The following is a 144,179-nucleotide window of genomic DNA, read 5'->3' as shown; positions in this document are numbered from 1 at the left end:
GAGATTAGGAGCACACTCTCCGAGCCGACTAGGTGAAAAATCTGTCTGTGCCCTTGAGCAAGGCACTTAACCCTAATTGCTCCTGTAAGTCGCTCTGGATAAGAGTGTCTGCTAAATGACTAAAATGTAAATGTAAAAAATTATGGTCCTGGAGTGGCCTAGCCAGTCTCCAGACCTTAATCCCATAGAAAATCTGTGGAGGGAGCTGAAGATTCGAGTTGCCAAACTTCAGCCTCTAAACCTTAATGACTTGGAGAAAATCTGCAAAGGGGAGTGGGACAAAATCCCTCCTGAGATGTGTGCAAACCTGGTGGCCAACTACAAGAAACTTCTGACCTCTGTGATTGCCAACAAGGGTTTTGCCACCAAGTACTAAGTCATGTTTTGCAGAGGGGTCAAATACTTATTTCCCTCATTAAAATGCAAATCAATTTATAACATTTTTGACATGCGTTTTTCTGGATTTTTGTTGTTGTTATTCTGTCTCTCACTGTTCAAATAAACCTACCATTCAAATTATAGACTGATAATTTATTTGTCAGTGGGCAAACGTACAAAATCAGCAGGGGATCAAATACTTTAGCTCAGTACTTGAATTATTAATTTTATATTCTTTTTATACTGTCATTTTTGCTCATCTTTATCAAGAGCGTTAATAATTTCGGACCCCACTGTATATTACTATAGAGATTATAGTAGCAACATATAAATAGCCGAGGTGTGTGTGGTCTGACATCCTCAGACAGATGCCTATTGGCCATGGTGAGAGTGACTGCATTCCCATTACCATCAGGCAGGTCAACCAGGCCCAGCTCAGCCACTAGCCAGGCCAGTACACCACACGTGCAGCCAGTAACCACCATTCTCACACACACCGCAGCAGCTGAAATAGCCACAAGAAAAGGGAAGTGGTCACATTTTTATTCACAGACAGGCAGTGGCAGTCGGTCGGTCGGTGGCACGGGTCACGAGTGCTGTGAGAGAAAAAGCTGAGCTTAGCCTCCTGACTGGGTCCCTCTGTTTCACGAGGACTTACAGGACATCAAAGACCACCTCCAGGACTGGCCTGTGTGAGGTGAGAGTGTGTGCGTGTGTTTCTACTTTTAGCAATAAATACAGTTTATTTATTTATTCCATTGTCCTCCAAGTGTTGCTAAATTTCCTCTCTGCCTCAGTTTGCTCTTCAACTCATGCACCTTGGTTGGAAAGCGAGGTAGCGGCAGTGAACCCTTCCCTTTGTGTGTGTGAGTCATCAGACTGTGTTTGCATTGTCTGGAGTAGGTGACATCAACCAACATGCTGCATCATCCACAGCGCTTCAACATGGACTTTGTTAATGGACCAAAAGAGTTGTAAATCGTCATGGACAACCCCTGGGTAAGCTTTTAGTTGTCCAGACCGGAGTATCTCTTTTGTTCTATTCTGCTTTGTTGTCCTCCAGTCAGACACACAGATATATCCCCAGAGTAGAAGGCTTCTGTCTAGCCCTGTGTTGTATTGTACAGCAAACTGGGTCACTCTCTGGCTGACAAACATACTGAGTGGCTAAAGTCAGGGTAAGATCACCAGGCACTAAGTGTGTGTCTGTCTGCCGGCCTACTGAATAATACAACGCCAGCTACACAGGGGGAGGGGTCTGTCTCTCTCTCTCTCTCTCTCTGTGTGTGTGTGTGTGTGTGTGTGTGTGTGTGTGTGTGTGTTTGTGTGTGTGTGTGTGTGCTTAAGTGCGTGCGTGCGTGTGTAGGAGGGGGGTGTTAGTGTGAAGGACTCAGACAGGCAGGAATGTACTGTGCTACATTAGGAAGGGGAGGCATTTCATATGAAGTGATGTACTAGCCTAAATGAGGGTCTTTTCATTAGAAATAGTGAGGGGAGTGTACATTTGCAGACAGGCAGAGTGGAGCACATGACTGCAGGGGCTTTTAATGTGAAGTATGCAAACAGACAGGCGGGTGCAGAGGGAGTAGTAAAGTGAAGGGTACTAGACTTTCTACTTTTTCCTGTCTGGGTGTCTGGGTTAGACTACCATGGGCACTGCCTAGGGACCGGGGCTGAGGGGGCAAGTGTGTGTGTGTGTGTGTGTGTGTGTGTTTGTGTGTGTGTGTGTGTGTGTGTGTGTATGTGTAGGTGCATACTTGTATGTGTGTGTGTGCCTGGGGTAGAAGTGGTAGAGGTAGGAAGGAGAATTTTATTTGGTGTGAATAATTCAGCTCAACATTGGTATTTGGTATTGGTATTTTATTAGGATCCCCACTAGCTGTTGCGAAAGCAGCAGCTACTCTTCCTGGGGTCCACACAAAACATGAAACATGACATAATACTGAACATTAATAGACAAAGAACAGCTCAAGGACAGAACTACATCAATTTTAAAAAGGCACACGTAGCCTACATATCAATACATACACACAAACTATCTAGGTCAAATAGGGGAGAGGCGTTGTGCCGCGTGGTGTTGCTTTATCTGTTTTTTTAAACCAGGTTTGCTGTTCATTTGAGCAACATGAGATGGAACAGAGTTCCATGCAATAATGGCTCTATATAATATTGTAGGCTTTCTTGAATTTGTTCTGGATTTGGGGACTGTGAAAAGACCCCTGGTGGCATGCCTGGTGGGGTAAGTGTGTGTGTCAGAGCTGTGTGTAAGTTGACTATGCAAACAATTTGGGATTTTCAACACATTAATGTTTCTTATAAAAATAAGAAGTGATGCAGTCAGTCTCTCCTCAACTCTTAGCCAAGAGAGACTGGCATGCATAGTATTTATATCAGCCCTCTGATTACAATGAAGAGCAAGACGTGCCGCTCTGTTCTGGGCCAGCTGCAGCTTAATTAGGTCTGTCTTTGCAGCACTCGACCACACGACTGGACAATAATCAAGATAAGACTAAACTAGAGCCTGAAGGACTTGCTTTTTGGAGTGTGGTGTCAAAAAAGCAGAGCATCTCTTTATTACGGACAGATCTCTCCCCATCTTTACAACCATTGAGCAGTACAGCAGGCAGCAGCCATGAACGGTCCATCTACCAACTCCTCCTCAGGCACTTCACATGGGGAGGGGCTGTACATCAGGGAGTCAGAATGCCATAAGGGCTGTTTGGAGGAGGCAAAACTGATCCCTGAGTACGGAATGTGGGAGAATGGATGTATGCTTTTCAAGGAAAAATAACAAGCTTCTCTCCCTCTCTGTGCTCTCTCTCTCTCCTTCTGCTCTCTCCATTCTCAAAGGTAGCTCTCCTTCTATGCCCCTCTGCTTTCCCTTTTTCAAGGGCGCCCCTCCTTCTCTACCTCTACACCCTCTCTCCCTGTCTCCCCTCTCTGACAGAGAGCATTCACTGCAGTTCTTATAGTAATTAACACTATTGTGTTCTCCAGTGATGTTCAGATGGCTGTGAGTGTGACTGACACTCTGTACTGTTGCACCGAGCACAGCACATTGAGTCATTCCCCTCCTCCACCTTCTCCCACTTCCCTCTCCTCCTCTCCTCTCCTCCTTCTGCTTTCCCTTTCTGACGTTTTAAACCTAGGACAGAGAGACTGAGGGAAGAGAGACCGAGGGAAGAGAAGGAAAGGGGAAAAAATAAGGGGGTTAAGAAGAAGAGAGACTCTTCTTATTTTTCTCTTGCTTCCTCTTGCCTCAGTCTCTCTTACCTCAGTTTAAAATGGTGAAGCTAAAACACAGCCAGTTAACACAACCAGGACAGTTTTCAGAGCAGAGTGGAGGAGGGGAGGAGAGAGAGAGAGAGAGCAGAGCTCACATAGCTACACACTGACCTACATACGTTTCCACCCAGCTGATTGAGTCTTATGCTGAGGCCTCCGGCCAATCACGGGCGGAGGTGGAGTGCCAGCCAGCCAATGGCGTGGGCCACCCTACACAGAGATCTCACACTGTCTCCATAGTTCATACAGTTTTCAGTAATCGCACATGGAGAGAAAGAGAGGGCGAGAGAGCAAGGGAGAACTCCAACGATGAGAGAGAGGCAAGCAGAATGAATAGCTCAAACAGAAAGAGAGATAGGGGATGGAGAGAGAGAGAGAGAGAGGAGAAAAAAGAGACCGAAAAAGAGCTGGGAAGCTCAATGTCGCCAGACAGACAAAAATAAACAGATATTCCTCTCTCTTTCCCTCCCTCCCTCTCTTTCTCCAATGGCAGTAGTGCGACTGGCTGCAGATAGAGAGAGGAGGGCTAATGCTAGCTAATGCTAAAGAGTGGATTAGCGCGCTATATCTGTCCCTGTTCCTTTCCCTGCCCACAGGCTAAGCTAATGCTAGCCTTTTCTAGGCTAGCACAGTCTGTGCCCTGTCCTCGCTGGGTCTTAGAGCTTTCACATGGGCCTTTAAGCTCATTAAGACACATCCAAAATATCAACAATTAAAAGAGTAGTCTGGGCTCTCATGAAAACAAGTTAGTCTAAATGGGTTCATGTACCTTAGTGTATTACACTATTGGTGCTTTTCCAATGAGACTTAACCCCACACCAGTGGGTCACCAGTGTTTTATGTTAATGTAAGCTCTAGTGTAATTGTGTTTCCATCAGGAGTGTGACACTAAATACTGCAGGCGAGCAGAATCAACAACTTCTGCATCAGCTGCCCAGTGACACAAGCCTACCAGACGAGCTAAACCACTTCTATGCTCGCTTCGAGGCAAGCAACACTGAAGCATGCATGAGAGCACCAGCTGTTCCGGACGACTATGTGATCACGCTCTCCGTAGCCGATGTGAGTAAGACTTTTAAGCAGGTCAACATTCACAAGGCCGCAGGGCCAGACGGATTACCAGGACGTGTACTCCGAGCATGTGCTGACCAACTGGCAAGTGTCTTCACTGACATTTTCAACATGTCCCTGACTGAGTCTGTAATACCAACATGTTTCAAGCAGACCACCATAGTCCCCGTGCCCAAGAACTCTAAGATAACCTGCCTAAATGACTACCGACCCGTAGCACTGACGTCTGTAGCCATGAAGTGCTTTGAAAGACTGGTCATGGCTCACATCAACAGCATAATCCCAGAAACCCTAGACCCACTCCAATTTGCATACCGCCCCAACAGATCCACAGATGATGCAATCTCTATCGCACTCCACACTGCCCTTTCCCACCTGGACAAGAGGAACACCTACGTGAGAATGCTATTCATTGACTACAGCTCAGCATTCAACACCATAGTGCCCTCTAAGCTCATCACTAAGCTAAGGATCCTGGGACTAAACACCTCCCTCTGCAACTGGATCCTGGACTTCCTGACGGGCCGCCCCCAGGTGGTAAGGGTAGGTAACAACACATCTGCCACACTGATCCTCAACACGGGGGCCCCTCAGGGGTGCGTGCTCAGTCCCCCTCCTGTACTCTCTGTTCACCCATGACTGCATGGCCAGGCACGACTCAACACCATCATTAAGTTTGCCGACGACACAACAGTGGTAGGCCTGATCACCGACAACGATGAGACAGCCTATAGGGAGGAGGTCAGAGATCTGGCCGTGTGGTGCCAGGACAACAACCTCTCCCTCAACGTGACCAAGACAAAGGAGATGATTGTGGACTACAGGAAAAAAAAGAGGACTGAGCACGCCCCCATTCTCATCGACGGGGCTGTAGTGGAACAGGTTGAGAGCTTCAAGTTCCTTGGTGTCCACATCACCAACGAACTATCATGGTCCAAACACACCAAGACAGTCGTGAAGAGGGCACGACAAAGCCTATTCCCCCTCAGGAGACTAAAAAGATTTGGCATGGGTCCTCAGATCCTCAAAAAATTCTACAGCTGCACCATCGAGAGCATCCTGACTGGTTGCATCACCGCCTGGTATGGCAACTGCTTGGCCTCTGACCGCAAGGCACTACAGAGGGTAGTGCGTACGGCCCAGTACATCACTGGGGCAAAGCTCCCTGCCATCCAGGACCTCTATACCAGGCGGTGTCAGAGGAAGGCCCTCAAAATTGTCAAAGACTCCAGCCACCCTAGTCATAGACTGTTCTCTCTGCTACCGCACGGCAAGCGGTACCGGAGTGCCAAGTCTAGGTCCAAAAGACTTCTCAACAGCTTCTACCCCCAAGCCATAAGACTCCTGAACAGCTAATCATGGCTACCCGGACTATTTGCACTGCCCCCCACCCCATCCTTTTACGCTGCTGCTACTCTGTTAAGTATTTATGCATAGTCACTTTAACTCTACCCACATGTACATATTACCTCAACTACCTCAACTAGCCGGTGCCCCCGCACATTGACTATGCAACGGTACCCCCCTGTATATATAGCCTCCCTACTGTCACTTTATTTTACTGTATATATAGCCTCCCTACTGTCACTTTATTTTACTTCTGCTCTTTTTTTCTCAACACTTTTTTGTTGTTGTTTTATTCTTACTTTTTTGTTTAAAATAAATGCACTGTTGGTTAAGGGCTGTAAGTAAGCATTTCACTGTAATGTCTGCACCTGTTGTATTCGGCGCATGTGACCAATAAAATTTGATTTGATTTGATTTGATTTGAATCAACAACTTCTGCATCATTCAAGACAGTTGCTGTCTGAGAAGGTGTTACAGTTCACAGTTAGCCATTGTTATGTAAACAATGGCTAGCCAGAAATCTTGCTTGTTTGTAGGTGACCAAATACTTATTTTCCACCATAATTTCATTAAAAATCCTACAATGTGATTTTCTGGATTTTTTCCCCTCATTTTGTCTGTCATAGATGACGTGTACCTATGATGAAAATTACAGGCCTCTCTCATCTTTTTAAGTGGGAGAACTTGCACAATTGGTGGCTGACTAAATACTTTTTTCCCCCACTGTATATATATATATAGAGAGAGAGCTTCAGACAGACATACTGTACACAGATCAGTCAGATCAGAGCACTCATCAAACAGGCCGCTGGCCTGGCTCTCATGGCTCACTCTACCCATTACCCACACACACCTGAATGCTTCTCTCTCTCTCTCTCTCTCTCTCTCTCTCTCTCTCTCTCTCTCTCTCTCTCTCTCTCTCTCTCTCTCTCTCTCTCTCTCTCTCTCTCTCTCTCTCTCTCTCTCTCTCTCTCTCTCTCTCTCCCAAAATATGTAATTCTTAAGTATGACAACCTTCAATACCACTAATCCCAACCTCCCTTTAAGCAGAAGCATCCTGTAATACCACTAATCCCAACCTCCCTTTAAGCAGAAGCATCCTGTAATACCACTAATTCCAACCTCCCTTTAAGCAGAAGCATCCTGTTATACCACTAATCCCAACCTCCCTTTAAGCAGAAGCATCCTGTAATACCACTAATCCCAACCTCCTTTTAAGCAGAAGCATCCTGTAATACCACTAATCCCAACCTCCCTTTAAGCAGAAGCATCCTGTAATACCACTAATCCCAACCTCCCTTTAAGCAGAAGCATCCTGTAATACCACTAATCCCAACCTCCCTTTAAGCAGAAGCATCCTGTAATACCACTAATCCCAACCTCCCCTTTAAGCAGAAGCATCCTGTAATACCACTAATCCCAACCTCCTTTTAAGCAGAAGCATCCTGTAATACCACTAATCCCAACCTCCCTTTAAGCAGAAGCATCCTGTAATACCACTAATCCCAACCTCCCTTTAAGCAGAAGCATCCTGTAATACCACTAATCCCAACCTCCCTTTAAGCAGAAGCATCCTGTAATACCACTAATCCCAACCTCCTTTTAAGCAGAAGCATCCTGTAATACCACTAATCCCAACCTCCCTTTAAGCAGAAGCATCCTGTAATACCACTAATCCCAACCTCCCTTTAAGCAGAAGCATCCTGTAATACCACTAATCCCAACCTCCCTTTAAGCAGAAGCATCCTGTAATACCACTAATCCCAACCTCCCTTTAAGCAGAAGCATCCTGTAATACCACTAATCCCAACCTCCCTTTAAGCAGAAGCATCCTGTATAACATGAATCCCAATTTCCTTTAAGCAGAAGCATCCTGTAATACCACTAATCCCAACCTCCCTTTAAGCAGAAGCATCCTGTAATACCACTAATCCCAACCTCCCTTTAAGCAGAAGCATCCTGTAATACCACTAATCCCAACCTCCCTTTAAGCAGAAGCATCCTGTATAACATGAATCCCAATTTCCTTTAAGCAGAAGCATCCTGTAATACCACTAATCCCAACCTCCCTTTAAGCAGAAGCATCCTGTATAACATGAATCCCAATTTCCTTTAAGCAGAAGCATCCTGTAATTGAAGCTTGTCGATAAATAAAGATAAGCATCACAATGACACAGAGTGACAGACAGGACCAACAGTTTGTTGATGGAGCCAGTGTGCTGCTAGTTGAATAGGAGAGGTTTCATCTGGCTAGGCAGGGCAGGGGCTCCCGTGGCACGCTATTCTGTTCTGTTCCCTCTTTGTATTTACAAAGAAAAACCAGGAACAAAAGTCGGAGAAGAAAACGGAAAGAAAAACAAACAGAAGGAAGGGAAGGGAATGAGGGAGAGAGGGAGGGAGAGAGGGAGAGAGGGAGAGAGAGAGAGAGAGAGAGAGAGAGAGAGAGAGAGAGAGAGAGAGAGAGAGAGAGAGAGAGAGAGAGAGAGAGAGTGGGGGGAGACAGAGAGGGAGGGAGGGAGACAGAGAGGGAGGGAGACCGAGAGAGATGGAGACAGAGAGAGACAGAGAGGGAGGGAGGGAGACAGACAGGGAGGGAGACAGAGAGGGAGACAGAGACAGAGACAGAGAGAGAGAGAGAGAGAGAGAGAGAGAGAGAGAGAGAGAGAGAGAGAGAGAGAGAGAGAGAGAGAGAGAGAGAGAGAGAGAGAGGGAGGGAGGGGGACGGAGAGAGGGGGAGAGGGAGGGAGGGGAGAGGGGGAGAGGGAGAGAGGGAGAGAGGGAGGGGAGAGGGAGAGAGGGACGGAGAGAGGGGGAGAGGGAGGGAGGGGGAGGAGGAGAGAGAGAGGGAGGGAGAGAGGGGGAGAGGCACACTAACCCATATTTAAAGAGACGGACGCCCATCCAGCGTCCACACAGCTATGCTATCAGTAAAAGTGATGGATTGTGGGTAGGAGAGAGAAGAGGAAAGAGGTGGATTTAGAGTACACCCAGAAATACACACATGCACACATTCATTCACACACACACCCCCGCTTACCCATATGAACACACACAAAACACACCTGATCTCTCTCACTGATATACACGCGCACGCGCACACACACACACACACACACACACACACACACAGTGGTCCACACGTGCGGTGCACACGCATGCACGGATGCACGCACACACACACACACACACAAAAACACACACACAGTGTACATTAATCAGACTAAAAGCCTTTCAGAGGTGCAGTGATGTCATCGCACTACGATAATCAACAGTCCACTCCCTCAGGACACCCATGCTACAAAGGCTCTCTCTCACATTTCTCTCCTTCCCTCTTTCTCTCACTCCATCTCTCTCTCTCCCTCCCTCCCTCTCTCTCTGCAGGCGTATTAGTCGACGGATAAACCTTTTGATGGGGGTCCATGAATTATGCAGAGTTTAACTGAAGTGCTCATATGAAAATGGATCCCGAACCATATTGACCCGTCTACTTGGAAAAAAACACAGCAGCAATAAGCTCTCTTTCAGGCCTTGTGTGGATCCCAGTCACTTCATTATGACAGAGAGACGGGGTGGAGAGTGGAGTGCCCCTTGTTGCCCTGTCAAAACCTGACCGCTACAAGACCACTCTGGAGACTGAGAGGGCCCTAACATGGTCGACGGCAGCGTTCGAGTGACGCGGTCTGGGACAAGTCTCTGTGTGTTGAGGGCCCTACAGAACATCTGGTCTCTGTGTGTGGAGGGCCCTACAGAACACCTCCTCTCTGTGTGTGGAGGGCCCTACAGAACACCTCTTCTCTGTGTGTGGAGGGCCCTATAGAACACATCTTCTCTGTGTGTGGAGGGCCCTATAGAACACCTCTTCTCTGTGTGTGGAGGGCCCTACAGAACACTGTGGTAATCTCATCTCTGTGTCTGGATGCCCACATGAAAAAAGACTACAGTGTATACTATGGTAGGAATACTATAGTATTCACTGTAGTGTTTATGCAGACTTTACTATAGTATTCACTGTAGTGTTTTTGCAGACTAAAGAATACTGTCGTATTTACTGTAGTATACTGTAGTATTTATAGTTTACTATAGTATAAATACTGTAGTAAAAAAAGAGTAGTATATACTATAGTAATTACTGTAGTGTTTTTGCGGACTGTAGTACTGTATACTGTAGTATTAACTGTAGTGTTTTTGTGGACTGTAGTAAACTGTAGTATTTACTGTAGTGTTTAAAGCGGAGTGTAGTATGGTATACTGTAGTATTTACTGTAGTGTTTTTGGGGACATTACTGTAGTATTTACTAAAGTGTTTTTGTTTTATTATCTTTGACATAGAAGTGGGGGGCTTTCTCCTTAAGGAAAAAATCCTAAAAGAGCACATTTTCCATAACCTGTAGGTAGGTAGGACTGGGTTCTGAACGGAGAGTTCAGAGCTTCTGCTCTTTTCTATTACCTGTAGTTAGGTAGGAATGGGTTCTGAATGGAGAGTTCAGAGCTTCTGCTCTTTTCTATAACCTGTAAGGATTTTTGTGGATGATACTGTAGTATTTACTATAGTATTCTACAGTATACTAAGAAATTATATACCAAGTACTACACATGATCGAGGGATACTACAGTGCGTAGTATAGTATTCTACACCGTACTATGGTTTACTCTAGTATTCTATAGTAAACTGTAGTCTTTTTTCTATGGGGGCCCCTGCAGAACACCGTGGTAATCTCGTCTCTGGATAAGAGCGTCTGCTAAATGACTAAAATATAAATGTATACGCAAGTGCCAGCTCCTGTATCATGGAGAAAAAAACATCACTACTATAAAACAGTTTGTTCCAGTGTAGCAGATTAGATAGATAGATGGATAGATGGATAGATGGATAGATGGATAGATGGATGGATGGGCGGAAGGTAGCTTAGTGGTTAAGAGCGTTGTGCCAGTAACCGAAAGGTCGCTGGTTCTAATCCCCGAGCCGACTAGGTGAAAAATCAGGGGAGGGGGAGTGAGAGAGAACAGGGGGAGTGAGAGAGGGAGTAAGAAATGAGGGGACCCACTCTCTCAGTCATCCCATGTCACAGAGAACTGGTCCTCCACACATCAAAAGAAAGGAAGAGGAAAGAAAGGAGAAGGGAGAGTAAAACGACAGCAGTACCTGATTGATTGACAAATGGCTTCCTTGTAGGGATAGTGGTCCTGGGATGATAAATGACAATGAGTACACACCCAGATGTCCCATTGGAACTGGACTATAACATAAACCCATAGAATTACGAAGAGAGACATGAGAGAGGGGGAGAGAGAGGGAGAGAAAGAGAGAGAGGTGTGTGTGTGTTTGTGTGTGTGTAAAACAGACAGAGTGGAAGGCTCTGTGTCTGGGTAGAGCAGCTCCCAATGTACCTTGGGGCTCTGGAGCGATTTCATGCCCCCATAAGCAATGAACCACACACACACGCTCTACAGAGCTTTCTTCTCTCCCTGTCCAGCCACCCGTGTCGGATGAAAAACAGCACGTAATAAAAAGTATAGAGAGAGAAGTAGAAAGAGAAAAGTATAGAGAGAGTATTAAAACTCAACTATAATCTGCCTTTGAGAAACCTTTTACTTTTTACAATATTACAGTCTATTCAGGGTCTCCGGCCTAGAACACTGTAGAACACTGTAGTCCTATGGCTTGACCTAGGTCAACCGTTCCCTCAACATTAGGTTATTAACCACTCTATAATTCATCAAATCTATTACTGACATCCATTCAGAGGAGGCTGGTGGGAGGAGCTATAGGAGGACAGGCTCATTGTAATGGCTGGAATGGAATCAATGGAACGGTATCAAACACGGAAACCATGTTTGACTCTGTTCCATTAATTCCATTCCAGCCATTACAATGAGCCCGTCCTCCTATAGCTCCTCCCACCAGCACCCTCTGCATCAATTAAACCATGTATCTGACTGCAGTCTCAAATGCAACACACACATGCTTAATTTCAGCTGCAGGACAGAGAGGAGAGGAGGAAGGCAGAGGAGGTTTGTTGCCCTTCAGTGGCGGTCAGTCCCACTTAAGATGATGATTATTTTTTCATGAGCATGGCCTTATTTCTATTACAGCATATTGGTTGACTGTCATTCATATTCCATTCACCCAGTTCAATGTAACAGCGATAGGTTTAGGCTACTACATGATACTCACATTTTCCCTATACCCATCATGAGGTTGCTACAACCTAGCATATGAATGAAAGTTTACAACGTAGGTCGAGAGAATAATTTAAGGTGACGGACAGTGACACATTGACAGACAGTGACACATTCAATATCGCCTTGCACACTCTTGCATATAGCTGATATAGGGTGTAATCATTAGTCCAACAGTTGCAAACAATAGTTTATATTGGACAAATTCAGGTATGTTTATCCCAGTTTTGTTCCGTTTGCTTCCGTTTAAGAAATGCTTTTCAACAGAATCGGCGGAATGAATACACCCCTGATCACATGTAAACACAGTTCACTTTCATAGCAGCCACATTGTATTCCTACTCAATGCACAACACATCAGCTGTATGTGACCAGGCAAAAAAAACTTTCCAAGCTAACCCATATCATAACCACTACACACAGCCTACATTGTTGTCACCATATTAGCTAAAGTAACGTCATAGTCAACATAGCTAATAGAACTAACTCATTAGTAAACTAGCTACAATCATGCAGTAACGTTACAGTGTACAGTCAGTAAGCAGTTTAGCACTTACACCGGCGGGCCCCGGTGGCAGTAAATGTGTCAAACCAAAAGCTTACCTTGACTTGGAAGAGTTCCAGTGTTGTGTTGGATAGTCATAGCCAGCTAGCTAACATAGCATCCCTCTGTTTGAGCAGGGTGTTTGAGTAGGCTAAACAAGCTAGCTGCATTTGCTAGCTAAGTAAGTGAAACTGAAAATGCATCTCCTTCATTTGCTTCTCCTTTACTTGTTTCTCCCCATCGAATGTCCACCGAGTGACTATATCTTGGCGCATTAAAAATATAATGTTGCCTGCTTAAGCGCTGTAGGCATCTATTACACAGGGGATTGGCTCCTATGGCACCTTGACAGTCTTGTAGCGAATGAGATAAGCTTTTCAGGGATATGCAGTTGACCTGGGTGGGACAAAGCAAGGCCTAGAACCTTTTATGCATAATGCGAACTATTACTACCCTGGCTCAGAGACGAGTCGCACCAAGCACGCTACATTAAATTGTAAACAGATTTCATCGCTTTAATTTAATTGCTTTACCATAAAAGATGGCTTCTCAAGGGGGGGGGGAAGGTAAAAACTAAGAATATCGAACAGGAACCTAAAAAGAAGGCAGCTATGAATAAGTATACCGACATAGAAGCTTTTAATAAAATACTGGAGTAGGACTCGGATCAGGGGAGCGATTTGGACAACGAGGATTTCAACTCGGCCGACAAAGATTACTTTCTAGAAGGATTGGATCCACTTTTAGATCTGTAAGTAAATGATTTTCATGACTTTATAGAGCTAATTTACTATATGTATTTCATTTTTTATGTGTCTGCTTTTTGTGCTTTGGATTTAGTTTACATAGGCCTATGTAACAAGTAATTTCAATATTATATAATTACAAAGTAGTTATTGCATATGTTTCATATTAGTTCACTGTTTGCTGTTCTAAGTTTCATCCTTGTAACTTTGGAGAGGCCACTAAACTCTAATGGCCATTGTTTATTTGTGGTTCTCACCTCTGCCTTTGTCTCCAAAGTGTTACTGTTTGCATTGTGTGTATGCTTCACACCTTCTATGTGAGTCACTATACAGATAAAGTTTAGGCTTGGTGTTTTTACTTTACAGTAATGTAGTTTTGTAAATTTAGTCAACTGTAATTCTGTGTGTCTTACAACAATATATCCCTTTATTTTATTCACCACAGTGTGGAGGATGCAGTGGATTTGGATGATGACGTTTGGGAGCCACCCCTCCCCAGCAAGCGCCCCCCGCCGGTCAAGGTCACCCCCCACTGCTATGTCAATCACCTCGTCTGATGGTTCTACATCCACTTTTCATAGACCTCTTGAAAAAGAAAATAGCGGCTTGTGGCACCATTCGTCCTAACAGAATCGGTTTCCCCAAGACCACAGTAAACCACATGACAAAGACAGCAGAGAGGGGGACCATACATTGGATCAGGACTAACAAGCTGCTTTTTGTGAAATGGAAGGACACTAGGGAAGTAACCATGCTCCCAACACAGCATAAGGCATTCAATAACGACCATGTCTCAAGGAGGGTGAAAAAGGAAGAATGTCCCCATTCCTGTTTCTGTGAAGGACTACAAATCCAGCATGGGGGGTGTCGACCTATCTGATGCTCTGATAGGCTACTACCAGGTCCTCCACAAGACCAGGAAGTGGTATAAGTCTTTTTTTACCATTTAGTGGACATTGCTACAGTAAATGCTTTCATTCTCCACAAGCAGATGGCCAAAGCAAAAGGTCAAACCCCTCTCTCAGTTGGCTTCTGAGAGCAGCTGGTGTTGGAAATGGCTGAATTGGGGGCCCAAAGCAACCTCACAACCATCACAAGACCCCCCCACACAGGTGAGCGCCACTATCCAACACACATGCTAAAAGACAGAACTGCAAGCATTGAACAAAACACAGGGGGGGAAAAAGGGTGAAATGCCAGATATTCTGTCCGAAATGCCAGTTCGCTTTTTGTTTCCTGGCATAGAGGGACTGCTTCAAAGACTATCATGACATAGACTATCACGACATGCACAAGCTACGGTGAACGTGAAATCTAATAATCTACACCTGGGATGTAAAACGAACACAAATGCCCTTTGTAAATAGTTCAGCTTATTTATATATTTTTATTTTGTGAAGGACACGTGTGTAACCAAGTTTGTTTGATAAGACATTTTTACAGTTGAAGTCAGAAGTTTACATACACTTAGGTTGGAGTCATTAAAACAAATTTTTCAACCACTCCACTAATTTCTTGTTAACAAACTATAGTTCTGGCAAGTCGGTTAGGACATTTACTTTGTGCATGACACAAGTAATTTTTCCAACAATTGTTTACAGACAGATTATTTCACTGTATCACAATTCCAGTGGGTCAGTCAATTGGAGGTGTACCTATGGATGTATTTCAAGGCCTACCTTCAAACTCAGTGCCTCTTTGCTTGACATCATGGGAAAATCAAAAGAAATCAGCCAAGATCTCAGAAAAGAAATTGTAGACCTCCACAAGTCTGGTTCATCCTTGGGAGCAATTTCCAAACGCCTGAAGGTACCACGTTCATCTGTACAAACAATAGTACGCAAGTATAAACACCATGGGACCACGCAGCCGTCATACCGCTCAGGAAGGAGACACGTTCTGTTTCCTAGAGATTAACGTACTTTGGTGCGAAAAGTGCAAATCAATCCCAGAACAACAGCAAAGGACCTTGTGAAGATGCTGGAGGAAACATTTACCAAAGTATCTATACCCACAGTAAAACTAGTCCTATATCAACATAACCTGAAAGGCCGCTCAGCAAGGAAGAAGCCACTGCTCCAAAACCGCCATAAAAAAGCAAGACTACAGTTTTCAACTGCACATGGGGACAAAGATCGTACTTTTTGGAGAAATATCCTCTGGTCTGATGAAACAAAAATAGAACTGTTTGGCAAATCATTATGTTTGGAGGAAAAAGGGGTAGGCTTGCAAGCCGAAGAACACCATCCCAACCGTGAAGCATGGGGGTGGCAGCATCATGCTGTGGGGGTGTTTAGCTGCAGGAGGGACTGGTGCACTTCACAAAATAGATGGCATCATGATGGAAAATTATGTGGATATATTGAAGCAACATCTCAAGACATCAGTCAGGAAGTTGAAGCTTGGTCGCAAATGGGTCTTCCAAATGGACAATGACCCCAAGCATACTTCCAAAGTTGTGGCAAAATGGCTTAAGGACAACAAAGTCAAGGTATTGGAGTGGCCATCACAAAGCCCTGACCTCAATCCTATAGAACATTTGTGGGCAGAACTGAAAAAGCGTGTGCGAACAAGGAGGCCTACAAACCTGACTCACTTACACCAGCTCTGTCAGGAGGAATGGGCTAAAATTCACCCAACTTATTGTGGGAAGCTTGTGGAAGGCTACCCGAAACTTTTGACCCAAGTTAAACAATTTAAAGGCAATGCTACCAAATACTAATTGAGTGTATGTAAACTTCTGACCCACTGGGAATGTGATGAAACAAATAAAATATGAAATAAATCATTCTCTCTACTTTTATTCTGATATTTCACATTCTTAAAATAAAGTGGCGATCCTAACTGACCTAAGACAGGGAATTATTACTAGGATTAAATGTCAGGAATTGTGAAAAACTGAGTTTAAATGTATTTGGCTAAGGTGTATGTAAACTTCCGACTTCAACTGTATATATTTTTTATGTATATTTGTTGCTTTTATATTGTTTTTGTAAACAGTTAATTTGTATGTGGGACCAATACATTGGATATGCCTAAAGGCTAAACGTTCAGGCACTTTGGAGAGGTTGAAAAAACCTGTCCCCCCGACACCACCACAATGTTTGAGAGAGGTTGGTGTTGTATAATTTTTTTTTTATAGTGAAAAATAACTTTTAGGCACATCCAGTGTGCAAAAACAGTGCAATTACCACATTCGGACTCTTTGGAGAGGTTAAAAGGACACTTGAATATACACTGGATACCCTATAACACCACCACAATGTTTGAGTGAGGTTGATATGGTAGAAATTGTGTTTTTATACTGAACAAATAGCATTTAGGGATTGCAAATATGTAATAGCAATTAAATAATCTAATTTACAGACATATGCCACTTTGGAGAGGTTTTGGGACAATTGGAAACATCACGTGACCACACCTGACACCACTTACTAAAACATCTGCTAGGTCTGTTGTGGAAGCAATCTGATGTGTTTCCAGCTCTGGGCATCAATAATTCCCTTATAGCTTGTCAATGAAAGATGACTTTCAAAATAAAAAATAATAAAAAACTGTTATTTTGTGTATGCTTGATCTTGTGTATTCTGAACTATGTAACTCCTATCTATCTTCTGATCATTTCCTCATAATCTCCCAGATGTCTTCTTTCCAAATGTACCACGTTTTGGCATGTCAGAATCATGTAATTACACATGAATAGCAGTTACTTTTGGGTATGTCTATTTAGGCGGCAATCTAAATTTTGCCATTACATTTAAGAGGATCACTTAACTGACCCATATCTGACACTCACATAGCAGGCAGGTGTGCAAACACACAGGTGCGCTGCAGGATCGGGCTCAATTTGAATTGAAGGAGTGATTTTGAATTCAAGAAGTGATTTGAATTAAAAATTCTGAAATGTAAAAACGTTTGAAATTATTAGCTTCTACTTTCCATCTATTGAGAAATCATTAAAAATAATGCCATTTTTTCGATTATTGACTGCCTTCAATTCGAATTGAGGCCAACTTGAGGGCTCATAAACACTGAGTGATAATCAGAGAGGAGAGGGACGAAGGGACCAGAGGATTAAGAATGACAACCCTGTTCCTCCTCAGCTCATGGGTGCAGAAATAACGACTGACCTACATGTTTTGGTAAAATTATGAGAAGCATGACTCCATAGCCAGAGGTTGAAGCCAATATTGCAAAAGAGAAAGAAAGATTGTGTCAGTTGATAATACTCTGAGGTGGGAAGGAGTACTGTAACTTGATTGGTATTCTTTCAGCTTTTGTCTGGATCTCATTTTCTTTGTTTACATTGAACCACACCTCAATACATGGAATGCACTAAAGCTAACCCCAAGCATGGAGTACATGTTAAACACTTGCAAATTACCCATGAAAAATAGAATAAAGACTTTGCCTTTCCTTTCCACTGCATTACTTTCGTACTCTACACACACATAGCTACACACACACAGCTACACACACACACACACACACAGCTACACACACACACACACACAGCTACACACACACAGCTACACACACACACAGCTACACACACATAGCTACACACACCTTTTATAGAACAAAATCCATTGCCATAAGCCTCCTCTCTCTGTCTTCAGTGGCTGAGCACGGTTTCACAATGGCCCTCCTTCATCCCCTGAGCCTTCCCACCTCCGCCCCCCAGCCCAGCCCAATGTCCTGGGACACAGTGGTGACTTCATGAAGAGAGGGGATTTGTGGTGAGAGCCTGATATATAGCAGACCCTGGGCCACCCGGAAGACAATGGCTACAGAGCAGGCCCAGTCAGTCTGTAGCTAACCTGGACCCTGACACTGGCCCTGACCCCCTGACTCCCACCCAACCAACCACCCACCCACCAAACCAACAAGAGAAACACTCTGTTGGTCTGAGGGAAACAACAGACTCAGTCCTGTAAAACTGGAGCTCTCTGAGAGGCAGATAATTAAATACATTCTACCGTTCTAAGAACAGATATTAACTATTCTAACCTTGGACCACGATGTAGAACTCTGTCCTATTTTTGCATAACAAATATGGGAGTGTGGCCACTGTGGTTAACTCTCAATCATGAATCTATATGGTCAGAGACAAATCCATATAGATAAAGACTTTGGCGAGCACACACCCACACACACACACACACACACACACAGTCTTGTAAAGCTAACCTTGTGGGGACACACAATTCAGTCCCATTCAAAATCCTATTTTCCCTAACCCTAAACCTAACCCGTACCCTTACCTTAACCCTAACCTTAATCCCAAAACATAACCTTAACCCTAGCTCCTAACCCTAAAACTAACCCTAGCTCCTAACCCTGAACTTAATTCTAACCCTAACACTAACACAAATTCTAACCTTAACCTAAACCCCCTAGAAATAGCATTTGACCTTGTTGACCATTTTTGTTTGCTTACTATTCTTGTAGACACACAAACACACACGCGCGCACACAAACCTGGGTTCAAATACTATTTCAAATATCTTGATTACTTTCACATACATTCAAAGTAAGTATTCAGATATATTTTACTTGAAAAGACAAGTAGTTTAATATTTGGAAGTACACTTGGAAAGTGTTTGAAAATACCTAAATTTACTGATTCAAATACACTCCCATGCATTTAATCCAGGTTACTGAAATAGGATTTGAAGGTAGACAATTTTTTTATTTTTTTTATTTTTTACAAATAAACATTTGAATACATTTGAAAATACTCAAATACACAGAAAACAAATATTTTAAATACCAGATACTCAAATAAGCATGTATTTGAACACAGGTCTGGCACACACACCTCCATTTAGCTCAGGCCATGGCTTCCCGCATGGAAACTGTTAATCTAGCATAATCTCATTTTAATCTGGTTTAATCAATCTGGAACTCAACTTGGGATGGATGAGCGAAGGGTGGAGGGGACGCAGGAGGGTGACCCACATGAACCGCGGCAGCACTGGGGAACAGATACCCCCCATCAGATAACACACACACACAAACAGCACTGTAACCCTACGCCGCTGTCAGAGAGAGAGCGAGAGAAGGCTGGGAGGGGAGAGAGTGAGGGAGAGAGAGAGAAGGCTGGGAGGGGAGAGAGTGAGGGAGAGTGAGAGAGAAGGATGGGAGGGGAGAGAGTGAGGGAGAGAGAGAGAAGGCTGGGAGGGGAGAGAGTGAGGGAGAGAGAGAAACCCATTTTTTCAACAACAAAATATATTCTGTGATAAGATGGCAGCACAAAGTCATGTCTCCTTTCATTAAAGTCTCATTTTCCCCTTACTCTCTCTGTCTCTCTTTCACACTCTGACACAGAAAGCTAGCTTTATTGTAGTCAATTAAATGTTAATCAAAAACAATTTAGCTCCCCCTCCCTCCCCTTTCTCTCCCTCGGCTGGGTGATGGCGGCTAGGTGGAGTGGCGTGATTGGAAGAGACAGGCTCAGAAGAAAACAAATTAAAGTTTAAAAACCCAGGGTCAAAGTGGCAAGACAAATTCTAAATGATAACTTTAATTTACTCAAGGGCGAGAGATTGCTGGAGCGTGGGAGTGTGTGTATGTACGTGTGTGTGTATATATGTGTGTGTGTGTGCCACAGGGTTACCCTCCACCTAGATATTAAGACCACCCTATACCCATACCATACTTTTCATTCTACCCCAAATGCCCCCTCCCCCAACCCCCCTTTTAACCCCAGCATCCCACCAGTCTGTGTGTAATGAATCAAATATGAAAACATGCCTGGGGCACTGGGGGCGAGGGGGAGGACCGTGGAGTAGATTACAGAGGAGGAGGACCGGGGGGGGGGTGTAGTGTTACTGAGGGGGAGGACCGTGGAGTGTTACTGAGAAACTGAGAAGCCTGCAGTTAGGTAGGAATTTGTGTGTGTGTGTGTGTGTGTACAGTAAGTGTGTGTGTATGTATATCAATGTGTGTGTATGTATATCAGTGTGTGTGTGTGTATGTATATCAGTGTGTGTATATATAATAGAGGGATGGTAGCTGTTACGTTCTGAGAGTCACTCTGTAATCAGCCATCAACCACACTGGGAGTCATCCCCCGCATTCACCCGCTCTGCAACCCTCCTGTTGTCACAGCTACAGTGGCTTGCGAAAGTATTCACCCCCCTTGATTTTTTTTCCTATTTTGTTGCCTTACAACCTGGAATTAAAATGGATTTTTTGGGGGTTTGTATCATTTCATTTACACAACATGTCTACCACTTTGAAGATGCAAATAAGAAATAAGACAAACAAACAGAAAACTTGAGCGTGCATAAATATTCACCCCCCCAGTCAATACTTTGTAGAGCCACCTTTTGCAGCAATTACAGCTTCAAGTCTCTTTGGGTATGTCTCTATAAGCTTGGCAAATCTAGCCACTGGGATTTTTGCCCATTCTTCAAGGCAAAACTGCTCCAGCTCCTTCAAGTTGGATGGGTTCCGCTGGTGTACAGCAATCTTTAAGTCATACCTCAGATTCTCAATTGGATTGAGGTCTGGGCTTTGACTAGGCCATTCCAATACATTTACATCTTATTTAGGTGCTTCATAGCAAAGGGGGTGAATACATATGTACGCACCACTTTTCTGTATATTTTTTAGAGTTTAAATTTTTTTTTTTCATTTCACACTATTTTGTGTATGTCCATTACATGAAATCCAAATAAAAATCCATTTAAATTACAGGTTGTAATGCAAAAAAATTGAAAAAACACCAAGGGGGATGAATACTTTTGCAAGGCACTGTACACAAACACACACACACACAAACACAGACATACAGACACACAGACACACACAGACACACACACACACACACACAGAGATACACACACACAGGCGTGTACCAGGCAAGGAGAGGAGTGGAGCAGAGGCGACCTCAGCGTCGCGTGACTCGTGAACATCACACTGTGGAGTGTTCCATCGCCCCAGACTAGGGGGAATGGGAGGGGTTGGGGGGCTTAGTAAATGACACATTATTCAGACCATCACCATGGCGCCACAGATACTGACTCACAGTGAACAGACGCTAGATAGAGGACTGAGGAGAGAGAGAGAGAGTGAGAATAGAGATCATAGCTAAAGCATGCATGCAAACACACACACATACACACACACACGCACACACACACGCACACACACACGCACACACACTGTGGCAGGCTCAGAGGGGAAGGTAGTAATTTGAGGGTCATTAGAAGAGCCGACCATGGTCTCTTCCCTGCTCCTGCCCAGTAACACTTCCCTGTTCAGCACTGCCCATTTCCTGTTTCATTTTGTTTTTAAACAGCTATAACTAGGAGGAGTGGACTGTATAACCAGCTTTAACTAGGAGGGGTGGACTGTATAACCAGCTATAACTAGGAGGGGTGGACTGTATAACCAGCTTTAACTAGGAGGGGTGGACTGTATAACCAGCTATAACTAGGAGGGGTGGACTGTATAACCAGCTATAACTAGGAGGGGTGGACTGTATAACCAGCTATAACTAGGAGGGGTGGACTGTATAACCAGCTTTAACTAGGAGGGGTGGACTGTATAACCAGCTATAACTAGGAGGGGTGGACTGTATAACCAGCTATAACTAGGAGGGGTGGACTGTATAACCAGCTTTAACTAGGAGGGGTGGACTGTATAACCAGCTTTAACTAGGAGGGGTGGACTGTATAACCAGCTTTAACTAGGAGGGGTGGACTGTATAACCAGCTATAACCACAGAGCACACAGAGGGAACACACACACACACATTTGCGTTCCTTTCTTCCTGCCTCCCCCTCTCCACACACACATGCAGAGCTGAGTGAATAGAGGCTCCACCTGCAGAATCGGGTAAGTTTGGCTTTATACATAGCTTGGGCTTTGTCGAGTAAGGCTTAAACTATGTATTTAGATTGTAGTTAGGTATTGTAGGTAGGTATCGTGGGTTGTTGTAGGTAGTTATTGTATGTAATTATTGTAGGTTAGTGTTGTATTCGGCGGTGCCGGGTGTAGCACGAAGCTAGCTAGCTAGCTAACTCACCACCTGGACTAGCTGGCGAGTAGCTATTAGCAACGGTATAGTTGTTTCACGCCTGAGAGTGCCTGTAATTACGCCAGTTGGCTGCCTACAATAATTACATACAATAATTGCCTACCATTCAGCTGTTTTCTAACCTCATTGTCTGAACCGTTAACGTTAGGCAGCAAGTGGCTACTGTGCTCGAAAATTAGCAAGCTTGTTGCAACCTGGATAGCTACTTGTAAACAATAGCTGGAACGACCGGCGAACAGACGCGAACTGGCTGAGTCAATTCAGTGGCTAGCTTTGCACTTGGCTAGCTAACAGTAGCTGCTAGGGGTAAGTCATAGCCTACACTTGTGTTTTGTTTTTTTACATATTGATAGCCCGAGTCGCTCAAGGAATTCGGGACATGGGTGACTAGTTAACGTTAGTTTGGCTCTCTCTGTGTGTTCGTGCCGTGAAAGGAGGGGTTCTTCTTTGTCTGAAAGCAATGGCTAGCTAGTTTGCTAACTATTCTAGCTAACTAACTGGCTGAATAAGTTGACGACGGACTCGCTCAAGCTGTCGGGACTAACCCACAACGTTAGACACGGACGATCTGCTTGTGTGTTGATACACTGGTGGTTGTTGTGGCTGAGTATTGGCGCTAAACCCTGCTGTTGGAGACCGGCATGCTAGCTGGCTGTGGCGTCTTATGACGAGGTGCCTGGACGTTTTTCACGGAATAATACTGCACCTAGTTAGCTAGCTGAATAAACTAGGTTAGTCTATTCCTAGAAAACATTGAACCGCTGTAGTTTACAACAATTATAGTTTCTGAGGTGGAAGTTGGGAGAGTTATATTTGGGAGTTGTGGTGAGGGAGGCCCCGCTCTCTCCTTTCGCAGATGTTTAGTTCATTTTATTCCGATCTCCTCTGCATTATTGTAGCCATCTGCTGCAGCCTGTCAACTATGCCTCTGCCTATCCCTGTTCTCTCCTCTCCGCACAGGCTACACAAACGCCTCACACCGCGTGGCTGCTGCCTCTCTAACCTGGTGGTCCCTGCACGCGCGACCCACGTGGAGTTCCAGGTCTCAGGCAGCCTCTGGAACTGCCGTTCTGCTGCCAACAAGGCAGACTCCATCCCAGCCTATGCTACCCTCCAGTCCCTCGACTTCTTGGCGCTGACGGAAACATGGATTACCACTGAAAACACTGCTACTCCTGCTGCTCTCTCCTCGTCTGACCATGTGTTCTCGCATACCCCGAGAGCATCTGGTCAGCGGGGTGGTGGCACAGGAATCCTCATCTCTCCCAAGTGGACATTCTCAATTTTTCCCCTGACCCATCTGTCTGTCTCCTCATTTGAATTCCATGCTGTCACAGTCACTAGCCCATTTAAGCTTAATATCCTTGTCATCTATCGCCCTCCAGGTTCCCTTGGAGAGTTCATCAATGAGCTTGACGCCTTGATAAGTTCCTTTCCTGAGGATGGCTCACCCCTCACAGTTCTGGGGGGATTTCAACCTCCCTACGTCTACATTTGACTAATTTCTCTCTGCCTCCTTCTTTCCACTCCTCTCCTCTTTTGACCTCACCCTCTCACCGTCCCCCCTACTCACAAGGCAGGCAATACGCTTGACCTCATCTTTACTAGATGCTGTTCTTCTACTAATCTCACTGCAACTCCCCTCCAAGTCTCCGACCACTACTTTGTATCCTTTTCTCTCTCCCTCTCCTCCAACACTACTCACTCTGCCCCTACACAGATGGTAATGCGCCATCGCAACCTTCGCTCTCTCTCCCCCTACTCTCTCCTCTTCCATCCTATCATCTCTTCCCTCTGCTCAATCCTTCTCCCTCCAATCTCCTGATTCTGCCTCCTCAACCCTCCTCTCCTCCCCTTTCTGCATCCTTTGACTCTCTATGTCCCCTATCCTCCCGGCCGGCTCGGTCCTCCCCTCCAGCTCCGTGGCTTGATGACTCATTGCGAGCTCACAGAACAGAGCTCCGGGCAGCTGAGCGGAAATGGAAGAAAACTAGACTCCCTGCAGACCTGGCATCTTTTCACTCCCTCCTCTCTACATTTTCTTCATCTGTTTCTGCCGCTAAGGCCACTTTCTACCACTCTAAATTCCAAGCATCCGCCTCTAACCCTAGGAAGCTCTTTGCCACATTCTCCTCCCTGCTGAATCCCCCCCCTCCTCCCTCTCTGTGGATGACTTCGTCAACCATTTTGAAAAGAAGGTTGACGACATCCGATCCTCGTTTGTTAAGTCAAATGACACTGCTGGTCCTGCTCACACTGCCCTACCCTATGCTTTGACTTCTTTCTCCCCTCTCTCTCCAGATAAAATCTTGCGACTTGTGACGGCAGGCCGCCCAATAACCTGCCCGCTTGACCCTATCCCCTCCTCTCTTCTCCAGACCATCTCCGGTGACCTTCTCCCTTACCTCACCTCGCTGATCAACTCATCCTTGACCGCTGGCTATGTCCCTTCCGTCTTCAAGAGAGCGAGAGTTGCACCCCTTCTCAAAAAACCAACACTCGATCCCTCTGATGTCAACAACTACAGACCAGTATCCCTTCTTTCTTTTCTCTCCAAAACTATTGAACGTGCTGTCTTTAGCCAACTCTCTTGCTATCTCTCTCAGAATGACCTTCTTGATCCAAACCAGTCAGGTTTCAAGACTGGTCATTCAACTGAGACTGCTCTTCTCTGTGTCACAGAGGCTCTCCGCACTGCTAAAGCTAACTCTCTCTCCTCTGCTCTTGTCGTTCTAGACCTGTCTGCTGCCTTTGATACTGTGAACCATCAGATCCTCCTCTCCACCCTCTCCGAGCTGGGCATCTCCGGCGCGGCTCACTCTTGGATTGCGTCCTACCTGACCGGTCGCTCCTACCAAGTGGCGTGGCGAGAAGCTGTCTCCGCACCACGTGCTCTCACCACTGGTGTCCCCCAGGGCTCAGTTCTAGGCCCTCTCCTATTCTCGCTATACACCAAGTCACTTGGCTCTGTCATATCCTCACATGGCCTCTCCTATCATTGCTACGCTGACGACACACAACTAATCTTCTCCTTTCCCCCTTCTGATAACCAGGTGGCGAATCGCATCTCTGCATGTCTGGCAGACATATCAGTATGGATGACGGATCACCACCTCAAGCTGAACCTCGGCAAGACGGAGCTGCTCTTCCTCCCGGGGAAGGACTGCCCGTTCCATGATCTCGCCATCACGGTTGACAACTCCGTTGTGTCCTCCTCCCAGAGTGCGAAGAGCCTTGGCGTGACCTGGACAACACCCTGTCATTCTCCGCTAACATCAAGGCGGTGACCCGATCCTGTAGGTTCATGCTCTACAACATTCGGAGAGTACGACCCTGCCTTACACAGGAAGCGGCACAGGTCCTAATCCAGGCACTTGTCATCTCCCGTCTGGATTACTGCAACTCGCTGTTGGCTAGGCTCCCTGCCTGTGCCATTAAACCCCTACAACTCATCCAGAATGCCGCAGCCCGTCTGGTGTTCAACCTTCCCAAGTTCTCTCACGTCACCCCGCTCCTCCGCACACTCCACAGGCTTCCAGTTGAAGCTCGCATCTGCTACAAGACCATGGTGCTTGCCTACGGAGCTGTGAGGGGAACGGCACCTCCATACCTTCAGGCTCTGATCAGTCCCTACACCCAAACGAGGGCACTGCGTTCATCCACCTCTGGCCTGCTGGCTCCCCTATCTCTGCGGAAGCATAGTTCCCGCTCAGCCCAGTCAAAACTGTTCGCTGCTCTGGCACCCCAATGGTGGAACAAGCTCCCTCACGACGCCAGGACAGCGGAGTCACTCACCACCTTCCGGAGACATTTGAAACCCCACCTCTTTAAGGAATACCTGGGATAGGATAAAGTAATCCTACACCCCCCCCCACAAAAAAAACAAACATTGTAAAGTGGTTATCCCACTGGCTATAAGGTGAATGCACCTATTTGTAAGTCGCTCTGGATAAGAGCGTCTGCTAAATGACGTAAATGTAAATGTAAATGGAATGCATCAGAATGTTGGTCGATAGCAACCACAACCAAAAATTATGGAACCAAATCATGGAGACAGTAACAATGGCAGAGTAGTGCAGAGACAGAGAGCTGTAGGAGATGTATCTTCTTTCATTAGAGGCTACAGAAGACACACTTCAAGGGCTCTGCTTGAGGTGAGGAGAAGAGCTATGGGGGACAACTTGTTTTTGCTCACTTCACCATTTTACATCCAGACAAATTAGGGGGCTGGCGGTGTGTGTGTTTGAGAGTGGGGAGAGAGAGAGAGAGAGAGAGAGAGAGAGAGACGAGACAGAGACAGAGACAGAGACAGAGACAGAGACAGAGACAGAGACAGAGAGAGAGAGACAGAGAGAGAGAGAGAGAGAGAGAGAGAGAGGGAGAAAGAGCAAGAGACAGACAGAGAGAGAGAGAGAGAGAGAGAGAGAGAGAGAGAGAGAGAGAGAGAGAGAGAGAGAGAGAGAGAGAGCAAATGAGGGCTAGAGAGCATAGAATGTAAAAGAGGGTGAGCATTCCCTTCAGCCAAGAACAGGCTCTTAAAAATGTATACAGAGATATGAACAGAGCAGATCAGAAGAGTGTAATGTGGGTTAGAGTGGAGAGGATGGAGAACATTCCTGGTGGTTAAAATGGTTAAAAATAAATCATTGATTTGAATTCCCCGTTGTCAGTCATTAAAAACAATGGCAACAAGGAAACATGCACCATATACACAGAGAGAGAGAGAGAGAGAGAGAGAGAGAGAGAGAGAGAGAGAGAGAGAGCGAGAGAGAGAGAGCGAGAGAGAGAGAGAGAGAGAGAGAGAGAGAGAAGGAGAGGAGAGAGAGAGAGAGAGAGAGAGAGAGAGAGAGAGAGAGAGAGAGAGAGAGAGAGAGAGAGAGAGGGGCATCAAACAGTCAGCTCTGTAATTGTCAAGCCCTCCCACTACTTTACCTGTCAATATGACCTCATCATCAGTGATGTCACTGTCACTCTTCAGCCATACACCATCACAACAACATAGTGACATTATGGGCCTACTCTGCTTCAGAAACAACAGTCATTAACATGGATGTAAACTGTCAAATGGAAATGTAAAATGCAGCTTGTCCTTGGGGCAGCCAATTAAATGGCTCCATTGATTGGAATGTGAAATAGAAAGTGAACCCAGTGGGATTGTGTTATAGCGGCAGGTTCACTGTTCAGAGAGTGTGACACTATTCAGAGGAGGAGAAGGAGAAAGAAGCCCTGGAGCAATGGGTTCCCATCACCTAGCGCCCCTACCCCCCCTCGCCCCCAAAACACCCACAGTCCCCTCTATTGGGAGTCATTGCCAAAGGGCAGCTGTAATACACCAATTTGGAGCAAAGCTTGTTAATTTACTCCCTCTCTCTCCCTTCTATTAAGTTTGCTTCAAGTCCTCTGGATTGGCACAGTGCCAAGTCTGTAAGGAGTCTCCTTGATCATGCTCACACTCACACAGACAGACACACACACACATTTAGGTTTCTCACTAGCAATCAAACTCTCCGTGTTTCAAGCTAGTGGTTGGTTACACTTACAATCTCCTTTCACTTATACTAGACACCATTTCGTTGGTGGTTCTTTGCTGCTGGTCTTACAGAAGCCATGGCAATATGCTATCAACCTGTCACACTGCTAAATCACCACAGTGTCAGTGCATTTCAATACCTTTCTATAGAATAGACATTTATTGTTAATCCCTGTCTCTATGACTCCACACTGACAGCAGAGCGATGCTCTGAGCACAATAACAAACTTCCAAACCCATCTTCACAGAGAGATAGCCAATGAAGGCCTAATCCAGTCTGGAAACCAACAGGACCCGAACAGCTTCAAGCCAAAGACTTCTAAATAGTTAGTTAAATAGTTAACCAATAGCTACCTGTCCCGGACTATCTGCATTGACCCTTTTTGCACTAACTCATTACATATGCTGCTGCTACTGTTTATATCTATCCTGTTGCCTAGTTACTTTACCCCTACCTACAGTTAAAGTCGGAAGTTTACATACACTTAAGTTGGAGTCATTAAAACTCGTTTTTCAACCACTACACACATTTCTTGTTAACAAACTATAGTTTTGGCAAGTCGGTTTGGACATCTACTTTGTGCATGACACAAGTAATTGTTTACAGACAGATTATTTCACTTATAATTCACTGTATCACAATTCCAGTGGGTCAGAAGTTTACATACACTAAGTTGACTGTGCCTTTAAACAGCTTGGAAAATTCCAGAAAATGATGTCATGGCTTTAGAAGCTTCTGATAGGCTAATTGACATCATTTGAATCAATTGGAGGTGTACCTGTGGATGTATTTCAAGGCCTACCTTCAAACTCAGTGCCTCTTTGCTTGACATCATGGGAAAATCAAAAGAAATCAACAAGACCTCAGAAAACAATTGTAGACCTCCACAAGTCTGGTTCATCCTTGGGAGCAATTTCCAAACGACTGAAGGTACCACGTTCATCTGTGCAAACAACAGTACACAAGTATAAACACCATGGGACCACGCAGCCGTCATACCGCTCAGGAAGGAGACGCGTTCTGTCTCGTAGAGATGAACGTACTTTGGTGCGAAAAGTGCAAATCAATCCCAGAACAACAGCAAAGGACCTTGTGAAGATGCTGGAGGAAACAGGTACAAAAGTATCTTTATCCACAGTAAAACGAGTCCTATATCGACATAACCTGAAAGGCCGCTCAGCAAGGAAGGAGCCACTGCTCCAAAACCGCCATGAAAAAGCAAGACTATGGTTTGCAACTGCACATGGGGACAAAGATCGTACTTTTTGGAGAAATGTCCTCTGGTCTGATGAAACAAAAATAGAACAGTTTGGCAATAATGACCATTGTTATGTTTGGAGGAAAAAGGGGTACGCTTGCAAGCCGAAGAACACCATCCCAACCGTGAAGCACAGGGGTGGCAGCATCATGCTGTGGGGGTGCTTTGCTGCAGGAGGGACTGGTGCACTTCACAAAATAGATGGCATCATGAGGATGGAAGATTATGTGGATATATTGAAACAACATCTCAAGACATCGGTCAGGAAGTTAAAGCTTGGTCACAAATGGGTCTTCCAAATGTACAATGACCCCAAGCATACATCCAAAGTTGTGGCAAAATGGCTTAAGGACAACAAAGTCAAGGTATTGACCTCAATCCTATAGAAAATGTGTGGGCAGAACTGAAAAAGCGTGTGGGAGCAAGGAGGCCTACAAACCTGATTCAGTTACACCAGCTCTGTCAGGAGGAATGGGCCAAAATTCACCCAACTTATTGTGGGAAGCTTGTGGAAGGCTACCTGAAACTTTTGACCCAAGTTAAACAATTTAAAGTTAATGCTACCAAATACTAACTGAGTGTATGTAAACTTCTGACCCACTGGGAATGTGATGAAACAAATAAAAGCTGAAATAAATCATTCTCTCTACTTTTATTCTGACATTTCACATTCTTAAAATAAAGCGTTGACCCTAACTGACCTAAGACAAGGAATTTTTACTAGGATTAAATGTCAGGAATTGTGAAAAACTGAGTTTAAATGTATTTGGCTAAGGTGTATGTAAACTTCCGACTTCAACTGTATACAGTATGTACATATCTACCTCAGTTACCTTGTGCCCCTGCACATCGACTCAGTACTGTTACCCCGTATATATAGCCAAGTTACCGTTACTCATTGTGTATTTATTCCTTGTGTTAATATTTTAATATTATTTATATATTTTTTCTCTCTGCATTGTTGGGAAGGTCCCGTAAGTAAGCATTTCACTGTTATTCTACACCCATCGTTTACGAAACGTGACAAATAAAATTTGATTTAATGGCTTTGTTTGCCCCCTTCATTCTTTCTCTCCCTCCCTCTATCCCACTCTACCTCCCCAGCGTCCTCCTCCTCCTCCGTCTTGATAAGAACACTAATCATTGTTGGGCTGGTGAATCAACACATTCAGCATGCAGAGGGATGGCAAGCACATTAAAATGATAATCACCATCTATCTCTATCTCTGGAGGTGGGGTGGGCTTCGGTCAAGGACAGACAGGGGAGGGGAGTGTTGGGGGTGCTAGTGGCAGACAGGGACAAATCTAACGCATTGTTAAACAGAGACAAAAGGCAGACAATTGCTACCTGGGGCCTGGGGAAGTCTAATATACTGTAATAACAGTCTAACATACTGTAATAACAGTCTAATATACGTAATAACACAGTAATAAATTACTTTGAACGAATTAAAGAATTAATGATAGTTTCATTTTCCTTAAAATAATGATTCTCTACACACACAAACTAATCCTTGAAAGGGGAGACTGGGTGAGTGTGTGTGAGGTGTCTTAAAGATAATGGACATATGTGTCTGTGCATGTCTGTGTGAGAACTGGAACCCATATGAAAACTTGAACATTGGGAGGATTTCCTTATGTACATCTGTGTGTATCTGTGAGTCTTCATGCACGTGTTTATTAAGCAACAGTGTGAGTGTGTGTGTGTGTGTGTGTGTGTGTGTGTATTTATATCCCTGCCTTGTCAGTGACATAAATGAGCCTGATAACTGAGCCTGAGACTTGGGCTCTGCTCAGCAGCTGTTAAGGGGGGCTGGACTCTGAGCTAAGCTGAGCTGCCTGTTGCATCAGGTTTAAGTAACACAGAGGCCCAAAGTTCACTGGAGCAGTGCCAGGAACACACACTCCTTAACCACACACGGACGTGCTAACACGCACAGAGGCACACACAGACAACTTAACCACACACAAAGGCATATGCACACACAACCAAAGGCGTACACAAACACAAACACTTAACTGCGCTACAGGTATGTTTACAGGTCCTATTTTGGTCTCTCTCTCTCTCTCTCTCTCTCTCTCTCTCTCTCTCTCTCTCTCTCTCTCTCTCTCTCCTCTCTCTCTCTCTCTCTCTCTCTCTCTCTCTCTCTCTCTCTCTCTCTCTCTCTGCCATACCACAGCTATTCTTAGCACACATTTCAACAGCAGCTCCACACTAGAACTTTCCCTCCAGACAGGAGTCAAGCTGTTACATTCCCTGTGGAGCAACCAGAGAGTCTACCATGGAATCGTTAACCTAGGAGGACCAGTCTGACTTTACACATTTCACTCACTCTTGATTGCGCTAAATTGAAGATTGATAATAAGGCTACACATGGAAGTCCACTAAATGTGATTGATTATGATTGTGATTGATTGATTATCTACATAATGCAGCTATGTTTTGTGGAACCCTATAGGCCTGGGCATGTGTCAAGAGCAGGTCATAAGACATGACCCAGAGCGTCCTGGGTGAGATCAGTCAGTGAGAGGAGAGAAACCCACAGGGATTACTAGGATTTGCTGAGCAAATCTACTCAACAAAGCCAGCTTTCCCACCTCACATGTATGAAACCTAAGCTGACAAACTAACCACCCTGTCCTGAAACCCAAGAGTTTCTGAGAGTGAAATCACAAACTGAAAGCAGGTCTGTGAAAACACCATGGTTGCTATAGGGCCTTGTGAACACCTGCCACTAAAGCTCTTCTCTACTTTCATTGTCAGTAGCCATGCCATGTTGATGCCTTAAAGCTGGTGGCGTTGGTTATCTTATATTGAACTGCATTGGCCTGAAATAGCTCTCCTGCTAACGGGCCTGTGGGATTTCGTGGAGCTATAGGGAGCTGCAGGGAGTGCATGCTGGTTATAGCAAGCCAAGAGCTCTCTGCCATAAATTGTGGCTGTTAGTGGCTGCGGTTTCTGTGGGCTACTATAGGCTATTCTAAAACGAACAGGTCAGATTAACACAGATCCCCCTTAAAGACTAATCGACACAGTTGGAGTCTGTGATCAAAACGTATAATGACAGAACTATAAAAGGCATAGCCATGGGGATGTTGTAACGACATATATGTTCCGGCGTCCTGCCTGTTCCATATTTTTTATCGGGCACTGAAACATGAGCACCCCACCCGCCTGACCATCCATGCCCCAAATTCCTTGAGCTTCAGCCCCGCGGGGTGGCAATGAACGCAGCCTGTCTGGTCCCTCCCCTGTGGCGCATGTTCCAGCAGCCCACCCGCCGCCGGAGCACAGATAACTCATCCCCGCCTGATAATTGATGGCCTTTTCGGCCAACGAGACAAGTCCGCTGGGCCAGGGCCCCGACGCAGTGACATCCGATCCGTGACCTATGCTCTTTAGCCCCACACACCCCCTTACTCTCTCCCCAAGGCCCGGGGCCCATATGTCCCATGCCTCGTTCCTGGCCAGCATTCCCTTTGAAGGTAGTCTTACCCCCGGCTGTTCACCCGACCTCGCGGCATCCCAAGTCCTTATGTAATTGCCCAACGGCATTATCAACAACACCGGCAGTACAGTAGCCTACCTGACCTAAGAGATATGCTAATTCCTAAGGCCTACATAACAAATATATAACTTTACACGGGGACTGTCCCGACAAGCCTACATTCACTTGTCTTGTCGAGGCAATAGAGCGCATAAATAGTTAATTCTGATCTGACAGTTGAACCACTTTTGGCGACCAGCAATGTTTGTTCTTTACTCTGAAATTGGGATTAATTGTAGGACTGTACATTCTATGATTTATGTAATTGTATCAATATTTGGGCATAGTAAACGGATTGAGTCACTCTAAATAGGTTACAGAGTAGGCCTACAGACTGACTGGCTGCTACAAAATTGCCAATTTGTTTGTTTTGATTTCCCTCCATGTGACAGTATAGGTAGGCTACACACGAAGTTGAGTCACGCGTAATTCCAAAAGAGGGAGAGAATGTGTGTATGTGTGTGTGTTTATAAATAAAGGGAACATCCAAAAGCACAAACTCTCAAGCCCCATGTGTTTCTTGTTATTGTTGTTGTTTTGATGACGGGGTGGGAGAATGAATGAGTGTGGAGGAGACGAGGATAGCGTTTGTCGCTTACCTTCCACCCAGCTGAACTGTTACTGTCGCCTTTGTCTTTGAAGTACGGCACACATCTCACCATCCAGTCATAAATCTGAGACAGAGTCAATCTCTTGTCCGGCGTGCTCTCTATGGCTTTGGTTATCAGGTCAGCATATGATAGATTCCCCCACGCGTTCCTGCGCGACGAGGACTTCCGTGGAGTCTGAGTCCCCGGGCCGCTGGAGCCGAGTGCGCCCGAAGTGGTCGTGGGGGATTGGGAGGAGAGCGGGGAGCCTCCGTTCTCCTGTCCGGACAGTAGTCCTTCGGCCGTAGGGCTGTTGCTGTTCTGGTGGTCTGCTCCCACGCTGGAGCTGGTGCCATTGACGTTGATGGCCATGGAAGTGGCATGTTGTTCCTCTTCGTCATCCTCTTCCTCGGGTATAATGTCAGTGTCGTTGCTTTCTGGTTTCCCTGCATTGGACTCGGGTCGGGGCAACGGCCAGGTGCACGATCTTGGCCGTTTTTGTGGCTCGAAGTCTGGGTCTATTGCCACGTCCAACTCATGGAGAGGGCTGGGGGCTGGGACCTCGGCCATCTCTCCTTCAATTACTCGCTCTTCCCCGTTGCCCGCTGATAAAGTCAGTAGATTAGAAGTGGAGAGCTATCAAAGTCGCATTCCATGAATGCACGCCCCCGTCCTTTGTTGCTATTCCAGACCAGCAGTCCCCAAGGGTCACTATCAACTCCGTGCGAATTGAGAAATTAAATCCTCCGCACTACAAAAAGAGCACCGATATGCTGTTCAGGGTGGATTTAAAACGTAGAATGTCGTGGACTATTATAAATGTCTTAGCACCATAACTGGTAAACGATGGCTATTCTCCCTGGCTCAAAAAGCAAGCCACAGCTACTTCACATTTGACAATCGCAACAGTTCAAAACGGGTTGCTGCATATTCATAGTATTTACCCTCGCCTGGAGCAATGGTAATAATAACAGTATAGTGCGTACAGTTCGGTTCACGAGTAATCTACAAACAGTGTACCACGGGTTCGTTCATCAATGAGCGGATTACGCGTTCATTCCTTGCGCGTTCAAGATCAAATCCCGCACTGATTCAAGATAACTGAATACACCTATTGCCACGGTGAAAGTGTCCAAACTTCATCACACTGAAGCTGTGGCCAGGACACAGTGCAGCCCCCCTCTGTGATCAGGGCTGCCACGGATAAACGCGTGCAGTCACTGCGCGCTATGATGAACTAGATGGCTGCAATACCAGCGATTAATTCCCGCATAGTCCTATTCCTCTTGTCATTGCTGCCATTTTAACAAACTCCCTTTCACTTCCAAGCCTTTTTACTACTAAACTGTATACAGGAAAGCTGCGTTTGTTGTCAGTGTCGATAGAAAAACCAAAAGGAAAGGAATAACCGAAATTGATATCTCAATCTATTCAACGTCGCCCCTACTGACGACGCAGCTCAATTGGTATGGAAAACGGAACGCCACCTCACTCTCAGTTACAGTAGCCTATCTCTCCAGCAGCACACATAAACACTAACCTATCTGCTTAGCACATTCTGTCTTGAGACAGCCCTCAACAAGCTCAAAGTTATACAGCAACAGCAGCAATAGGCTAGTAACGTTGCCACCCCCACTTAAAAGGCCAGCCCCCTGGATCCAATAGACGGGATCGCCTTTTAAAGAGACACCACTCCAAAGTAGCCTACAGCATGTGCGCACTAAACTTTGCAGTGGAGGCTGCTGAGGGGAGGACGGCTCATAATAACGGTTGGAACGGAGCAAATGGAATGGCATCAAACACATGGAAACCATGTGTCTGATGTATTTGATACCATTCCACTGCTCCAGCCATTACCACGAGCACATTCTCCCCAATTAAGGTGCCACAAACTTCCAGTTGGGGCGCACAGGCATGTCTAGGCAAGCAGTGTGTGGAAGGGACACATGTTGAGGGATACAGAAATAGACAGACAGATCATCAAAATATTATTGTACACTGATAAGAACACAAAGAAAATTCAAAGTTGGACAGAGGACATTTATATTTAATTCCAAATAATTGTATTGCACCTTCTGGAAATATTTGCAATTCATAGGCTAATTACACAGGCTACATTATGACAATAATTGATACATATTGTTGACATGTATTATTGTTGCCACTTCCTCTGTGGCACACTGTTACAAAGTAACAACTGACATACACATGTGTAACAACATAGGCAAATGCCAGCAGGTGTTTATTTTCCTATTATACTTCATTCATGACATGCATTCTATCAAATATGCCAATAATAAAAGTATTTAAATCAAGTTGAGGCATTTTATTTTAATGTCAGTCTCTTTAAAAGTTTCGATCACATGTCCCTTTAATCCGTGAGCATGGGTGTCAATCAATCTCGACAGCGCGCGCAGAACACGCCCCCTTCAAAACAGCTCGACCGCTTCAAACATATGACGTCATCCCATTTATAATCAAGAGATAAGGGAAGAAATCCTATGCTGTTCTCCGTCCTGTAAAGTGATGCTTCGGAGTGATTTCCCTCCCTCACCACCTCCTCCTCGTCTGTACGAAAACATCAGCAGTAGCCAGCCTACATACGTCTTTGTTCCAGAGAAGATGTTGTGTAAGGTGCGAGTCCACCTTGCAGGGACACGCGATTTCGATTTCTGTAATCTGTGCAGAAATGCGCGTGTTCCACCTGTGCGAACTGCGAGGTATTCATCAATTACTTATTGGAACGGTTGGTATTGATTATGACTGGATAATAACAATCCGATATAGTAGTTTAGAGAAAACACGCACACATCCTGCAAGGCTTTGCTTGTGTAGTTATGGCTTTGAATTTTACATTGAAAACATCCACACTATTTAATTTATTATGATAACAAAGGAAATAGATACACATGCATACAAAACGAACACAAGAACGCGCGCACACACACAAACACACACACAGCTCCTCTTTGTTCCTCCTGTCCAGCTATATAAAGAGGAATGGCTGATACAGCAGTTTGGTGCCTGTGAATAGCTGCTGCAGTGGAGGGTTAACTGCGGGAGGGGAACTATGGGGATATGGGGGGGGTAGGCATCAGAGAGAGGAAAGGGACACTGGAGGTGGAGGTGGATGAATGAATGCTTCTGTAGGCTGTTGTAAGAGGACAGTGTAAAAGAGAGAGAGGAGAGAGAGAGAGAGAGAGGAGAGAGAGAGCGAGAACAGGTGGAGATAGATCAGTGACAGGTAGCCTTGCTGCTTGAACTGAAAACAGTGTAGTCCTCCAGGGGTGTATTCATAATGATATAATAATAATAATAATAATAATATGCCATTTAGCAGACGCTTTTATCCAAAGCGACCACATCACAGTATTGTCAGATGTGATGCCTTTCAATGTGAGGCTGTCATTTCAGGCCAAGAACATGTATAGCTCATTGAAGTGCGTAGTTCCACTCTCTCCTGTCACTTTTATCTATCCCCTCACCTGATGAGAACTCTGACGTCACTCACCACATCACAGAAACCACCTCAACAAAGACTTCCATTCAGTGTCCCTAAAAGAGCGAACACATCAACAGGATAGTCTGTCTGCACGGTACGGAACCATTCGTTCGCTTGCTCTCGGTGCGGTGTGTTATAGGGGTCATAGGTCTACAACAGAGGCCTACCATAGAGAATGATAGAGATAACATCATTGTATCGGTCGCATTATGGCATATGTGTGTACAATCTCCATTTTGAAGTAGTCAATTTCCTTCTACTACTTCTATGAGTTGGCAAACAAACTGAAAAGATGCATACTACCACCTAGTGTTTGCTCACGGGTATAATTCATTGGCTGTTCCCTCCCGATGACCCGGATGGAATCATATGATCCTTCCTTAACCCATAGGAAGTCCCACCCAGTTAACTACTTTAAAATGGTGGAAGCCCTCAATGGCAATGTCCATGCAAAAGCAGTTTTTATCCATCTAGAATCCTCTCTCTCTATGGGTCCTACGCACTACAAACAGCTATATTAGTGACTCTCTCTCCACCCCCACCCAGAACACACTGTTCTTAACACTTCATTACCCCTCAAAGGCCGATGATGACCTGAAATATAGTTTGTATCATGTTTGTGTCATTACCTTCCTTGTGACCCTAATTACATTATTGAACCAGTAGGCTTTCATTAGAGAGGGGCCGGGCCACAAAACCATCCAGTAACTACTCCTAATCTGACCCTCAAAGCTTCCAAACTGTCCCCTTCCTCACATCTTGATCACTTCACTCTCTAACCCCCCACCCCCCGAATCCCTCTCTCAATCTTTACCTCCACCCCCCGAACCCCTCTCTCAATCCTTACCTCCACCCCTCGAACCCCTCTCTCAGTCCTTACCTCCACCCCTCGAACCCCTCTCTCAGTCCTTACCTCCACCCCTCGAACCCCTCTCTCAAATCTTACCTCCACCCCCGAAACCTTCTCTCAACCCTTACCTCCACCCCCCAAACCCCTCTCTGAATCCTTACCTCCACCCCTCGAACCCCTCTCTCAATTCTTATCTCCACCCCTCAAACTCCTCTCTGAATCCTTACCTCCACCCCCCGAACCCCTCTCTCAAGCCTTACCTCCACCCCCCGAACCCTCTCTGAATCCTTACCTCCACCCCCCAAACTCCTCTATCAAACCTTACCTCCACCCCCCGAACCCCTCTCTCAAGCCTTACCTCCACCCCCCGAACCCTCTCTGAATCCTTACCTCCACCCCCCAAACTCCTCTATCAAACCTTACCTCCACCCCCGAACTCCTCTCTCAAGCCTTACCTCCACCCCCCGAACTCCTCTCTGAATCCTTACCTCCACCCCCCAAACTTCTCTCTCAAGCCTTACCTCCACCCCCCGAACCCTCTCTGAATCCTTACCTCCACCCCCCAAACTCCTCTATCAAACCTTACCTCCACCCCCCAAACTCCTCTCTCCATCCTTACCTCCACCCCCCAAACTCCTCTCTCAAGCCTTACCTCCACCCCCCACACTCCTCTATCAAACCTTACCTCCACCCCCCAAACTCCTCTCTCCATCCTTACCTCCACCCCCCAAACTCCTCTATCAAACCTTACCTCCACCCCCCAAACTCCTCTCTCAAGCCTTACCTCCACCCCCCAAACTCCTCTCTCAACCCTTACCTCCACCCCCCAAACCCCTCTCTGAATCCTTACCTCCACCCCTCGAACCCCTCTCTCAATTCTTATCTCCACCCCTCAAACTCCTCTCTGAATCCTTACCTCCACCCCCCAAACTCCTCTCTCCATCCTTACCTCCACCCCCCAAACTCCTCTATCAAACCTTACCTCCACCCCCCAAACTCCTCTCTCAAGCCTTACCTCCACCCCCCAAACTCCTCTCTCAACCCTTACCTCCACCCCCAAACCCCTCTCTGAATCCTTACCTCCACCCCTCGAACCCCTCTCTCAATTCTTATCTCCACCCCTCAAACTCCTCTCTGAATCCTTACCTCCACCCCCCAAACCCCTCTCTCCAGCCTTACCTCCACCCCCCGAACCCTCTCTGAATCCTTACCTCCACCCCCCAAACTCCTCTCTCCAGCCTTACCTCCACCCCCCGAACCCCTCTCTCCAGCCTTACCTCCACCCCTATGTGCCATCCACCCCTTTATCATGTCCCCTACTACAACCAGTCAGTGGTTAGTGTAATGTTGTGTAATGTCCAGGGTCCCTGCTCAGAGGACCAGAGGACTGTAGCCACCCCTCTGTGCCAGTGTGAATGATCCGATTAAGACGTACACAAAGGAGGGTGGCCATCTCTGTTTGTGTCTGATGTTTTCCCAAACAGCGTAATGCTCTGATTCAATTAAAGCCCTCTGAATAGACCGTGATTGATTTTCCCTTAATTGAGAGTTATGGTGGAATCATAGACTTAGATAGACATCGCATCTGCCCCATTATGGCAGCTGAGAGCATGGGCAGCTCCATTGAGGCCATCTCCATTCTACTACTTCTATGAGTTGGCAAATAAACTGAAAGGGTGCACACTGCTACCTAGAGTGTGTTGTTTGAACAGGTATAAAGCCATAGTTGGCAACTTACTGCCACCTGTAGTTATGGAATGTTTCCTCACGAGTATAATTCATTGGCTGATCCCTCCTGGTGACCTGGATGGAATTATGTGATCCTTCCCTAATCCATAGGAAGCTCTACCCAGTTGACTACTTCAAAACGGTGAAAGTCCTCAATGGCGCTGCCCATGCTAAAACAGGCTTTTGGACACTAGAGCTCTATATCTATCTCTATGGGTGGAATAGACTGGAACATACAGCTAACAAACTGACACACACACACACACACACATGTCCAGTGGCCTTTTGATATGTACCAGGGAGCTGATAAGAGATAGTATATCTAATCTACGTGATGTTTCCTGTTACAATGAGGTCATTGGGCATGGACACAATCATACTTGGTACAAATACGCTGATCATATGATCATAATGTCCCAAACAATTCACACACTGTAATACTGGATGTACTATACTGCATTTATACTGTGTGTGGGGGGGGGGGTATTTGGCTTGAGCCCAGGAGTGTTGTGGGCAGGAAGCCAAAATAGCGTGTGGTTCTGTAGGTGTAGTGGGCACCTCAATACTACGCTAAGACAGGGTGGGTTGGTCCATGCTGAACAGGCTATATGGTGCACTGCCAGGATGAGGTCATTAGAAGCAATAATAACAAGCCTCTTGGTCATCAATTATCCTCTGCTGCCATCTTGTGGTAAAACGTATAACATCAGCTCAGCGTTTCAGTGGGTTTCTCGCTTCAGCTTTGTGTTCAAGCCATACCAGCAGTAACCTGCTTGACCCTTTAAATAGACTGAGGCATCTAACACATCCAATATATATCCAACACACAATGGTGAATAAATTATTGCATCGGAGCTCAGTGTTGTAGTCAGGGGTGCCACTTTGGTTTTAGAAGTGGGGGGGACAAAACCTGGCGGGGGGTCTGGTGGCCCTCCATCAGAATTGTTTTGAGGTATCTAAAGCTCATTTCCTGCATTTTTACACAATCCAATATTCCATCTCTATTTAGAACAAAAAGTAAGCCAAAATGCCAACAGTAAGAGATCATTATTAAATATGTTTAAGTGATTAATAAGACTGAACTAGATTAAAGGTAATTCGATAATAAATATTGTGTTGCACCTTTAACCAATAGCCTAACAAATGAACACCTCTTGAAAAAATACAAAATACTTTTGATTGTCTTTATTAGGACATCCTCTATATCAAATTTCAGCCAGACCGACCAGCCAGCCTGAGCCGCCTGCACGCCCGACCCCAACCAGTCTAGTCAATAACTAAACTCTCTCCCAACACAATTGCCTTCCCAATTCACACTGTAACTTGTTTTTACTTCCCAAGGGAAAGGTTTGGAAACAACAACAAAAAAACCATACACCTCAAATATACATTAACACACAGAAACAGCAAATCCTCCATTTAATTAATCTCATAGGACTAATAGTACTGTAGAGCTCTTTTTACTTGCACGCAATATAGCTAGGTCGCCCCGTCCTGTCCCTAGGGGTCCACCACCCTGCAGCGCACCAACACACTCCACTCAGCTTTAGGATCTTAGTGAAACATTCATTATTGGTTTCGGGTGTGTTAGGCCAAGGCCAAAGTGACAACCCACAGGACCGCAGACCCCCAGGGCCAGGACTGAGCAGCCCAGCAGCTAGGGATTGCCTAAATAGGTATCTCCCCTGACGTGGGCATGTTTTCAATAGAGACTCCTTTAGTCGTACTGTATTCTTAATAAGGCATCCAAACCTTATGAAAGTTGCCCAGTCTACCCTTAATCTTGTAATAATAATCTTGACATTGTGGGAGGATAACCAACCTTCCAATGAATGCCAATGCATTTCTTAGCCGCTATAAATGCTTGGTCACACAGTTTCTTCAGATAACAGTCTCCAGTATCAACATTTCCAAGCAGACAAAAATAGGGAGAAGGGAGAATCTGTAGACATGCTGAGATAAAAGAACATACTCTTTGCCAGATTTCAGCCAGCCCTCACAAGACCATACCATATGAAAATATGTCCCCTTTTGTGTTTTACACCTCCAGCAGAGGATTTACATTTCTGAGTGCATGTAATTCCTTTTCACTGGCATGTAGTACGTTCTATGGATGGTCTTAAACTGCAGTAATTTATGTCTGAGATATAAGCATGACTGGGCATTCAACCTATAGGCATTCAGTGTGTGACAGGTTTGTGATACTGAAAGGACAGCAACCATAATACCAGCGCACACATGTAGGAGAGTGCACTTTTTGTAAAACACAAAAGGGCCAGTGGTGTAGTGGAGGGTATACGCAGGTATAAGCTGTATACCCACTTTTTTTAAGTGGGCATTGCGTATACTCACTTCTTAATCCATACTGATACTTATCAAAGTAGTGTAGTGGAGGTATACGACTGATCAATTATGTAGTACAATAGAGAAATGATGCACAAAGTAGCCTACACAATCGCAAAGCACGTGAAATATATTCACATGCGCGCCGCACACAGCCTAGTTTCAGGAGAATATCATCTGCAGGCAGCAAGAGTGTGCAGCTCTCAACTGGTTTTGGTATGGAGCAGCTCACAGAAGAATGACATCGGTAGCGGTTGGGGTAGGAAAGACGTTTCAACTCATATCTACCGGTAAAATGCTAACTAAGGCAACAATGGGTATGTAAATCAGGTATTGAAAAAGTTCAGTCCGAAGTGTTGGTTAGTAGGCTATTTGTGATGTGCAATTGTCATCATGTGCTGTTTGTATCAGGGGCGTAGACATGGATGGGCATGGGTGGACAGAGACCCACCCACTGGGGAGCCAGGCCCTGACAGGCCCACTCAAGATTGATGTGGTTTAAGTATTGTTGTGGACTTAGACCATCACATTTCTGTATATACAGTACCAGTCAAAAGTTTGGACACACCTATTCATTCAAGGGTTTCTTGATTTTGACTAATTTCTACCTGTAGAATAATAGTGAAGACATCAAAACGATGAAATAACACACATGGAATCATGTAGTAACCAAAAAAGTGTTAAACAAATCAAAATATATTTTATATTTGAGATTCTTCAAATAGCCACCCTTTGCCTTGATGACAGCTTTGCACACTCTTGGCATTATCTCAACCAGCTTCATGAGGTAGTCACCTGGAATGCATTTCAATTAACAGGTGTGCCTTCTTAAAAGTTAATTTGTGGAATTTCTTTCTTTCTTAATGGGTATGAGCCAATCAGTTGTGTTGTGACAAGGTAGGGGAGGTATACAGAAGATAGCCCTACATGGTAAAAGACCAAGTCCATATTATGGCAAGAACAGCTCAAATAAGCAAAGAGAAACGACAGTCCATCATTACTTTAAGACATTTAAGGTCAGTCAATCCGGAACATTTTAAGAACTTTGAAAGTTTCTTCAAGTGCAGTCGCAAAAACCATCAAGCGCTATGATGAAACTGGCTCTCATGAGGACCGCCACAGGAATGGAAGGCCCAGAGTTACCTCTTCTGCAGAGGATAAGTTCATTAGAGTTACCAGCCTCAGAAATTGCAGCCCAAATAAATGCTTCACAGAGTTCATTTACATTTACATTTTAGTCATTTAGCAGACACTCTTATCCAGAGCGACTTACAGTTAGTGATTACATATTTTTTTTATACTGGCCCCCCGTGGGAATCAAACCCACAACCCTGGCGTTGCAAACGCCATGCTCTATCAACTGAGCTACATCCCTGCCGGCCATTCCCTCCCCTACCCTGGACGACGCTGGGCCAATTGTGCGCCGCCCATGAGTCTCCCGGTCGCGACAGAGCCTGGATTCGAACCAGGATCTCTAGTGGCACAGTTAGCACTGCGATGCAGTGCCTTAGACCACTGCGCCACTCAGGAGACATAGTTCAAGTAACAGACACATCGCAACATCAACAGTTCAGATGGGACTGTGTGAATCAGGCCTTCATGGTCAAATTGCTGCAAAGAAACCACTACCAAAGGACACCAATCAGAAGAAGAGACTTGATTGGGCCAAGAAACACGAGCAATGGACATTAGACCGGTGGAAATTTGTACTTTGGTCTGGAGTCCAAATTTGAGATTTTTGGTTCCAACCGCTGTGTCTTTGTGAGACGCGGTGTGGGTGAACGGATGATCTCCGCATGTGTAGTTCCCACCGTAAAGCATGGAGTAGGTGGTGTTATGGTGTGGGGGTGCTTTCCTGGTGACACTGTCAGTGATTTATTTAGAATTCAAGGTACACTTAACCAGCATGGCTACCACAGCATTATGCAGCAATACGCCATCCCATCTGGTTTGGGCTTAGTGGGACTATCATTTGTTGTTCAACAGGAAAATGACCCAACACACCTCCAGGCTGTGTAAGGGCTATTTTACCAAGAAGGAAAGTGATGGAGTGCTGCATCAGATGACCTGGCCTCCAAAATCGCCCGACCTCAACCCAATTGAGATGGTTTGGAATGAGTCGGACAGCAGAGTGAAGGAAAAGCAGCCAACACGGCTCAAATTTGGACTCCTGACCAAAGGACAAATTTCCACCGGTCTAATGTCCATTGCTCGTGTTTCTTGGCCCAAGCAAGTCTCTTCTTCTGATTGGTCTCCTTTAGTAGTGGTTTCTTTGCAGCAATTCGACCATGAAGGCCTGATTCACACAGTCCCCTCTGAACAGTTGATGTTGAGCTGTGTCTGTTACTTGAACTCTGAAGCATTCATTTGGGCTGCCATTTCTGAGGCTGGTAACTCTAATGAACTTATCCTCTGCAGCAGAGGTAACTCTGGGTCTTCCATTCCTGTGGCGGTCCTCATGAGAGCCAGTTTCATCATAGAGCTTGATGGTTTTTGCGACTGCACTTGAAGAAACTTTCAAAGTTCTAGAAATATTCCGGATTGACTGACCTTCATGTCTTAAAGTAATGATGGACTGTCGTTTCTCTTTGCTTATTTGAGCTGTTCTTGCCATAATATGGACTTGGTCTTTTACCAAATAGGGCTTTCTTCTGTATACCCCCACTACCTTGTCACAACACAACTGATTGGCTCAAACACATTAAGAAGGAAAAAAATTCCACAAATTAACTTTTAACAAGGCACACCTGTTAATTGAAATGCATTCCAGGTGACTACCTCATGAAGCTGGTTGAGATCATGTCAAGAGTGTGCAAAGCTGTCATCAAGGCAAAGGGAGTCTATTTGAAGAATCTCAAATATAAAATATATTTTGATTTGTTTAACACTTTTTTGGTTACTACATGATTCCAAATGTGTGTTATTTCATAGTTTTGATGTCTTCACTATTATTCTACAATGTAAAAAATTGTACAAATAAAGAAAAACCCTTGAATGAGTAGGTGTCTCCAAACTTTTGACTGGTACTGTATATATTTTTTGTCTGTGATTTTGAGAGTGAAAATCTGACCTTTTTCACAAAGGGTGCCTTTCCTTCACTGGATAGGTCGTTTGGAAACTTTTTGGCAAAATTAGAGTATACCCACTTCTCCAGGCACCACTAAAGTGGAACCGACAGCATTAACTACTTTGCAGATATGAAACAAACAGACAATCATAATATCAGTCAAAAATATCAAATTACCAGTTTATGCTACAAAACCAACTTTATAAGAGGGTTTAAAAATAGGTTATATTTGGCTCAACGTTCCATGACATACACTAAGGCAGGGTTCTTCAATTCCGGTCCTGGAGGGCCGAAACACTTCTGTTTTTTATTTCTACCTGGTAGTTAATTGCACACACCTGGTGTCCCAGGTCTGAATTAGCCCCTGATTAGAAGGAGAGGATGAAAAACAGAGGTGTTTCGGCCCTCCAGGACCGGAATTGAAGAACCCTGCACTAAGGCATTGTTGGCAGAATAGATGGATGCAGTTCAATGCATGATTAGTATAATTCACCAATACATCTCTTGATAGTCCAAAGAATATTACTATCAGGTTGTAAATCACAGCTGGCCTGGTACATTGTTTGCTGTCTCCATTTGGGATGCACTGTTTCAGTTTCAATGACTCAATATTCTGGACAAAAACTGACAAATGTATCTAACGCTGGAAATGTCAATACAATCGAACTAGCAAGGACAATGATCACAAGTCAGTCATAACGTGGCTAATAGGCTAACGTATCTATTTACAGTTGAAGTCAGAAGTTTACATACACTTAGGTTAGAGTCATTAAAACTTGTTTTTCAACCACTCCACAAATGTCTTGTTAACAAACTATAGTTTTTTCAAGTCGGTTAGGACATCTACTTTGTGCATGACACAAGTAATTTTTCCAACAATTGTTTACAGACAGATTATTTCACGTATAATTCACTGTATCACAATTCCAGTGGGTCAGAAGTTTACATACACTAAGTTGGCTGTGCCTTTAAACAGCTTGGAAAATTCCAGAAAATGATGTCATGGCTTTAGAAGCTTCTGATAGGCTAATTGACATCATTTGAGTCAATTGGAGGTGTACCTGTGGATGTATTTCAAGGCCTACCTTCAAACTTAGTGAGTCTTTGCTTGACATCATGGGAAAATGAAAATAAATCAGCAAAGACCTCAGAATTTTTTTTGTAGACCTCCACAAGTCTGGTTCATCCTTGGGAGCAATTTCCAAACGCCACGTCATACCGATCAGGAAGGAGACGCGTTCTGTCTCCTAGAGATGAACGTACTTTGGTGCGAAAAGTGCAAATCAATCCCAGAACAACAGCAAAGGACCTTGTGAAGATGCTGGAGGAAACAGGTACAAAAGTATCTACAGTATCTCACAAAAGTGAGTACACCCCTCACATTTTTGTAAATATTTGCGTATATCCTTTCATGTGACAACACTGAAGAAATGACACTTTGCTACAATGTAAACATTTTACATTTACATTTTAGTCATTTAGCAGACACTCTTATCCAGAGCGACTTACAGTTAGCACATACATTATTTTATCGAACCCACAACCCTGGCGTTGCAAACGCCATGCTCTACCAACTGAGCTACATCCCCTGCCGGCCATTCCCTCCCCTACCCTGGACGACGCTGGGACAATTGTGCGCCGCCCCATGGGTCTCCCGGTCGCGGCCGGCTACGACAGAGCCTGGATTCGAACCAGGATCTCTAGTGGCACAGATAGCACTGCGATGCAGTGTCTTAGACCACTGCGCCACTCGGGAGAAAGTAGTGAGTGTACAGCTTGTATAACAGTGTACATTTGCTGTCCCCTCAAAATAACACAACAAACAGCCATTAATGTCTAAATCACTGGCAACAAAAGTGAAAATGTCCAAATTGGGCCCAAAATGTCAATATTTTGTGTGGCCACCATCATTTTCCAGCACCTCTTGGGCATGGAGTTCACCAGAGCTTCACAGGTTGCCACTGGAGTCCTCTTCCACTCCTCCATGACGACATCACGGAGCTGGTGGATGTTAGAGACCTTGCACTCCTCCACCTTCCAATAGGGTTTAGGTCTGGAGACATGCTTGGCCAGTCCATCTCCTTTACCCTCAGCTTCTTTAGCAAGGCAGTGGTCGTCTTGGAGGTGTGTTTGGGGTCGTTATCATGTTGGAATACTGCCCTGCGGCCCAGTCTCTGAAGGGAGGGGATCATGCTCTGCTTCAGTATGTCACAGTACATGTTGGCATTCACGGTTCCCTCAATGAACTGTAGCTCCCCAGTGCCGGCAGCACTCATGCAGACCATGACACTCCCACCACCATGCTTGACTGTAGGCAAGACACACTTGTCTTTGTCCTCCTCACCTGGTTGCCGCCACACACGCTTGACACCATCTGAATCAAGTAAGTTTATCTTGGTCTCATCAGACCACAGGACATGGTTCCAGTAATCCATGTCCTTCGTCTGCTTGTCTTCAGCAAACTGTTTGCAGGCTTTCTTGTGCATCATCTTTTGAAGAGGCTTCCTTCTGGGACGACAGCCATGCAGACCAATTTGATGCAGTGTGCGGCGTATGGTCTGAGCACTGACAGGCTGACCCCCCCACCCCTTCAACCTCTGCAACAATGCTGGCAGCACTCATATGTCTATTTCCCAAAGACAACCTCTGGATATGACGGTGAGCACGTGCACTCAACTTCTTTGGTCGACCATGGCGAGGCCTGTTCTGAGTGGAACCTGTCCTGTTAAACCGCTGTATGGTCTTGGCCACCATGCTGCAGCTCAGTTTCAGGGTCTTGGCAATCTTCTTATAGCCCAGGCCATCTTTATGTAGAGCAACACTTATTTTTTTCAGATCCTCAGAGAGTTCTTTGCCATGAGGTGCCATGTTGAACTTCCAGTGACCAGTATGAGGGAGTGTGAGAGCGATGACACCAAATTTAACACACCTGCTCCTCATTCACACCTGAGACCTTGTAACACTAACGAGTCACATGACACAGGGGAGGGAAAATGGCTAATTGGGACCAATTTGGACATTTTCACATAGGGGTGTACTCACTTTTGTTGCCAGTGGTTTAGACATTGTCTGTGTGAGTTATTTTGAGGGAACAGCAAATGTACACTGTTATACAAGCTGTACACTCACTACTTTACATTGTAGCAAAGTGTCATTTCTCCAGTGTTGTCACATGAAAAGATATAATCAAATATTTACAAAAATGTGAGCGGTATACTCACTTTTGTGAGATACTGTATATCCACAGTAGAACGAGTCCTATATCGACATAACCTGAAAGGCTGCTCAGCAAGGAAGAAGCCACTGCTCCAAAACCGGCATAAAAAAGCCAGAATACGGTTTTCAACTGCACATGGGGACAAAGATCGTACTTTTAGGAGAAATGTCCTTTGGTCTGATGAAACAAAAATAGAACTGTTTGGCCATAATGACCATCGTTATGTTTGGAGGAAAAAGGGGGTTCTTGCAAGCCGAAGACCACCATCCCAACCGTGAAGCACAGGGGTGGCAGCATCATGCTGTGGGGGTGCTTTGCTGCAGGAGGGACTGGTGCACTTCTCAAAATAGATGGCATCATGAGGAAGGAAAATTATGTGGATATATTGAAGCAACATCTCAACACATCAGTCAGGAAGTTAAAGCTTGGTCGCAAATGGGTCTTCCAAATGGACAATGACCCCAAGCATACTTCCAAAGTTGTGGCAAAATGGCTTAAGGACAAAGTCAAGGTATTGGAGTGGCCATCACAAAGCCCTGACCTCAATCCTATAGAAAATGTGTTGGCAGAATTGAAAAAGCGTGTGCGAGCAAGGAGGCCTAGAAACCTGACTCAGTTACACCAGCTCTGTCAGGAGGAATGGGCCAAAATTCATCCAACTTATTGTGGGAAGCTTGTGGAAGGCTACCTGAAATGTTTGACCCAAGTTAAACAATTTAAAGTTAATGCTACCAAATACTAATTGAGTGTATGTAAACTTCTGACCCATTGGGAATGTGATGAAATAAATAAAAAGCTGAAATAAATCATTCTCTCTACTATTATTCTGACATTTCACATTCTTAAAATAAAGTGGTGATCCTAACTGACCTAAGACCGGGATTTTGTACTAGGATTAAATGTCAGGAATTGTGAAAAACTGAGTTTAAATGTATTTGGTGTATGTAAACTTCCGACTTCAACTGTATGTAGCAAGCTAAAAACACGGAGCCTAACGTTAGCTAGATAATGTCATGTCATGCCATTGGAGGAGTAGGTGAGTGACTGACTTTTCCCCCCTCATATCGCTTTTCCGTGGCTATACTCAGCTGCAGATGCAGGTGTATTTGGTTAGTTAGCAAGAACTTGAACTACTGTTATCCAGTTAGCATATCTCCTGTGTTCGCAAAATTCACTCTGGCTATCTACTCCAATTTCAGAGCACTCTCGTCTGAGTGTGCCAGAGCGCAGAACAACTGATGAATTTACGAACATGCAACACCCGCTGAATATGACCGGTGTCAGTAAACGTAGGCAAAAAAAGTAATAGTTTGTCAAGAACGCTCTAGACAACATGTAAACAGCCTAACCAGCACTGCTACGGCTAGTAAAATGGTCAGAGTGAGGTGTTCTCCCATTTGTGTCTGGAAGTGGTAACTAGCAAGTTAGACAACTCTAGCCAGTTAGATTAGGTGCTTGGTTGAGATAAGCATGCATTGGCAGGCAAGCTGCAGAAGGACGAGGAGGCTACAATTCCCTATCGTTTATCAGTGCAATTTTGATGGCCAACTAGCTGAAAAAGTTTGAGAGGGTTTATCTAATGTTCCTTCGTTAGATTTTAGCTCATCTTGCTCTGGCTAGTGTTAGTTGTTGATCTTGTTGATGTGCACAACTGAGGGAGAGAAAGCCTACCTTATCACGGTTGTTTGATCAATAGGACTAAAGTTCCCGAATGTAAGAGGACTCCCGTGGTGTTTACATATTTGCAGAAATTCATTCAGGTGTACTTTGTGGCTTTTGGCGAATGCGTTCTAATGTTTTAAAGTTGCGCTGTTGCAACTGCCTGTAAACACACAGTAAGGTTCAAAGTGAATGATGGCTGCCCGTGTTGCAAATTACTTGTTTGTATAAAGGCCTACTGTAGCTCTGATTTGCTATAGCGCACCGGTCGGTGTAGTCTCCGGTCCTGGACAAGACAGATGTTTTTATTTGGTTTTATTTACTGCAGTGTCTATTAATTGTCCAAACGCATGGCCGCTTTCCCACTATATATTGCTATAGAATTAGTATCCGTAATTCCCAAACATTAAGAATTTATGAAAACGTGAAAATGACCATATCTAAAAGTGGTTGCTTGTCAGAATTTTTGTTTTAAAGTGACATATTCTTCCTGGGGGATTTCATGTTGCTAAAATGCTGTCAGATCCACTTTAAATGCAACAATGTTTCACACACAAGTTATTTTCAAAAGAGACTGCTAACAGCAAGCGTGCTGCAATAAAAAACACAGTTCCACTCACCAGATGATGATCATTTGAAACTTAACTTATTGTTGCAAGTTATTCTTGAAAAGAGATAAGCTAACAAATCAGCAACAACATCCTCTTTGATAACACCTGCTGCAGCCGCTGCAAACTAGCCAACAAAAGCTAGCTAGCTAGACCACTTCTCGCCATTGCACAGTGACCTGTTGGCCTTCAAGAAGGCAGAAGATTCCATATGTTTTCGAAAAAACAGTCCCACCCATTAAGTCAAAACGTGATTGGTTGATTCCACTGTCACTCCAACATTTTGCCCTAATACAGTTAAATGGCAGATGTCTTTATCTAGCTTCTGATGACCTAGCCAATGGCTGACTTAGCTAGCTAGACCAGCAAAGAAAAATCCTGATTGGATCTTTTTTTCTCTCATTTACATTTTAGTCAGTTAGCAGATGCTCTTATCCAGAGCGACTTCGTTTTTTTTTTTCTTCATACTCTCCAGTGTTAACCCTTTCTTTTCCAACAAAAATTGAAGAGATTAAATCAGAACATAATTGAAAATAATAATATAATTATCATTGTTATACTATTATAATCATTATTTTATAAATCCTTAGCCCTTCACTGAACATTTTACATTTACGTCATTTAGCAGACGCTCTTATCCAGAGCGACTTACAGTTAGTGCATACATTATTCTTTTTTATTTTCATACTAGACCCCCGTGGGAAACGAACCCACAACCCTGGCGTTGCAAACGCCATGCTCTACCAACTGAGCTACCTCCCTGCCGGCCATTCCCTCCCCTACCCTGGACGACGCTGGGCCAATTGTGCGCCGCCCAATTGGTCTCCCGGTTGCGGCCGGCTACAGCAGAGCCTGGATTCGAACCAGGATCTCTAGTGGCACAGCTAGCACTGCGATGCAGTGCCTTAGACCACTGCGCCACTCGGGAGACTAAGGCGTAGAAGGCCCACTGTTCCCCACTGTGTTTGGGATAGTAATAATTTGTAGAGTGTTTTCCCTCAGCATGCATTTTTTCACAATTCTGAATGTCTAAAGAATTCATATCTTGTTCTGAAATATGAACACAGAAATACTGGACATTTTGAACTCATTATGGTGGTGATTTGACAAAATTACAATCATGGTCTTGAATTGGACTCGCATTTTTCTGGTCTCGGGCTTGACTCGGTCTCTGACCCCTTGTCCCCCTCCCGGTCTCGACTTGGTCTCGCCCCCCCTCCGGTCTTGGTCTTGACTCAGACTCGCTTTGTTTCGGCATTGAATCGGTCTCGCTTTAGGTGGTCTCAAATACAACACTGTCGGAGCTACTAGTGTGCAGCTTTTACTTTTTTAAATCATCCAACATTTGCTAAGACAAATAGTTAAGTAGTAATGTATGTTTTGCCTTTGCAGTTTCATCCCTAAAAAGGCACAAGACACTTTACTTTTCACCTTTAGATTCTACTGCATGGTTTATTAAACAGTAGGCACAAATACATTACATTTTGCATTTTTACAGGGCAGATGGCTGGCTACATACAGTATCAGCACACACATTGCACAAGTCAACAAATACATCTGGACCAATCCCTCAAGTATACTCAGTGCTATTAATTCCTTCATCTATACATTTCGTAATTACATGTACAGCACATCATTGTTTATTATTCAGTGGCACAGTTCAAAACCAACCATAGGGGGCGGTAGTTATCCACCGAGAAGGACATTTGTTCAGTTCATATTTCCATCCCTTCAGCTCTTACTGATGATGTGTCGTCCCTTATCCTGCTCTGCTTAGCTAAGTAGCTATACCTCCCTCTGTTCTCCATGTATGTTTTAGTAAGACTAATATTGGGGCTTGAATGAGTTTCTCTTGTTCCCGTCAGTTCCCTTTACGTGAGGGAGATAGGTCAGTAAAGTTGGAGTGTTTATCGGTTAGCTCCATAGACTTACATAGACATCGCATCATTGTATGTCCCATTATGGCATCTGTGACGCCATTGAGGCCATCTCCATTTTGAAGTAGTCAATTTTCTTCTTCTAATACTTCTATTGAGTTGGAAAACAAACTGAAAGGGTGCACACTGCCACCTAGAGTGTGTTGTTTGAACAGGTATAAATCCAAGGTTGGTGATTTACTGCCACCTGCAGTTATGAAATGTTTCCTCACGGGGACTGATCCCTCCTGGTGACCTGGATGGAATTATGTGATCCTTCCCTAATCCATAGGAAGCTCTACCCAGTTGACTACTTCAAAACGGTGAAAGTCCTCAATGGCGCTGCCCATGCTAAAATGGCCTTTTGGGCACTAAAAATAAAGTCCTCTATCTCTATGGTTAGCTCTCATCTCCCTGACTGACTGACTGACTGTCTGTTGGGAGGTGTTTTAGCTTGTCACGTTATACTACCCAGTAAAGGGATACAATTTATTGATCCCTCCTGTACCAATTGTTTGTGTTTTATGAGGTATTTTGGCTGGTTATATTGTACTTCAGCCTAAAAGAGAAGTTGCTGTTGGTTACGTGTCCCCTCTATGTGTTGTGAGGTCTTTGGGGTTACTTTACTGTGATCCTCTCTGTGTGTGTGTAGTGTTACTGCGGTCCCCCTGGGTCCAGTACATCTCCGTCTGCATCTCGGTCAGTCTGGAGACGGTCCTCTGGAACGCAAAGATCTCCTCCTCCGCTGTGAACAGAGACAGACGGTCCCCCGCGTCCTACAAACAGGACCGCAGACAGTGGGGTTAACTCAACTACAACCATAACCAAAAACAATGGGGTCGACACAAACATGACCACAAAGAGAATGTAACACGAACACAGCAGCAGACAATGGGGTTAACAAACCACAAACACAAATGTTTATATCAAGCAGGGGTTAGAACTGGTTCAGGAAACGGAACCGACATTTTTTTTTTTTTCAGAGGAACAGAATCAGAACAAGGAGTGAAAGTGATCTATACTGTTCCGAAACAGAACCGTTATTTTAAAAGCATGGAAACCGGTTAATAGTTATTTTACGTTCCGGGATAAAAAAAAAAATAATTCAACAAAACGCCTATGCAAAGCCCTCACTCTGTCACTCAGAAACTTCTTCCAGCATCTGCCTGGCCTGACAGCTGAAAGTCTTTGCCAGTGTGTGTGTAGGCTACCTGCTCCTCCCCCTCCGAAGCATAGGCTACTGTAGCCTACTGACGTTACAAGCATGATTCAGAAATTAGGGAGAGAGATTTCTAATTAGAGAATAATGGATGAACTTTTTCAATGCTAGTTAAGGATACTATAGTACGTTTCACATTGGATTTATTTATTAACTGCAAAAAGCTAAGATGTGTTTTTTACTTTGATTCTGGTGCTGCTCTGCACACACAAGCTTGTTAGCTGCTAGCTCTGGTCCAACGTTAAGCCAACTCTTGGAAGTTCAAAGACATTCAAAGTTCCTTCATAGAAGCCGCTCCTCCGTAGGTATAATTCTGTGGGCCTAATTCTCTCTCCTCACCTGCAAAATTTCAGTTGCATCTCACGCCCTACTCGTCTGTCCAATGCATGGAAACAACTAGGCCTATAGCTTGCCCGTTCCATAGCAAACTGCTCTATCCGCACTGATTGGTGAAGTAATTGAATGTTGGGCTGCATATAAAATACAAATGATTTCAGCGGTTTAAAAAGGAACAGAAAGGAACAATATAAACTTACTTTTTTGGGGGTTCGAACCGGTTCAGAACTTTATTTTGCTGGTCAGAACAGTGGAACGATACTAAAAATTATGGTTCTGTTCAGAACTAAATAATTGGACAATAATTTTGGTTTCAACCCGACATCAAGGAATGTGTTTTTGGTTATGTTTTGGTCTTGTTATGGTTGGACCGTGTGGTCTCACCCCGCTCAGGCCCAGGTCGTCCAGTAGCAGGCGGTCGCGGCTGTCCTCCCCACCAGAGTGGACAAACAGCCTGTCCAGAGGGGCATCAGCTAACAGCACCACCCTCACCTTGGACAGATGGACAATGGAACGGTAACAACACTGTAACAACTAAAGTGAAACAGTGACACCTGCTGTAGGATAGAGTGTGGATAGATGGATACAGGGGATGCTATTGCACATAGTAAACGCCTACAACAAACAGTACAGTATAGACCCTGCAGCTACGGACCATGGCAGTATGTCAAATACTTGAGTTACAAACAGGTACAGATTGGGAAGCACCTAGGCAGCAGTACCAAACACAGGTAGCCTAGTGGTTAAGAGCGTTGGGCCAGTAACTGAAAGGTTGCTGGTTCGAATCCCCGAGCCCACTAGGTGAAAGATCCTTGAGCAAGGCACTTAAACCTAAATGCTCCTGTAAGTCACTCTGGATAAGAGCGTCTGCTAAATGACAAGAAATGTAAATGTAAAATATCAACGTTTCCCAATGCAGTGTGACTGACACTGACCTTGTTGTCATAGAAGTTGTCTATGAGTGTGATGAAGCGCCGTGCCTGATCCTTCAGGGTGAGGGTAAGAATGGGGACATGACGGATAAACACTGTGTCAAACGCCTGGGCCATCTCCAGGTAGTCACTGGCACCCACTGACTGGAACATACAAAGACAGGAATGATAAGCAAACACACACACGCAGGAGTTTAAACACACTTCCACAAGTACAGATGTAGGATCTTAATTTGACCGATATTGTCCAGGCAAAATAATCCTGCAGCAAACAGACTTTAATGTTTAGTCCATAATGTTGTTGTAGGGATTAACATGGCTAACCGGAATCCTGGGACTGTCCCTGGAACACTTCACATTTTCAGATTTTTTTAAAATGACAAGACCCGGGAAATTACAACATTTTCCCCCAAAGCACTAATGCTATTCCACAAAATACACAACATAGGCAGCAGCAGATAGCAAAAAATGCAATAGCACATTATCCAAACAGGTTGTCACATGGAAGGCTTTAGCATAGTGTATTTACTTCACACAAAGTCACCAGAAATTCAAAGCACACGTATTATTGAAACCGACGGACTGCACACGTGAACCGAACACATTTAATAAACCCTACAGGAAACCCATACAGTATAGCCTATAAAATAACGTGTGCCTCTTTGAGCAGTCATTGTGACACTTCAGACAGTCACAAATTTGATAGGCCTATGCACAATTCACTACATAGTGTGATGTCACGAGAGGCTGTGTCCTGGAGGGACGTTACATCCCCCTGAGATGGCTGCAAACCCAGACAGCTATGGCTCCATCTGCTGGTATGGTCGGGAACTCCAACCCTCTATGGCCAATCTTCCCACGCAGCTGAAACCAATGAGGAGCTGATGAGCTGAAGGTTTTGGAAGGGAAGAGACACAGTCTCCAAGCTGGGCTCTCGGAAGGACAAGAGTGCTGCACGTCCACTTCCATGAGGAATATAAGGATTTGGAGATACTTACCTTTGGGAAATACTCACCTTTGGATATATGCACCTGTGGAAATACGTGTGGGACATTTGGAAGGACGTTTTGCTGGGTTGGCCACTAGCTGCAACGTGGAAGACAGTAAGACTGGGGAAAAGTTATTTGAGCGAGGGAGAGTTATGATTTTGGATGTGGAAGAGACATCCCTGAACTGTTAACCCTTAAGAGCCACCAGAGAACAGTATTGTGTTATACTTTCGTTAGTTTCCCAAGACCTTTAATAAAATCCTTGTTTTGGTTGAACCTGGTCTCCTTGCACTACTTGAGCAATCCCGCTGAAAGCTGTGTAGCCTCTCGTGACATCACAGATGGTGGAGAATACGGGCACGCCAAGCGTTAATAGTGCATGTCAGAGGAGGATACCGAAGGTTTGATCACCCAGTTTTCCAAGTTGGCCGTAGGCTCCACGCCGACTGAAATGGAGGACATATTGAAAGCCCTTGTTGCTGGCCAGCAAGCCCAGATGCAAGCAAACGTGGCTCTCTTGGAGGAGCAAAAGAAAGCCAACCTTCTGAAGGCAGAGGAATTGCAGTTGCAGAGACAGAGGGTGGTCCAAAATACCCGCCCAATAAAGGCAAGTGACTTTATATCCAAGATGGGGAGCTACCGATGACATTGAGGCATACCTGCATGCATTTGAGGCCACGGCCACTAGGGAAGCCTGGCCCAAGCAACAGTGGGTTGGTCTGTTAGCCCCCCTTTCTAACCGGGGAATCGCTGAATGCTGTCCGGGACCTGGGCCCTGACCAGGTTACTGACTATGATGCCCTGAAGTCTGAGATCCTCAGCAGATATGGACTCACAAAGTTTGGTATGGCCCAGCGCTTTCACAGCTGGACCTTCCAACCAGACCAACCTCCTCGGGCGCAGATGCATGAACTTGTCCGAATCGCAAGGAAATGGCTGGATCCGCAGAGGAATACAGCAGCGGCGGTGGTGGAGGCCGTTGTGGTGGATCGTTACCTACGCGCCCTGCCTTATGAGGCAAAACGGTTCATCAGTCAACAGGCCTTGACCACGGCTGATCTGACCGTGGAAGCTGTGGAAAAGTACCAGGCCACAGCGGAGATGATGAATGCTTCCCCGAAAAAGACCCCAGGAGTGCGGCCCCACCACAAATGGGAAGAACCCGTCCAAAGGACCCCCAAGGTCTCGAACCCCGCCGCGTCAGGACTTATCCCGGCTCCAGGGGGAGCCAGAAACCAGGCGGGTCCAAGAAGAGTACACCAGGATGGGGAACCTCGACAGTGTTACCGGTGTGGGGAGATGGGACATATCTCCTGGCAGTGTGGGAAACCAGCCGATGAACCTATGCCCACTGCGGAGTCCTCCAGCTCAGCACCCACACATCGTTTTGCCTCGCTCTTGGGAGTCGTAGATGGCGGCCCAGATCGACCCCCCACCTGCCCGGTAACTGTGAATCACCATGATGTGGAGGCCTTACTGGATTCTGGTAGCCGGGCCACCCTGGTGCGTAAGGATTTGGTGGGCCCAACGTGTCTGACCCCGGGAAAGTCCTCCCAGTTTCCTGTGTCCATGGGGACACCAGAGAATACCCCATTACTGAACTTACAATGACCAGCACACGGGGAACCATACACACGACGGCGGGGGTGGTTGATTCCCTCCCCGTCCCTGTCCTAATTGGACGAGACTGCCCAGCCTTTTGCCCACTCTGGAGAGAGTCTCAGGAGAGGATAACCCGAGTACCGCGGAAACGGAGAGGCAAGACTCATCCTGGGAAGGCTCCGGTGCAATCCTCCGAGCTACTCACTCCCGCCCGGGCTCTGATAGGGATGGCAGGTGCCCAGACCGACACAGAGACGGAGCTACAGAATCTGGACAAAGAACTGTCTGGTCTGAAGGGGACCGCTGAGAGGTATCGTTTGTTAAAGCAACAGTTAGACATGAAGACAGAAGAGTTAGATATCCTCCAGGCTAAACTCCAACAGAGCTCCTTCCCTAAGCAACAGGAGGAGCTGGAGAGGCTGCGCAGGACCATCGAGGAGTGTGAGGAGACCCTGCGCAGTAGTAAGGAGGTCCAGAAGAAGGCAGAGGAGAAGTACAAGGTGTTGGAGAACAAGATGAAGAATGCGGAGGCAGAGAGAGAGAAGGAACTGAAAGCTGCTCAACAGAAGCTAAACTCTGCTAAAACCAAGGCTGATGCGTTCAGTAAGAAACTCAAGGAGAGACAACAGGAGGCTGAGTCCCTGGTCCTAGAGGTGGAGGAGTTGAAGAGAGAGCAGGCTGGCAAGCACCACGGCAATGCGGACGCCCTCTCCCGGCGTGATGCCTTCTTCGCTGCCTTTACCCCGACGAGGACGTCGGTCCCGAGGAGGGGGATGTGTGATGTCACGAGAGGCTGTGTCCTGGAGGGACGTTACATCCCCCTGAGATGGCTGCAAACCCAGACAGCTATGGCTCCATCTGCTGGTATGGTCGGGAACTCCAACCCTCTATGGCCAATCTTCCCACGCAGCTGAAACCAATGAGGAGCTGATGAGCTGAAGGTTTTGGAAGGGAAGAGACACAGTCTCCAAGCTGGGCTCTCGGAAGGACAAGAGTGCTGCACGTCCACTTCCATGAGGAATATAAGGATTTGGAGATACTTACCTTTGGGAAATACTCACCTTTGGATATATGCACCTGTGGAAATACGTGTGGGACATTTGGAAGGACGTTTTGCTGGGTTGGCCACTAGCTGCAACGTGGAAGACAGTAAGACTGGGGAAAAGTTATTTGAGCGAGGGAGAGTTATGATTTTGGATGTGGAAGAGACATCCCTGAACTGTTAACCCTTAAGAGCCACCAGAGAACAGTATTGTGTTATACTTTCGTTAGTTTCCCAAGACCTTTAATAAAATCCTTGTTTTGGTTGAACCTGGTCTCCTTGCACTACTTGAGCAATCCCGCTGAAAGCTGTGTAGCCTCTCGTGACATCACAATAGGTATCTCTGTCACAGACATTAAATCTGTTAACAATTCAGAGATGCATGAGGAAAAATCCTATATTTTCCTGTCCTAGAGCCTAGGCTATTTTCCTATCCAGTCCTAATTCCACTCAACCCAAAATCCTGACTCCTGTCTCACATGACAATTACTAACTTTATTCTATAATCCATAGGCTGCAATGCATTATCAAAGCACTTCTTTCGCCTATGCATGTCAAAATGCCGCTATAACATTTCCCCCGCTTCTCTGCGCTGTCTCGGAGGCCTACTTGTTGCCCACATGAGAGCTTCGGTAGAGAATGTGTGATCAAAAAACGGTATGAGAGTAGATATGGATGTTTTTTTAAACAGATTTGGTCCCCATTAAGATGCCTTAAACCATTTCCACTCTTCATCTCTGTCACACTCTGATCTGTTTCACCTGTCTTGTGCTTGTCTCCACCCCCCTCCAGGTGTCTCCCATTTTCCCCTGTGCATTTATACCTGCATTTTCTGTTTGTCTGTTGCCAGTTCGTCTCGTCAAGCCTACCAGCGTATTTTTCCGTACTCCTGTTTCTAGTCCACCCTGAGCCCGCCTGCCATACCATTCTGCCTGCCCTGACCCTGAGCCCGCCTGCCATACCATTCTGCCTGCCCTGACCCTGAGCCCGCCTGCCATACCATTCTGCCTGCCCTGACCCTGAGCCCGCCTGCCAAACCATTCTGCCTGCCCTGACACTGAGCCTGCCTGCCGCCCTGTACCTGTCAGACTCTGACCTGGTTAAGAACCTCCACCTGTCCTCGACCGGCGGTTTAATAAACGACGCTGTGTATTGAATCTTCCGTCTCCTGTGTCTGCATCTGGGTCCTATCCTGAGTCGTGTTCATCTCCCCGTTACTCATGAGCTGTTGTGCTATCTTCTCTATAATCATCAACTTGATTTAGCCAAATATAGGAGATATTCTGTTATTAGTTGAGGGAGGTTATCTAGCAAGTTTAGCAACTTTGGTCATTTGACTTTTGTTTGACTGTCGTTACTAAGTTTGTATGATTCGACAACACCATACTCTGGGTGCACTCTGTGCGTCCTGAGTGTGGTCTGTGTCAAGATAGCCTTCTACTGAAATGCACTGAATGAATTGAGGAGCGTGATAACGCTCTGAATTTATGAACGGCCTCTTTCGCAAAGTTACAACAATGTCATCATTAGCGATCAAATATAGTTACCCTATCATTACTAAATATCAGTTTCATTTGGTATGAAATCTTTACATAGTGGCGCAGCCAAGCCGACAAGATGGAGCAGCGCCCCACTTATTTGGGGAGAACCCTGGCATAGTGACCATTCAGTGCAATCGGAAAATATTCAGACCCCTTCCCTTTCTCCACATTGTTACATTACAGCCTTATTCTAAAATGGATTAAATAAAACATGTTGCTCATCAATCTACACACAATACCCCACAATGACAAAGCAAAAACAGGTTGTTTGAATTTTTTGCAAATGTGTTAAAAATAAAGTATTCAGACGCTACGAGACTCGAAATTGAGCTTGGGTGCATCCTGTTTCCATTTATCATCCTTGAGATGTTTCTACAAATTGATTGAAGTCCACCTGTGGCAAATTCAATTGATTGGACATGATTTGGAAAGGCGCACACCTGTCTATATAAGGTCCCACAGTTGACAGTGCGTGTCAGAGCAAAAACCAAGCCATGAGGTCGAAGGAATTGTCCGTAGAGCTTCGAGACAGGATTGTGTCGAGGCACAGATCTGGGGAAGGGTACCAAATAATGTCTGCAGCATTGAAGGTCCCCAAGACACAGTGGCCTCCATCATTCTTAAATTGAAGAAGTTTGGAACCACCAAGACTATTCCTAGAGCTGGCTGCCTGGCCAAACTGAGCAATCGGGGAAGAAGGGCCTTGGTCAGGGAGGTGACCAAGAACCCGATGGTTCCTCTGTGGAGATGGGAGAACCTTCCTTGATGAAAACCTGCTCCAGAGCGCTCAGGACCTCAGACTGGGGTGAAGGTTCACCTTCCAACAGGACAACGACCCTAAGCACACAGCTAAGACAACGCAGGAGTGGCTTTGGGACAAGTCTCTGAATGTTCTTGAGTGGGCCAGCCAGAGCCCGGACTTGAACCCAATCGAACATCTCTGGAGAGACCTGAAAATAGCTGTGCAGCGACGCTCCCCATCCAACCTGACAGAGCTTGACAGGATCTGCAGAGAAGAATGGGAGAAACTCCTCAAATACAGGTGTGCCAAGCTTGTAGCGTCATACCCAAGAAGACTTGAGGCTGTAATCGCTGCCAAAGGTGCTTCAACAAAGTACTGAGTAAAGGGTCTGAATACTTATGTAAATGTCATATTTCCGTTTTATCTTTATACATGTACAAAAATGTCTAAAAACCTGTTTTTGCTTTGTCATTATGGGGTATTGTGCGTAGATTGATGAGGGAAAAAATACAATTTAATCAATTTTAGAATAAGGCAGTAACGTAACAAAATGTGGAAAAAGTTAAGGGGTCTGAATACTTTCCGAATGCGCTGTATATTGGTTTTAAACGCTTTAAAATGGGCACTTCCTATTTTATGAATGATTCCCTAGTGCAATGTGTACGTAACCTTTGTGAAGGTCGTATTTGGCCAGTATTGGGCTTTAACTCCGACCTCGGGGTGCACCGCCCAGTAAATCCTCTCTGAGTGGAGATACAGGATAGTAACGTCATTAACAAATATATACATTGTACTCTCCCATGTGCGTCATGCTACGAGAGGGTTGTCTCTATATCTGACATGCATGCACGCGCACGTACACACACACATTTTACAAATGATAATTAACTTTCTATGTGTGTACACTCATACAGTAGACTGTGGTACGACTAGGTGAAAGAGCAGCTATTCATGTTAATGGTCCCACTCATGCAGGATATACATTGACAAAAATATAAACGCAACATGCAACAATTTCAAAGAGTTTACTGAGTTGCAGTTCAATAAGGAAATCAGTCAATTGAAATAAATTCATTAGGACCTAATCTATGGATTTCACATGCAATACAGATATGCATCTGTTGGTCACAGATACCTTTTTTTTTTTTTTTTGAAGTAGGGGCGTGGATTAGAAAACCAGTCAGTATCTGGTGTGACCACCATTTGCCTCATGCAGCATAACACATCTCCTTCGCATAGAGTTGATTAGGCTGTTGATTGTGGCCTGTGGAATGTTGTCCCACTCCTCTTCAGTGCAAAGTTACTGGATGTTGGCGGGAACTTGAACACGCTGTCGTACACGTCGATCCAGAGCATCCCAAACATGCTCAATGGGTGACATGTCTGGTGAGTATGCTGGCCATGGAAGAACTGGGACATTTTCAGCTTCCAGGAATTGTGTACAGATCTTTGTGACATGGGGCTGTACATTATCATGCTGCAACATGATGTGATAGCCGGATGAATGGCACTACAATGGGCTTCAGGATCTCGTCACGGTATCTCTGTGCATTCAAATTGCCATCGATAAAATGCAATTGGGTTCATTGTCCGTAGCTTATGTCTGCCCATACCATAACCCCACCGCCACCATGGGGCACTCTGTTCACAACGTTGACATCAGCAAACCACTCGCCCACACAACACCATACACGCTGTCTGTCATCTGCCTGGTACAATTGAAACCGGGATTCATCCGTGAAGAGCACACTTCTCCAACATGCCAGTGGCTATCAAAGGTGAGCATTTGCCCACTGAAGTCGGTTGCGACGCCGAACTGCAGTCAGGTCAAGACCCTGGCGAGAACGACAAGCACGCAGATGAGCTTCCCTGAGACGGTTTCTGACAGTTTGTGCTGAAATTCTTCGGTTGTACAAACCCACAGTTTCATCAGCTTTCCGGGTGGCTGGTCTCAAACGATCCCGCAGGTGAAGAAGCCGGATGTGGAGGTCCTGGGCTGGCGTGGTTACACGTGGTCTGTGGTTGTGAGGCCGGTTAGAAGTACAGCCAAATTCTCCAAAATGACGTTGGAGGCGGCATATGGTAGAGAAATTAACATTCAATTCTCTGGCAACAGCTCTGGTGGACATTCCTGCAGTCAGCATGCCAATTGCACATTCCCTCGAAACTTGAGACCTCTGTTGCACTGTGTTGTGTGACAAAACTGCACATTTTAAAGAGGCCTTTTATTGTTCCCAGCACAAGGTGCACTTGTGTAATGATAATACTGTTTAATCAGCTTCTTGATATGCCACACCTGTCAGGTGGATGGATTATCTTGGCAAAGGAGAAATGCTCACTAACGGGGATGTAAACAAATTTGTGCACAACATTTTAGAGAAATACGCTTTTTGTCCATATGGAACATTTCTGGGATCTTTTATTTCAGCTCATGAAACATGGGACCAACACTTCACATGCTGCGTTTATATTTTTGTTCAGTGTAGAAACACTAAAAGGCCAATGCTATTCCCTGCTCAACAAAAACAATTAAAAATAGCCTGTAGTCTTTGACATTGAACAGCGCACAGATAAATGAATATAGAATTGGAGGGGGCAGGAGGAGGGAGCAAGGACGAGAGCAGAAGGAACGAGAATCAGCTAGAAAAATGTAAAAAGAAGAAGAGGTAGAAACAAAGAGGAAGGACAGAATGAAGGACGTACAAAAAGCTGCAGGAAAAGTACTATGAGTGGATGAGTTAAAAAACACAGGAGAGATAGAGAGAAGGGGGGAATGAGGGCAAAAAGAGAGAAAGAATTAGGAAGAATAGTGGGATCTGGTTGGAAAGAGAAAACGTAGCAGAGCGTTAGCCGACCGCGACTGGGAGACCCATGGGGCGGCACACAATTGGCCCAGTGTCGTCCAGGTTAGGGGAGGGTTTGGCAGGCAGGGGTATTCTTGTCCCATCGCGCACTAGCGACTCCTGTGGCGGGCTGGGCGCAGTGCACGCTGACACAGTCGCCATGTGTACAGTGTTTCCTCCGACACATCGGTGCGGCTGGCTTCCGGGTTAAGCGGGCATTGTGTCAAGAAGCAGTGCGGCTCGGCAGGGTTGTGTTTCAGAGGGCGCACGGCTCTCGACCTTCGCCTCTCCCGAGTCCGTACGGGAGTTGCAGCGATTGGACAAGACTGTAACTACCAATTGGATACCACGAAATTGGGGAGAAAAAAGGGGTTAAATAATTTTAAATATCAATTTTTTTTAAACTAGCAGAGCTTAGTCAACACAAAGAGAGAGAGATACAACAACAAGCAGGAGAGAGGTGGAGTTGGGAGAAAGAGAGAGAGATGAAGACAAATAAAGAGAGAGGGGCGAGAGAGTGATACAGTGAGGGAAAAAAGTATTTGATCCCCTGCTGATTTTGTACGTTTGCCCACTGACAAAGAAATGATCAGTCTATAATTTTAATGGTAGGTTTATTTGAACAGTGAGAGACAGAATAACAACAACAAAATCCAGAAAAACGCATGTCAAAAATGTTATAAATTGATTTGTATTTTAATGAGGGAAATAAGTATTTGACCCCCTCTCAATCAGAAAGATTTCTGGCTCCCAGGTGTCTTTTATACAGGTAACGAGCTGAGATTAGGAGCACACTCTTAAAGGGAGTGCTCCTAATCTCAGCTTGTTACCTGTATAAAAGACACCTGTCCACAGAAGCAATCAATCAATCAGATTCCAAACTCTCCACCATGGCCAAGACCAAAGAGCTATCCAAGGATGTCAGGGACAAGATTGTAGACCTACACAAGTCTGGAATGGGCTACAAGACCATCGCCAAGCAGCTTGGTGAGAAGGTGACAACAGTTGGTGTGATTATTCGCAAATGGAAGAAACACAAAATAACTGTCAATCTCCCTCGGCCTGGGGCTCCATGCAAGATCTCACCTCGTGGAGTTGCAATGATCATGAGAACGGTGAGGAATCAGCCCAGAACTACATGGGAGGATCTTGTCAATGATCTCAAGGCAGCTGGGACCATAGTCACCAAGAAAACAATTGGTAACACACTACGCTGTGAAGGACTGAAATCATGCAGCGCCCGCAAGGTCCCCCTGCTCAAGAAAGCACATATACAGGGCCGTCTGAAGTTTGCCAATGAACATCTGAATGATTCAGAGGAGAACTGGGTGAAAGTGTTGTGGTCAGATGAGACCAAAATGGAGCTCTTTGGCATCAACTCAACTCGCCGTGTTTGGAGGAGGAATGCTGCCTATGACCCCAAGAACACCATCCCCACCGTCAAACATGGAGGTGGAAACATTATGCTTTGGGGGTGTTTTTCTGCTAAGGGGACAGGACAACATCACCGCATCAAAGGGACGATGGACAGGGCCATGTACTGTCAAATCTTGAGTGAGAACCTCCTTCCCTCAGCCAGGGCATTGAAAATGGGTCGTGGATGGGTATTCCAGCATGACAATGACCCAAAACACACGGCCAAGGCAACAAAGGAGTGGCTCAAGAAGAAGCACATTAAGGTCCTGGAGTGGCCTAGCCAGTCTCCAGACCTTAATCCCATAGAAAATCTGTGGAGGGAGCTGAAGGTTCGAGTTGCCAAACGTCAGCCTCGAAACCTTAATGACTTGGAGAAGATCTACAAAGAGGAGTGGGACAAAATCCCCGTGTGCAAACCTGGTGGCCAACTACAAGAAACGTCTGACCTCTGTGATTGCCAACAAGGGTTTTGCCACCAAGTACTAAGTCATGTTTTGCAGAGGGGTCAAATACTTATTTCCCTCATTAAAATGCAAATCAATGTATAAAAATTTTTACATGCGTTTTTCTGGATTTTTTTGTTGTTATTCTGTCTCTCACTGTTCAAATAAACCTACCATTAAAATTATAGACTGATCATGTCTTTGTCAGTGGGCAAACGTACAAAATCAACAGGGGATCAAATACTTTTTTTACCTCACTGTAGAGCAGATGGTTGTGTAAGTAACTCACTCTATCACACAATTCTTTAAAGGTACAGTCAGCGATGGTTCCACAGGTCTTCTCCAGTCTCAACTCTCTGCCCTGCACCGTCAGGACCCTGGGACCCGTTACTACGGAAACACACACACACGATTAATTGACCCAACATATAGCTCATCATACACAGAAATCAACTCAATACTGAAACTATAGCCACTATTTTAGCCTCAATATCACTGGGCCTACTAGTTTTCACCCTCCTTTACTATAGTAATGCAAGTTCCAATCATGTAAGTGGACATGTTCTGTCTGCCTCCATTTCCCCCTTCCCTCTCTTTCTCCCATCCTTTTGTCTCTCAATCTCCACACTCTCCATTCCACTCTCTCGCCCTTTTACTTTCTCTCTCTCCCCCCTTTCCTCCCCCTCTATCTTTTTCACAAGAGGTACATTAACTTCCTACCATTGTTTTGTTTCACAGCCAGCTCCTGAAACAGCGTATCCATGAAGGCCTCTGCATCAAGCTCTCTGGTGCTGCGCACAAATACACACACACACAATGAGGAAGAGAGAAAGAGGGGGATAATAGAATATGAAATTAATAAGGCTGAAGTGGCCACATCAAACAGCGGGTGCGGGGAGGGGGAAGGAGGGGGGGTACTTAGCTTTTCACTCCATCTCCAAAGAACGGGATGTTAGACTGTAAACACAAGCATTAGCCTGTGAATGCGTGGCAGATTGAATCTGTCTGTCTGTGCGTGTGTTTTAACTCTCGTTCAGGTAAAGAGGAGTGCAATTTGTTTTATTTGCATACACTGAAAGAGGAAGGCACTTGAAATCTCTGGCTACGCAATGAGCAATGGCAATGTTATTCATACTCTGTGTGTGTGTACAGGCAATGGGAAGAATAGGACTGCCTTTTCAAACTCAATCATTCTGTATTTCTCTACTCCTCTATCTGTCCCTTTCCCTCTCACTGTAGGCTAGTGGCCTTACTGTCACTGTAGGCTAGTGGCCTTACTGTCACTGTAGGCTAGTGGCCTTACTGTCACTGTAGGCTAGTGGCCTTACTGTCACTGTAGGCTAGTGGCCTTACTGTCACTGTAGGCTAGTGGCTTTACTGTCACTGTAGGCTAGTGGCCTTACTGTCACTGTAGGCTAGTGGCCTTACTGTCACTGTAGGCTAGTGGCCTTACTGTCACTGTAGGCTAGTGGCCTTACTGTCACTTTAGGCTAGTGGCCTTACTGTCACTGTAGGCTAGTGGCCTTACTGTCACTGTAGGCTAGTGGCTTTACTGTCACTGTAGGCTAGTGGCCTTACTGTCACTGTAGGCTAGTGGCCTTACTGTAACTGTAGGCTAGTGGCCTTACTGTCACTGTAGGCTAGTGGCCGTACTGTCACTGTAGGCTAGTGGCCTTACTGTCACTGTAGGCTAGTGGCCGTACTGTCACTGTAGGTTAGTGGCATTACTCTGTACTTACCTACTCCTAACTCCCTCTGTCCTTTTCGGTCTGTCTATCTCTTGCTCTCTCTCTCCCCTTCGGTCTCCTCTCTCATATTAAATGCAAACTGGCAGAACAGTTAGTGTGTGCGTTTTGTTAGGTTCCCACATGAAAAAAATACTATAATATACTATGGTATAAATACTACAGTATTCACTGTAGTGTTTTTGCGGACTAAAGTCAGCAAAAACACTACAGTGAATACTGTAGTATACTGTAGTATTTACAGTTAACTATAGTTTAAATACTGTAGTAACAAAAACTGTAGTATATACTATAGTAATTACTGTAGTGTTTTTGGAGACTGTAGAATACTATAATGTTTTTGCGGACTGTATTGTTTTTGTGGATATTACTGTGTTATTTACTATAGTGTTTTTGTTGCATTCTTTTTGACATAGAAATGGGGGCTTTCTCCTTGAGGAAACCTAATGGAGAAATAATAAAAAAAGCTTCTGCTCTTTTCTATAACCTATAGGGAACACAATATAATCTATACTTGGCATGTAGGTTTCTCACTTATGTGGGGCACAAATTGGGATATGGGGGAGGGGAATGGGCAGGATATGAAAAAGAAATACTGTAGTATTACTATAGTTAAACTACTTTTTTGCAGATAACACTAGTATTTACTATAATATTCTACAGTATATTACAAAATGCTATAGTAAGTACTACACATGATCGAGGGATACGACAGTGTTTAGTATAGTATTCTACAGTTTACTACATGATTATATTGTAAGTACTGTAGTATTCTATAGTAAACTGTAGTATTTTTTAAATGTGTGTTGATGTAATAGTGTTATAGTTGCCATCACTTTGTTTACTGTGTTATAGCTCAGGGATTGTGTAAACAGGAGGTGTGTGTGTGACATACAGGCCCATGAGAACCTCTCGTGTGTGTTCAAAGTGAGGCACCTCCAATCAGCACTGACCCTTCCAGTGGCGTGGGAGGAGGCCAGGGTCACATCAAAACAGCCAACTCTCCCAACCATCTCCATAAAAAGAGGCACGGGGCTAAGTGTGTTTCCTCCATACTGCCCCACACAGAGACTGACTATTATTTAGGAGTGTAGAAGTGTGGCTATAAAGCCTCTTTCACATTGTGAGAGAAAACACACATGCAGGCATACATGCGTACACACACTCATGCATGCATGCCCAAACACACACTCTCTTACAGGTAGTAGAGTTTCCCTGCTGAAGGTAGGTCCAGTCTTCTATAGTCAACCCCAGAGTCTATGCCCATGGGCTGGCAGTATTCCTACACACAGAAAAACGAAACATGTTGATTTAGCAATGTGGCAAAAACAACCTCGGTACCAAAACCAATGTGAGTTGCTAAATGATGTAAATGTAAATGTGTAAGTGAGAGAGTTAGTGAGAGGTGCACAATAGCATTTCCACAGGAGGGTGACACAGGAAGCAGCTGGCAACTAATACAAGTATGGCAGTAAGTGTACTGTCATGTTTTAAGGCTTTACTAACTTCCTCATGTTTTTGTCATGTTTTCATTTGTTGTATTTTTCTAGCTGATCTACAGTCCTTTCTTTATTCAAGTGGAACAGCAGAGTTGAAACTTCTGCTGCAGAGTTCAAACTTTCCCAGTAAGTATAAAACGTCAACGCGATACATGTCAGCGAGCACGGCACACTATAATCATTATCTCCTCTATTCTCAGAAAAAAAGAAAAGACAAGAAGAAAAAAAAATTATATCATCAAACGAACGCCGTGCCAGGCGAATCAGTATTCAATGACAGCTCGGCGCAAATGATGAAATCAGTGAATTTGTGCCACCGGCCTCCTTGAGCAGTGGGATAATTAGCAATCACCACAAAGCAAGGAGACGGAAATACTCCATTCTTCTACTGCCGCTGTCAACTTCTTATCTCTGCGCCCGCTCACACAAACGGGGTTCCCACTCCGAGCCAATTGGTTGAATCAGGCTTAATAACAACCTGACAAACTCTCCATCCCCCACGCACAAAAGGGACATGTCATTTCATCAACCGAGCCGCGACCTCACCAAGCAGCGCCGCGGCCGACGGGTAAATAGTCCCTCCGCAATAACACCTCGGCGGCGCCATCAACCGCCGCGTCGCATTACAAAACCAACGCTAATCTTCTCCCTCCTTTTTTTCCCTCTTGGATTTGTCTACCTATAGAAGCCTGATGGGTCACTCACACCATCTCTTGAAGGAAAATAACAGAGAGAGAGAGAGAGAGAGAGAGAGAGAGAGAGAGAGAGAGAGAGAGAGAGAGAGAGAGAGAGAGAGAGAGAGAGAGAGAGAGAGAGAGAGAGAGAGAGAGAGAGAGAGAGAGAGAGAGAGAGAGAGACGTGAAGGCAACACAATCAGTGATGATGGCATCATTGGTTATTTCTAATCAGATGAGCAGGAGGCCTTGTCGGTTATTACATGATTACCATCTTGAGGGGTTTGGAAAGTTCTCGCTCTTTCCTCGCAGACTTCACTCACCTATGACTCTACTCTTCTCTCCATCCTGCCCCCCACATGCTAGGATGTTCCTCTCCACACTACAACTTCTCCACATAACCTTATTCCCTAATTACACACTTTCATATGCCATACTTTCCTCTAACTCAAAATCCTACACCACATTCTGAATATCCCTTTTCAATAAACCGGTAGCAATTCAGTTACTGTCAGGATAGCTCGCCACCAGTCAAAGAGCACCCTTTCTTGCTTTATCTTGTTTTCTCACACAGCCATGACAGACATGAGAATCAGAGTCTCTTTAGAAAAAGTCATCCTAAAACATGTAGCTCCAATCATGTAATTGTCCAAGCTGTCCACCACTCTCTCTCTGGACAGCCGTTTAGCATACAAACAGTGGCTTCTCCCCCCCCCTTTTCTCTGTCCCTCACTCCTCAAAAAGTTGCTTTTGAGTTTTTCAAAGAGCGCGGTGCCATTGAGCAGCAACAAAAGCCAAGGATAGCTGACTACTGTGGCCTGATGAGGTCCACTCCCTCATTACCAACTGCAGAAAACATTTGATGCTTTTTTTTGGGGGGGGCCCAGAGAATTGACCAGGCCTCAAAGAACATGGGGTGGGAAGGCTGAAAAAGAGTTGGGGGGAGGGCAGGGAGAGAATGTGTGTATGTGTGGGGCGGGAGTTGGAGGGGAAAGGTTGTCGTCCATTCATCCGTGTGTGTCTTACAGCCTGTGTGAAGGGGGAGAAGAAAAGGGAGGGAGGGATAGAGGGGTTGGGAGAAAGAGAGGGAGAAAAGAGAAAGTCTAAAACAGTGCCTTTATGCTGGCCCGTCCTGGACGACTCTTCTGACATCAAAGTGTTTTCACTAACTGGTGAGGGGAGCGGGTGTGTGTGTGGTGAATTTATTCACTCCAAGTGACGCTACGGGGGGGCATAACAATGTGACCACCCTAATTACACCTAATGAGCTATTCCCTTAAAGTGTGACTGCCTTGGGTCCTGGATGGTTTGTTCCACGGGGTCGTTCTCACAACCTCCCCCTGCCTCGGCTGCTCCTCTTGAGGAAACATCTTTTGAGCACAGGGCCCGCCTTTAGGTGATCCAGGGCCCCACTGAACCCCCAGCTCCACTCCTCCAGACCCCCCCCACTCCCAGCTGGAGCCTCCCTCCCGTACCCCCCACGACATGCAGCGACATGGGTAAGGGGGGTGTCCCATCTGCACCTGGCCACTAGCGCTCCAGAGAGAAGCAGACAATCACAACAGTACTCCTATAGGAGGGAGGCAGTTAGAGAGAGAGAGCGAGCGAGCGAGCGAGTGCGGGAGACTGGAATCAAGAAACGGGGGGAATGGAAGGAGAGAAATATAAATAAATGTAGGTGCACATGTGGGAAAAAGGAAAAAGAGATGTGGAGTGAGTGATGGAGAGAGATGTGGAGAGTGATGGAGAGAGATGTGGAGAGTGATGGAGAGAGATGTGGAGAGTGATGGAGAGAGATGTGGAGAGTGATGGAGAGAGATGTGGAGAGTGATGGAGAGAGATGTGGAGTGAGTGATGGAGAGAGATGTGGAGAGTGATGGAGAGAGATGTGGAGTGAGTGATGGAGAGAGATGTGGAGAGTGTAAAACCCCAGTCTCTGCTGCTCTCTTTCATGATCTAAATGAGCCATTATCAGATTAAAGCTCCTGTCACAGGGGCTCTGAGGTGGCCTGCCACGCACGCACGCACTCACAGAAAAACTTAGAACAAATATTCTAGGGGCAAAAAACAAAGACAGAATGCCAGTCAGAAAGGAAAAGAAAGAAATGAACGCCATTACATTTCACCGATAGAATGTCCATGAAAAGCAACAAATGCAAGGCTATTTCTATTCCATTGGAAAATACATGACTTGAAAGCTATGTTGTGAAGAAATTATTTAAAAGAAAGAGTTAAAGTAAAACCCAAGGCACAGGGAGCATTATTGTTATGTAACTAAATGCCAGGGGGACAATAGCAGCCATCAATTTTCATTTACTGGGCACTCTTCGAACCCCTCTACATAGGTCCTCAACAGACAGAAAGGCCTTTACTAGAGGGGAACAAGTATTTCAGTCAATTTTTTCCTTGCAGCTGAACATGTTGCAACGGTCGACTTATTTATTAAATGTATTATTATTATTATTTTTTCTAAAAAGAACTTCCTGCAATACATAGCAATTAGCCACCACAAAGGAAGGATAGATGAAGGGGGGGGCAGAGAATACAGCTACTCAAGTTTTATAAAGGTTATCATATTTCTCCAGCATCAAAAGAGGACAGGGAAAAATCTCCTGACCTTGGGCCTGCAGATAGGGATAACAGAGGTAGACCAAGAAAAGAAAAGAAAAGAAAAGAAAGAGAAAGTTGGAGGAGGGACAGAGAAAGTGAATGCAGTCTCCTCGCCTAAGAAAGAAATGCTGAAGAGAATGAAAGAGGGGGATAGAGGACAGATCAAAACGAGTGTGATCTCTCTCTCGCTCTCTCTTGTAACTACCCCTGTGAACGCTGGGAGCAGTAGGAGGGGGCTAGGCAGGAGGGTAGCAGAACGCTCAGCAAGGTAGCTAGTTGGGGGAAGAGGCAGGGTGGTTTGGGGGGCTTGGCAGGGTGGTTCGAGGGTCCCTGGGGTCTCCTCTAATCAGAAGTCAATAGAGATATAAGACATCCACGCTGGAGAGGGAGGGATTAACCCCTAACACTCCAGCTCAGGTGACAGGGAGGAGAGGTCAGAGGCTAATTTCACACCCTCACTCACTCACTACTCACCTCTCCTCCCCCTTTCACACCATGGCTTCACTCCAAAACACACTGACTCTACATCCAAAGTGTCAGAGGGATGGAATCATTGGTCCCTTCCAGCTTTAATTCAAACTATTTAGGGTCACCCAGTGGGGGCGAGGAACCACCCTCATCACACCTGGCGGCAGGTAGCTTAGTGGTTAAGAGCGCTGTGCCAGTAACCAAAAGGTCGCTGGTTCTAAGTCCCGAGCCGACTAGGTGAAAAATCTGTCGATGTGCCCTTGAGCAAGGCACTTAACCCTAATTGCTCCTGTAAGTCGCTCTGGATAAGAGTGTCTGCTAAATGTCTAAAATGTAAATGATCACACCCCCACCAACCCTTTCTAACTTGGCAGGACGTCCACTGTTGGGAGGGGAGCATCCCCAAACTCTCCACTCCACCCCAAAACCAGATGGCCTCACAAAGGGCAACATGGGAGTCTGAAAGAGAGGGGACAGAGAGGAGGCAGAGAGGAGGCAGAATGGGACCAAGGGCATTCACAGTTCCTTATGAGGCTGGATTAGGATGAGGGCAAGAGGTGGAGAGGGGAGCGGTTTTGGGGTATGGTGACTTTAAGGCCCTGGTGAAAGACCAAAATGGAGGGGGACACACAGTAGAGCTCCAGTGACCCTGAAACTCTTCATTAAAAACACCCCCAAACCAAACCTTAATCCCCTGAGAACATGTGCATTCCACAACCAATGGTTAGATAGAAGTTTGGGTGTGAGTGCTTTATGACTTTAAAGCGCAACTGATGGCAATAAACAATTTATCGGATATAAAAACGGCCTGTGGCATCGATATTAGTCAGAAACATTTATTCTAGTGTCAAAATTGATTACTAAGTGTAAATAGGATAATTTTGGTCAAAGTCAGTCTTGTCCAAAACAGACTTTTGTAAGCGAGATTGTCATTACTTATTTGAGGGGTTGGTTATTCATTTCGACAATGCTCACTTGCCTACTAACAAGGGATACACATGGTGATTGCGCTATATCCAATCCTACAGCAGAACACACAGACAGTGAGACAAACCTGCCCAGCACTGCAGCTGATCTGACTTTGTTTACATATGACAACATGTGGCATATTTTTTTTATAACTTGAGAAATACTGCACCAAATACCTTAGCAAATGTAAAATTGCATGACTAAAACCTCCTCTGCAAACACATCAAAATTCCTTACAGATTTCTTGAGTTCTTAGAGTCATTCTGACTATTTTGAGGAAGATATACTGGTTTTGTTCCTATGGTGTCTCATGGTGGACAAACATCAGTAGCTTCCACATCGAACCACACCGCTAAGACTGAAATCTCGTTTTTCTTAATGAGTAACTTGCGGAATCGGTACGTTAAGTCGCTCTTTAAGGTTAGTGGTTGTGTTAACTACATACATCAGTGGTAAAAGGTATCATCTAGCCCATGATATTACCACATAGAAAGGTCCTTCTTGGATTAGTAGATGCTCTCTTTAGGGAAATGCCTGGGTTGTCTGTTCTGCGTGTTCTTGTACGTCTTCTGATGATTCCTCAGAGGTACCACTGGGGTGTGTGTGCGCGCGCCCGTGCAATAACTATCATTGTGTGTGTGTGTGTGTGTGTGTGTGTATGTTCGAGCACCCACGCAACCCTCTGTTTCACAAGAGGGATCCATTTCCTAACGTTTATCTCTACTATTTAGTTATGAAAAGTGAAAGAATGTTTTCCTGCTCTCCTCTCCTGCAAAATGCATGTAAAATTATTCCGCAATTATTTATGATCATAGTCAGTATAAACACCTCGTAATCATCTCTGGTGCTGCCAGGATAATGGTTAATGGATAATGGTTCTACCTGCTTATAATAATGCTATTAAATTGCAAAGTAGTCTCGGAGCATTGCTTGTTTCTATCCATGGTGCTACCCCGCAGCCCACCCCTCTCGCTCCCCTTTCTCTCCTCACTTTGAAATGCAAGCAGGCTGGTTCATTCCCTCCGCTCGCTTGTCTGTTTCCCATTCACACAGCGAGCGTTCGTTCTCTTTCTAGCTCTAGGTTTCTCTTACCCTCCCCACTCCCCCTCTCTCTCTGTGTCCGTTTGAGTCTTTCACCATCTCCAGGTATGATCAAAGTCAGCTTTGTGACATCGTGTGTGATACTGTGCTTCTCAGGTAGAAAACACACCAAAAAAAACACACAACAGCAAATTGGAAAGAGACAGACACAGTAACGGAGGTGTGTGTGTGTGTTTGTGTGAGGTGTCTGGTGGATGAGAGAATAAATGAATGAATACATTAAAAAGAGGAGAGAAGAGGGGATGACTTTGTCTTTACCTTCAACACGTTGATGAAAGGCAGGAAGGCGTCTCTCTGAAGTCCGTTTTTGTACAGCTCTGAAAGGAGAGGGAGGCGCCATGTTAGCGCTGCTGTTTAGCCCCCTAATAATGTAATTCTCCCGCCACAGATTGGCACATAAAGTGGCTATTGATGAACTAAAGGATGGGTGGGGAGGCAGGACAAAAGGGACTAGGGCAGAGGGAGAAAAATGGATTTCTCTACCCGCAGCAGCAGCATAAAATTCATTACATTCCCAAACAATGGTGGCGGGAGAAAGGACTTTCGCTTTTTCAGCTCGGACATTGTCCACAGAGTCCCGTGAATAGACTTTCCAATTAGCTCTGCTGGAACAAATTACATTTGAAGTAGCATCCCTGATAGACCGATAAAACACAGAGACACACACACACCCTTAAACTACTTGGAAAGATGAAAACGAGTAGGTGTTGTTGATGTTTGGGTTTAAGTTTACAGGAGTAGCAGCTGACAATGAAGTTAGACTTGTTTTAACGTTGTTAAGGTACACTACATTACCAAAAGTATGTGGACACCTGCTCGTTGACCATCTCATTCCAAAATCATGGGCATTAATATGGAGTTCGTCCCCCCTTTCCTGCTATAACAGCCTTCACTCTTCTGAGAAGGCTTTCCACTAGATGTCAGAACATTGCTGCGGGGACTTGTTTCCATTCAGCCACAAAAGCATTAGTGAGGTCAGGCACTGATGTCGCAGTCGGCATTCCAATTCATCCCAAAGGTGTTCAATGGGGTTGAGGTCAGGCCTCTGTGCAGGCCAGTCAAGGTCTTCCACACAAATCTCGACAAACCATTTCTGTATGGACCTCGCTTTGTGCAGGGGGGCATTGTCATGCTGAAACAGGAAAGGGCCTTCCCCAAACGGTTGCCACAAAGTTGGAAGCACAGAATCATCTAGAATGTCATTGTAGCTTTAAGATTTCCCTTCACTGGAACTAAGGGGCCTAGCCCGAACCATGAAAAAAAGCCCAAACCATTATTCCTCCTTCACCAAACTTTACAGTTGGCATTATGTATTCGGGCAGGTAGCGTTCTCCTGGCATCTGCCAAATCCAGATGTGTCTGTTGGACTACCAGATGGTGACGTGTTATTATAACTCCAGAGAACGCGTTTCCACTGCTCCAGTGTCCAATGGCGGCGAGCTTTACACCATTCCAGCCGACGCTTGGCATTGCGCATGGTTATCTTATTTGTCCACATACTTTTGTATATATCAAATCAAATTTATTGGTCACATACACATGGTTAGCAGATGTTATTGTGAGTGTAGCGAAATGCTTGTGCTTCTAGTTCCGACAGTGCAGCAATATCTAGCAAGTAATATCTAACAGTTCCACAACAAATAGCTAATACACAAATCTAAGTAAAGGAATATATACATATATGGATGATGCAGGTTTTTAGCTAGCTAGCGTTAATCCTTTCTAACTAGCTAGCTGTCGTGATTGATTATCCACAACATCAGTTTGTTCTGCTTAATAAATACCAGTTGGTGTCTAAACAAACTGTTTTCCATAACTAATTGCAGTCGTAGCTAGTTAGGGCTTTTCGATATTACGCTAACGTTAACTAAGGAATTCAGCTAGTTAACGTTAGCTAGCTACGACAGTTAACGTTAGCTGCCCAGAATGCTAGTTAACTAATTAAGTCATGATTATTTGGTAAACACAAGCGGAACAAATCCCCTAATTATTGTTTTTCCTTAACTAATGTGTAGTAATAGCTAACGTTATATAATTGACTTGCTTGTTGGATAACGACTTAACAAGCTAAGTTAGCTAGCAAGTTAATGCTAGCTAGCTATGTCGGTTTGTGTCTATTTTAGCCAGCTAGTTAGCTAACGAACAACTGTCATTGCCACATTAGCCAGCTAGCTTTAACCACATTAACCAACAAGTGATCTAACTAGTTAGCTACCACTATCAAAGCCATCTAACGTTAGCGAAGTTATGTTGCTTTCAGTGGCTTGACCACTGTTGTCTACTTTAAAGATGGCAATCTGGTTTGACTGTCAACAGTGACTCGCCCCACGATGTACTGAAGGCCAGTGTTTATGTTCTGTCCTTAGTTAGGTAACTCATATGATCCATATTCCATTCCTTCCAACCCTCTCAACTCTTGCAGTGTAGTGTGCCCGCAGCTTAGGAGGCATGGTGAAGGCACTCTAGGCATGTCTAACTCAGTTGGTAGAGCATGGCGTTTGCAACGCCAGGGTTGTGGGTTCGTTTCCCACAGGGGGCCAGTATGAAAAATGTATGCACTCACTAACTGTAAGTCGCTCTGGATAAGAGCATCTGCTAAATGACTAAAATGTAAATTAGTGGCATAGTGAAATATCACATTTACATAAGTATTCAGACCCTTTACTCAGTACTTTGTTAAAGCACCTTTGGCAGCGATTACAGCCTCGAGTCTTCTTGGGTATGACGCTACAAGCTTGGCACACCTGTATTTGGGGAGTTTCTCCCATTCTTCTCTGCAGATCCTCTCAAGCTCTGTCAGGTTGGATGGGGAGCGTCGCTGCACAGCTATTTTCAGGTCTCTCCAGAGATGTTAGATCGGGTTCAAGTCCGGGGCCACTCAAGGACATTCAGAGACTTGTCCAGAAGCCACTCCTGCGTTGTCTTGTCTGTGTGCTTAGGGTCATTGTCCTGTTGGAAGGTGAACCTTCACCCCAGTCTGAGGTCCTGAGCGCTCTGGAGCAGGTTTTCCATCAAGGATCTCTCTGTACTTTGCTCCATTCATCTTTCCCCTCGATCCTGACTAGTCTCCCAGTCCTTGCCGCTGAAAAACATCCCACAGCATGATGCTGCCACCACGCTTCACCGTAGGGATGGTGCCAGGTTTCCTCCAGACGTGACGCTTGGCATTCAGGGCAAAGAGTTCCATCTTGGTTTCATCAGACCAGGGAATCTTGTTTCTCGTGTTCTGAGAGTCTGTAGGTACCTTTTGGAAAACTCCAAGTGGGCTGTCATGTGCCATTTACTGAGGAATGGCTTCCGTCTGGCCACTCTACCATAAAGGCCTGATTGGTGGAGTGCTGCAGAGATGGCTGTCCTTCTGTTCTCCCATCTCCACAGAGGAACTCTGGAGCTCTGTCAGTGACCATCAGGTTTTTGGTCACCTCCATGACCAAGGCCCTTCTCCCCCGATTGCTCAGTTTGGCCAGGCGGCCAGCTCTAGGTAGAGTCTTGGTGGTTGCAAACTTCTTACATTTAAGAATGATGGAGGCCACTGTGTTCTTGGGGACCTTCAATGCTGCAGACAATCTGTGCCTCCACACAATCCTGTCTCTGAGCTCTACGAACAATTCCGTCGACCTCATGGCTTGGTTTTTGCTCTGACATGCACTGTCAACTGTGGGACCTTATATAGACTGGTGTGTGCCTTTCCAAATCATGTCCAATCAATTGAATTTACCACAGGTGGACTCCAATCAAGTTGTAGAAACATCTCAAGGATGATCAATGGAAACAGGATGCACCTGAGCTCAATTTCAAGCAAAGGGTCTGAATACTTATATAAATAAGGCATTTCTGTTTTTTATTTTGAATACATTTGCAAAAATTTCTAAAACCCTTTTTTCGCTTTGTCATTATGGGGTATTGTGTGTAGATTGATGAGGAACATGTTTTATTTAATCCATTTTAGAATAAGGCTGTAACGTAACAAAATGTGGAAAAAGGGAAGGGGTCTGAATACTTTATGAATGCACTGTATACTACGCCTAACAATGTGTGTCGTGAGGAGGCTCCTATCAATGTGGTAAAACATGTTTAGGGCAACTTTAATAGAAAAAGTCAAGATGAAGCAAATAAAACACATTGAAGAAGTCCATTTTTTTTTTACTGTGGGTGGAAAAGGGTAAGCTTAATCATACAGCCCACATCCATCCTTCCAGGTTGTGTGTGAGATGCGACATTAGATCCCATTGAAATGTAAGGTGGCCTGACCTACAATGGGCCTGAGAGGCAGGCAGCTAAATTCACCACAGTCACCACAATCTAGTGTCAACCTTGAAATGAAGCATTCAGCCTGTCCTTCTCTACTAAACATCCATTAACACAAGTGCATCTAAAGAACGACAAGGCGACAACTGCTCTGCTCGAGCTACACAACAACAGACAAAAACAAGAGTGTGCTGAGGAGCGTGACACATGATCTCAAAGTAAGTTCCCCTTCAATCACATAACCCACTTTAGCTGCTTTTGATAGCCTAGCACCATCTATCCACCACATAACCCACTTTAGCTGTGTTTGATAGTCTAGCTAGCACAATCTCATGTGGAGATCAATAAAGGAGGAATCCTCCTTTACTTTCATGTCAGGCTGTCTCTGAGGGCTTAGTGTTCCATTAGCTGTCTAATTAAAAAACAAACAAGCATCTCCATCAAGTTTGCGTGGTCAGTCGCTTTGTTCTTAATGGCTGGTAAATGTCAGACAAGCTTGTCTTTGTAATGAGAGAGAGAGCGATCTCGGTTGCCATCAACTGGAAACCCATTGAGCGACGAGACATTGATGACGTTAGCCCTGAGAAGAGAGCCAACGTCATGTCTTTATCTCTCCCTCTCATACTCCCTCCCTTGCTCTCTCTCTCCACCTTGCTCACTTAGCATTAAATGTAACATCACAGCCTTGACAAAACAACAGCGGTGGAATCACAAAGAGAGAATGAGACAGAGAAAGAGAGATGGAGGGAGCGAGAGTGAGGGAGAGATTAAAGAGTTTACATGGCTCGATTCATGGAACGTGTATCAAATAATTTTTTCCTTCTTTCATGATTAAAAATAACGCTTTGAACAGTCTTTGATCCAGAGAGGCAACACACAACACTGGATTTCAGGTGATTCAGATAATAGTGGTATGGAGAAAAAGGCAGGAGCTGTTCAACATCAGTTCAACAAACAGAAAGAAGCCTAGTTCACCCCAGAGCCATATATTTAAATGTATGTCTGTGATTTAACCCTCTCTCTCCTTCAGCATCATCATCAGGGCTGTGTTCAGTAGGGAGAAAATGTTTTGGAACGGTGTGAAACAGGGAGGAACTTCTCCCATAAGAACACAGCTTTTCGTTTTTTTGTTGCCAAGCGTTTTGCTACAGTGCACTGCTGAACACGACCCCAGCTATACACAGTCTCACCGACCTCCTCGGGCTGCCATGCAAACAATATCAGCTTATTCCAGTTAACTGTGACTGAATCCAAAGGATCAAATATGCATCCACATGATAGGGCACTATATCGGATATCTGATAACCTCCAGAAACAGTGAGAGAAACAGTGAGAGCCCAAATTGTGAGTATAATTGAAAAACAATGGCGTGGGCTATATGGAAGTGAAAGGTGAGCTTGACACGATGTGAAGTGAACAGGTTGGACTGGATGTGAATTGGAGCGGTACTGTAGAGTTAAAGCAGCATGTGTGACTTTGTTCAACAGCACAATAGGAGAAAGGAGCGAGCTGCATTGCTTTACAAACTGACAATGATGTAGGACTCTGATTGTGTGTGTGTGCCACAAAATCAAATAACAGTACAATGATACCACAGTTGTGCACGAATAAAGCATGAGCCGTGTGAATAATATGAATTGCGTGAATCAAAAAGGTATCTGCACTGTAGTACCTCTCCTTAAGAGACTCAGTACAGAGAGCGAATTTACTTTGACCTCACCGTCAGGGGGCCTGTTGGAGGTGGCCACCACCACTACCCCAGTCCTGAACAACGTCTCAAACAGCTGTTTCAGAATCATCGCATCAGCTATGTCAGTCACCTGGGGGTGGGGGGGAGAGAGAGAGAGAGAATTTAAAGGCAGCCAGACTACAATGTGCCTTCTCTTGTGGCAGAAAAGCATATGGTTGTGTGCGCATATAGGTCAACACATGGGAGCTGAGAATGACCACGCAATCTCCTGAGCTGATTAGTCATTTAGATGTACGTCTTTTCCATTCTCTCACCCTGGTCATGGTCACACACACAACGCAGCTTTCTGTGGAGGACAAGTAGCCAAGCCAACGCGGCGAGGCAGAGCTAATCAACTCAACAGACAAAGCGAGAGAACGAGAGAAAGAAAAGAATAACAAAAAAATGATAGCGATATGAATTCGAACAGGGGCCACAATGGCAAACAAAGAGACTCCCAGATGGCCGCACAAAAGGTGTGTGAAGTGTGTGGGATTGTGTGTGTTAGATGGAGGTCATTTTGTGAAGAGGGCCCTGACGGCTTTACTGTCCCTGAGCTGCTGCTGGCCTCCACGATCATTATCTATTAGCACTATGGAACCGCTGCCTTTTCCACCAACAACACGGCACTACGGTGAATCAATCCACACATGTCAAGAGGACATTGGCAAACATTATGAGCAACTGATTGACTGACCATCTTGCCAAATAGTAAAACTGTACTGTACTTCTGTTACACCCCCCCCCAATATCTATATGATCACTATAATCAATCTCCTTGGTCAAATCCACTCTAATGTATTTCATTAGGAATCAAGCAGACTGTAGTCCATGTAGAGAAGTAGGGTTGGCGAACTTGTGGATAAGAGGAAGGGTGTTCCTGTTATCTAATGGTCCCTCCCCCTCCTTAACGTCCCTCTCTTTTCCTCTCCTTTACTTCCCGTTTCATACAGACACTTATGACTGCCATCCCCACAGCATATGCTGCCTTTCTTAGCCTGGAGTGTCTTCTACTTTCGCATGCTAACCCCTCTGCCCTCTGCCAATACTACATTAGCATCGGAGCTAAAGCCTTGATTTTGCAACAAGGCAGCAAGAGGCACTCTCCTTCAGTCAATTAAGGTGTGTGTGTGTGTGTGTGTGTGTGTGTGTGTGTGTGTGTGTGTGTGTGTGACATCCACATAAAGCCAAGGTGCCTGGGACCTATATACACTCACTGAATAGGCCCCATTTCCTCCAGCCGTTATTTTTAATTTTAATTTCAAAAGAATCATTTAATTATGACCTTTATCCAACCTGTATTTGTTTATTCATGGGCCCTAAACACACCGCACACTCCAAGGGCCGATATTGATTGCTGAATACGAAGAGAGCGGAGAGAGAAAGAGAGATACGAAAGGTTTCCCAGAGAAAGAGAAGGGGGGCTAATATACGGCACTTGTGCAAGACAAAAACAACGGTGCGACAGCCGCCGCCACTGTCGATATTCAAATGAGCATCCAATTACTCTAGCGGGGAGTCAGTTTACCGCAGCGTCGCACTTGGGTGCCAAATTAAGCCTCTTTTGATCTTACACCCCTTTACGTACACAACAACACAACCTGAGTAATTTCACAGATAGGCCCCACTGACTGGGGTTCTGAGACAATGAAAGCCTGAAGCGCTTTCTTCCCACTCTGTCTCTGTCCTCAGTCTCTCTTTCTCTGTCTCTCCATCCCTCTCTCCGTCTCAGGCGTCCTTCTCAATGCCCAGTATTCATTAGAGAGACTTGGAGGGGGACAAAAGGGGGGGGGCTACAAATTACTGATAATGGCACAGTGCTAATGAAGAGAATGGAGAAATGTCATTAGCATTTAAGAGGATAAGATCCATCTGACCCGCTGCCGCCGCCAGTCGCTTTCCAGCGCCACTCACTTAAGGAAACAGGAGAGTGCGACTGATACCCACATAGCCTCATTTGCATGGCTGAGTGGAGGAGGATGCTGATTGGTATGGACCCTCAACCCCCCCACAATCCTTCCCTCCCCCCCGTCCTCTTGTTTATGCATCACATACAACGACACACGTGTTGTCCATATTCACCAGTAGCAACAGTCGACAAGCAAAGAAAGCAAAGCAGCAAGGCAACCGTAAACAAAACAAATCAATGAGGATGCGAGAGGAGAGAGAGTGCGGCAGTTTAAAATGTGAAAAGGCAGAATGAAAGGAGAGGGTCTTGTTCCACACCGATGCACCCTGGGAGTGATTAAAGAGAGAGACAGTGCCTACGGTGACCTTTGACCCCCCATAAGGATGAGTGATAATACCTATGCGTCTTATTGTCACTCACTGAGAAGCAAGGCTATATGCCTCTCAATGCAGATATCAACTAGCCAGCATGATAAAAGAGCTAAAGAGCAGAGTACTGGTCTTATTTGTACCAGTGGATACATCACTACTGTTAGGATTGTCGGGAAGGCAACTACAGTTATTGTAATGCTGTTGGACTGCTTATAAGAGGTACATATGATCCAGAGCAAATGTGTGGGGATGCAGCTTCCTCCATGTTATGCCGCCGCCAGTCGCTATTTCAGTGCCCGAGTAGGATCTCCGAGTGCTGCTACACTCACACCAACCACTAGGTGGCTCCAGCCCTGTTTATGTGAGTCTGAGGAGACTCATCACCTTCCCCTCAAATGGCTCTAAGCAAGAGGAGGACATGGAAAAATGCTTTAGAGCCATTACCCTGCCTATGATATGGCCTACTGTTCATCAGTATAAATGAGATGTTAATGTTTTGAAGGATCTGCTAATTCTGTCTATGTCATCCCCATTAGCTGGCACATAAAACTCCACTGACTAATTTGGTGTTCTGTCTTATTAGTTTGTGCAGTCGATAGTTAATGGAAATTACAGTTTTTGTTGTTTTGTGCCTTTTGTTATGCTGTTTTTTAACTGTAGTTTGTTATGTGTCCAAAAACACCTGCTTGAGTCACCTCAAGTCCTCCTCGTTCCACACACACACGCTCACCTGAAACTCGTCGAAACACAAGACACAGGTTTCATTGCTGATCTCCATGGCAACCGGCAAGATGGGGTCATAGGTGAACATTTTCCCTAGCCTCCGTTGAGGAGTGCTTTGTTTCCTCCGGTGGATCCCTTTAACAAGGTTACACAATCGTCAGACACAAACATCTTACAGCACACCTGCATCTGAAATTCAAACCCACTAACAATGCAAAGTAGTAGTAACAGCAGTAATTTTACTTATTTGCATAATGGTACACAATTTAGTATGGCATCAGGATCAGCAGAGAGTGAGGTAAATATACGATACAGAATGTATGGGGGTGTCGGACTTGCTCAAAGTCAAGCAAACAAACCTCTGACAGCTGTATATTAAGAGACATACTAGGAGGAGAGCACTAACTTTTGTGGATGTCCAACATGAAGCTGTTGAAATGGACCCTTTTCTTACATCCGTTATCCACATGAGAGTAAAACATATCCATAAGCATGGTCTTCCCTGTGCCTGGAATTCACCCCAAAAAAGACAGACAAGAACGAAACATATATGGATCATAAAATATAGCTAACAAAATCCACAAAAAAAGCATGAACCATGGCAATACCATGCCTAGTCAGTAGTCACAGGGTCAGCATCAAACTGAATGTAAGTAAGTGTTAGAACTGTCATATAATGTGTTATAACCTGCTGCTAATGTGTTATAACCTATACATAATGTTTTAACTGGCAGATATTGTATTATAATTTGCAGATAATGGGTTATACCTTGTAGATAATGTTTTAACTGGCAGATTATTTGTTATAACTTGTGGGTAATGTGTTGAAAGAGAGCGACACCCGGTAAGAGGTGGACCCATAGAGTTGCTTGTAAAAGGTGGATGGAACAACTGACCCCGGTTAGAGGGAGATGGCTCAGTAGGAGATGGGTGAAAAACTCAGGTTTATTGCCAGCTGCAACACACACTAGCATTACAGGAGAAAATGAGTGATTGTGATAAATGTGATAGATGTGTGAAGATGCATGGTATTTTAGGAAGTGACACACACTAAAGGAGTCCAGATGTGGTAGTCCTTGGATGGAGAAGTCCAGAGGTGAAAGGGAGCAGCATAGATATACAAGAGCATCCGCTCTCTGTGCAGCTGGAGGAGACTGAGTTCAGAGCAGCCTAAACTGGTCCAAACCAGGTAATCGCCTGCAGCTGATTGGCTAGATATGTCTGGTGATTCTGAGCATCAGATGTCAACCAATCAGAGGTCAGTTGACCAAAGTCAGGGAGGTTAGAGAGTTCTACAGCCAGACCTAGGCACCGAAAGGAGAAGTGTCTGAATGGGCTGCAGAAACTGCAACATTTTGGTGGAGCCACAGGGGGTTTTCCACATGTGTTATAACTTGTAGATAATGTGTTATAACCTGTAGATAATACGTTATAATCTGTAGATAATGTGTTACAACCTGCAGATAATGTGTTACAACCTGCAGATAATGTGTTATAACTTGCAGATAATGTGTTATAACTTGCAGATAATGTGTTACAACGTATCTTACCAACATCACCATGGATATAGAACCCTCTGGGTGGTGGTGGGGGAGGCAGAGGCTCCTCCTGTGGATTAAACATTAAATAAACAGTCATAACTGTCAACAAAATGTAAAATGTAACAATGTTTGTTTTTCACAACATCTTTCACATATGATTGCTGTCATTCTATTATGAGAATTTTAATGAGAAGGGTCATATCGAGAAAGGGGATCACTGAGTAGCTAGCTATATTAATTAATTATCATTGAATCAAATTACATTAGAAAGTATAGGCCTATGGAACATAGACTATTCATTACCATATCATTGTTTTAATCCAGAATTACAGGCAGGGCATCAAGCCTCTGACTACTACAGTATGATTCCAGTTCTCTAGACAACAAGCCTACTGCAGCAGAGCTAGACAAAGGACATCTAATCAACAAGACAGGGTTCCCACGAAGAAAGCATAATCAGCAGAACAATGGGGGGGATTTGTCAGACAAAACAGGGAGGACTGTAGCAGGTTCATCCGAGGTCTAGTACATTGGTTCCCAACTCCAGTCCTCCAGTACCCCCAACAGCACACATTTTTGTTGTAGCTCCAATACAAGCACACCTGATTCAACCAATCAACAGGCCCTCAATTAGTTGAATCAGGTGAGTTTGTCCAGGGTTACAACAAAAATGTGTGCTGTTGGGGGTACTGGAGGACTGGAAATGGGAAACACTAGTCTAGTGGACATCTACAAACCCACTGGGTTGGACTGGCTGATTTAGATACTGTGTTGAAGTGGTGTGGAAGTGTTAAGTCATTCCTTAATCATCCTGATTTTATCCAACAATCACATAATCATAGGCCCACTGTTTGCAACTTGTTGACCAGGTTGTTATGGAAAAGATGAGCTGCTGTTCCTCCGTAAACTACCTCATAGATAAATAACGTTTTTGACCAGAAAGTGGTTTTGGAGCTGATTTAATTTTGCCTGCAATTCAGCAGCAACATTAGTCAGTGTCCACTGCCCTTCATGAAGCACCAGACTCTCATATCTCACGACAATGGCTGATTCATTGGCGGAAAAAAACATCCCTCCCCTTCTTCCTACCCTCCCTGTCCTGTCCTCTCCCTCCCTCCTAGCCTGTCTTCTCCACCTCTCTCTCTCTCCCCCTCCCTGTCCTGTCCTCTCCCTCCCTCCTAGCCTGTCTTCTCCACCTCTCTCTCTCCCCCCTCCCTGTCCAGTCCCTCCCTCCCTCCTAGCCTGTCTTCTCCACCTCTCTCTCTCCCCTCCCTGTCCTGTCCTCTCCCTCCCTCCTAGCCTGTCTTCTCCACCTCTCTCTCTCTCCCCCTCCCTGTCCTGTCCTCTCCCTCCCTCCTAGCCTGTCTTCTCCACTCTCTCTCTCTCCCCCTCCCTCTGTCCTCTCCCTCCCTCCTAGCCTGTCTTCTCCACCTCTCTCTCTCCCCCCTCCCTGTCCTGTCCTCTCCCTCCCTCCTAGCCTGTCTTCTCCACCTCTCTCTCTCTCCCCCTCCCTGTCCAGTCCTCTCCCTCCCTCCTAGCCTGTCTTCTCCACCTCTCTCTCTCTCCCCCTCCCTGTCCTGTCCTCTCCCTCCCTCCTAGCCTGTCTTCTCCACCTCTCTCTCTCTCCCCCTCCCTGTCCAGTCCCTCTCCTCCCTCCTAGCCTGTCTTCTCCACCTCTCTCTCTCTCCCCTCCCTGTCCAGTCCTCTCCCTCCCTCCTAGCCTGTCTTCTCCACCTCTCTCTCTCTCCCCCTCCCTGTCCAGTCCTCTCCCTCCCTCCTAGCCTGTCTTCTCCACCTCTCTCTCTCTCCCCCTCCCTGTCCAGTCCTCTCCCTCCCTCCTAGCCTGTCTTCTCCACCTCTCTCTCTCTCCCCCTCCCTGTCCTGTCCTACACTGAGGTGAAATGCTGGAAGACAGTGTGTGACTTCTCGCTGACTTTCCAAGCTGCTCTCTGGAAACGCGGGCAGTAATTGTCAGTGGTGGCCGGCAGCCATGTTTTAATGTTACGGCAGAGTGGAGAAGGACAAGGAATGCCTCTCCTCAGTCAGTCGGCCCTCCGCTCAGCTCAGCCTCCAATTTTCACTCTCACGCTCATCCGGCTCTGGAGCGTAGAATAGCTCAAGTGCAAAAAGTTCACATGTCAACACGTTAGTGTCAGAGGTTGAGCTCTTTGTTATAGACCCCATTTTTACATCCTGTAACCAGTCCACTCCTTAGAAAGGTGAAAGGTAAATGAGGACTGTTACGATGGTTGGTTATCTTAACAACTGGTCAAACTGACCAAGGCCTAGTAGACAGGATGACCAATCTGACTTGAATGGGGGTGGATCCTCCATAAACACTGTACCATTGTTAGCCACTACAAAAACAAGCCACATTGGGTCAATATTAAGTCAAGTGTAGTCTGCTCATAGTCAGTCAGAGTACAATGGTGAATGAATGCCGACAGAGAGAGCAGACAGCAGCAACATGACCCGATTCAAAACAGTGTAATTGCATAAGAACTCTAGTCATGTGGTGTGTGTGTGTGTGTGGCAGACTGACAAACAAGGATGAAGAGGAGAGGGGGTAGTGAGAACCTTACACCTCAGTATTTTCAGTCCGGAATGTACTAGACAATGGGGATGCCCTCATTACTGCACAGGGATGATGAGAGAGGGAGAGGAGAACCAGAACCACCCCAGCAGGAGGTCTCTCTTTCCTGCTATCCAAAACATCTCATTCTACCCCCCTCTGTCTGTGCGCCAGCCAGACCCCTACACTCCCACCCCATAGCATAGACAGCTCTACCGTCCCCTGACCTAAAAAGAAAACAGTCCCCCATACAGACCTAAAACCGCTATACTCACACGCACAAACACGCGCACACCCCTTACCCTCCCTCTGACCATGGCTCCAACAACATTAGGGGTACAGAGACAGTCAGTGTGGCAGGTGGATCCTCTGTAATGTCCCATGGTGTACTGCTCCAATATGTGTGATGTCAATGGAGCAATTTATGCAATGCTAAGAGTCCAGATACCATTCAATTTATAAAGCTCATCTAGCAGAATCAAGCCATTTCATGATTGGGCAATGGCAATCTAACTGTGTATGACTAAGCCTAATAATGGTGTTGTGTCATGTGTAGTCCTTATGGATCAGCTAGAATATTATTGAACTGAGGAACAATGTGGCTTTCCACAAACGCTCTACGACTGGCAAAGGGAATTTTGCTTCGGAGCATTGCTTGGTTTGCAAAATTTCGTACATACTGGTAGTCATTTTATTATACTGCAATCTATCCCTTCTCACTGAATCGGGTCTTGATAGTGTTTCATCAACATTCTCTCAAAAGCACACAGGGCCATAATGTTTGGTGAGGGCAAGCCAAATGTCAGGAACATTATAATCAAGTGACTAATTGCTTCTGTTTGCTAACTGGGACACAGTAGGGGGAAAACACAAGTCTCCTGCCAACACTGGAGAATACCGATCCAGTTAGTGAGAGGCATGCTGTGAGTGACAGATGAGTCATCCAATGACAATCCAGCATTCTCCATTAACCTTAAAAGTATAGGAAGGAGAAAGCTTCTATCAAAGGTTTAATAACCATGATGCAATATTCCTATGCAATATAGGGCTAAATAAGATCAAATAACCATGCAATACAATAAGGACAACCATTCAGCATGAAATTATGTATTGCATCAATTTGTTGCATTAGCTAGTGCATCAGTCAAGTAATCCGTACCTCTTCTATGGGAGCATCATCCCCTTCAGTTGTGCTCAATTTGGAGTCTTTTACTTTCTGGCGCTTTGCGTTGCCGTCTTTTGCCTCCTTCTCCTTAGGCTTGGGTGGGGTCAGGTAGATGCTGTTGGAATACCCTCGCAGGGTTTTCTGCAGTTGCCCCAGCTTATGTAGAGCATCTATTTGCTGAGTGTCCTTCTTTAGTGAGCCACAGTGGATGAGACTGTCATAGTGCTGCTCGATAGTTCTGGTGGACGCCGAGGTGTCTGACCTGGCTTGGTTCAAGGGGGTCAATGGTGATGCGGATGGATTACATGTGCTTGTTGTGTAGCCTGGCAAAGAGGAAGATGAAGACAATGATACAATGTACCATCAACACGTACAGTGGACATATAACAGCAGATTATCATCAACTCACAACTATAATACTGTATGCTTATGTTAGGAATTACTAGATGATCATCATGCCAATAAATCTCATCACACTGGTTTTGTAAGGGGAGTGTATCAAAGACTAAGAGGCTAGCTAGTTAGCCCTTTATGTACTGTAATGCACATCACATGAATGGGCTAACAGGCTACAGCTAGCAATTTACGTTAGCTAATGTTATGTAAGTTATCTAACTGTAAGCTTGGACAACAGAGTTAATCCTCTGAATGATCACGAAATGAAACATTTGGACAAAATGTAGAATCTCTCACCTTTTGCAATGCTGCTCGTGGGATACCAAATGTTGTTTTGAGTGTGTTTTAGTAAATATCTAAATAAACATCTGGTCGCCAAAGACGATGTGTACGCCGCCATCTTGATTCAATGGAGTGAAACTTTATTTATAAACATGTAGAATCACCATAACAGTTAGGACACAAGTCATTTTCTTTGAAATAAACTACGTTATGGGCGAGTTATAAAGCCAATCAAAATCTTTTACATTTGATATGTCTTGTATATTTTTGTATACGTAGCTATTTTGTTGATTTTGTGAGGAATTAAATGCAACACTTTACACGGCGCATTTAACTCTGATTTATTAATATTTCTGATGGAATAGTACAATTATCAGCCAATCAAATTTTAAGGGCATGGCCATTACCCTTTAAATACGTTACTTATTGCTTCAAGCCACACCTCAGCACACCCACCAAACGTACCTCAACGCCTCTTCATGAACGTACAAGAACGTTTTGTGGAAACATGTCGTTCAGTACAAACCGTTCCGCAACATAGCAAACGTTCAAGCGAACTGAACGCACCTATATTATAAATGTATGGTGCTTTCAAGACAACTGGATACTCTAGAAAGATGCCCGAGTTCCCGACATGGAATTCCGAGTTGGATGGCCCTTGAAAACGATTTTTCCCAGTCGGAGCTAGTTTTTCCCCGAGTTCCCAGTTGTCTTGAACGCGCTGAAGTTTGAAATCAGAGATTTCCGAGTTCCCAGTTGTTCTGAACGCGGCAAAAACACACGGAAGCTGCCAAGCGTCAGCTGCACCTCAGCTGATCGGAAGTGGAGCGCGCAACCCAAACGAAAGGGTTAGTGCTATCAGGAATCCTTGGGACGTCCCTACACTAAACCCTACCTGTACCATAACCATAAGTTACCCTTACCTAACCATTTTAAATTATATAAACTTCAACGGGGTAGGGCCGTGGTAGACCCTGGTTTTAATGTCTATGTGTAGACACTTGCCTTGACCCAATGACTGTATATATGAAGCCGTGACCCCACTCTCCGAGGGTGTCTCAGGAACAGTTGTGATATGCAAAAAAACAAATTTCCTATTCAAACATGAGTATTAATACACACTTGAAATAGGACAAATAGAAGCACCCACCCATTTATTAATTATCATTATTATTATTATTATTATTATTATTATTATTATAGGGACGTCCCAAGGATCCCAGGTAACATGGACCCAAACGACAGGGCAATTGCGGCTAACCTAGCTAGTGGGGGAGAAATGGCTGATACCATAGCTGATACAAGGAGGCTATTCTCCAAGCCTCAGAACTTGAACGACGCGTATGGACCCCCAAGTAACTTTCTAGAGATTGACGTGAGCAACCCTGAAACGGTCGGTGTCGGCAGGACCAGGTTTACCACGTATGAAATCAGACTGAAGGTGAGCATACAAGATAGCTACTAGCGAGCTAACAAAATAACTAGGCAAACCATTAGCTTGCTCTTTAGGGCAATGGACCTGGTCATCTTGATAAAGTGGACTGAGTTTAGTTAGGGTCACGCTAAGAAAGAGATGTGTACTAGTCAGATGTAGATAATATTCGAACTGTCAAATCAGTTAACTAGCTTTTAGCCACGGGGTAGTTAGGTAGTTGTTAGTAGTTATAACAGTTAGCTAGACGGTGGGTTTAGTTAAATAAACTAACATTATACTTAGCATTTGACCAATTCAGCTGTGTATTAAAACGATTAAACTATTTCTGGCAAGGTTATCAAAGTATTGTTGATACAATATTATTGAATGGGCCTCCAGTTTTGGTCGATAGCCTAGCCAGATAGCTAGCTAACGTGCTAACTGTTAGCTTCTCTGACTTCAGGAATGTGAAGTCAATGGCAAGTTACAAATATGTTGTTGACAGTGGGTCTTGTTTTGTGTGTTGTTTGCAAGAACCCCATGTCTAAAGGCCAGTGAGCCATATAACTAACTAACTAGCTAGTTTGTATTATCTTTGCCAAATTAACTGTCGTACAAACCCTTAACAGATCATTTTTGTGTTCCAGCCACACCCCTGTCATCGGGTGTAAATGGTAGATAGCTAATTGTATTTCGAGAGTTTGGTGCTACAAGGTTCAATCTGCATTTTTGTCTAAATTGAGTTATTGACTTAGCTTTGTTCTGTTCAATGTTCTCTACCTATATAGTACTCTAAATACCCCAATTAATGTTGTTAAGTTCAAAAGAAGACAATATAGAAATTGCTGACACCATTCAAACCAATAAGGGTTCTGAACTTTAAAGCCAACTATCTCAGAATCATCTTTTTGCAGATAGAACCTTATAGTCCCAAGATCTCGATTTGTCACACACCAACAGAAGCAGAAAGCTCAACAAGGGTGTATTTTAACACAGTAAAAGGGGCTTTCATGCCAAGTCTCTACCCAAAAACAGAGCTTGGAGACTCTCCCTCACTCAACGAAGAAATGTCGCTTCTCTATGCCTCCACTCGGATATTGAGCAATACAGATGAATCCAGTGTTTTTCTCTCCCCCTCTCTTATTAATCATAGCAATACTATTCCAGTAAAGGGACTCTCTGTGTAAAATTCAGTTCTATGACATGTTGGTGTACTGAAACTGTACTGGTCAGCTTCTCTGGAATGAAGACAGGATGTTGAGCCAGGCTCAGCATCAGCGAGCCCCACAGCCCACTTACTCACCCCATGCATTTCCTTTCTGCTCTGCTGGGGTGGGGGGCTGGGGGATTAAACAGGACAGATGCATGTCCTCACAAAGCCAGACCTCCTTGCTTCCCTCTGGTGGGGAGTGGATGGGAGGAATCAAGGAAGTACTTTTGAGATTCACCTCTGGTCTCATCCATATTTATAAACTGCGCTATGGAGAGTGAAAGTCACTCATCAACAACTGTTTAACCCTCAAATCAGCTAAAGTTGCTATTGATTGCTTGTAAAGAAAACAAAGTTACTCAAAGTATCATCATGACAATAAAGTCTATGACAGACTTAATGCATGGGGTATAACACAATTTAAAAACCTGTCTGGAGCTTGTTCTCATGTTTTATGAAAACTAAAACGAACCAACTGAATAACTGTTACCAATGCAACAACACTTTATAAGACTGCTGAAAAAAGGCTATATTTTTCATCCTCTGCTTTTGTGCTATTTGTTTCACACCACTATTTCCAACACAGAGTGCATAATACAAAACAAATTACCAGAATTATTGCATTTGAAGCGGTACATCAAGAGCTAAGCATGTTATCACCGTACCACCGTCAACCCTGTCTGATTGTCTGGGCTGTCTCTCGCGTTGTTTTCAGTAGCGTGGTGGTTTAGCGCAGCGTACCCCTATAGTATTTATAGCTTTCCCCTACCTAGAGAAGCCTGTCTGCGGGTATTAGAACTGAATATAAGGCTACTGTACTTGATTGGCGTGTAATAATTAGCATATGCGTGTAATCAGCATTTATTGTGCGCCTCATGGCCCTCTGTGACCCTGCTTTGCATAAGAGCCAGGAATAAGAGGAGCATCCCTCACTTCTCAACAAACGTGGTGTCAACTTTGCTTCGCTTCTCTCCTCTTTCCTTTCTTCTCCCTTTCTTTAGAAGTGTTTTACTCCCGTTTCTAAAGGCATTTCGACTATACCGAAAGGCCTGCCTGGTACCTTGGCCAGCCTGGAATGCTTTCCAGTGTTGCTTGTGTTTCGGGTTCCCTCACTGCTTAGCTATAATATTTGTGAACCCCCCCCCCCATCCCATGGCAGTGAGAGCCCATACGACCGTGCTGAGAGAGTCTTCTTAATCCCCTCATTGATAGGGGAGAAGAATGAATCAGGCTGGTGTGTGGGGAGGGGAAGGCTTCATCCGCGTCCTCATATGGGCTCCACCACCTACTCTCACCCCCCTGGGGAGGCCACAAAGGCACCCCCTCACTCTTCATCCACCATATCCCTGCATCTCCGTCCCTCGCCCCCCAGCCTAGTTGAGAGAATAGTCACCTTAGCCCACAATGACTCTATAAAATCTAGTCATATGACACCTGACCTAACAGGTGAAATGTATGCTGTGCCTGCACCAGCAGTGTCGGATCAGTCAGGTCTCCTCTTCACTGCTATGCCTCCTATAGACTACCTCCTATACTTTGAGTTCCTGTTTCTTTGGTTCCTACTACTCCTTCTAGGTCTCTGTCCCCACTTCAGTATCTATGGTAACTGTTGCACAACTCTTTTAGACAAGTAGTACTATAACTTCATCATGCAATGTCTTGGTTTGGTCGTATGTTAATTTGTCATTATGGTGTTAGCTGATATGGTCATATTACATTTTTCATGGTCAGTGCAGCGGTCATTTTATGGTCACTCGTGTGACAAATTTAATGGCGCAGTGGTCTAAGACACTGCATCGCAATGCTAGCTGTGCCACTAGAAATCCTGGTTAGAATCCAGGCTCTGTCGTAGCTGGCCGTGACCGGGAGACCCATGGGGCGGCGCACAATTGGCCCAGCGTCGTCCAGGGTAGGGGAGGGAATGGCCGGCAGGGATGTAGCTCAGTTGGTAGAGCATGGTGTTTGCAACGCAAGGGTTGTGGGTTCGATTCCCACGTGGGGCCAGTATGAAAAATAAAATAAAAATAATGTATGCACTCACTAACTGTAAGTCGCTCTGGATAAGAGCGTCTTCTAAATGACTTAAATGTAAAGGTGACATTATGGTCACATGACAAAAGTCACAGCGAGAGAAAGTGTGGCCAGACAGTTGTTGTTTAGGCCTATTGATTGTATATCAGAAACTGCGTTGTGCACTGCAGATGGTGACAGTTTCTCTGCTAAAACCAGTGTCATGTCCTCAAGTTAACCTAGAATTCACATGTGCAGACTTGTAAACCTGAGAAATATGGTCTTGTGTAAAACAATAATGTTGTCTTTGGTCTTTCCGTTTGTCATTAGTTATATTTAAAGTCTTCCTTCTGCCTATAAAATACTGTTAAAATAAGTCCCTTGATAATAGAAGGCTATTGCTAACAGGTTGGATAGCCTAATTGTTAGTTCACTTTCATGGGCTTTAGTTCAGGGTCTTTTTTTTACGTGTCTTGAATGCTGAGGAGATGCTCTCTACACAGTCCTAATGTCTCTCAATGATTCAGTTTGATGAGAGGGTGATAGGACTTTTCTCTCTCTCGATCTCTCAACAGAGTAGTGTATGTTTTTGAACTCAACAAACGGGGGGGAAAGCTTTACCACCAACATTAGACCTTGCCTTTGGTAGACTCCATCTCCCCCTTCAGAGAGCACACTGGAGAGAGTGGACTTTGGGATCTCACTTTGTTTATGGACAGACAGGAGCATATAAAAAGGCCTCTTACAGCTCTCTCTCTCTCTCTCTCTTGTCCACTCCTCCTCCACCTCTCCACTCCCATAGCCTCCCCCTCTTTCTTTCTCTGTTCCATTTTGGGGGTGGAAAAACCTTTTTGGTCATTAATAAAATAGGGAGGGGCGGGGATGGAGGGGCCTTGTCAGGCACAGTCAAGTATAATCCAAATTCTACACCATCCTCTCTGACAACTATTTTAATGGAAATGGGGAACATATTGTATCAAGGCTACCATATCCTACTTGAAATGACAGTATCAAAAGTGGGAGTTGATACTATGGCAACAAAGCAGCTTTCTGCCAGCTAGGGGAGTCGGAGAGAGGAGAGGGAAGGCTGTCGGGCTGTAGGGGCGAGAGAGGGAAAGTGCACAGAGGAAACGACAGAGCGAGAGAGACCCACGGCCCCAGCGCCATTGTTCTCTCCTCTCTTTCCCTTTTAGAATATGATGCGATGAGGTGGTATTGTGCTGCCATTTTTCATACTTTTTATTTTTGAAAGGGAGAGCTAGGGGAGGGTAAGAAGGGGGCAGTGGCTGTTAGGGATGCGGCACTCTCGAACTTGACTTAATCCATCCTGCTAAAAGCTAATGCATAGGCGGCCTTGAACCATTCTCACAGGAGAGGGGTGACCTTTCTCTTAAGGGGTTGGGGCTCTTTTCTCCCCCAAGTCTTTAATGAGCTATGGTATTGTCTCTTCCTACACATGATGCTTCACATGCATTTCTAATGCAGCGGTGGGTTACTCATGGGTTTCTGTTCCTGCCATGTGAAAGCTTTTAGTAGGCCAGTGGCTCAGTTGAAGTGTAGTTGGAAGTTGGGTATTTTTGTGTTGTTTATGAAATGGACCCTGTGTGCTCACTTGCTTAGGCTTACCTTTCTCTCGATCTGCCTTGCTTTGTCTGTTGTGCTTTCTCTCGCTCGCTCTCTCTCGCTTTCTAGCGCTCTTTGTCTGTATGAAGCATCATTAATCACCATAGCCTCGGCTATTCATGGAAAGACTGCTTATACAAATTTTAATCACTTTGTTACATTATCCTTTCTGTTGTAATTCGTTCTTATCTTGTCTAACTGCTCATGTCCAGCTATGTATTGTTTTTCAAAATGCATTGTGATTAGTCAAAATGAGAATGTACAGGTAACTGCCAAAATAAAGGAAACACCAACATAAAGTGTCTTAATAGGGCGTTGGGCCACCACGAGCCAGAACAGCTTCAATGCACCGTGGCATAGATTCTACAAGTGTCTAACTCTATTGGAGGGATACAACTCCGTTCTTCCACAAGAAATTCCATCATTTGGTGTTTTGTTGATGGTGGCGCCGCTCCAGAATCTCCCACAAGTGTTCAATTGGGTTGATATCTGGTGACTGAGACGGCCAAGGCATATGGTTTACATTGGGTTGATATCTGGTGACTGAGACGGCCAAGGCATATGGTTTACATTGTGTTGATATCTGGTGACTGAGACGGCCAAGGCATATGGTTTACATTGTGTTGATATCTGGTGACTGAGACGGCCAAGGCATATGGTTTACATTGTGTTGATATCTGGTGACTGAGACGGCCAAGGCATATGGTTTACATTGGGTTGATATCTGGTGACTGAGACGGCCAAGGCATATGGTTTACATTGGGTTGATATCTGGTGACTGAGACGGCCAAGGCATATGGTTTACATTGTGTTGATATCTGGTGACTGAGACGGCCAAGGCATATGGTTTACATTGTGTTGATATCTGGTGACTGAGACGGCCAAGGCATATGGTTTACATTGTGTTGATATCTGGTGACTGAGACGGCCAAGGCATATGGTTTACATTGTGTCTTCCCAGATTCAATTTTTCTTCGTTTTCAGTTGTCGCGTTAGAGTTCAGAAATCTGCATTTCGCCTGCGTTTTTATATTGAAAGTCAACAGTTTTTTTGCTTCAATAGAGTCATCAGGTGCGTGCAACTATAGTTTTCCTTCACAGAAAATACATTAGTGCAACACATTCGGCAGAAAATAGCTTAATTTTCATCAGATGACAACAGAAGTACAACGCTATTTGGCTAGCATGCACACAAATAAATTAGCTTACAATGAAAAGCAAAGTATTTTTTGCAAAGAAACGATGCATGGTCATCATATTTCTAATGTTTATCATAGAAATGTAGTCAGCTACATGTCCTAATGTTTTGCTTGAAGTTAGTCTTTCATTTAACTGGAGAAAAGTAGGCTACACTGAGAAAAATCAGGAGAAAAGTAGCTACACATCATTCAGAGCACTCTCTGCTGATAGAATGCTGTTGGTGAATTCTCATCTGAGTGGAGAAGTGCAACTGAAGCACAAAATTAGTCTGATGCCGAGCAGAAATTACAATAAGAAGCATTTTAGATCTGCGTTTACAAAACGCAGCAAGATATTTGTTATGCATTTTCTTTTCTTTTTTTTCTCTGTGAAAACACAGAATTCTGCGTTAACGCAACCCCTGGTTTTGTTTGTTCAGGTTTTCGCTCTGAATCACACTTTTTTTAAATAGGAAAAACAACAATTGGGTGTTCTCAGTCCACAACAATGTTTAAACCACATCAGGAGACCACGTTTAAGGTAAAAATCTTAAGACATTTTGAATTTTGGTTGTAGTTACCATTTAAAGAGCCACTGAACATGCCTATTAGCAAGTGTGTTTTTCTGTTGATCATTAGAAAAATTTGATTTCAGTCTTGGAAGTGTGTTTCCTCACCAATTCCGCATTTGGTTAATGATGTTTGTCCTCCATGAGACGCTAGATGCAGAAGCCTATTTCACTTCCTCAAAATCCCCAGAATGAATCTACGATAACTGAAGATATCTGTAATGAATTTGCAGAGGATGTTTTAGTTGCACAATTTTACATTAAGGTGTTTGGTGCAGTATTTCACAAGTTAAAAAAATGTGCGACGTGTTGTCTTATGTAAACAAAGTCGGAGCTGCTGGGCAGGTCTGTCTCACTGGCTATGCTATTGGATAGAGAGCAATCACCGCAGAGGTTCACCCCATGTTAGTGGGCAAATGGACATCGTCAAATCAAAACCCAACCTTCATTTATGGATGTTCCAAACTCCGTCTTAGACGAGACTGACTTTATTACCAAAATTATCCTACTTACACTTTGTAGTACATTTTGACACTATAATAAATGTTTCTGACTCATATTGTTGCCACATAAGCCATTTTCAAAGGGATTTGTTGCTTTTTAAAGGCAGTCGCTCTTTAATGCAAGTGAGCATGCAGCACCAGCCAGAGACTATGTTTGGTTAGTGGTGTTTCTGTAACGCTCATGTGATTGCAGAGTTTGCAAAACAATTGGCCACTGGATTGATGCAAATAATCATGATATCCTTCTGCCAGGTAGGCATAGGCTACTTTGTAGTTAGCATTTCATTGACGATTTTTGGGAAAGCCTTTCCATCAACCAGTAGACGGTTATCATTAGCATTATCGCTAACGGCTTCACAAAGTGAAAACTAGACATATGAGCACACAACACACAGACGGGGGCATTCCTGTGCCGTTTCAGAAAGTTGCATGAAAATACGAATCACAGATGCATTTTGTTCATGTTTTATGATTAACTTTGGCAAATTTAATGTATTTTCAAATAAGTTCAATACATTTAGTTGATTTCCTACTAAGTTCAATACATTTTTGAATATTGTTGAATTCCTTTTTAATGTCTGGATTCCGCCTGTGTTTTCCGCAACACAGATTTTCTTGGACCCTATAGAAAGCTTATGACACCCACCCTTATCCCACCGCTGATCTCTGATAGTGAGAGAAACTGTGTGCTTTTTGAATAACTAAGGAAATAAAGGGGTGGCCCAGGGTGTCCCAATCAATGCCTTATTCCGTAACCAGAGTCACACACACCACGCCCTCAGCCCCAACCTGAACCACGCCCTCAGCCCCAACCTGAACCACGCCCTCAGCCCCAACCTGAACCACGCCCCCAGCCCCAACCTGAACCACGCCCCCAGCCCCAACCTGAACCACGCCCCCAGCCCCAACCTACAGCCAGGTGTGAAGAGGACAGAAACTTGATCTTTGACTTGTGGAGCTGTGTGTGATTAGAAGTGTTTGTTTGAGACCGAAAAGTGTGGGCGAGCTGACTACTCCCCTTTCACCTGACTTGTCCTCTCTTCCTCTTCTTTCACCATTAACGCCAATCTCTTAATCATAGGGTGTGATGGGGTGGTGATTGAAAGCGCAGGTGACTTTCATTTTCTCTCTCTCTTTTGTCCTGAGCAGTGAGGTCCAGGAAGGGGTGTGGATCAGCAAGCCCAAGATTGAACATTTGGAAGGCGTAGTTTGAGTAACCAGAATTGTCCAAACGTCAAGTGTGTGTGTGTGTGTGTTGTGCAGCTTGTGTGAGTGTTGTCTAACTCTAGCACCTGTGTCTCCACACACACAGTTGTGCTCGTGTGTGTTTTGTGTGGGAGCATCGGGACTGGGCCTGATGGGATTAGCGTCTCGGCGGTGGCAGATTACCTGTAACCATGATCTGTTGTCGTGGGGATTAACTTCCCAGTGTTTCATGAAGCGTTCCGTGCTGTGAGGTACCAGAACACTGAGGGACAGCCCACTGAGAGGGAAGACCGCAGCTACAGGGGCTCTAAAGCTAGGCTAATCCCCTTCTCCTGTGACCTGAGAGGAAGGAGGGGGGGGGATGACAACCTCACCTGGAGACAGAGGGGAGGGAAATAAGAGGAGAGAGAATGGCTGGGTAGACAAACGAGAGAAGGCATACTACTACGGAAAGAAAGAGAAGGGCGTTAAGGAGAAAGGGGGTAAGGAGAGGTGAAGGATGAGATGAGAAAGAAAGGTGGAACGAGAGAGAACATTCCTTCAGTTCTCCTTGTAGTGTTCTATACCTTTTTCCCTCACCTTGTTCTTTGTCTTCCGTTATCAACTGTCAGAAGAACCCCAACATGAGGGAAAGTTTCTATTTTATTTTTCAGCTACTTTTAATAAATGTTCTGCTATTACCAATTGACTTCCTTGTAGTTTTTGTGGTAAGAATTTCTTTCTCCAATTGTTATTATCAAATAACTTGAATTTTTTATTTTTGAATCCTGCCAAAATAATTCTCTCTTCTAGCTCTCATTAATGTAGAGGAGAAAAATCCATAATTTTACAGAGAGGAGGGGAGGGAAAAAGAGAGCGGACCGAGAGGACAGAAGACGAGGAGAGTACGGTCTGTGTTTTTCCCAGTGAAAAGACTCAAGAGGGGTCTCAAGGGCAAAACACTGACTTATTATAGGAGAAGGAAAATATGAGGGGGGGGGGGTGAGAGCGAGGGAGACCATGAGAACGAAAAGGCCACTTCTGCTCTCCTTTCTTAATTAGTCCGCCATAGTCCATACAGCCCCCTCTCCCCACATCCCCCCCAATTTATTAATCTATTTACTCAGCGTGCTAGCTACCTATCCATCTCTTTATCACACTCTCACACACTCCTTCGTTCTCCTGCTTATCGATCATTCTGCCACTGCTCGCACACATCGCCCCGCATGCATCCATCTATCTAACTGCTCAATGGTTTCTGCTCTTGTGGCTCTCCATGAATTCTGACCTTCTGTGATTGTTGTCTGTCTATGGGGAAATTGTATTTTTCTCTCCAGGTTGTGTATTGTGGCTGGGATGGCCGCAGGATGCTGCTTTCATGACAGGTGAAGAGCTTTGGCATTGTGTTCTAATGTGCTGCTGTACGCTTCAGTGGTGTATGTCAATGCCGAAACATTTCATGAAATGTAATCTCCAGTGCTCATTAAACAGCACTACGCACACTCTCTCGATCTTTCTTTCTTTCTTTCTTTCTTTCTTTCTCTCTCTCTCTCGATCTTTCTCTCTCTCTCTCAGCTCGTCCAAAGTGAATCAGACCTTGGTGAGCACTGGAAGGGCAAACTTCAATACAGTATTTCAATTTCCAATTGAATTTTCTATTTGTATGGCTCTTTTAACAAAGTAATTTGCCACAGAGTGCCTAACACAAGGCTAGGCCCAAACGCCACAATAGCAAGCCGGTCATTCACTCTGCATCTACTCCCTACCTCCACTCTCATAGCCAGTGTGTGGTAAGTGTCTCTGGGACAAAATGGCTGCTGTGTATCACTTGGGTTACTACACACTAGTGGTGGAAGGGTTGATGGTACCATACAGTGTGTTGTGAGACCTGTTGAAAAAAGCTTTATAAATCCCAGTCTAGTATCAATATCATCACAGGGTTCTCCCCAAAGAATGTAAGAAGGTGATGCGCCACCTTGTGGACTGGCTGCGCCAGTATGTACAAAAATAAATATATATAGAGTACCAGTCAAAAGTTTGGACATACCAACTCATTCAAGGCTTTTCTTTTCTTTTTACTATTTTCTACATTGTAGAATAATAGTGAAGACCTCAAAACTATGAAATAACACATATGGAATCATGTAGTAACCCAAAAAGTGTTAAACAAATCAAAATATATTTGAGATTCTTCAAAGTAGCCACACTTTGCCTTGATGACAGCTTTGCACACTCTTGGCATTCTCTCAACCAGCTTCATGAGGAATGCTTTTCCAACAGTCTTGAAGGAGTTCCCACATATGCTGAGCACTTGTTGGCAGCTTTTCCTTCACTCTGCGGTCCAACTCATCCCAAACCATCACAATTGGGTTGAGGTCGGGTGATTGTGGAGGCCAGGTCATCTGATGCAGCACTCCATCACACTCCTTCTTGGTCAAATAGCCCTTACACAGCCTGGAGGTGTGTTGGGTCATTGTCCTGTTGAAAAACAAATGATAGTCCCACTAAGCGCAAACCAGATGGGATGGCGTATCGTTGCAGAATGCTGTGGTAGCCATGCTGGTTAAGTGTGCCTTGAATTCTAAATAACTCAGTGTCACCAGCAAAGCACCATCACACCACCTCTTCCATGCTTCATGGTGGGAACCACACACGCAGAGATCATCCATTCACCTACTCTGTGTCTCACAAAGACACAGCGGTTGGAAGCAAAAATCTCATTTGGTCTCATCAGGCCAAAGGACAGATTTCTACCAGTCTAATGTCCATTGTTCGTGTTTCTTGGCCCAAGCAAGTCTCTTCTTCTTGGCCCAAGCAAGTCTCCTCTGAACAGTTGATGTTGATGTGTCTGTTACTTGAACTCTGAAGCATTTATTTGGGCTGTAATTTCTAAGGCTGGTAACTATAATGAACTTATCCTCTGCAGCAGATGTAACTCTGGGTCTTCCTTTCCTGTGGCGGTCCTCATAAGAGCCAGTTTCATCATAGTGCTTGATGGTTTTTGCGACTGCACTTGAAGAAACTTTCAAAGTTCTTGACGTTTTCTGGATTGACTGACCTTCATGTCTTAAAGTAATGATGGACTGTCGTTTCTCTTTGCTTATTTGAGCTGTTCTTGCCATAATATGGACTTGGTCTTTTACCAAATATATTCCGTATACCACCCCTACCTTGTCACAACACAACTGATTGGCTCAAATGCATTAAGAAGGAAAAAAATACACACATTAACTTTTAACAAGGCACACCTGTTAATTGAAATGCATTCCAGGTGACTACCTCGTGAAGCTGGTTGAGAGAATGCCAAGAGTGTGCAAAGCTGTCATCAAGGCAAAGGGATTTGTTAAACACTTTCTTGGTTACTACATGATTCCATATGTGTTATTTCATAGTTTTGATGTCTTCACTATTATTCTACAATGTAAAAAATAGTCAAAATAAAGAAAAAGCCTTGAATGAGTAGGTGTGTCCAAACTTTTGACTGGTACTGTGTATATACATACAGTGCCAACGGAACGTTTTCAAACCCCTTGACTTTTTCCACATTTTGTTAGGTTACAGCCTTATTCTAAAATTGATTAAATAATTTTTTCACTCATCAATCTACACACAATACCCCATAATGACAAAGCAGAAACAGTTTTTTGGGGACATTTTTGATAATTTATTACAAATAAACAAATCATATTTACATGAGTATTCAGACCCTTTACTCAGTACTTTGTTGAAGAACCTTTGGTTGCGATTACAGCCTCGAGTCTTCTTGGGTATGACTCTAAAAGCTTGGGACCCGTATTTGGGGAGTTTCTCCCATTCTTCTCTGCAGATCCTCTCAAGCTCTGTGAGGTTGGTTGAGGAGCGTCGCTACACAGCTATTTTCAGGGCTCTCCAGAGATGTTTAATCGGGTTCAAGTCCGGGATCTGGCTGGGCCACTCAAGGACATTCAGAGATTTGTCCCGAAGACACTCCTGCGTTGTCTTAGCTGTGTGCTTAGGGTCGTTGTCCTGTTGGAAGGTAATCCTTCACCCCAGTCTGAGGTCCTAAGCGCTCTGGAGCAGTTTTCATCAAGGATCTCTCTGTACTTTGCTCCGTTCATCTATCCCTCAATCCTGACTAGTCTCCCAGTCCCTGCCGCTGAAAAACATCTCTACAGCATGATGCTGCCACCAACATGCTTCACCGTAGGGATGGGGCAAGGTTTCCTTCATTCGTGACGCTTGGCATTCAGGCCAAAGTGTTCAATCTTGGTTTCATCAGACCAGAGAATCTTGTTTCTATTGGTCTGCGAGTCCTTTAGGTGCCTTTTGGCAAACCTCCACGTGGGCTGTCATGTGCCTTTTACTGAGGAGTGGCTTCTGTCTGGCGACTCTACCATAAAGGCCTGATTGGTGGAGTGCTGCAGAGATGGTTTGTTTCTGGAAGGTTCTCCCATCTCCACAGAGGAACTCTGGAGCTCTGTCAGAGTGACCATCGGGTTCTTGGTCAGCTTCCTGACCAAGGTCCTTCTCCCCCGATTGCTCAGTTTGGCCGGGTGGCCAGCTCTAGGAAGAGTCTTGGTGGTTCCAAACTTCTTCCATTTAAGAATGATGGAGGCAATGGTGTTCTTGGGGACCTTCAATGCTGCAGACATTTTTTGGTACCCTTTCCCAGATCTGTGCCTCGACACAATCCTGTCTCGGAGCTCTACGGACAATTCCTTCGACCTCATGGCTTGGTTTTTGTATTGACATGCACTATCAACTGTGGGACCTTTATTTAGATTCATGTCGAATCAATATAATTTACCAGAGGTGGACTCCAATCAAGTTGTAGAAACATCTCAATGATGATCAATGGAAACAGGATGCACCTGAGCTCAATTTCGAGTCTCATAGCAAAGGGTCTGTAAGTAAGGTATTTCCGTATTTTTATTTTTTATACATTTGCTAAAAACCTGTTTTTGCTTTGTCATTATGGGGTATTGAGGGGGGAAAAAATAATTGCATACATTTTAGAATAAGGCTGTAATGTAACAAAGTGGAAAAAGGGAAGGGGTCTGAATACTTTCCGAATGCACTGTACATTCGTGGTCGAATGTTTTGAGATATTTTTGTCAGATGTTACTATGGTATACTGAAGTATAATTACATGCATTCCATAAGTGTCAAAGGCTTTTATTGACAATTACATTAAGTTTATGCAAAGAGTCAATATTTGCAGTGTTGACCCTTCTTTTTCAAGACCTCTGCAATCCGCCCTGGCATGCTGTCAATTAACTTCTGGGCCACATCCTGACTGATGGCAGCCCATTCCTGCATAATCAATGCTTGGAGTTTGTCAGAATTTGTGGGTTTTTGTTTGTCCACCCGCCTCTTGAGGATCGACCACAAGTTCTCAATGGGATTAAGGTCTGGGGAGTTTCCTGGCCATGGACCCAAAATGTTGATGTTTTGTTCCCCGAGCTACTTAGTTATCACTTTTGCCTTATGGCAAGGTGCTCCATCATGCTGGAAAAGGCATTGGTCGTCACCAAACTGTTCTTGGATGGTTGGGAGAAGTTGCTCTCGGAGGATGTGTTGGTACCATTCTTTATTCATGGCTGTGTTCTTAGGCAAAATTGTGAGTGAGTCCACTCCCTTGGCTGAGAAGCAACCCCACACATGAATGGTCTCAGGATGCTTTACTGTTGGCATGACACAGGACTGATGGTAGCGCTCACCTTGTCTTCTCCGTACAAGGTGTTTTCCGGATGCCCCAAACAATCGGAAAGGGGATTCATCAGAGAAAATGACTTTACCCCAGTCCTCAGCAGTCCAATCCCTGTACCTTTTGCACAATTTCAGTCTGTCCCTGATGTTTTTCCTGGAGAGAAGTGGCTTCCTCGCTGCCCTTCTTGACACCAGGCCATCCTCAAAGTCTTCGCCTCACTGTGCGTGCAGATGCACTCACACCTGCCTGCTGCCATTCCTGAGCAAGCTCTGCACTGGTGGTGCCCCGATCCCGCAGCTGAATCAACTTTAGGAGACGGTCCTGGCGCTTGCTGGACTTTCTTGGGCGCCCTGACACCTTCTTCACAACAATTGAACCTCTCTCCTTGAAGTTCTTGATGATCCGATAAATGGTTGATTTAGGTGCAATCTTACTAGCAGCAATATCCTTGCATGTGAAGCCCTTTTTGTGCAAAGCAATGATGACGGCACGTGTTTCCTTGCAGGTAACCATGGTTAACAGAGGAAGAACAATGATTTCAAGCACCACCCTCCTTTTAAAGCTTCCAGTCTGAGTTAGAATAACAATCAGCATGACAGAGTGATCTCCAGCCTTGTCCTCGTCAACACATTTAAGTTTACATTTACGTCATTTAGCAGACGCTCTTATCCAGAGCGACTTACAAATTGGTGCATTCACCTTATAGCCAGTGGGATAACCACTTTACAATATGTTTTTTTTTTTCTTTCTTTCTTTGGGGTGAGTAAGGGGGGGGTAGAAGGATTACTTTATCCTATCCCAGGTATTCCTTAAAGAGGTGGGGTTTCAAGTGTCTCCGGAAGGTGGTGAGTGACTCCGCTGTCCTGGCGTCGTGAGGGAGCTTGTTCCACCATTGGGGTGCCAGAGCAGCGAACAGTTTTGACTGGGCTGAGTGGGAACTGTGCTTCCGCAGAGGTAGGGGGGCCAGCAGGCCAGAGGTGGATGAACGCAATGCCCCCGTTTGGGTGTAGGGACTGATCAGAGCCTGAAGGTACGGAGGTGCCGTTCCCCTCACAGCTCCGTAGGCAAGCACCATGGTCTTGTAGCAGATGCAAGCTTCAACTGGAAGCCAGTGGAGTGTGCGGAGGAGCGGGGGTGACGTGAGAGAACTTGGGAAGGTTGAACACCAGACGGGCTGCGGCATTCTGGATGAGTTGTAGGGGTTTAATGGCACAGGCAAGGAGCCCAGCCAACAGCGAGTTGCAGTAATCCAGACGGGAGATGACAAGTGCCTGGATTAGGACCTGTGCCGCTTCCTGTGTAAGGCAGGGTCGTACTCTCCGAATGTTGTAGAGCATGAACCTACAGGATCGGGTCACCGCCTTGATGTTAGCGGAGAACGACAGGGTGTTGTCCAGGGTCACGCCAAGGCTCTTTGCACTCTGGAAGGAGGACACTACGGAGTTGTCAACCGTGATGGCGAGATCATGGAACGGGCAGTCCTTCCTCGGGAGGAAGAGCAGCTCCGTCTTACCGAGGTTCAGCTTGAGGAGGGGGGGAGGATTCAGCAGGGAGGAGAAGGTGGCAAAGAGCTTCCTAGGGTTAGAGGCAGATGCTTGGAATTTAGAGTGGTAGAAAGTGGCTTTAGCAGCAGAAACAGAGGAAGAAAATGTAGAGAGGAGGGAGTGAAAAGATGCCAGGTCCGCAGGGAGTCTAGTTTTCCTCCATTTCCGCTCGGCTGCCTGGAGCCCTGTTCTGTGAGCTCGCAATGAGTCGTCAAGCCACAGAGCAGGAGGGGAGGACCGAGCCGGCCAGGAGGATAGGGGACATAGAGAGTCAAAAGATGCAGAAAGGGAGGAGAGGAGGGTTGAGGAGGCAGAATCAGGTGATTGGAGGGAGAAGAATTGAGCAGAGGGAAGAGATGATAGGATGGAAGAGTAGCGGGAGAGAGAGAGCGAAGGTTGCGACGGCGCATTACCATTTGAGTAGGGGCAGAGTGAGTAGTGTTGGAGGAGAGCGAGAGAGAAAAGGATACAAAGTAGTGGTCGGAGACTTGGAGGGGAGTTGCAGTGAGATTAGTAGAAGAACAGCATCTAGTAAAGATGAGGTCAAGCGTATTGCCTGCCTTGTGAGTAGGGGGGGACGGTGAGAGGGTGAGGTCAAAAGGAGAGGAGTGGAAAGAAGGGGGCAGAGAGAAATGAGTCAAAGGTAGACGTAGGGAGGTTAAAGTCACCCAGAACTGTGAGGGGTGAGCCATCCTCAGGAAAGGAACTTGTCAAGCTCATTGATGAACTCTCCAAGGGAACCTGGAGGGCGATAAATGACAAGGATGTTAAGCTTGAATGGGCTAGTGACTGTGACATCATGGAATTCAAATGAGGAGATAGACAGATGGGTCAGGGGAAAAAGAGAGAATGTCCACTTGGGAGAGATGAGGATTCCTGTGCCACCACCCCGCTGACCAGATGCTCTCGGGGTATGCGAGAACACATGATCAGGTGAGGAGAGAGCAGTAGGAGTAGCAGTGTTTTCAGTGGTAATCCATGTTTCCGTCAGCGCCAAGAAGTTGAGGGACTGGAGGGTAGCATAGGCTGAGATGAACTCTGCCTTGTTGGCCGCAGAACGGCAGTTCCAGAGGCTGCCGGAGACCTGGAACTCCACGTGGGTCGTGCGTGCAGGGACCACCAGGTTAGAGAGGCAGCAGCCACGCGGTGTGAGGCGTTTGTATAGCCTGTGCAGAGAGGAGAGAACACTCACCTGTGTTAATGAGAAAATCACTGACATGATGGCAGCTGGTCCTTTTGTGGCAGGGCTGAAATGCAGTGGAAATGTTTTTTTGGGGGTTAAGTTCATTTTCATGGCAAAGAGGGATTTTGCAATTAATTGCAATTCATCTGATCACTCTTCATGACATTCTGGAGTATATGCAAATTGCCATCATCAAAACTGAGGCAGCAGACTTTGAAAATTAGTATATGTGTCATTCTCAAAACTTTTGACCACAACTGTATGTACCCTTATTCTCTTGGGACAGTAATGTTTATGCAATCCAAGCGCCACATCACATTTTTACATTTGAGTTATTTAGCAGACGCTCTTATCCAGTGCGACTTATCGGAGCAATTAGGGTTAAGTGACTTTCTCAAGAGCACATCTATAGATTTTTCACCTAGTCATATCGGGGATTCGAACCGACAACATATTGGTTACTGGTCCAATGCCCTTAACCACTAGGCTACCTGCCGCCCCCAATCAGAATCACCCAAATCTTCAGTTGTTAATCTTCTTCTGTCTCTGAGACCACACAGCAAAGCAACAAACAAGTTTGAAAAATCCAATGCATGAGACACACTGCACGTACCTCAGCCTAGTCCGGCAGATGAGTCACAATGGTGCGGATTGCCTCACATTGAAATGAAAGGACTTCTGCCGGAACGCATACAGTTTAACGCAGTTGGTTTCCACGGGGCTTAAGTCTTTTTTTTAAATCTCTGTTTTTTCCCTTAGACCAACCTGCCCATCTTCAAGCTGAAGGAGTCTCGTGTGCGGAGACGGTACAGCGACTTTGAGTGGCTCAGAGGGGAGCTGGAGAGAGATAGCAAGGTGAGCCATCTGGGGGGTTTACAGCAGTCTAGATACACTTTACACAGGAAAAAGGAAATCGAAACAGAGAGAGAAACACAACAATAAAACTGCTAAAGGATTTTCACTTGGTTTATGCCACTAATGTGTGTGTGTGTGTGTTTGTGTGTCACTCTCAGGTGGTGGTCCCCCCTCTCCCAGGGAAAGCTCTGTTCAGACAGCTGCCGTTCCGAGGGGACGATGGGATATTTGACGATTCCTTCATCGAGGAGCGGAGAGCTGGGCTGGAGCAGTTCCTCAACAAGTGAGTCTACACAGACATCCCAAGATCCTCTGCTTCCTAGAATCAGGGTGTTGTTTTGTGATATTACTACTTTTCTATTGATGTCAGGTGTGTGTGTGAGAGCGTGCATGTAGACGTGTGTGTTTGTTAAATATATCAATGCAGCCACTCTTAGCTCAATCTTAACCTTAGGAGCCTATGAAACACTTAACATAAATCAGTTGATCAATTAGATTCTCTCTCTCTGTGTCGTTTAACAAACTGAACACATACAGAGGGATATGTCTCCCAACCCCCCCCCTCCTCAATTCTCCTTCATAATTACCTGGTAAACGAACAAGAAGTGTGTCCCTTAGTACTTCCTACATTTGTTTTAATTTAATGTGTAATTTATGATAATTGTGTCTCAAATTACAGCAAGTGGTTTCCTGAGGGATGGTGTGTGCACCCCTGCTTATTTTTTACCCCAAGGTGTTCTCACCCCCATGTAGAGAACAATAAAAGTTACAGTGGGACTGTAATTATTTGCTTTGATTGCAGACTTGGCTATTATATTTGTTTCATGTGCAAATGTGGCGAATGCTACCTGTTAGAATATTAAGTATGCTAAAACCATAAATTGTTTTTTCAAGGGAGCTGAGAATGCGTTGGTAATTAAGTTTTCTTCTTTTTTTTCTCAATTAAATGCTACTGTTGATCATAGCATTGTTTAGACTTAATAGCTGCACGGTGGAATGGAGCTGGTTCGTTCTGCTGTTATAATCTGTGATTGAGTGTATTGTGGAGAGGAAAACCCTTTTCCTGGAGGTAAACACCGTTATCACTTCTAAACAACCCAGCAGAGGAGGAGAGAACAGCACAGTGAAGTTTGGAAGGAAATTGGTTGGCCATATTGTTCAAAAATGAAAGGTGAGATTTGTAATCAGACTTGGGATGGAGGAGTGGGGACAGGGTTGGGTGCGATCAGTGGCCAGGTGAAATATAGTTTAATTGAACGCTGTAAAAAAATTAAATTGATTGAGTCATGGAGTGTCGGGGTGGGGGGGCTCAACTTGCTCATTTGATGGCAAATGGAAGCCTCCTCAAATCCTCCATAATTTTTCTGTTGTTTGACCGGTACGTGAACCCTTGGGGTCATGCTTGGCCTTCAGAAATATTTTTCATTTTAGACCGTAGCTGAGAGGATGATGAGAGTACATCAGTCATGGAAAACTGGTCTGTCTTTCCCTTTGCTTTGCTTCCATCCCTCTTCCTCTCCCTGACCTCAATGGTAATTATCAGCATGTTCTCAATCCTTTGCTCTTAATCAAATTCTCCTGCTCCAGATGTAACATGGAGATTTTTTAAAAATAACTTTTAGTGAAAGTGCTCCCTGTTCCCTCTCAATGACCATCAGACATAGGTCAGTGGTCTTCCAAAATGCACCTGATCTGACCGTTTGGACATTGAAAAAATTGAAAACAAACCTGCTGAAAATGCGGGCACGTTTTGCTACCCTTTTGACAACACTTTTCACAGTTACTGTCCCGTTATGGTCATGCTCTCTCATGGAAGCCTTATGTTCCACATAAGAACGAAGAGGAATAAGTAAGGAAGTAATTATGGTCAAGGATTGTATTGAGATTTCTTCCAGGACAAAATGTATGTACAAAATGGGTTCTTTGTTACCATGTACTTTGTAGCCTGTCAGACAGACTGTAACAACAACATGTATTCATAAGCTAAGTATTCATAACCTCTGTGTCTCTCCCTGTCTTGTGTTTCAGAGTGGCTGGTCACCCTTTGGCTCAGAACGAGCGCTGTCTGCACATGTTTCTACAGGATGAGTCTGTGGACAAGACCTATACCCCCTCCAAAATACGACAAGCCTAAGAGCAGGACCACCACTCGGCCCAGGCTACTTCCGGCCCACAACCCAAAGCTCTAATCTCTACTGCTAACGGCCCTGCTCTGCTCTGACCAAAAACACTTATGATCTTCTTCACTCTTCTTTCATTTGCAATCCCTTTCTTTGTCTTTTATTTCCGTTTGATTAGTGATCTCATGTATTGCTGGTTTTCAACTCTCGATTGGATCAAACTAAGAAATGGTCCCAATGTAATAACTGTGGTTGAAAATTATTTATAATCGGTTTTGTCTCTAAATGCCACTAACTTGGGTATTTTACATTATGTTATCTGTATTTATCAGTTAGGTATGTCTTGGATATTTTTACTTTAAAGAAATATTAAAAAATACCTTTCCATGTATGCAAACCTCATGTTTAAACCCCATACATTACGCACTGTTGTTTCCACTCAATGTCCAATTGGAATGATTGTCCTCACCACCATAACTGTGACTTCACACACTTTGTAGATGATCCCTGACTCTGAAAATCACAATTTGTTCGATGGTCCCTGAAAAATCATGACGTCAGTGATCTTCACGTCGGAGAAGTCGGAGCTCTAGGATAATGCCAGAGATTCCGACTGGTAATTCTGAGTTGGATGACCATTAAAACAATTTAAAAATCCATTCGGAGTTTGCTTTTTTCAGAGTTCCCAGTTGTCATGAATGCACTTAAATCGGAACGTTCCGAGTTGTCTTGTACCCACCGTCAGTGTGTACTACCAGCCAGCACTAGCCTGTAAATTATTTTCTAATGAGAAAAAATGCACCACAGAGGGGAACCCCACAGCATTTTTCTACCGACTGACTGTGCATGTGCGTTTATGACGTTTGTATACTGCTGTGCCATTTTGTTTATTTTGAAAGTTTTTCAATAAAACTGGTCAAAAGCACTCATACGTATGAGGTGATGATGCGTTGTCATGTTTTTCCTGAATAAAGATTTCAGTGAATACACACACATTTTGGTCCATGCTGCTTCTGATATACAGATGTTAGGTCCCGCTGCCAATGGCAACCTGCTGTACACCAAACTCCCTATGAACCCTGTTTTCCTCCACTTTAATTGGATTGAACGACATTGATCGCCACTAATGATGTCAACGGTACTTTTTTTTTTATCATTATGAAAGCCAATTTAACGATAAAGCACTTGATTCATTGGACAACACTTGAAACCCCTGAGCCAATGTGTTATTGCTACAGATTCTCCCAAGGTCTCATCTAGGGCATGACTCAATATGCACTCTACTGCAGTCTAACTTTAAAACCCATGGCATTTGTTCTCATTGGGGTTTCAGGGAATTGTACCCTTCTCTCTGGTTCACATTCACGTGATTTTGGAATCCAAAACTGCCATATACCCGAAAAAGCTGGATAGCAGATTTAGTGAAAAGAAAACAATCAATTTAACAAACGTCGTGGCATAGGGGTAACTCAATGACAATTTGGGACGCCTATAATTCAATATCATTTATTATTCTAATATATTTCAGTACAACTCTCACAAAATTATAACTCCCACTTTGTACAACAGAGAAAAATATTTACAGCCAAAAGCAAAAATCCAAGTGCTGAATATTTTTTTCCAGTGTTAGTGTCTAACTTCACAAAGTACTCATTTTAATGACACGCCAACACAAACAGGCGACATTTCACTCAGCCTTGAACATAGAAACCTGCACATTCCAATTACTCGTTTTATTTCTCAATTTGAGAGCTTAAAACAGCATATGTCAAGTCCTCAGGGCCCAGTTAAATTGTTTATATATATATATATATATATATATATATATATATATATATATATAGTTTCCCCCTATTCAGTAGAATTAAATGCATAGAAATATATTTAATAGAACAGACGAATCAGACTTGAATGGGGACTCCCGTTCTATTAATTCTATTTCTATACATTTAATCCTATCCGATAGGCGAAATCCAGATAGTTTTTTTTTTTTATGGGCCCTGATGTGCTCGTTCCTCTCAATCCTCTGAGTGTATGGGATCATCACACGAGCTTGTGGAGAACAGTCAGCGTTGTCCCATCTTGAGGAGATGGTGCCTCCTCTTCAGCAGTTGTGACACTCCACGGCCTTTGGTTTCAGCACTGGGTCAAGTGCGACCCATATCACATCTGACCGTGGCTTGAGCTGCGAGTAATCTTTTTTGGTTTCTTCCATTCGCTCAGATTGAACAATGCAATAAAAGATTGAAAGGGCATTTGTTGTAAAGCTCATTGGTCTTAGAGACACTCAAAAACATCTCCACGTTTTTAAAGGTTCATCAATTACGGACAGATGGCTCATTCCACTGTAAAAGTCTTTACAATTGAAGATTATCCTTATTTTGTGATAACCAGAGATTGCAGTATGTTGTGAAATTCTAACCTACTTAAATTGGCTAGGCAATTCTATTAGGGAAATTACATCCTCAAAACTTAAGCCTACCCCAAAGATGATTGTTCTACTTGGTCAAATCAAGCTGTTTTACAGTCTTCAATAAGAGGAATGATTTTTTTTCTGTTCTTAAAGTTCAACTTGCCATGTGCTCATTAGAACATTTGTGTCTGTGAGCATTCGCAGACACTCGAAATGGCGGAAATAAACTCATATATCGCTTGATTTGTACATGTCGGACAGGAGCCTTGTGATGGGCACATTCCCGATGGTCTTCTTGAAAAATACTTCCTCTATGGTGGACGGGCTGACTGACCGCAGAGCTGGTAGAAGCAGGAGCAGCTTCCCAAAGCGGCAGGGCTGAGTTGGATATCTGCAATAACAAAAACAAGAAAGATGCAATTATTTCATTGCCTTTACATTTCGTTTGTGACTTTATTTTCTAATTGCACAGTGACTCCCTGAACATTTTGCTTGCATGTAACTGTTTATATGAATTGACCAAGTACCCAGCAAACGGAACATCCTAAGGACATTAGGCGACGTTCCCATTGGGTCCCTTTTAGGGTTTCGGCAAGATGTTTTCGCACTGACGTTCTTTGAACATTATAGGAACAACAAAACATGACGTTAACCTCGGGACCATAAGAGGACGTTCAGTACAGGTCCCGGTTTGGTCGCAGTATAACGTTAAAATAAAGTATTTTGATGTCCACTAGGAAGCGTTACAAATAGGTTCCTATTTGGTTTTGACAGGACATCATCCTTGGGACATTCAATAACTGCAAGGGAATGTTTCAGACAGGTCCTGGATTGTTACAGACAAAACGTTACAATAAGGTCGCAGCATGATCATTAGGGTACGTTACAAAAAGGTCCCCGGGTTGTTCCAATGGTACGTTATATTCAGGACAACTCAAGGGGACATCCAGTACAGGTCCTGGTCTGCTACCGACAGAAGGTTACAATAAAGTATTTGAATGACCATTAGGGAACATCCCTGTTTGGCTCTGACATGAGGTTCTCATGACATTCAATGACCACACAGGGATGTTTCATACAGGTCCTAGTTTGCTCACGCAAGACTTTGTGTCATGGTCCCCAATAGGGGTCTGTCTAGTTCCTACCCCGTTAGTTGTGGGGATCGGGATGTCATCAAGTATGTTTTTAGGATGTTCTCATAGAGCTGGGTGATATGGACAAAAAGTCATATCACAATTACTTTCCATTAGCGGCAGAGCTCTAGACCAAGTTTTATTCAACTGATTTGGTATGATTCAATAAATAAGTTAGCTATTTCATCTAACATTTCCAAGGAATGCATTATTGATATTTTCATGTGCCACCTGTCAAAATGAGATTCAAAATGATCCGATTTCTTTAGGGCTCTATAGTGATTAATTTGCCTACATATTTTTTGTGCATATTGGCCTAGGCTAGCCTATATGCTACACAATTCACCACCTGAGGAAGTGGGAACTCAAAACACATTAGCTAGATTGCTTACTGTAAATGTTATCTTGTTGCTAGATAGTGTTGTAGTTGTTTAATCTATCAGTAAATGTAATGTCCTACCAAAACTTTCCGTCTGTAGGCCTAGGCTACTTGATGTATTCATTGTGGGTGCATCATCTCAAAACCATATTAGCCTACATACTCGGTTGTAAAGTGATGCCATTTGCTCAAGATTGAGAGTTGATCAAATACATGTTATACTGACACAAAGCTAAATTCATGCCTTCTCGAAATGTTACAAAATTCAAAAGTTATGGGCGGAGTTGGACAGATGGATGTCAGAAGTATTGCAGTGCAAATGTACTTTTAATTAGTCTGTCTGTATATTTCAAGACATGACATATGAGGGTGCAGTGAGATACTCGATGGGTTGGACAATACTCTTCTCATCAATTATCTTTAAAAAAGTTAGACTCAAAAACTGGAAATCAACCAATCCTCCGTCGTTCACATAATAGAAAGGTCAAATGCTTTATTATCTAAAGATTTTAAGAACGTGGGCGACAGAGAGAAACAAAATTATTTCAGTTGTTGTGTATATTACATTTGTTTTATTTGATGACTTTATTATTTCATTCCAAGTCATCATCTCCTCTCTATAGAGCTGCTGTCTATGCTGTCACTATTTGAGTAGTTCTTCAAAATAAATAAAGCATACTTTTATGACTTCTGAATACCAACTATCAATCACTTAGATCATGTATTTCCAGGTAGAGATACCTAGCGAAGAAACTACTCTCTATGTATCCCCTCTTGATCACATATTCTTCTGTGTCTTACTTGTAGCAGGCGTAAAAGAAACACAGACGGGACAAGTTAAGCCGTGCAATGGATTATGGTCGTTGTAGTTAATTATAAAATGTCCTGTGCTAAACTATGTAGAACACTGGCGTATTGGAAACTACAACTCCCTACTACATCGCACAGTTCGGGCATATGATCTGATTTATCTCTAGAGAAAAAGCAGAGCAATGTGCTCATTGAGCTGACATTAAAATAAACGAACGAAATGGAATTCAAATCATTTAACCGACGTCGGTCAATTAGTTGTTTAAAAACCAAAAAAGAACTGACATTTCGGTTAATCGCTCAGCACTAATCAGAATGCATCTCTCCCTCTACTTCGTGGGCACAGAGGGAGAGGGAGTGAAAGCCAGGAGCGAAACAGGGATAGTGCATATACTTTCAGTGCAGGGATCAAGATAATGCACATTACTGTTGACCAAATAATGGTTTTAGAACCCAAAAATCCACAGGGCAATGACACAATGTCCTGAGAACGTCCTGAGAACAACCTTGGGGACGTCCCCGGAACAAACCAGAAACTAGACAAAACCTCCACAGGACCATGGGACAACGTCTTGATGACATTAGGTGACCATTTCGTGACATTCTGGAGACGTCCTAACAACTCATTTTTGTTTGCAGGGAAGCCTATCTTGCTGTGCATAATAGCCTACTGTACAGAAATATGCCCATATTGGCTGGCCACTTGTGTGCCAAGTATTTTGGTAAATTGAACAAATAGCTGAATTAAACAAGTGTCTGCATATCTCTTAAGAAATCAATCATTTCTAAACTGTTCGTTTTTATCAAATGTCTCACCTGGTGTGTATGTAACTGTTTAGGGTGAGCTGTGCCTCATCCTGTAGTGCAGCAATGGCACTGGCATTGCGGAAACTCCTCAACTCTGACCCGCCATGCGTTGGCACAGCTTGAAGGGAAAAGGCACAGACAATATGGTTAATGACTGACATTATATTCACATGCACCTGACAAATGCATAACTTTCAATAGACATGTTCATATTGATGGTCAAAGTACTTCAGACATCTGCATTGAAATGTGAAGGGGAAAAAAAGCATTTCTATTTCGTTTTTTGGCATGAACATCCTTGGCTATTTATTTAGTTTTTTTTAAACTATTGGTGACCTTGCAGGGTTGGGGACAATTCCATTTAAATTCCAGTCAATTCAGAAAGTAAACCAAATTTCAATTCCAAATGTTTCTTATTAAAAAGCATAGAAGATAATTGGAATTGGAAATTTCAATTAATTGCTGAATTGATTGCAATTCAAATTAAATTAACCCAACCCTGCCTTCTTGTGATTTTAGTGAGGATAATTTATTTTAATATAATTTTTGATGACCCCCTCTTCAACTCACCAGCTTTGAACGTGACGATGCACTTCAAGCAGGCGAACTCGGTTGCGTCCAGACGCAGCTGTCTGAAGCGAGTAACGACCTCCTGCAGGGCTTGTATTTCTGAGATGATCTTATTCAACCGCTGGGACTCTGTGTTGTCTGTGTTCATACCTTCAAATATATGGGGGGGGGGGGGTTACATTTTATTGAGTATGATATGAATATCTATAAAAACGGAAAAGGAATGGAAAATCTGTCTCTATTTTCGTTTTCTTTCCAACGCCACAGTTAACTCCCAAGGAATCGAAACGAAAATAATCGAAACGAAACATGATAGTAAGTAGCCTAAGTCTAATAGGTTAAATCTAGTTAACCTGTTGATTTGTCATATGGGTTACATACCGGAAACAGCGAGCAGGGTGTTGGAGTCCACCGGAATGGCCCACTGCGCTATGCCCAGAACAAACAGTTCCCTCCAGGCGTCCTCCAGCAGGATCAGCTGCAAAACAGATTACAAGCCTCAGTCAGCGCCGCACAATGAGCATGCCTAATATACTTCTAAGAAAATATTGTTAGGGAATTAAGGTTTGCACACATTAGTTATATTATTTGATTAATTTATTTAGGCCAATACAATTGCAACTTTTATTTTTGGAAAGGGATCGCTTAATAATGTAACTTATTGGCTAATATCTATCCTATAATATCCATACTGAATAGTGGCTTACCTGGTCAGGTAAGGGGAGCGTGGAGAAGGCGGGCACGCTCTTGGCCCACTTGATGCTCATGAAGAGCAGGCGCGCGGCTGACTCACACACGGACTCTGTAGCGACCTCGTAGAGGTACATGGGCGTGCCGCTGACCTCGTGAGGGTACTGCAATGCAAGAGGTCAATATAAACACATAGGGCCTCGGGGTGCCATTTGAATAAAATGATGTGCTATAGGACTAATAAATAACGTGATCAAATACACTGCTGCCACATTTGAGACAAATATGTGTGCATCTCATAAAACTCTAAACACAAACACTAGATTAAGCTTTTGGTCTAATTATAAACTAATGTTGCCTGCGTTGGATGGAGGGGAAAATATGAATTACGTATTGTGTGACTCGAAGCTGCTGAATCGAGACCGGAATGTCAACTTCTAAACCTCTTAAAAGTTGAGAAAGAAGCATGTTGTTTTTCCAACGTGCTTGGTTGGCCTCCTTGATTCATTGGGCACATAGCGCAGCTCCGTGAGTGAAGGGTGAGCCGAGGACAGGGGCTTACCTTCGGGGTGGGCTGGGCCAGTCCAACGATGGCCTGCCTCTCTGGCGTGCTGGCTACCGTGCTCATTTCCAAGTTATGTGGCTCCAGTTGCGTGACCGTAGTGAAAAACGGCGGGCCAGGTAGGCTCGAGCCCGGGAAGTGGGTAGATGAACCGTTCACCTCTTTGTGCCCCCGGAAATATAGGGCGACTTGCTTGCGTATGGTGGACGTCCTGGGACCCCTCTCGTGCTGAACCGCTGTCAAATTGGAGAGCAGGGACAATACTCTTTATTAAACTAGGCCTACTCGTCTGTGAATGCCTTATTTATCAAAGTTCTTATTTTGTTCGAAGCACGGTGAGGTAAAAGGCTTTGCCTCTTATGAGAATGTTATGAATACGTCCTCTGTTTACCCCGCTCTCAGCTGATTACGTTAAATACACTTTTCCATCCGATTTGATCACCTCACACCGAAATGTCACTGCCGGCGTATAGCCAAAATAATAATTAAATTAAGCCTATTACCGTCTTTATTCATGTTCACTTCGAGACACTTTTTCAAACGGCACGCTCGGCATTGGTTTCTGTGCGTTTTGTCCACGGGGCATCCTCCCTATAATGGAAACGAGAGAAAGAGAGAGAGAGAGAGAGAGAGAGAGAGAGAGAGAGAGAGAGAGAGAGAGAGAGAGAGAGAGAGAGAGAGAGAGAGAGAGAGAGAGAGAGAGAGAGAGAGAGAGAGAGAGAGAGAGAGAGAGAGAGAGAGAGAGAGAGAGAGAGAGAGAGAGAGAGAGAGAGAGAGAGAGAGAGAGAGAGAGAGAGAGAGAATCACAGCTCAGTTTAATTGCTCTGGGCCTCGTTTCCCAGTTGGGATGTAAATTAAGCATTACGATGATCGTAGCCTACCAGTTGCATCGTTATTTACGAGGCAACTTTTTATGGGCGTTTGAGAGAACGTTCACTAAGTGTGTCATTAAACCATGTGTCGATACTGCTAAAGAAAAGCAACGCTGCTCTCGGATCAGACTTCTCTACTCAAATCTTACCTTAACATTAGAATTATTCCACAATACTGACGACGGATCAGCTCCTAGAGAGATATTACCATCTATGGCTGCAAATATTGAAGCGGCTTATTATGCTTATCCAATAATAATGCATCTTGTCACACATCATTAAACATATTGAGGCAAAAATTACAGACAGTAGCCTAGTGGCAAAATAAAACTCAGTATGATTGAAATATTATTTAAATATATAGGCCCATGTAGCCTATTTATCTTTTAATGCAGTCATCTCTGATTTCATTTGAGGCATCGTTTTATCTTTCACTTGTTTGCAACAATTGCAAGTACTTTGGCAACTTTGTATTTGTAGTCAACTTCGTTCTGAAGTTATCGGCGGTCACAGTCAGACAGATATACTTAGCCTAAACATCTTGATTCTATGTTTAGCGGAGATCTTCTGTGAATAAAGTTACGCGGAAGGGCAAAAAACATCTAATGCTGCACTTTGGCTGCTCTACGAGTGGTCTGGATCACTCGTATATTTGGGAATGTTTTTAAGAGCAACGTTACTAACGAAGACTCTGGAAAACAGATCGGCTGCTAAAGATACATCATAATGTATGATGGTTCTAACGATGATCTTAACACTACGAAGGCTCTGGGAAAGGAGGCCCTGGCACAGTGAGTGAATGACAAAAGGAACACGGTGTTTGAGGGAGAAGAGAATGGTTGTTAAAGGCCCAGTGCACTCAAAAACGTGATTTTCATGTGTTTTATATAAATTTCCACACCATGCGGTTGGAATAATACTGTGAAATTGTGATAATTATGATAATGCCCTTTTACTATGATATCACCAGTCAGTAAATTAGTTAATAGACCAATAAGAAAGAGTTCCAAACCTCTCTGCCAATAACAGCTATAGTTTTCAGTTTTCCCCTCCCACTCAGACCACTCCCAGACGGTCCTAGCAAATTCTTGCTTAAGGAATTGCTATTTCCTAACAAGCTATTTTTGTTTCTTTTTGACCATTTTTATTGAAAAAAATCACAGTAAGGTACTTAACTGTCACCCAGAAATTGTTTGATTTTGAGATAAAAACGGCTGCATTGGACCTTTAAACAGTTATTTTCTTGGGACGCCATTCTACAGGTGAAGGATGTGTTATTATCAGAGCTATTGACTCGATCCCCCGCGGCTCAGCAGCGGTCTCATCTCCGAGGATAAGTAGGGCTATTCCGCCCACTGTTGGCTAAATCCTCGGGTTAGTGTCATTACATTAGATTGGATTACACCTGATACATTAAAGCAGGACTGTGCTTAGCGCCAGTCAATGGCCTTGGGTGGCGATGTAATTAGGCCTTGCCGTGCCCTGGGTGGCTGGCCGTTCACAGAGACAAGTCTCAGCAGAGATTTAACCCTGCAAACTCAAGTCTGGCCAATAAAGATGCAACATGACCGTGCGTAAAATGCCCAATGTGTGCGTCATGTTTGGATACATTTAGGATAAAGTCACCCCCTGAATATGAAATAGGTTTAACATTAAATTGGAAAAACACTGTAGTTAGGCCTATTACCTGAGAACCTGATTTACAGACGTATGTTCTGTTTCTGCGGATGCTCCTCTTGAAGAAGCCAGAGCAGCCGTCACACGCGTACACGCCATAGTGTTTCCCAGAGCTCCGGTCCCCACACACTTTACACGGGATATCCAAGATACGACCTGGATAAAATAAATACAAATTAATGAATTTATCTTTGTTTATTTCAAAAGTTAATGTACGTTGTGCCTCAAGATCAAGAATCAGAACGGTGTTTTACGCTTGGAAAGAGCACCCATCTGAATAAATTCTGCATCCAAACTCATGCACTGTACCCCTCCTCCTTATCACCCCTCCCTCCCTTTTAAAGGAAGACAAAACAAAACACACAGTAACGTGACAACGGACAGTGTACAGTGTCTTCATAGGCCGTCCGGCCATGGGAATGCACCCGCAAATTTCTTGTGAGTTCGGTTGTGGGAAGCGTCATATCTGAGGTCTCTAAAGACAATGCCCGGGGGCACACAATGGAGACATTAGGGAAAGTGTTAACTTAATGATTTTCCCCATTGAACCTCGTCTGACTGACCCGATCTCGACAAGCTGCCAACTCCCCCTCATAATGGGACTCGACAGCTGCTTTATCCCGCAGGTCTGTAGGCCTGCGGATTAGGGAGTGACACGGCACCGAGAATAATGCGCACCAACTCGTTTCACCAACTCAAATGAAGTGTATGTAAATCGACCCCGGAGTAAATGAAAAAAAGTGATTTCTGTAAAGAGTTTTTATTCAAATCTATTTAAAAGAAGTATATTTGTATGTATATGAGGGAGTCTTTTTTATGGAGGGAAAAGAAGGCTATGTAATTACACTGACGTTTTGCCACCTGCTCATTGATTCACCATGCAGTGACCCGTCAAAAAGGGTAGCATGGGAATTCGGATACGACCCCATAACGACAGAGCAGCAAAAACAATCGACTTCGGCGCGGAGTTGGGACTTCAATACACCAATTATGCAAAGGGTAACAAAGAAGTCGTTGGCTATTACATTTCTATATCACGTGGTTTTATAAAGGCTTGAAAATCCAGCATGCATCTCAAATATTTGATGCCATGGCTAGGCCTACAACAAAAACGAATAAATAGGCCTAAACAAAATTACTCAAAACTATTCGTTTAAAAAATATATACTGTATAAACTTTTGAAACAATCAATACAAGTTGGGCGATAGCCTAATTGGGCCTAGAAGTAGGCGTAAGCATCACATAAGGAATGGATCCAATATCGCATTGTCCTCGTTAGACAATTATAATTACGCATTAATAACGGGCAAATTTCCCATAAAGCTGTTGGGCGAAAATGTAATATAATAAAAATGAAGCTTGATAAAGGTGTGCGGGGGGAACACGTCTTTAACTTCTCTCAATAGGGGTTCCAGTCGTCGCCATTGTGTGCCGTAATTGCTTAAAGATATATGGCATATTCCATTACCGTAATTACCATCAACCCCAAAACCTGCTGAAAGAAGTTAGACTGAGTTTTACTGACTGAGGGAAATGTTTTTGTGACCACCCACAATGTGTGCAATGAACTAGGAGGAAAGCATGCAATATTTGGCTACAACCATTGTGAATTACTCTAATTTAAAAGCTGTATAAAAGTGAATACTTGTAGATTGCTGCCTGAGATTTGCCAAGGCCTATGCGAATAGGCCAAAATAGCAACCAACCAGGCATTGGTAAAACGAATAATAACCTATATGCGTTATAGGCATATTTCGTTTGGACGTGCTTAATGCAGTTTAGCAACACTTAACGCAATAACAAAAATAAATGTATTAGGCTACAGAATATATAATATAGGCTACCTGTTATTGTCTCATTATTCCAGTTATTTGCACACACATGTAAACATTCCTTATAGTTTCTCGAAATCCAGAATTTGAATGTTTTCTTTAATTTATGATGAACGAAGTCCCAACAAGTCCTGCAATTTTTACAACCATAGAACATAAATAATTTAAACAAAATGCAAGGGCAAATTATTAGTGTATGCCGTTTTAAAATCAGTCTGGAAAGAAATATTTGGCCTGTCAAACACACACACACAGAGATTGACAAATAGACATAATCAACACAATTGTTTATCAATAAATTAGCTTTTGGGCTATCATGCCAATAGTGGCCCATTGGCCTACCTCGATATAGTTTATGTCTCTTTCACGTACATTATTTTCAGCGTCATGATAGTTTGGGTGTTTCAGGAACATTTATGCCTACATGTTTAACCTTTCCTCATCTTTTTAGAAATAAACATCGCACCCCAAGCAGAAAGATGCAGTGTTCTTTTTATGAGAGAATAATGCCGTACTTATCAACAACAAATAACTGGAATTAAACTGGAAAAGGAAGAAGTGTAGGCCTAGAACGCAAAACGTGGTCCAGCGCTCAATTTAGTCTTATTCGTGGATAGGCTAGGCCTAGAACCATTCTTATGAAATACATTGGAAAATAAAAAAAGCAATTTTAAGTAGGCCTAAGAACATGCACAATTATTGTACAAAATCGACTTCATAGTTTAAGTTATAAGACGGGTTACCAGATGTATCCTACAGCAACTCCAAGGTAAACGCAAATTGTCGAAGACTTCATTTCGGATTGTTTCAACGCCTTTCACATAATATCCTATTACTTTTCGATGAATACATGTTTGAATTATAACAATTATAAATACCTTAATAACCAATCATAGTTTAAGAAGAAATATAAACTTTAGCATGCTTACTTGATTTAACATTCAGAATATCCAAACACCCACTTGTTGAACCCGCCGGTTTGCTCATCGTGGACACTGTCGTTTATTTTATATTTTCAGAATCAAATTCCTCTGCCTGTGCAAAAGCATCAGCTGAAAAATATCAAAACACGAAATCTACAGTTTTCGCTGAAACCATTAGATTTATGTAATGTCCTGACTCCTGAGTCGCCCAACTCGATATTTTCCCAGGATTACCAAATTCCAGCTATCAAGATGTATTTTGGAGTATCTGCAAGTCTTGGACGTTGAGTTTCACAAGGTCCTGGCTGAGTGGACAGCAGCGCGATAGCCGGATAGAGAGCCGTCTACACCGGGCGAGTGGCAACGGCTCCTCCGGTGCACCGAGCGCAACAAGGCGCACAAAGTTGGGTAGAAAACTGCCGTAGCGGCGCACCAAAACAGACGGACTGTCTACCCAGTGAGTCCAGAAGCCACCGAACACAAATAGTCTAAACCAACAAAAAACAATGCTCTTCTTAACTGATCAACAACGACTGGTAAAATAATGCTTGTTCAAGACCGAAGCAGAGGTGACTTTCTGCTGTGAGTCGTTAGATGAAAGCTTAGTAATATTTATGAGAAGTGTCAGAGAAGGCGGAGGGTGGAGAACTCCACTTCCTTCACCCACTTAGCTTGTCCCTGCTTTCTACTCCCAACTCCTGTGTGCCAGCATGACGTCACCCGACTCAGGGGGGCTCGCTCTGAGGCAAGTGAAGTAAGAGTTCCAAAGGCTCGCGCAGAGGTAACTGGGAGTGGAAAGAAAACACAGCGCTGTATATTTCTGTGAATTAATAAGGGGTGTTGTGCATGGCTATTGAACGATTCTCTCTATATCTCTTTACATTCTATCTGATTGCTGCGTCTCGGATGTTTTAGTGCACATTTACCAATAGGTGCAACTTTCTCTTTATAGGCTACTTAACATATTTATAAAGTGTTTAATAGGTTTTGTTAAATTGAGCTGCTTTTGTCAACTCCACATAGCCTTATCCAAATGTTCTTTGGGTAGAGCTTTGAGCACAATTGAATGTGCACCTGTTGAGTTTATGAATGTGCAAATGTATTGTTACTAGTATTGCCTAAAACGAATGTCGATCGATTATCATTGAGAGAGAGGTTGAGTTATGGATTTTGTCAACGGTAGACCGTTTGGGCATCCCCCTCATCTACCAGAGCTGTGTGACAGACAGAGACAGCGGTTCCCATCGCCCTTTAGTAGTCGGGAACGAAGCAGGTGTTCTGAGTCGGGGATGCACACGCTAATGTAGACTAGAGCAGTGTGGTGGCCTCCTCCCTTCGCCCCCCTGTGCCCGCTCGCCGGGGCGGAAAGATGCAGCCTCTCCTCTCCGTCTGAGGAGCAGGGTGCCGGGGTGAGGGGACGATCGCACCCGTAGACCGCATCATTGACAGTGACACCCTGACCTTGAAAGCTTGCGGGCTTTCACCCGGTAACTTCAGAAATCCATAATTCTGATTTTTAATTATGAACATTCCCACGGTACCCTAGAGGATATATGGACGTTGAAAGTGTCGATTTAAACGGACAAGGGCGGGGTACAATGGCGTAGTTAATTGCAATTAGTCGTTGTCAAGTCTTTCACCCTTAAAACTGCCTTCAGGATGGCTCGCTTGGTTTAGTCCATTTTGAGCATGCTCGAGCTGGTCCAAGTATCAACTTCTCTAAGTTTGTTATATATAAATATAATTAATGTGTTAAAGAGCAAACTACGCAGGTGGATATCATCAGGCCTATCAAAACTAAAACTTAGCCTATTTAGTAAACGTGTCTTAAAAATAAAATAATTGCTTCACAAAATTGATATTCCACATTTGGTACGATGAGCTTTATTGCACACACTTCTTTCTATGTTTGCTACTTTTTGTGGGGCTTGATTTTGAAATGCATATGGGAGGGTGTGTGTGTGTGGGGGGGGTGGGGGGGGCAGTTGAATGTGCGAGATAATCTCCTTAACTCTTTCTAATCCTCGTCAATCACTGATAGCCTTTACACAAATATAACCAACATCATGGTTGCCTGGGTTGCTTGCTTTCACTTTTTGTATTAGTGACTCCCTTCTTCTCCAGCAGTCAATGAAATATCGTTAACAAAGGACCAGTGGATTGTGTATCTGGTTTTTTGCTTGACAGCATCAGTATGCAACTACTTAAATAGTCTTTAAAAATTCGAGAGGCGTAGGCTTAAGTGTCACAACACTTATTTATTGGAATAACTCTATAGGCTATAGAAAGCAGATATTACCACCATGACATTTTTCACCATTATTAGCAATGAAAACCATATGAAGGCTATCAACTAGGCTGCATTATTTTATATCAAATCAATCGAAAGGTAGCACTAATAAGATGTGCGTAAACCTATGGAGAGAAGTCAGTAAGCGCTATAGAGAACAAACAATATTATTGTGAGATGGAAAGGATGGGTGTGGATACGGTGGGAACATGTGGGTCTGAGCAAATGTGATGTCATTAGTGCTTGTAGAAATTAATGTACATACATGTTAAGTTGTCTATTGTCGTTGTCTATGTATGTTTTTGTATTGTAAGAAAACAAAAATAAAATCTAACAAAAACAAAAGAGAGCAAACATAATAGATCCAAGTCACCAAAGACCTAGTGCTGCAACCTGGTATCAGAGCATTTCGTTTTATTCTGTACGTAAATTGAGACACCACATTTAGTATGATATATTACGTTTCGTATGGTAGACAGGGCATAGACTGTTTAGTGCCAAAAATAAGGGATTCAATACATGTAAAAAAAAATATATTTAAAAAAGTGTTTCCTGATCTTTCTTATATCTCTCAGATGTAGGAGAGACACTTCAGAACAAACTTCCTTTTGATATTTTTGGGGGACCAACTGTTGTTCCATGTAGTGAATCTGTTATTCAATGCGTTTGTATGGGCTAATAGCAGTAAGGCCAAATTACATTTTCATCAAATAATTTTTTTATATATTCTTTTTCATACTTCAAGGGGTCTTACAATTCAAAATCAAATAGCTAAATGATCCTTGGTATGACCTTCTTAAAACAATTCCATATAGCTTAGTAGAACCCCCCAACCCCTCCCTCGGCTTAGACAGGGCTAAGACTCTGATGGGTTAGAACTGGCCTTACAGAGGATGAACAGTTCATACAGTGCCTTCCAAAAAGTATTCATTTCATACCCCTTGAATTATTCCACATTTTGTTGTGTTGCAGCCTGAATTTAAAATTGATTAAATATTTTTTAAAATCTCACCCATCTACACACAATGTAAACATGTTTTTAGATACTTTTTTTGCACATTTATTGAATATTAAATAGAGAAATATCTCATTTACGTAAGTTTTCACAACCCTGAGTCAATACTTTGTAGAAACACCTTTTGCAGCGATTACAGCTGTGAGTCTTTCTGTGTAAGTCTCTAAGAGCTTTCCACACCTGGATTGTGCAACATCTGCCCATTATTCTTTTCAAAATTCTTCAAGCTCTGTCAAATTGGTTGTTGATCATTGCTAGACAACCATTTTCAGGTCTTGCCATAGATGTTCATGTAGATTTAAGTCAAAACTGTAACTCTGCCACTCAGGAACATTCAGTCTTCTTGGTAAGCAACTCCAGTGTAGATGTGGCCTTGTGTTTTAGGTTATTGCCAGTGTCTCCCAGTGTCTGGTGGAAAGCAGACTAAACCAGGTTTTCCTCTAGGATTTTGCCTGTGCTTAGCTCCATTCTGTTTCTTTTTAATCCTGAAAAACTTAAAGATTACAAGCATACCCATAACATAATGCAGCCACCACCATACTTGAAAATATGGATAGTGGTAGTCAGTAAAGTGTTGTATTGGATTTGCCCCAAACCTAACACTTTGTATTCAGGACAAAATGTAAATTCTTGCAGTATTACTTTAGTGCCTTGTTGCAATATTTTAATTTTATTTTGTACAGTTTGGGGTACAGAGATGAGGTAGTCATTCACATTTTTTACTCTGGAACTTATTTAAGCAATTCCACTTTGACATGATGGGGTATTGTGTGTAGGCCAGTGACAAAAAAATCTATATTTAATCCATTTTAAATTCAGGCTGTAACACAACAAAATGTAATTCAGGCTGTAACACAAGTCAAGGGGCGTGAATATTTTATGAAGGCACTGTATCTCAACCAATCTAAATAGGCATACACTGTAACGGAAAAGACCATGAACTGCAGCACACTGTAAATTATTGTGCATTGTAGGAAAATGTTGGTATTTTGAATAGTACTGTAACTCCACCCCACAGAATACAGTACCATACCGTATCTTTGGAGCACCGAAAACCTTTTGACCGCTAGTGGGTGCATGGTATAGTTGTTTCTAGCTTATTAACATATTTGGTGGCGTGCCTTGTAAGAGGCTATATTTGTTGCACCCGTGTGTGATAATGCTATAACAATTTAACTCCTATGTGGTTATAAGGTTCCATCAATTAAAAAAAAAGTATAGGGGACAGATTGGAGTGGCAGCAAGTCTTAAATAGTTGCACATTTTGCTGTGTCCTTTTGGTCTGTTTTGCCCTGTAGTTGCTGCCTGTTTGGAAGCCTTTGTTCAGGCCTCTAGAAGCGCAAGTGATATAAAACACAAAATATTAATTAATCAACTGTAACGTGTCAACACTTTATCTAGCTGCCAACCTGCTTGCATCAATCCCTTGTAATTACAGTAAAATACTGTGAAATTTAAACCCCTCCCCTCAATTCATCCAGTCATTAATTCATTCCGATTACAGTAGCATATATTTTCTACAGTATAATACAGTACATTTTACGGTATTGTACTGTGAGTCATTACACAGTACTTGCTTTGATACCGTATTTATATTACAGTAGGTGTGTACTATAATATCATATACAGAATTGTACTTGCCACCCAGCTGCCTGTAAATTACTGTCAAATTCATGGTAACCCCTTTACAGTGTTTACATGATTAAATAAATTATGAACAGGAAACATTAGTCTGTGAAAAAGGTATGGGCCTCTGAAACAGTTGAAGCTCTTATTTGCTAGTTTTAAAATATGCAAGTCTCAAATTGTACAATCAGCATCACAAATCAGAGTCAATAACGGATTGCTAGCATAGGCTACAGTAGTAACAGGTAACATTACATTTCAGCACCATGGACAGCTCCGGTGAAGAGTCGACTAAACAGGAGAAACAGATACCTGGCGTGGAGGACGGACTGGAGGGTGGGATGAGGGCTGAGGGTGGGGGGGGAATCACCCACTTGCGCTGTGTTCACAATTTCAGTTTAGTGATGTGTGGGGGACTCTGTGTTCATGGTCTTGAAGGTATTTTCCCCGGAAAACAATTTGGAATTATACAAATAAATAAATAACAGCAACCTCAAAACGTCATCATAAATTGACCATCCACTGTAATCCTGTGGCCCCACATTTTGGCCCCACACATGTTTGTGGCCCCACACTAACATGCCTCTATGGATGGTGCCATCATACTGACTACCTGTTGCTGTCATTACATTTTGAGTGGCATTGGTCTGGACTTACAACTGTCTGTATTTCCATTCCCCTATCACTACCATGCCAGTGTCCCAGTTCCCTTAATACTTCCCAGACAGCCAGTGGAATGGCACACCCCATTGACCTGTTGAATGATGGGTGGCCAGATTACCATCCCTGGCACACCACAACCCCACCCACCCACCTCCCTCCACCAAACCCTGCCTTGCAGGGGGTCAACACAGGGCATCCATCTCTCAGTCTGGGTCTTTAGGATTGGTACAAACAGGGAAAAAACACACAGCCAGCTCCCTGGTCCAACACACATGCACATTGCACACACCTACAGGCACATTTCCTCTACCCCAGGCATATCTCCTTTACCCCAAACACACCTACACCCCCTCTACCTATACAACCCACCTGGCTACAGTTATTGAAATGTACCTAAAAGAAACCCTCCAAAAGCTCATCATGCCAGAACCCAAACCCGCCACAAGTCGAGGCCGTCTGGTGCGGTCGGTGCGGTAGGATGCTCTGACAAATCTATTTGGGGCAAATTGTCAGTGAGAAACTTCCGCTCGAACTGCCTCGGACAAAACTGGCTGTTGGGGAGAGCAAATCCCGCTGCATGAGGGTGGGGACAATGGGGTTGAATGTGTTGATGTGCGGCCGGTGGCTAGGGAGGGACAATGGGTGGATTAGTCCGTCCCCTGGCTGACTGATTTGAGATGGCTCCTCTCGGGCCCTCACCGTGGGGAGTCCCATTGTTCACCTCCTGATTCCCACTTCTCACAAACTCCAAACAAAAGTCAATCTCTTTCTCAAGGGGGGGGAAATATCAACCTGGGCCGTGTTACCCTCTCTGCGCCGCTCGGGAAAGTGACTAAAAACTTAATTTGCCAGGGATGAGTAACTCCACTAACTTCCTATACTTTTCTCATTTTCCCCCTTTCTTCTTCTCTCTCTTCTTCCTTTGGGGTGTCTATCTGAGGGTCCATGCTGGGTAGTGGGAAGGTTCTATACCCCCTCCCTGATCTGAAGGACGCTCGGCTGGGGTTTTCAGACTGGAGTGGAGCTGTAAGGCACCTGTTGGAGGCTTAGGCCTGCAGCCTGCAGCTTTGCGGCCTGCGGCCCATTAATATTAAAATATACAGAGATGCCATCACGGGCCGCTCTGAAATCGGTCTGATGTCGCCCCTGGGTTCCCTCTGGACGGACCTCTGCTTTCAGTCGCTGGTGAAGAGACCTCTGCTTTCAGTCGCTGGTGAAGAGACCTCTGCTTTTCTTCCTTTTTTCCCTGTCTTCGCTTTTTCTTTTTTTCTCTGAAAAGGCTCGTTAACAAATTATGACAGCTGAGTAGAGAGGCTTAAGCCGTTCACGCTGCAAAGACAAACAGGTTAGAGCCCAGGAGGCAGGAGAGCAGGCTGCAGTATAGAAGAGCAGGGAACACTGTTGGGCTGGTTGCTTATAGCTGCTGCATGACTTCATTGATCTATCTATGCATCCATCCACGCATATACTGTATACACAAACAAATGTCTACCGTAAACACACAGCTACAGAGACTGCCAAAACTATACAATGAGGCATTTGTTTATGATTATGATAAGTAGAATTGACAATAAACAGAGGCTTATGCAGTACATTTTTTATTCCATACTATTTATATAATGTTCAGAGTTCAAAACCTTTAATAAAAGCAGAATGAATGACTATTCTAAAGAAGTACAATAACTATATTGAATAGATGCAGAGTATCTGATCATTTATTTCAGACAAAATAGCATTAAAGATAAGTGCAAAATAAATGACACAAACACACACACACATAAATGCCATCACTGCCATTCTATCATGTCTGTTAACACCAACACCAGTCAAGCCATCTGTGGTTACAGTAAAGACTGGTTGCGGTCGTCAGATAGATTAGCTAAACAATGGTTGTCATTGGGTTTGATCACAACAATGGTCGCGGTAATCTCTGGGTTCAACTGCAGTCATCATGGTAGAGTGAGAGTCATTATACTCAAACCGCTCATTTGTAGTGGCTGCGGTCCTCAGTCAATCAGTTCAAACAGCAATGGATGCGGTCATGTCACGTTCGACCTTCAGGTAAAGCAGAGCTCATGCCCGGCTTGGCTCACCAGGCCTGCGTACCAAATGGCACCCTATTCACTATATAGTGCACTACTTTTGAAAAGGACCCATAGGGCTCTGGACAAAAGTAGTGCATTATATAGTGAATAGGGTGCCATTCGGACACTGCCTAGGTGAAATGGTCATACCTTGGTTTCACGGTCCTTCCTGTCATTAACCCCATATAACCCTACGGCATTGGAGCTGTCATCAAGACCCTCACAGTCACTTAGTGTGTCTTAATACAGAGCAGACCAGACAGCTGGGTGTTGGGGTCTGGGCTCTGCAGACAGATGGTCACTGCTGTTGCTCTTCCAAACTTCCTACTCTTGATGTTCCTAGTCTTGGTGTTCCTGCTCTTGGTGTTCCTACTCTTGGTGTTCCTACTCTTGGTGTTCCTACTCTTGGTGTTCCTACTCTTGGTGTTCCTAGTCTTGGTTCCTACTCTTGGTGTTCCTACTCTTGGTGTTCCTAGTCTTGGTGTTCCTACTCTTGGTGTTCCTACTCTTGGTGTTCCTACTCTTGGTGTTCCTAGTCTTGGTGTTCCTACTCTTGGTGTTCCTAGTCTTGGTGTTCCTAGTCTTGTTGTTCCTAGTCTTGTTGTTCCTAGTCTTGGTGTTCCTAGTCTTGGTGTTCCTAGTCTTGTTGTTCCTAGTCTTGGTGTTCCTAGTCTTGTTGTTCCTAGTCTTGTTGTTCCTAGTCTTGGTGTTCCTAGTCTTGGTGTTCCTACTCTTGGTGTTCCTAGTCTTGGTGTTCCTAGTCTTGTTGTTCCTAGTCTTGGTGTTCCTAGTCTTGTTGTTCCTAGTCTTGGTGTTCCTAGTCTTGTTGTTCCTGGTCTTGGTGTTCCTAGTCTTGTTGTTCCTAGTCTTGTTGTTCCTAGTCTTGGTGTTCCTAGTCTTGGTGTTCCTAGTCTTGTTCTTCCTAGTCTTGTTGTTCCTAGTCTTGTTGTTCCTAGTCTTGGTGTTCCTAGTCTTGGTGTTCCTACTCTTGGTGTTCCTAGTCTTGGTGTTCCTACTCTTGGTGTTCCTAGTCTTGGTGTTCCTACTCTTGGTGTTCCTAGTCTTGGTGTTCCTACTCTTGGTGTTCCTAGTCTTGGTGTTCCTACTATTGCTGGGGATGTGACAGGTTTAGAAAAATAAGAAACTCTGGCACACTGGTAATCTTGAATACTCACAAACAAGGTCCATTGAATTGCTTGTGGAATATTCTAGAAATACCAGTGTGCTGGAGTATCTTATTTTTCAAATATATATATTTTCCAACCATGCACCTCAAACTCTGCTATAGGTGTGTGAACTATTCATTTTTCTATATTACAGCATCAAACAGCCCTTACCTTGACTGGATTCTCACTGCTGGATGCTCAGTGATTGCTGATCTAAATCCGAGGAAATTTAAAATGGGATAAAGATATTTCATTTCAAAAGCACATAAAGTAGTCCCTCTTTTAAGTTACCTCCAAATGAATCAGTGGTAAAGTAAAGTTTTTTTTTTTTTACAATGCAGTGTCATTTTGAAACTCTAAAACAATAATGCAGGCAAAGAGGTCGTTTTTTTCTTTCCGTCTTTCTTTCTAAAGTTCACCTCATTTTTTCAAGTCAGTGCAGTCTCTTTCCCATCCTTAAATCCCCCCACCAAAGTTTCAGATACGAACAATCAAACAATACACAGATGCTGTCCTTCAGCCCTTACCCCCCCCTGCCCCTCAACCCAGAACTATCATTCATAACCTTTCTGTGGAGGCCTGAGAGAAAGAGGTGCGGTAAAGAGAGAGAGAGAGAGAGAGAGAGAGAGAGGAGAGAGGGAGGGAGGGAGGTAAGGGGGAGTGGAGGAGAGCAACACGGCAGCTTATTTAGAAGACTTCCTTTATTGGAACATGTGCAGGCAGTTCAGTCACAAAGGACTTAAATAGGATATTTTCTGTTCCCTATAGTCGCTTTCCCCCTTTTAAGTGCCGAGAGGGAAAAAGTAAGTTTACAACTCCCTCCTCAATGGGGGCTCTTCACTCTCAGGTTGCTGGGACCTGAGTGACCTACGAAAGTTAATTAGGAGGTTAACAAAGAGCGAGCCGGAGCAGAATGCCTCGCCTCTCCTCCAGCCAAAGATGTCATCCATTAATTAGGAAAATCTTTAAGGTGGCCTTATTGAATTTACAGAAAGCCCCGCGGTTGGCGGGCAACAGTTTTTTGATCAAGCCCTTCCTCAAACAATGCCTTTTCTGGGGGTTAAAAAAGAAGAAGAAGAAGAAGAAGAAGAAGAAGAAGAAGAAGAAGAAGAAGAAGAAGAAGAAGAAGAAGAAGAAGAAGAAGAAGAAGAAGAAGAAGAAGAAGAAGAAGAAGAAGAAGAAGAAGAAGGGAGGAGATTGGTTGGGTTGGAGGAGAGAGAGAGAGAGAGAGAGAGAGAGAGAGAGAGAGAGAGAGAGAGAGAGAGAGAGAGAGAGAGAGAGAGAGAGAGAGAGAGAGAGAGAGAGAGAGAGAAGAAGAAGAAGGGGAAAAATGAGAAGAAAAATAAGAAACGTATGGGTTTCCAGTGTGGTACAGTTGAATGGGGGGAGCCGCTGATTGTGACAGCTCAGATTCACATGGGAATGGGGGGCATACTTTAAGGATGATGTCATGCAAAGGCAACCTGGGGACTTGAGGGGAGGAGGCGGTGACAGGGGTGTGTGAGGGGCGGAGGGGAGCGCACCACGCTCAAGCCACAGGGGCCACTCAAAGTTAACATTGCTGCCTGCATCTGGGCCAACTCCTTTTCTTTTTGCAGAGATGGGAGAGGCTAACCTAAGCACACAACCTCCACCACCACTACCCTTTTTACAAACCAGAGCATCACCTGCTTTACGGATAACTCCTAGATAACTAACTAACTGCAGAATTCAGGGGAGTCAAATAATCATGTAAGTTAACAAATGAGTGCGTAAATTCACACACATCAGGAGGTATGCTTGCTTTCAATAAATGTTTCTCTCTTTCTCCACAGTCTAAAGTCTTATTCAGTCAAATAATAAACCCATAACCGGTTTATGCATAGTTAAGTCAAAATTAACATTTATCATGCAGCAATAAAACATGTTTGAATTAACACACAGTTAAGTATTTTGCACAGTAATCATTTTAGTTGACTGCATGAAACATGAATACAGTTTTATTTTGTGGCTAGTTCACATCCTCTACACTATCAAACTATGTGTGCTTTTGTGTTATTCAGAGTAACCTGAATGTGGAACATTTCCACACAATTTGATCATTTAACAGTTCAGATTGCAAGCTGCCTATTCCATGCCACATGATATTTGAACCAGTTGGGTTACATTGCCGCTTTGCATCTTATCAGGAGCAACAAGTGAAATCATACACACATTCGGGACAGACAGGCTTAGTCTGACCCATGCAATGAGGATGAGGATGATGAGGATGAGGATGATGATATGTGTATGGTTTTATCAGGTCATGAACATGAGCTGAACACCAAGTCAGCAAAGTCAGCAACTCCTCTCTATCACTAAAACCCACAGACATCCCATTTAACCATGATGAGAATAGTTCCTCCTCACTCCCACACACCCCTCTCCCACAGTCTCACAGGGGTCGGAGTGATGTGAACTCCTCACCCCACCCCTCGCATGGACTAATCGGAGGGGAGGATCTAGGCCTATGTGTTTTGTTGCTTGTCAAAAACAATCACTCCTCGGGCCATTACATTTACAGCACGTCGTACTTTAATTGGTGTAACGCAGTGAGCGCTGAGAGGCGCGGGAGGCGGCCCACAAAGACCAGCGCGCAGTGAATGAGAAGAGACTCGCACAAAACTGCTCTTCACAGTGAAAAAAGTTCAGAGTTAGCCACTAACAAGGTGGTATAGAGGAGCTCTCTTTTTAAGTGATACCAAGTTGCACTGTTCCGGCCAAAAGCTAGAAAACCATTAACCGCAGTGTTTGGCCCTAAATGTTTTCGTTGAACAGGCCGTGCGTAAACAACTGGTGAGAAAATAAGTTACGGGCAAAAACCAGAGGGGGTAATTTACTTTTTACATTTCTCTCAATGGTTTTAGTGGTTTGTTGTTGCGTTATTTTTTTCTTTATAATATAACGAAATGTCCACCTGTAAAATAATAGGCCTATATTTCAGGGCATAACAACTTTATTACTGGTGCGCCTCCACCCCCCCTCTCTCTCTCTCGCTTCTCTCTCTCTCTCTCTTCTCTCTCTCTCTCCCTCTCTCGCTCTCTCCCTCTCTCGCTCTCTCCCTCGCCCGCTCGCCCCTTCCTTCTGTTTGGGCACTGGAGGTTGTCAGCCGGGGTTTATGTTCAGTTCACTGGAGCTGAAAGAAGTCAGCTTCGTGTCTTGTTATGAAACAAGACGTCTCTGCCTCCCAGTACGCGGGAGCGATGAGAAATGATCGCGGCGAGCTGGGGAAGCAGAGCGCTCTCCGCGCCAGGCCCATCTCTAGAGGCGACCAGCAGTGAGGAAGTCAAAGCAGCTTTTGTGTCGCTTCTGCTGGCTGCATGTTTGTTAATTATCCCGTCTGTGTGCTCAGACAACTTGGGCTCCCCGAGAGAGCCAACCAACCCAGTCGACGGAAGAGTGCACAACACACCGTCAACAAAGATTAACTTATCTCAGAGCCATGCATCGAGATGTCTGATTGGGGAAGACACTGCAAAACAAAGAGCTATCTTGTGTGAACTGCTACCAATAGACTAAATTATTCAAACCACATTTTCCTGTTTATGTTTGGGGTATAGGCATATAGGCCTACGCCTGTTGATCATTAGTGACCAAACCAATCCAAATGCTTTGCAATTATGATGAGGAGGATAATATTAATCATATCAGCAGCAGCCTCTGTAGAGGTATAAGGGCTGCCTACTGGCTGTACTTCACTTCTTATCAAATTGATCTTGGCCAGCAGTTTTGGGGCTAAAAGGAAACTAGGCTTATTCTGCACCCACTCAGATAACCATACCCAAAACTCTTAATCGGTTTGGCACAGTCTATTCTAACTTTGGAAATAGTCAGTGAATGGCAATTAATCTGTTGGCAGTTCAGTCCCTGCGGTCTTGGGAAGCAGTTTGGGAGCATCCGTCTTTTTCTCCAGAAAGTGAAAGTGCACGTCAGTCCTCTGAACGCCTTCATTGAGCCCCAACTTGATGGTTCTCTATCCCGCTCAGATCAGTTCTTTAGAGCGCAGAATAGCGCCGAATAGCCTCGCCTTGATCAGCATCAATTGTCATCCCGGGTTTCTGGCCACTTTGGCCGCCAGTGGGCGAAGTCAGGGCTAATCCCTGGACAGGGAATCACGGGGAAAGAGAAAAGCAACAATAACCAAGTCAAGCGTAAAAAATGAAAGCGAAATCTCTATTATCATCTCCCTGCATTTCCCAGCGATCTAGTGAAAATCAGGCTAGTTTGTGAGTCGAATCAGACGCCCAGGGAAGAATATGGGGTCGCGCTGGGTTGGTAGACTCACACGATGAAGAGGGCAATATTTCGGTGAAAGGGGGCCTCGCATTTGCAAAATCCCTCTCACATCCCGACATAACCATTAAATGCAGACTGACTTTATGTTGTATAGAGAGCGACAAACAAGAAAAGAGGCACAGTTCTCCAATGAAAGAATGGGGTTTTGGAGGATTAGGGACGGCCCGAAGGATGAAGAATAACTTCTGAATAACTTTACAGCTATTTTCTCCCCTTGCTTGCAAGAGCCAAGTTTACTGCTAAACCGGTTTACGTTTAACCCCTTATTGCATCCACTTTCCCAGATTTCCTTGCAACAAATGAATGTTGGTTTGCGCAAAAATCTGATCTTTTTTACGCAGTCATTTTTCATGAACTTCTTCATCAGATCTAGCCTAAGTGCTTTCAAAATAGCTGTCTTATTATCATATAGGCCTAGCTTTTTATTTATAACTTGTAATAAATAATTAGTTATTATCACTAACATCACATGCATATAAGTAGGCCTACACTGTAACGGAAAACTGTAATTTATACGGTAATTTTAGGTATTATCAACAGTCAAAAATAAAAAAACATCTAAAATGTGTTACTGCAGCATACTGTAAATTATGGTGCGTTGCGGAAAAATTGCTGTATTTCGAATGGTACCTTCCACCCCACAGAATACAATACCATACTGTGCCACAAACCTTTTGACCACTAGTGGGTGCATGGTATTGTTGTTTCTGGGTCATTAACATATTTTGAGGCGTGCCTTGAAAATACTATATTTGTTGCGCCCCTGAGGGAGAATGCTGTATCAATTTAACTCCTATGTGGTTATAGCGTCCCTTCAATTTGTATGGGGGACAGATTGGAGTGGCAACCAGTCTTAAACCTTAAATGGTTGAGCATTTTGCCATGTTCTTTGGATCTGTTTTGCCCTGTGGTTGCTGCCAGTTTGGAAGCCTTTGTGAAGGCCTCTAGAAGTGCAAGTGATATAATTTATTTTAATTAATATACTGTATTAAGCTACTTGCACCAATCCCTTGCAATTACAGTAAAATCCTGTGAAATACAAACCCCTCCCCCCAATGAATTTCATTCATTCATTCTGATTATGGTAATATTAACTTTTTTTTACAGTATAATACAGAACATTTTATGGTATTGTACTGTGTGTCATTACACAGTACTTGCTTTGATACCGTATTTATATTACAGTTGGTGTACTGTAAAATGAAATCCAGAATTTTATTAGCAGCTGAGCTGTCTGTAAAATACTGTAAAGTTCATACCAACCCCATACCATGTAGGATATTTGATAGGCCTATTGTATACAGTTACAAACGGTGTTGGGGAAGCTACTCTGAAAATATAGTTTACCAAGCTGCAAGAAGTTAAGATACACTAAACCTACCCTTAAGAAACATGTAGTTTACTTAACTAAAGTTATTTTGAAAAAGTAGTTCACTACTTGCAAACTACTTCGTGAAAAATGATCATATCTAAATCTAAAATGTCATAGACTACACATTGCAAGAACATATCACTCTGGTGTCAGATGTTAACATAATGTGTAATTTAACCTATTAAACACAACAAATATGTTTCAAGTGAAAATTAGGCAGGTCTGATGCCGAAAAATATAGCAAATATTGCCTACTTTACCCATATTTGCTGTACACCACTATATGCAAAAAGGGAATTAACTACTAAAAACACTACCAAGATTTGAATTTCGCTCAACTACCACCAAGCTACAACAAAATATAATTAAATTACTAGTTGAACAGGGCTACATGCAATTCACTACTCCCCATCACCAGCCACAAATGACATATCACAGATAATCCCAAAAATGCTTTGAAAGATTTGAAAAAATTAGAACTTAGAAAATGTTGCTGAAGTTGCTTAGTCCAATATGCTGAAATAGGCCTATTTAGAAGGAGGGAAATTGCGCTCAAGGCTATGTAGCTTAATACATTTCAAAAATATAAATGAGATTTATGCATGCAGTCCTCTTAGCTTGTGTGTATTTGCTGTAATTTATATTATGGATATTAAGATTATTCAATTAATAGGCCTGTGCTATATACATTTATATCCGTTTGAGAATAAGATGATACTCTCTTGGTCTCATAGGCTTACTAATGATTTCTTATCGAACGTGGAATCACAAGGCGGTCTCCTCCTGCCTCATCACCTTACTGATGAGCCCTTGAGGCGATGGGAGACACTCTGCGAGCCTAATTAGGGATTTTTGTCCTCGTGGAGCGGGATTCGGTATCTATCACATGCTAATGAACCCCTTCAGTAGGTTCCATCCTTTCCATTCGCCACGGAATTAACCGACAGTCATGCAATATGGCCTAACAAGTTCTTAGATTGACATTTATAACACATAAGGCAATAGCCATCTACTAGATCTTTATACAGTGCTTTTTACTAAACACAAGTCATCATGTATTACAATAAAGGTCAATTCGGGGACTGTATATTTTAGTTGTTTTATCAATGTTTATTCGCGTCTGAATCTCAGTCTCTTTAGCCCAGCGAGTGAGTTTATAATAAGGTTATTTTGTTTGAAGATTTACACATGATTTTCACAGCATGACAGCGTCCTAAATGGCACCATATTCCCCCTATGGGCCATGGTCAAAAGTAGTGCACTATATAGGGAATAGGGTGTCATTTGGTACAGAAACCTATACTTCTGAAGATTTACACATGATTTGCATAACCTGGCAGGTTTCCCTGAACAGATTCTTCATGACGTTAGTGCCTCCGGGCCGTCAGTCCATTGTGCGTCCAAAATGGAACCTTATTCTCTATTTAGTGCACTACTTTTGACCAGGGCCCATAGAGTTTTGGTCAAAAGTAGGGCACTATATAGGGAATAGGATGCCATTTGGGCCAAACACGTTTGACGCGCAGAGACCCGTCTAGTATAGGGAAGGGAAGGGAAGGGAGGGGGCCGTTTAGTGCACAATAAACACAATTATGAGAAATATGGAATTATGAGAAATATGGAATTGTTGACACGGCTATGATCCTAAAGACCAGATATAGTCCTTATTATAAGTTATAATCATTAGCATGGGAGGGGGGTCGTTTAGTGCACAATAAACACAATTATGAGAAATGTGTAATTGTTGAAAAGGCTATGATCCTAAAGCAGATATAGCTTAATCATGATAGCAGTTATCGTTTTGCTTAGCTTAAGTATATCATTTTCCATCACAAAAACATATCAATAACATTCTTCAAAGTCAGTTAGGCCTATCCTAACGGTTATGACCAATAATAACATAACAAAACTGTGATCATTGACTAATTTCCATCCATTCATATAGATTTTGTGGTCAAGTTTCCAAACAGCATGAGACAGAAGGTGTGTCTGTAGCCTAACCAGCTTTATAATACCTGCCAACACTAATGAATTGCCTTCAGCAGTGACATGCAGGCACACAAACAGACGCATGCATTCGTGCACACACGCGCAGACCAGTGGCATAGCACAGTTTAGCGGCCCCCTGCAAGGTCCGAGCAATTTTTGTCTGTGTGTAAAGTTCTGAACGATTAGTGCTTTTTAGGTCAGTTCATGTCGGTTCATTATAACAAAAATTATCACGGTTTTCGATTATTAAAAAACAAACATTAAATGCACTATGCATTATGTGGGTTGAATGCTGTAACAACACAGAATAAAGAAATTAATAAAAGTCCCATGGTGATATTGACTGTCCATTACTGCTTATCACTTATTAACCATCATTTATTCACATGAGTTCACTTTATCATCACTTGAGTCATCATCTCATCTCTACAGAGCTGCTGCCATGGGCGGATTGGCCGTCTGGCAATTCTGGCAAATGCCAGAAGGACCGGAACATCTTTTATTAGGATGGGCTGGTGGAAATGTACAATAATTATATATACAGTATATAACAATTCTGTACACTGCCAGCGGCCCATTAACTTGTTTTTTTAAACGACTTTTGTGCTATTCTGCAGACAGAAATAGCAGCCGTTTTTTGTGTAAAAAGAAAAGCACCCTCAGCACCCCTACTTCCCGTGGTTATGGTTGTAATAATGTTTTATATTGAGCATTTGGCTCTGGGCAACTGCCGGTCCCCCTACCAAGATTGGCCGGCCCGGTTTTCTGATTGGCTGAGCTGAGATGGCACAAATTCACATTCAAAGTCAAACGTGCGTCATCAAAGAGAGTGAGACCCGCCCTGACTCTGTCAGTCAAAACGTTAGAGACCAAAAAAGGGCTATTGAGGCTGACACTGCTAAATGTGTGAAATTACCGACTTTGCTAAAAGTTCTGGTTCAGCTGGTCCGAGTGCAGTGTCTGTGAGAAATGACAGATCATCTGCTGCGGTGCAGTCAAGGTAAGAAGGAAACAGACAGACACACTCACGCACACTGACACAGATCATGTAGCCTACTACTGCAGTTAGGCCTAATATTTTGGCTGTATATTATATTAAATATATTTCATACCTACTATAGTAGGCAAATTAGGGGAGGGGGATTCGGGGTGACATTTAGACATTAGGCTACTCATCTCTTGGGCTAATGGTATTCCGATTTTAGTTGAGGTCCTTTCCTGAATATGACAATGTAAAAATTGATGTCTTGCTCAGTAAAAGACGGAAAAGCATTGACTACTTTTGATGCACAATGGGTTTATAGTGAATGGCTAATACATGTAATTATTATTATTATTATTATTATTATTATTATTATTATCGTTGCAGTGTAGTATCCAGGCGTTGCAGAGCCATTGCAAATATTGTTCAGGATTTTTTGGGGTGAGATTATTATCTACTAGCCTACACATTATAAACTATTCAAGTCATTTTCCTTTCAAAATCACAAAAGGGATGAACATCTGAACAATTAAATGAACACGGTTTATGATGAGCAGAAGGTGCTCCGGAGGCCAGAATCCATATAAAAACGGCATATTATCGCCAGACTTCTGAGCAGGCATTAGAATAGGCCCTAATGCCACGCATTCTCTCCCCCTTATTTTCATTAGGCTCTGATGACTGCGAAATTGCTGCGGACTGCAAGTTATCAAGAGCCACTAATTTCGCATTAAAGACCATTGACTGCAGTGGCTTGATTCAAGGGTTTTTTGACAATTATCACAATCAGAATTTGAGCCCAGATAATTTACCTTGACTCCGAAATTATTTGCGTCGTGCCATGCGCACATTTGAAAATTGCATGGTGTCAAAACGCGCGGCGGTAGGCCTAAATAATGAGGAGGCGAGTGATACGGGATCAGGAGGTGCACATATCTCCATATTGCCGCTCTCCTCTCCAACACGCAGGGTCACACTCATCTTCACACAGTCTGTCATTAACACACTCTCTCTCTCTTTCTCTCTCACTCACACACACACACCTTTAATATATATATATATTAGTTCTCTCTTTTGTCTACAATCTTTCACTAATTTGAAGCATCAAATAAGCAATCAAAGACCCAATTGGCCAAATTACCCAACATGAGGAAAAGCACGTGACAAGTCATCGCAGGTGACTTGCTGGATGCAGGTGCGTTTTGTGTGTGTTTGTGTTTTGAGAGGAGCAGAATCCTTCTCCAATCCATCCGATCTAGTAAGGGGGGCACTAAAGGTGATCATGTCTCCTCTGATCTCCAATTAGCCACCTTGACATTGACCTTATTTAGCGCAGCAGAGAAACTCATTTGAGAGCGAGAGGGTTACAAAGTTCGCTACAGTATGACAAATGCATGTGTTTAATTTTTTATCATTTAGCAGACGCTCTTATCCAGAGCGACTTACAGGAGCAATTCGGTTCAGTGCAAAATGATACAATTACAGTTATACGATCAGTTGATATTGCTTAATCGAGTATGTTGTAAAAATAACTACTTTCGGAATAACATTCTGAATCAGCACAAGAAAGCTAGCTCCCACCCAGTTCTCTCGAGATCCTCATTATCACATGACCACAATAGTAGACAGGAACAAGAAGTGATGGACTGTTATGAAGTGTGAGCGTTTGAAAGGTGCTTCTTAAAACTTCACAAACATGTTTATTGTTCAGGTGGGTACGTTATTGATAGCGTTGGTATATTACGGAAATGCTCAAACGTCTATTGTCGCTGTAAACACCACCATCCCGGGTTCAGAGCTGAGCGCAAACGGCTTGAAGCAACGCGCCGCGGTAGTTGTGCCTCAGTCGCCCGTGTTTCACCCTGGTCTCCGTTCCCAGTTCTCGCTCAACCTGTTGTCGGCGTTTCCAGAAGATCTGGAGGTCAGCGATTACTGCTTCGAGCTGCTGGCTATTTTTGGGCAGCGATATTCAACGTATGTGAATTGTTTGGTGTCCGCCGCGCGCCCTGTCAAAGTGTGCCAAAACTGTTATGGCACCTACAGCAACCTTATGGAAATCTACAAAAACATATCATCAGACCAGGTAGGCTGAATAACATGTTTGTTTTCTCTTTGAGGTCGTTATTATTTAGATTATGCAGCACCATGTTTTTGCCCTGTACTGCGGGCTAATTGGTGCGCCATGGTCACATGTGTCATGTCTTGTGACTGTTGCTAGTAGCCCACGCCAGTGTATAGCAGGGGAAATTGAAAATCACAAGACTAGTTATTCAGGAAACAATGAATATGACACATGCCCTACTGTTGCCATAATGGGGATCAACTAAGATCTAGGTGTTATTTCGCCTAATGGCACTGTTTTGCCACCTATTTCAGTTTTTTATTTTTGTATTTTTTTTATTTTTTTATTTCACCTTTATTTAACCAGGTAAGCCAGTTGAGAACAAATTCTCATTTACAACTGCGACCTGGCCAAGATAAAGCAGTGCCATTAAAAACAACAACAACACAGAGTTACATATGGAATAAACAAAATATACAGTCAATAACACAATAGAAAATCTATATACAGTGTGTGCAAATGTAGTAAGTTATGGAGGTAAGGCAATAAATAGTGCAAAATAATTACAATTTAGTATTAACACTGGAGTGATAGATGTGCAGATGATGATGTGCAAATAGAGATACTGGGGTGCAAATTAGCAAAATAAATAACAATGTAAATAACAATATACGGATGAGGTAGTTGGGTGGGCTAATTACAGATGGGCTGTGTACAGGTGCAGTGATCGGTAAGCTACTCTGACAACTGATGCTTAAAGTTAATGAGGGAGATAAGTGTCTCCAGCTTCAGAGATTTTTGCAGTTCGTTCCAGTCATTTGCAGCAGAGAAGGAAGGAATGGCGTCCAAAGGAGGTGTTGGCTTTGGGGATGACCAGTGAGATATACTTGCTGGAGCGCAGACTACAGGTGGGTGTTGCTATGGTGACCAATGAGCTAAGATAAGGCAGGGATTTGCCTAGAAGTGATTTATAGATGACCTGGAGCCAGTGGGTTTGGCGACGAATATGTAGTGAGGGCCAGCCAACGAGAGCATACAGGTCCCAATGGTGGGTAGTATATGGGGCTTTGGTGACAAAACGGATGGCACTGTGATAGACTACATCCAATTTGCTGAGTAGAGTGTTGGAAGCTATTTTGTAAATGACATCGCCGAAGTCAAGGATCGGTAGGATAGTCAGTTTTACGAGGGCATGTTTAGCAGCATGAGTGAAGGAGGCTTTGTTTGCGAAATAGGAAGCAGATTCTAGATTTAACTTTGGATTGTAGATGCTTAATGTGAGTCTGGAAGGAGAGTTTACGGTCTAACCAGACACCTAGGTATTTGTAGTTGTCCACATATTCT

At 44.1% G+C, this 144,179-nt stretch overlaps 5 protein-coding genes across 9 annotated transcripts in view; 2 read left to right on the top strand and 3 right to left on the bottom strand.

Moving 5' to 3' along the window:
- Nucleotides 1-35,108, bottom strand: part of foxo3b (forkhead box O3b) — a 62,616-nt gene extending 27,508 nt beyond the window's left edge. The window contains exon 1 of the mRNA XM_041860304.2: nt 33,537-35,108. Coding sequence (XP_041716238.2) covers nt 33,537-34,094 — 558 coding nt within the window. The 5' untranslated portion in view covers nt 34,095-35,108. The remainder of the gene's footprint in view (nt 1-33,536) is intronic.
- Nucleotides 35,109-52,557: 17,449 nt separating this feature from the next.
- On the bottom strand, nt 52,558-90,150 carry afg1lb (AFG1 like ATPase b). Of its 3 annotated transcripts, XM_041860300.1 has the most exons (15): nt 89,987-90,150; nt 89,537-89,659; nt 88,838-89,166; nt 85,116-85,173; nt 83,972-84,073; nt 83,573-83,700; nt 80,554-80,653; nt 74,844-74,902; nt 72,873-72,974; nt 68,464-68,546; nt 66,240-66,310; nt 65,809-65,909; nt 54,905-55,045; nt 54,354-54,461; nt 52,558-53,190 (listed from the first exon to the last, which is right to left on the bottom strand). In XM_041860300.1, the coding sequence occupies exons 2-15, from the start codon at nt 89,637-89,639 to the stop codon at nt 53,038-53,040; spliced, it is 1,638 nt and encodes a 545-aa protein (XP_041716234.1). In that variant the 5' UTR covers nt 89,640-89,659; nt 89,987-90,150; the 3' UTR covers nt 52,558-53,037. The 3 variants fall into 3 exon arrangements, with proteins under 3 accessions (XP_041716234.1, XP_041716235.1, XP_041716236.1); XM_041860301.1 differs by having other exon boundaries at nt 89,537-90,150; XM_041860302.1 differs by lacking the exon at nt 72,873-72,974 and having other exon boundaries at nt 89,987-90,147.
- A 610-nt stretch (nt 90,151-90,760) lies between these two features.
- Nucleotides 90,761-111,541, top strand: snx3 (sorting nexin 3). Its single transcript, XM_041860299.2, has 4 exons — nt 90,761-90,962; nt 108,388-108,483; nt 108,642-108,766; nt 110,512-111,541. The coding sequence occupies exons 1-4, from the start codon at nt 90,801-90,803 to the stop codon at nt 110,615-110,617; spliced, it is 489 nt and encodes a 162-aa protein (XP_041716233.1). The 5' UTR covers nt 90,761-90,800; the 3' UTR covers nt 110,618-111,541.
- A 585-nt stretch (nt 111,542-112,126) lies between these two features.
- Nucleotides 112,127-123,979, bottom strand: nr2e1 (nuclear receptor subfamily 2, group E, member 1). 2 transcript variants are annotated; one of them, XM_041860297.2, is made up of 9 exons: nt 123,279-123,979; nt 120,527-120,672; nt 118,471-118,558; nt 117,968-118,203; nt 117,423-117,569; nt 117,097-117,193; nt 116,716-116,865; nt 116,155-116,263; nt 112,127-113,407 (listed from the first exon to the last, which is right to left on the bottom strand). In XM_041860297.2, the coding sequence occupies exons 1-9, from the start codon at nt 123,334-123,336 to the stop codon at nt 113,245-113,247; spliced, it is 1,194 nt and encodes a 397-aa protein (XP_041716231.2). In that variant the 5' UTR covers nt 123,337-123,979; the 3' UTR covers nt 112,127-113,244. The 2 variants fall into 2 exon arrangements, with proteins under 2 accessions (XP_041716231.2, XP_041716232.2); XM_041860298.2 differs by lacking the exon at nt 123,279-123,979 and adding an exon at nt 120,771-120,859.
- An 18,360-nt stretch (nt 123,980-142,339) lies between these two features.
- Nucleotides 142,340-144,179, top strand: part of LOC121548756 (osteopetrosis-associated transmembrane protein 1) — a 15,220-nt gene continuing 13,380 nt past the window's right edge. The window contains exon 1 of one of the 2 annotated variants that reach the window (XM_041860296.2): nt 142,340-142,856. In XM_041860296.2, coding sequence (XP_041716230.2) covers nt 142,470-142,856 — 387 coding nt within the window. In that variant the 5' untranslated portion in view covers nt 142,340-142,469. The remainder of the gene's footprint in view (nt 142,857-144,179) is intronic. The other variant, XM_045210076.1, reaches the window with a different exon arrangement.

The sequence above is a fragment of the Coregonus clupeaformis genome, chromosome 33 (genome assembly GCF_020615455.1).
Source record: "Coregonus clupeaformis isolate EN_2021a chromosome 33, ASM2061545v1, whole genome shotgun sequence".
Lineage (NCBI taxonomy): Eukaryota > Metazoa > Chordata > Actinopteri > Salmoniformes > Salmonidae > Coregonus > Coregonus clupeaformis.
Note: the sequence above shows the minus strand (reverse complement) of the source record. Positions and strands in the feature narration are given on the sequence as shown.

Coding starts and splice junctions, on each gene's coding strand:
- snx3 (XM_041860299.2), top strand. CDS start 90,801: ATGGCTGATACCATAGCTGATACAAGGAGGCTATTCTCCAAGCCTCAG. Junction 90,963..108,387: donor CGTATGAAATCAGACTGAAG/GTGAGCATACAA, acceptor TTTTTCCCTTAG/ACCAACCTGCCCATCTTCAA. Junction 108,484..108,641: donor AGCTGGAGAGAGATAGCAAG/GTGAGCCATCTG, acceptor TGTCACTCTCAG/GTGGTGGTCCCCCCTCTCCC.
- afg1lb (XM_041860301.1), bottom strand. CDS start 89,639: ATGGCGGCGTACACATCGTCTTTGGCGACCAGATGTTTATTTAGATAT. Junction 85,174..88,837: donor ATGATGCTCCCATAGAAGAG/GTACGGATTACT, acceptor TTTAATCCACAG/GAGGAGCCTCTGCCTCCCCC. Junction 54,462..54,904: donor ACAACTTCTATGACAACAAG/GTCAGTGTCAGT, acceptor CATCTGTCCAAG/GTGAGGGTGGTGCTGTTAGC.
- nr2e1 (XM_041860297.2), bottom strand. CDS start 123,336: ATGAGCAAACCGGCGGGTTCAACAAGTGGGTGTTTGGATATTCTGAAT. Junction 120,673..123,278: donor TATTCTGAATGTTAAATCAA/GTAAGCATGCTA, acceptor TATTTTATCCAG/GTCGTATCTTGGATATCCCG. Junction 117,194..117,422: donor CGCTCCCCTTACCTGACCAG/GTAAGCCACTAT, acceptor TCTGTTTTGCAG/CTGATCCTGCTGGAGGACGC.